General features: G+C 31.2%; 6 protein-coding genes and 1 long non-coding RNA gene across 7 annotated transcripts; 2 read left to right on the forward strand and 5 right to left on the reverse strand.

Moving 5' to 3' along the window:
- Positions 1–20,857: 20,857 nt before the first annotated feature.
- Positions 20,858–36,271, forward strand: LOC136979792 (patched domain-containing protein 3-like). The gene is made up of 4 exons (XM_067275818.1): positions 20,858–20,893; positions 30,288–31,336; positions 31,416–31,730; positions 36,031–36,271. The coding sequence occupies exons 2-4, from the start codon at positions 30,334–30,336 to the stop codon at positions 36,036–36,038; spliced, it is 1,326 nt and encodes a 441-aa protein (XP_067131919.1). The 5' UTR covers positions 20,858–20,893; positions 30,288–30,333; the 3' UTR covers positions 36,039–36,271.
- Positions 36,272–38,151: 1,880 nt separating this feature from the next.
- Positions 38,152–38,837, reverse strand: LOC136979790 (uncharacterized). The gene is made up of 4 exons (XM_067275816.1): positions 38,728–38,837; positions 38,585–38,653; positions 38,392–38,481; positions 38,152–38,307 (listed from the first exon to the last, which is right to left on the reverse strand). The coding sequence occupies exons 1-4, from the start codon at positions 38,824–38,826 to the stop codon at positions 38,200–38,202; spliced, it is 366 nt and encodes a 121-aa protein (XP_067131917.1). The 5' UTR covers positions 38,827–38,837; the 3' UTR covers positions 38,152–38,199.
- Positions 38,838–46,894: 8,057 nt separating this feature from the next.
- Positions 46,895–47,787, reverse strand: LOC136979789 (cystatin-1-like). Its single transcript, XM_067275815.1, has 3 exons — positions 47,562–47,787; positions 47,100–47,210; positions 46,895–47,022 (listed from the first exon to the last, which is right to left on the reverse strand). Exons 1-3 carry the CDS (start codon positions 47,745–47,747, stop codon positions 46,927–46,929), a joined length of 393 nt encoding a protein of 130 aa, XP_067131916.1. The 5' UTR covers positions 47,748–47,787; the 3' UTR covers positions 46,895–46,926.
- Positions 47,788–54,166: 6,379 nt separating this feature from the next.
- Positions 54,167–61,697, reverse strand: LOC136979794 (L-cystatin-like). Its single transcript, XM_067275820.1, has 4 exons — positions 61,614–61,697; positions 54,593–54,800; positions 54,407–54,517; positions 54,167–54,304 (listed from the first exon to the last, which is right to left on the reverse strand). The coding sequence occupies exons 2-4, from the start codon at positions 54,776–54,778 to the stop codon at positions 54,197–54,199; spliced, it is 405 nt and encodes a 134-aa protein (XP_067131921.1). The 5' UTR covers positions 54,779–54,800; positions 61,614–61,697; the 3' UTR covers positions 54,167–54,196.
- Positions 61,104–85,924, reverse strand: LOC136979793 (ras-related protein ORAB-1-like). The gene is made up of 7 exons (XM_067275819.1): positions 85,767–85,924; positions 70,612–70,684; positions 70,489–70,536; positions 70,366–70,413; positions 62,401–62,496; positions 62,194–62,325; positions 61,104–62,127 (listed from the first exon to the last, which is right to left on the reverse strand). Exons 1-7 carry the CDS (start codon positions 85,778–85,780, stop codon positions 61,927–61,929), a joined length of 612 nt encoding a protein of 203 aa, XP_067131920.1. The 5' UTR covers positions 85,781–85,924; the 3' UTR covers positions 61,104–61,926.
- An 8,614-nt stretch (positions 85,925–94,538) lies between these two features.
- Positions 94,539–94,780, reverse strand: LOC136979791 (uncharacterized). The gene is made up of 2 exons (XR_010881447.1): positions 94,733–94,780; positions 94,539–94,648 (listed from the first exon to the last, which is right to left on the reverse strand). It is a non-coding gene; the product is annotated as an uncharacterized lncRNA (long non-coding RNA).
- A 2,494-nt stretch (positions 94,781–97,274) lies between these two features.
- LOC136979788 (patched domain-containing protein 3-like) lies at positions 97,275–107,211 on the forward strand. The gene is made up of 4 exons (XM_067275814.1): positions 97,275–97,284; positions 97,516–98,550; positions 98,627–98,788; positions 106,718–107,211. Exons 1-4 carry the CDS (start codon positions 97,275–97,277, stop codon positions 107,209–107,211), a joined length of 1,701 nt encoding a protein of 566 aa, XP_067131915.1.
- Positions 107,212–128,550: the final 21,339 nt, after the last annotated feature.

Below are 128,550 nucleotides of genomic sequence, written 5' to 3' on the forward strand. Positions count from 1 at the left end.
ATTGCGTTTTAATAGGTGACGTCAACAGAATATACACTAAAAAGGGATTTTTCGATATTCTCCAGCGGGGAGAGGGACAGGATTAAGGCTTACCGTGAAGAACTCGGCTTCTATTTATACTATTTTACATGCCGTGTTTTGCGTTTTTAATTGCGTTTTAATAGGTGACGTCAACAGAATATACACTAAAAAGGGATTTTTTGAAATTCCCCCCATGGGGAAAGTGTTACACATTTATAATAGATACATTTTGAGCCACAACAACGCGTGGCCGGGTCAGCTAGTTTTATATAAATAAAAAATAGGATTAATATTATTTTATATTTAATAAGAAAATGACGAAAAGATTTAATACATAAACATTTCTTACCGACCATATAGAATGTTCATTGATGTACAGTACCAAATGTTGTCTCGTCTTCTTATTTTTGATATTATATCACTATTATATTTAATTATTTCATCCATTTTATCAAATTGTTAATGTGAAATCTATAAAAATATAATTTTAAAAAATTTATATTGTAATTGAATTGAAATGAAACTTGTTTTTAAAATTTACAAAATTTAGTTACTATAATGAAATGAAAGTAGAATTAAAAGATATATTACAAGAATTTTACTCAAATTGTACAGTAGCAATAATGATAATAATAATATTACAAAATGGTCTTTCTTCAAACCAAATTTATACTGTGTGATCCAACTTATTAAACTTTGAATTACTATATGGTTTATACTAAACCATAATTTCTTTGAAATAATATTTATTTAACTGATAAACTCTAATTAAATTATTAAATTTATAAAATGAAACTGTGATTATATACATTTTTTTATAAACTCATTTTATCTCAATGAAAATTATTACATATCAACGAACTTTAAGAATAAATTGTACAACAGTAAGGTGGTTTATTTTAAAAACAACTTATTTAATTAAGCTAACTAAAAACATAATAAAATTGTAACACTATCTGTATTAGTTATATATTATAGTATGTACAATTAGATTAGTTTTAAATATATGTAAAAAATTTATATATAATATGATTACATTTATTTATTTAATATTAACTTATTATCAATAACATTATCATTTTAATTAATTTCTATACATTTAAATTTATATTACTGAGTATTTATTTAAATATAATTAAGAAACAGTTTAAAGAATATTAAACTCCAAGAAAATGAACCTCTGATTGTAATTCCTAAAAATTTGTTTTTTACATGATAGATATAAACCCTACAAATAATTGCTGAATTCTTATGTCTAACTGTTAACTTTTTAAAAATAATGGATTCGTTATAAAAATGAATTTTGCTGAACTTTTCCCTTCAGTTTATCTACAACATGACATATTTCTGCAAGTAAGTGAAGTAATTAATTTACATAAAGTCGGCAAAAATTTTTCATATTTCAGAAATAAGTTATATAGTACTTTTAAACTCTATCACTTAGCGCCTACTCCCTAAAATTTTGTTTCTCATATGATACATATAAACCGTGCAAATAATCTACAGATGAAAAAAAGAAATTATAAGTCATTTGAACAGTTTATAATAAATTTTATTTTAACAATAAGTTTAATATATTGTGTTTAGCTATCAAATTTATCCTAATGTCAACTCGTGATTTTCTATATTTCTAGGTTTGGCCTCGTTTATTACTGAAAATTGTAAACGAAGAAAATATCTATATCAAAAACTGTATTATAATACACTGTATTAATTTTAATGCAGGCCATTTGGGAATTTTTGAGAGTTGAAATCTAATTTATATTAAAGTATCTCAATTAAATAGTGTCATACGAAGAAATACGATATTTATTATAAATTATTTTAATACTTACTACAGGAGAATTTTATAGTACCAGAATATATTTTGTCTAACTGTTAAAATTTAAAAAATAATAGATTCATTATAAAAATGAATTTTGGTGAACTTTTCAGTATATCTAAAACATGACATATTTCTGCAAGTAAGTGAAGTAATAAACTTTTGCTGACTTTAAGTAAATTATTCGTAATTCAGAAATAAATTATATAGCATCTCGAAAACTCTATAGCTCTCTAAAATTTTGTTTCTCATATGATAGATATAAACCACGTAAATAATTGTCAAATCTTACCAATTTTCTATGTCTAACTGTTAAATTTAAAAAAACTAATGATAGACTCATTATAAAAATTAGTTTCCCCGAACTCTAGAATATCTTGTTACAATCCTAAACTCCCAGAACTATGTGTTAACAAAGTTTTTCATTGTGAAGCGCAAATGTCTTAAAATCAATAATTACACATATTAAATAAGAATAATAGTAATAAATACTTACCTTCAAAATTTATTAAAACAGAATTCAATATCACATGAAACTAATTCAGTAATATTTCAAAATAAAAAGTTATAGGAAAAAAGTTATGCATATATTAAAATAATAAGTCAATGAACTTTACTAAACCTCTAAAAGACGTATTTTAAACATTTACACAATTGTCTAAATGGTCGTACATTGCATTAAATTTTACGATATTAAATTGATACTTTCATATTTCTCGATGTTAAACTTGTGAATTTTTCGAAGATTTACTTTTATCTAGAGTTAGGTCTAAGTTAAAGGCAAACTTTTAAATAAAAATACTTACCTTCTGAAGAGGATGATCTTGTATAAGAGGTTCTTGCAAAAGAAATTCTCGGCGAGGTATTGAACCAGTCTCTTTTAACCAGTATTTATACCATCTCTTAATTCAAAAACAGCGGAAAAAGGATATATCAAAATTAGCGACTTTGAAAAACAAAAGATATATATATTAATACAAAAATGAAATTGTTTTATTTATAAATTATTATTGGAAATTAACTGTTTTTGATTCATTTTTATATTTCCTGTTTTTCAAGGTATGGTCTAAAAATAATATATATATGTATATACCTTATTTTTCAAAGTTGCTAATTTTGAAATATCCTTTTTCCTCTGTTTTTAAATTAATATTAGGAATTAATGTTTTCGATTCATTTTAAAATATCTTGTTTTTCAAAGTCGCTAATTTTGATATATCCTTTTTCCGCTGTTTTTGCATTAAGAGATGGTATAAATACTGGTTATAAGAGACTGGTTCAATACCTCGCCGAGAACTTCTTTTGCAAGAACCTCTTATACAAGATCATCCTCTTCAGAAAGTAAGTATTTTTATTTAAAAGTTTGCCTTTGACTTAGACTTAACTCTAGATAAAAGTAAATCTTTCAAAAATTCACAAGTTTAACATCAATTTATGAAGGTGGTAGAATTTTAAACTATATTGATGAGTTTATAAAATATGAAACTCAGATGAACCATGTTATTCCATAAACAATTTTATTAGCTTCATTCTATAACTATTGTAGTAAAAAAACCCGTTAATATCTAATGAATTTAAGTATAAATAGAGCTGTAATTTTTTGTTACAATCAACAAAACTTTAATGTTATATTATTTTAAATTGCTGTTTTAAAAATTATTATTATTATTGCAAATCAGCACAATTTAATTTCATAATTAAACTAAATATATTAAACTTTGCCTTAATTAAAATAATTTTATTTTAACAATAAGATTTATGATTAGTATAGCTAAAGAAATTTCGGTGTTATATTATTTGAAATTGTCGTGTTTTAATTTACTCTGACATTAGGATAAATTTGATAGCTAAACACAATATATTAAACTTATTGTTAAAATAAAATTTATTATAAACTGTTCAAATGACTTATAATTTCTTCTTTTTCATCTGTAGATTATTTGCACGGTTTACATGTATCATATGAGAAACAAAATTTTAGGGAGTAGGCGCTAAGTGATAGAGTTTAAAAGTACTATATAACTTATTTCTGAAATATGAAAAATTTTTGCCGACTTTATGTAAATTAATTACTTCACTTACTTGCAGAAATATGTCATGTTGTAGATAAACTGAAGGGAAAAGTTCAGCAAAATTCACTTTTATAACGAATCCATTATTTTTAAAAAGTTAACAGTTAGACATAAGAATTCAGCAATTATTTGTAGGGTTTATATCTATCATGTAAAAAACAAATTTTTAGGAATTACAATCAGAGGTTCATTTTCTTGGAGTTTAATATTATTTAAACTGTTTCTTAATTATATTTAAATAAATACTCAGTAATATAAATTTAAATGTATAGAAATTAATTAAAATGATAATGTTATTGATAATAAGTTAATATTAAATAAATAAATGTAATCATATTATATATAAATTTTTTACATATATTTAAAACTAATCTAATTGTACATACTATAATATATAACTAATACAGATAGTGTTACAATTTTATTATGTTTTTAGTTAGCTTAATTAAATAAGTTGTTTTTAAAATAAACCACCTTACTGTTGTACAATTTATTCTTAAAGTTCGTTGATATGTAATAATTTTCATTGAGATAAAATGAGTTTATAAAAAAATGTATATAATCACAGTTTCATTTTATAAATTTAATAACTTTAATTAGAGTTTATCAGTTAAATAAATATTATTTCAAAGAAATTATGGTTTAGTATAAACCATATAGTAATTCAAAGTTTAATAAGTTGGATCACACAGTATAAATTTGGTTTGAAAAAAGACCATTTTGTAATATTATTATTATCATTATTGCTACTGTACAATTTGAGTAAAATTCTTGTAATATATCTTTTAATTCTACTTTCATTTCATTATAGTAACTAAATTTTGTAAATTTTAAAAACAAGTTTCATTTCAATTCAATTACAATATAAATTTTTTAAAATTATATTTTTATAGATTTCACATTAACAATTTGATAAAATGGATGAAATAATTGAATATAATAGTGATATAATATCAAAAATAAGAAGACGAGACAACATTTGGTACTGTACATCAATGAACATTCTATATGGTCAGTAAGAAATGTTTATGTATTAAATCTTTTCGTCATTTTCTTATTAAATATAAAATAATATTAATTCTATTTTTTATTTATATAAAATTACAGAATGATATGCCGATAGTTTCCCCTCAGGAACAGGGAATTTTCCTACTGCTAATGAATTCATCACTTTTGATAATTTATCACCACGAGATAAAAAATTTTGTTAAATTTGGAAAATTTTTTACATGAACTGCATTTATCATATAAAAAACATAATTTGGAAGTTAAGAATGTCATATAGAATTTTATTTAATTTATATAAAAAGTACGATATAATTTATTACAAAAAAAAACAAATTGAATTTAATTGTTTAAACTTAACGGAAGCAACATATATAACATAAAATATTCCATCATTTGACATTAAAGTTAAGAGTACCTATATCCTCAAAAATTGAACATCGAACTTCTTTGGTGTCTAAGATTGGACAATATTAAAAAAATTGTTATTACCACAAATATTTTAAAAAGAAATGTTCTTTTTGCGATATTCTATTTTACGGACAATTCTTAATTATACAAGTAAGAAATATAATTTAGATAATTATTATATTGAACTATTTCTGTATTTTACTTTGTCTTATTGCTAAATGTTATTTTAAGTTGTCGCGTTATAATTTATTCTTTATATTAGAACAAATTGTAAAAATTATTAATGCAAATTCATTTTATAATAATAAATTTAATAATTAGAAAGAATATATTAAACTTTGCCTAACTGTTACACTGGTACAAGATTTTACATGAAAACTAAAGAAATGAAGTGAAAAGTTTTCTAAATATGAAAACTAAAAAAACAGGTTGAGTAGTTTTTTTGAGAATAGAATTATTTATAATTGTAATTTACCCGAGAAATTTCTGAACTGAAAATAATTTATAACCTGAAAAAAAATTAAACACCACAAATTATTTGTAATCTTAATTTAGTGGACATCTAAAGTTAATTTTGTGATCAAGATTTCTCTTGAAAAATTAATTTACTTAAAATTTAATTAGAATAAAGTTGCCAAATTCTAACCTCTTTCAGATAATTTTATTATCCTCTTCATACATAAGTTAGATATAAAATACCAAGTTAGGTTTTAAAATACCAAAAATTAAAAACCACAACTTTAAGAAAATTACAAAATTACTCAAACTGGAATTTTGTTTTTGGTTACCAAAAACCTGACCAACAATTTATCGACGAGTTTCAAAATATCAAAAATTAAATCGAGAATTATCATCAGCCGTCGTGAAACTTTATTCCTGCACTTACATGCAGAAATATGTCTTACTTTAGATAAACTGAAAAAAACAGTGGAAACACTTAAATAAACTGTAACCTAAAAACCTTTTCAAAATAATTTCAATGTTATATTATTTTGTGTACCTGAATATCAATCAAGAAAATTAATTTCAGTATTGACAATAAAACTATTACACGACAAATTATTTTCATCTTGAAAAATTATTTGTGATCTTAATTTACTCGAAATGTACTTAAATTATAAAAATTTATTAATTAAATTAAATAATAATTTGTAATCTTACTCGAAAAATTAATTTTGTGAATTTCATGAGCTGTATTTAGCATACAAAAAATATAATTTTGGATGTTGGGAATTTTTATAGTAAGGTATATGAAATTTTATTTAATTTATATAAAAAGTACGATATAATACAAGAGAGGGCAAATTTAATTTTTTAAACTTAACCGAAACAATATATAACATAAAAAGTTCCATCATTTGACATTGAAAAGTTGGGAGTACCTAAATCCTCAAATATTGGCAAAAAATGGGCAGATAGAAATTTTTATTCTCTTAATGCAAATACAATTATTTAGACATCGAACTTCTTTGGATGTTTAAGATTGGATAATATTTTAAAAAATTGTTATTACCACAAATATTTTAAAAAGAAATGTTCTTTTTGCAATATTCTATCTTACGAACAATTCTTAAACAAAAAATAGCTATTTTCAAAATGAATGCATTGTATAGGTATTTAATAAATAAGTAAGAAATATAATTTAAATAATTATTATATTGAACTATTTCCGTATTAGAACAAATTGTAAAAATTATTAATGCAAATTAATTTAATAATTAGAAAGAATATATTAAACTTTGTCTTTTTGTTATAACATTATTTCAAATTGTTGTGTTTTAATTTACTCGACAAATTTTTATTTTAAAAATTACCAGTGCAACTTATTTTCTAATAATAAAACATTATTTCAAATTGTCATGTTTTAAATTTACTGAAATATTCTCAAATCTGCAATATTTTTAAATTTAAGTAAAAATAAAAAGTAATTTTTCATTAGAAGTTTCAACACGATAAATTGTAAGTATATATCTAGTTGATATATTTTAAAAAGAAATTTAGTTACCAGCCTGCAAAAATTGAATCATTTTAACTTACTCAATAAATTTTTATCCATTTAATAATTAATACAGAAACTTTACCTTATTGTCAAAATAAAATGAATTTAATTCAAATTTGTAATCAGAAAATTAATTTTGTGATTAAATATTGTTAAAATAAAATTAATTTAATTCAAATTTATAAAAACATTTAATAATTAATTTAAATTTGTGATCAGTATGTCTCAAAAATAATGTTTTTATTTAGTTCACCATCAGGTGAACTAAATAAAGAATACTAGTTCACCTTCAGGTGAACTAAATAAAGAACATTATTTTTGATCTGTAAGACTAAATATCTGCATCCATGATTTCCAGTATAATATGTCCCGTTAATATATAGAAAGTACTAGTATACAAAATAAATTTTAAACATCTATCATTAATTTACACAAAATATTTGCAATAATAACGTATACATCAATCTATGTAATGATTTTAAAAATTGATATTTGCAAATATAATATAAAATTCATTCGCATAGCTTTAATCGAGGTTGTTATCGTTTCTACAGCAGTTCTACAGTTGTTATTGTTGCTATTTCATAATAAAAATCGATGATCAATTAGCTTTTAACATTTTTATGAAAATGATTACTTTTTTAGTGTTAAATGTATATCATTATTGTCTAATTAGTCCCATTTATGACGATATTCTTATCATTAAAAAGCCATTAGTTCTTCAAATATATCCTGCGAGTTATGCATTTTAACAGATGTTAATAGAAACGTGATAAGGTGTTCTCTAAGTGTAAGGAGTAATATTACTTTTATATACGGAATTGTAGTTAAAGTTTTTCACTCTAAGTTTTCACTAAATTTTATTAATTAGTGACGTTTTTTATATTGAGAAATTTTGAATTATGAATTCGAATAACAATAACTCAATATGTATGATTTGTTTTCTAAGACCTTTTTGGATGGTTTTTCTCGTATACGGCGTGGAACCATTTGGCATTTGTTACTGCAAAAACACAAGTTATATATTTGATAACGATAATTTAAGAAATAAATATCTGAAACTTATTCAGTTGCTGCTGTGGCAATTTACCATTCTTATAATATGGCAAGCATTACCAGATTTCGGTGAACGTGCAATTTGTATTGGGTGGTTTCTTACCTTTAAAAGTGACGCTAAAATTGTAAATGTAACATTTGCAATTGTATATTTAATTTACTCGGCAGCCTTAACTTACGTATATAACAACAAAATTAATCCCATTAGAAATCTACGAAACAAATATTTCTATGTGAAAATAAATGTTGAAAGTAACATTTTAATGAGAAATGTTTCTCTCTCCTTCTCTTTAATTGCTATAGTTATAATTATTATTTTTCAACTTGTCAATTTGATCTGTTATTACTTTAATTTAGAAAAAACGGCCAAGTTTCAATTTGAGGCTCTTTTGTGTAGTATTGACGTTGGTGTTGTTACAAGTTTAATCATAGGAGGAATTTTTTACAGCTTATTGTTAGGTGCTTTAATGTTACTTGTCGCCCATAAAGAGTTTGAAGAACTTTTTGATCAATTGTCTGCTATAAACAGAAAAGGCAATGATATAAAAATAAAACTACAAAACTTTATGATGCGCCATGAAGAATTGTGGATATTCATGAATCAATTGAACACAAAATTCAAATATGTCTTCGTTGCTGTTTACTTCGGTATCCTCTGGGGAACAGGCTTTTTGTATTATGCATTCTTATTTATTGATACTTCTGAGTTTGTACGATTATGGGGGTTTGTTATGATGGTTGGTTTTACAATCATTTGTGTAATTTGTGGTTGTTTGCTGTGTTGCATCGCGTTTACGGTAATTACGACTTTTCAATTTCTTTAAATTATTTTTTATTTGTTCCTACAGAATGTAGCATGCAATAACTTCTATGATTATATATGAGCCAATTACTTTTTTTAACATTTTACTAAATATTATAACTTTTTATAACGTGGAAGCAATATTAAACAATACTATTCATACTTTAAAATTAAACAAAAAGCAGTTTTTGTGGCGAATTTTAACTAGTAATAAAAATGTAGTATCACTTTACATAATTAATTTGTTTGTAATGGAATATAAATTGATAAAATAAGTAATAACAAAGATTCTTAATCCTGTCCATCCATGTTTCAACACCGTAATTTATAAAAAAGAATTTTTCAAACATATAATCAATTTTTCATTCTAGCATTTAATGCATTTTTTACCTAACCGCATGGAAAGGGTTATACAGTAAAATCTTACGAGTTGAAACATTTTAAATTGTGACGTTGTCTGAAAGCTGTTCAGTTATATACGTGAAACTTGTAGAAAGAGCGTCTGTTTAACATACAGAAAAATTGCTTGTAAAAGTAGATTTTCAGGTAATTTGTGCTGCAATAATAATTTAGTAAATTATATGCCAAGAATTTTAATGAAATGAAGAGTATACGCATTTAACTAAATACAACTTGAAAGATAAAATAAGATTTATTGTAGAATGTACTGTACAGTACAGCTATAATCAGATTTTTTGATGAATTAATTGACTTTTATTGTATTTGACATCATAAAACTAAGGCTAGTACTGGCTATCAGCTTTTCAGACTATTAATAAATCCTGCTTCTGTTTATGGCATTAATTAATTTTTTTATATATTTTGAAAGAAAACTGTATACAGTCAAACCTGTTTTTATGTGCGATTTTTATTTGTGCGATTTTTTATGCGAATTTTTATTTGTGCGGTATAGTTGGCGACTAGTCTCGTGCGATTCGTCATGTCTCACGTTGACTTATTATAGCTAAATAAACTTATTATAGCATAAATGCACTTATTATAGTAATATTATTGCATAAATATGCGAAAAATGAAATAATTTACTTTTTAAGTCAACAAAACACTACCTGGACAAAAATATGTAAAACAGATGATAGACCAGACGATGCAGTCAAGTGCTGACATCTGTTGTCAATAAATTCTATTTCGTACGGTTATTAGTTATTTTCTATGTGAGACTTTTTTATGCGGTCCCTGTTGACTGCATAAAAAATATTTTTTTAATTGTGTTGCGAAAACTATTATTTACAGCCATTCGCGAAGTTTCGTGAGTTTTTTTATGCGTTTTTTTTAATTCGGTCTTTATCCACCGCATAAAAACAGGTTTGACTGTATTTAAGTTTTGAGTCAAGTACTTTTGCACTTCTGAAAATATTTAAATTATAAAAACACCAACTACACGAAAAATACGCAAGCTGTTATTCGTTCAATTACAACCTTCATTATTTTAGTGAGATAAGTAAAATTATTTTAATGGTTTAATTTTTAGTTTCCTATATTATTAAATATTTTTGAGTTGTGTTTTTTAGTAGTGAGCAGCAAAGTATAATATTTAAAAAAAATTATAATTATCTGGTTTCACAAAATAGACGTTTTAAATTAATGTTTTATTTCTTCTAATAAAAAGAAAAATAAAATGTATTGAAGGAAAAATTTCTTGAATAAATTTTGTAATATGTGTTTAAATATTTGTTGACAAGACTATGTCTTATTTATAAAATCGTACTGTCTGCTGTCTTACCAGCTTAGAGGTATGAAGGAGTACATGCCAGGAGTTGAAATTTGGCACAGAGTATTAGGTGCTCAAATTAAACGTGCATAAAAAAATTAGACTCGTAGGTAATCAGAGGACCGGGAAGCGAAACACTATAAAATACAAAACGGCGACACTCTCTACAGACAGGCAATAGTGCAAGATTTGCGTATGCGTTGCTCGCTGGTAAGTTGGAAATACGAATATTGTGAAATCGAATTTTGACAAACGAATCTTTGAAAAAAAATTCATTTACCTGTCCCGTGTTATTTCCCACATATTTCTGGTTGCCACGTACTAACCTTAACCGATTGACTGGAGATATCTCGTTTCATCATCAAAACGTTTCTGAAACTAGTCGTTATAATATTATATTAAAACTAACTTCGAAATAAAAATATGTTTTCTTTTTACATTTATTAATGTATATATATATATATACAGGGTGGGCCAACGAAAACGAAACGGCAGAGTGTTCGTGTTCGTCCAAGCAAAGCGCTCGGACAGGTCGATTTTATTCTCGAGGGGACATCTTTTGCAATAAAGTTTTTGCGATTCTGAATACAACAGACAACAAAAAATTTTAAAAACTCATTTATTTTGTATTAAGTAAACAAGCATTTTTATTTCGAAAAAAATGTTTGTTTAGTTAATATTCAGAATCGCAAAAACTTTATTGCAAAAGATGTCCCCTCGAGAGTAAAATCGACCTGTCCGAGCGCTTTGCTTGGACGAACACGAACACTCTGCCGTTTCGTTTTCGCTGGCCCACCCTGTATATATAAATGTAAAACGTAAAATGTAATAAATGTAAAATGTAAACGAAATATATATATATATTTTGTTTGTGCGAAATAAAAATAAAAATAATTGCGAACGATACAATAGCCACCATTATTTTGTTCAAAAACGGGAAATTTTCGCATTGACGAAAATTCAACCTGGGGCGTCACGCAACGGAGATAAATTTCAACATTCGATAAGTTAATTTCGCTGAAAATGCATCGTGGATGACCTCGTGGTCGTGGCTGTGGCCGGCGAAGTTTGAATGATCGCGCTGAAAACCAGCGATGCCAAAGATGATTGGAGAACAGTGTTCCCAACAGCGGCGACTTGTCGCCACAATAGCGACTTTTGGAAAAACGTAGCGACGTAGCGGCGAGCGCAGACAAATCAGCTAAAAGTAGCGACTTTTGAAATTTTTTATTTATTCTTTGAGAAATTTAAATTAACAGATTTTTCTCTACTTTATAGCGCTCTCTGGCGACGACTAATATTATTTTACAATATACAAAACTGTATTTCTAGATTTTCTGCAGTGAAATCTGTAAAGGTGACATTTTGTAACAAAAATAAATCTGCCCAGGGATTTTTTTTAAAATTGCTAAACTGAAAACGTACTAACTCCCGAATAAAATCTTAGTCCCGAGGTTATAAAAGGCGTGCAGAAATTCTATGACATCATGTTTTCCTTTTTAGTGGTAGCATTTGTGATATATGCCTCAGCGGTAAGTGGCCGCTTAGGGCCCCGAAGGAGCCCCCCGAGGTCTTTAAAATGCTACTGAAAAAAGGGATTGAGAAAACGCAGAAGATATAGATCGTCCAGAAAGACGCTTCGATATAGACATGGAAGTAATAAATAATATAGCTCTGTTGCCAACATAATTATCAGATGCTATTATTGACCATAATCTTAATAACAAACCAAAAAGTATTAAGAATATAGCTCAATTGATGAATATATCTGTGGAATATGTTTTTGTTTTTCTGTAAGATTATGTATACTTTTGTTGTTTTGTTCTATCCCCGCATCAGGGTCTTTCTACCAGAATGCTTAATAAATAAATAAATAAATAAATAAATATTAGGAATATAGAGAATTTCAAATCAATGTGTAAAGACAGGGATGAAGTGTATTACAAAAGTCTTTCTTATGATCATTTTTACAGAAAGAAATCAAATAAAATTATGGAAAAAAGAGTTGGTTGATATTTTCAGAAAGAAGCAAAAGTATTTACTGCAAACTCTTTTAAACATCAAAGCCTAAAATAATAACTGATTTGCAAAATTGGAGATTAATTACAGTTATTTTAACCGACCACAAAGTTTCAAAAAACACATATCAGCCATGTGTACTACGTATAATAATTTAAAAAAAACATTTAATCGAGTTTTTTACAAAACAAATTATACAAAAAAGTAATATTTGTAGATATTTGCAATTCAGGAATGTAAAGAAATCTTTGAAAGTGTAATTATACACCGTCATAATTTTATCTTAGAGAAATCCAGTTTGATTTTGGTCGAACTCTAATTTATTTAAGTTGTCTCAGGAAACTAAAGAGACAAGATTTATATACTAATAACTCACTAAGCAAGGACAACAATAATGTCGAGACGACACAACGTCAGACGGGGGGGTCGAGAACAAACGATGACTTTATTTCTTTATTCCGTGCTTTTGTCGCCGGGGATGAAAAAAACATAGATCGTTCATCATTACATAGGAATGTGTGAAAATGAGACCCGCCGTGAGCGTCGAAGTAATCTTGCTTAGTAGTGAGTCTCCGAGACATAGTCTTGTCCCAAATACTGCCTTGCCGTTTTACTTGTTTACATATAAAATTTAAAAAGTAGGAATAGGAGGAGTACCTTTTCATTAAAATGAAATAGCAAAAGTAAGTACATTCAGAGCTCTCCAGTCTAATTCTCTGTAATATGACAAAATGTTCAACCCCATCTCTGGGTTCTATATAGATAAACTGAGTGCTTCATAACTAACATTAACCATCCTTTTTGAAGTCCCACGCTGTTCTCTGATCCAAACAAGAGTATTTTTATCCCAGTTTGCATAATATTTGTTTGTTTGCTCAACCAGTGCACAGTATAGCAAATAGATACAATACAAATGATTATTTTGCAAAAATAATTTTTGTTTTTTTGCCACCATCTCATCTTCATCATTGAGTGTATAGTTTGGAAAACACTGCACTAAATATAGTTGTGTTTGCAGCGCATGACTTCATATAGTCTCTAATCCGTCAGTCTAAGCTTCATTAAATAAGCAGATGCTCATATGATATGAATCATATCTGATAAGCACATGCCTATTCAAGTGCACTGATATATAGTACGACAGTATAACAATGTAATCAAAAGGAAATATAGTATATTATATGTGCAGGGACTGTACATGCACATTTAGAAAATAATATGCAGTAATGGCACTAGGATTTTTTCTCTGTGAGAATATAAGAGCCGTTACTGTGAGAGGAATGGAAGATTCTTGTTCAAAGCACTTAGTAAAAGGACTTTTACATGGAGATTGTTTCTTTGTCCTTGTATTATTTCTACTATATCCAATTTTACAAGCTCTTTATCTTCATGCTATTAACATGTAAAATATAAAAATGCAATAAACCTACACTTTTAATTTTTTAAAGTAGTTACATAATAAAGAAATAGATAAAAGCTTTCATGAAAAGTCTTCAGATAATCAAATTTTTTTAATTGTTCTAATTGTTACAAAATTTCAAAATTAACATATTTGCTACTTTTTATGGATAGCAAATATATTTTTAAGAATTTCAAACATTTTTAAGTACTTCAAATACTCAACCAAATGATCGTCTTAAACAATAGGGTTATGAATCTGCTATTATTAATGATTAAATACCAAATTATTTAGTATTTAACATGGAACAGGAAATTAACATTCAAGTGAAATAGAAATGCAAGTATCTGTAAAATATGATATAAATAATATATGTCAGTAGTAGTAGTCAAATGGGCCACTCTAATCACAAAATTCTCATAAGATAACATATATGTCTCACTCTAATCACAAAATTAAAGAGGGACATACATGTTATCCTATGGGAATTGAAATTTTTGTGATTAGAGTGGGACATACATGTTATCCTATGAGAATTTTGTGATTAAAGTGGGACATACATTATATCGAATGGGAGGTAAGTCTAAAATTATTTACTCGACAATTTTGTGATTAGAGTGGAACATACATGTTATCCTATGGGAATTTTTTGTGATTAGAGTGGGACATATATGTTATCTTATAAGAATTTTGTGATTAGAGTGGCCCATTTGACTACTACTACTGTCAGTACATTTATTTTTATATAAAATACATTAAGTATTGAGATTCTTGCTCGCGTTCAGTTTATTAGTATTAAGTAGATATAAGTATTCCTACTAACAGCCATTTGGCACTAACTTCTACACTTAGCTATTTCGTGGCGCCACTCAATTATTGGTGTTCGCTACACTCAGGTTTTCTTTTAGACGCTTCGAGGGACTACGGCCTTGCAGCCTAAAAACTGCATGCCAACATCAAACATAGTGGTTACAGTAGCAATACGTACGCCGTTCAGAGGGATCCTACCTTTCTCTACTATCTATCTCCTCTCCTTCTTCTTCCCCTCCCCTTTCCTTTACCCTCTTTTCAGCCGGCTAAACACTTCGTGTACGGCCGACGTCTTTCATGTATGTATGTATGTCATTTCATTTGCATATTGCAGCTGATATCTTTTTCTATTTCTCACCAAATAATTCAAGCTATGTCAAACCAGTTTTCAAATTACTTTGGCGACCTTAAATACAAATAAGTTGCTATTTTCCATATTATATTAAATAGTTTTATACGATTAAACAAAAATATAAATATAAAATAAATTTATTTTGTTGATTTTTACCAGTTAAGAAAATATTTTTCATATCGCCTCATTGTTTCTTGATTATCATTTCTATTCATTCAATTATTTTTATATTGTATTAGAAGTATATATTTGGCCTGTGTTCATAAAATCGGAAAGACCAGGAATTCATCCTTGCGTGACCCAAGCTTGTCAGACAGTTCGGCCAGTTACTTATACTGCTACAATACCATAAAAAATATATTTTGTTGTTTATTCCGATGCTAAAGAGTTTCTCCGCGTTTTCTTCAAATTATCTGTTTCAAAGTTTCAAGTTTGAAAAATTCGAATCTGAACAAGCAAAACATTTTATATTACTTTAAGTAACTCGAGAAAAACTGAAATTAAATAAGTAAGTTTACAATTAAAAATTAAGAAATCGGAGATCTCTGGAGAAATGTGTCTCCGATTTACTCACTTTTACTGTTTCTTAATACAATTATTGACAGGCCAGTATACCTTTGTAAGCTACTTACCCATCGAAATTAAAAGAATTTTTTTTTAAACCAACAAAAAATTTTTAATAAGAGAGAAATTTTTATAAATTATTCTGATAACACAACATACAGCTTTATTTTCCTTTCTTATAAGTTGGGGACTGCAGAGCTTCAAATTATGTGAAAATTTACATTTTGGACTCTTACAAAGTGTCTTTGTAGAATGATTACGATTCAATTGTACAATTCATTTGAAAATGTTCAGCAAATATTACACGTCAAAAATTGTATTTCGTAACAGTAAAAATGACTAACGGGTGACTCATTTCTAGAGATATTTCACTATTTTTTTTATTTTAACTAATTATCATCCAGTGATATTCTACAATAATTAATTTTGTTCACAAAGTTCCTTCTTCATTTCATCGAGAAAATTATCAACGAATAAAAAACTCAATATTAATAATTTTTTTAGCTGCAAAAAGATCATAAAACCAGTAATGATTTATTGTGACATTGTCATGATGCCGGGCTGCAATTTTTATTCATATCTATCTTTAATTTATTTAATTTAAAACTTACTCTTCACTTGAAATTAGTAGTTTTGTGTTTATAATACTTTTCGTTACAGGAAAGTATTATACATCATACTTTTTCGTTAACAATCGAGTCGTGCCAGTCATCTATGTAATTCTTTCGGGAAAAAATTGTTGAATTCAAATAACGTGACACCGTCTTTGCACAGGAAGTTCCTATACAGTTAATCGGGGCTTGCTGAACTTATGCTTTTCATATCTCGTCTCTGCTTACAACTATCTTACAACGTTGTTCAGATCAAAGAAAGACAGTCTGACAGACAGTGGCAAAACACTGGGATTTATAGGTCTATAAATTGCTGCTAATAAATTAATGCCCACTTTTCAAATAATATAATAACAAAGACAAATACAAATACGTGAATTAATTTATTTGTAAAAAGTTTTTATTACGCTCGTCCTATACAAGTACACAAAAATAATATATAATTTTAAAACTTGTTCATTTCTGCTGCGGTAAACGCTGAAGTGGTTTTGAAATATTTTCCGAGACCTTCAAGTTTATTTTTATGTAATTTTTCCTGTTGTTTATTAAGTTATGCAGGTAAAATCCCTAACTATTACGTGTTTGCGTGACACGAAAGCAACGTAATCTTTATACGGTTAATTATTTCTTATTATAAAATTCATACTTCAGAAAAAATAATTAAAAATAAGACTTAATACTTTTGTAACTTTAAACGTGCCAAATTTTAAAGTAATTTCATATGTATAAGCAGAAAGATAATCATGCTGTCTATAGAAATGAAAATTCAAAAATATTTTTATAAAACATTTAATTTTTACAAATTAATTTATTTGTAAAACAAAGCTAAATTAAAACTTCTTTTTCACGTATTAAGCATATCCTTATTTATTCAATCTTATATTGTTTGTGTCACGCAATTACGAAAGAAATTGAGATGTTTTCCAATGTTTCGCATTTTTCCTGTAGCTCAACTTAATAGGATACGTCAAGAGAATGTACACTAAGAAGGGATTTTTCGAAATCCCCTCCCCGCGGGGAGTGTTATACATTTATAATAGATACATTTTGAGCCACAGCAACGCGTGGCCGGGTACAGCTATTATATTAGTAAATGTAAAAAGAAAACAAATTATATTTCGGAAGATTATTTTAATATAAAATTATAACGACTAGTTTCAAAAACGTTTTGATGATGAAACGAGATATCTCCGGTCAATCGGTCAAGCACGTGGCGACTAGAAATATGTGAGGAATAACACGTGACAGGTAAATTCGTTTTTTTTCAAAGATTTGTTTGTCAAAATTCGGTCTAGCAACGTTTCCATTTCCAACTTCCCAACGAGCAACGCATGCGCAAATCTCACACTACTGCCTGTTTGTAGTGAGTGTCGCCATTTTTTATTTTATTTTGACTCGGTTCTCGGTCCCCTGAGTACCTGCAAGTCTGGTTTTTTTTTATGCGCGCATGATTAAGGCACCTAATACTCTGTGCCAAATTGCAACTCCTGACATATATTCTTTCATATCTCTAAGCCGGTAAGCCAGCAGGCACCGCGATTTTTAAACAAGACATAGTTTTCTCAATAATAAGACAATGCAAAAAACATTTTCCAAAGTTAAAAAAAATAACAAAATATTAGTTTAACGTTTTTATTCGTTTTAATCATTTCAAAGTATAATATAATTTGGAAAATAACAACATTTAAGGTGGATAAAGTAAATTGTGAACTGGATTGACATTGCGTGAAAGAATTTCTGAGAAATACAAAAAAAAACTAAGCTACAACACAAATATATAACATAAAAATAAAAAAAATGTATAATTAAAAGGATATCATATTAATGTTAATAAATTTCAGCTGTAATTATACAATTTTCAATTTTTCTATTTTAAGTTGTTACGTTGTAGATACTTTTTCTTATTTTTATGCAAAAGATTTTCTTATTTTTTGTAGATGCCTTTTCTTATTCTGTTTTTTTTTTCTACGTCCATCTTTCGTTTGTTATTCTCTAGAAAAAATTTATCTAGATGAAAATAAATACCAGATGTGGTAAGCAAAACGGACGAAATTCAGGTTAACTATTAATATATACGATCTTCCAGTCAGTAACTGAAGTCTCGTAATTTATATTTAGAATTTTTACCTTACTATATACAGCGATACATGTGATAAGAATTGATCCTGACAATAAACTAAGATTAACGAGCGATTAATTATTATCGCACCGTCACACTGCTGAGCAGCAATTTTTCATCATATAATTTTAATTAATTTAATTTCATATATAGGCTATCAACAACAAATTAGTAGTGTCTTGCCCTCTGTGAATCAAACTTTACCTGTTAGGAATAGAGTCGTGCCGGTCATCTAACTTTTTTCAGAGAAAAATATCTCAAAATAATATAATGTTATTTCCTTTTCGCACAGAAAGTTTTTGTATAGTTAATTGGAGCCTCCTATCTTTTAGCTTTCCGTATTTGTTTTCCAATTTTCTCTATTTACCTCCGTTCCGGAGATTAACCTCTTAGAACCTTCTGTAATCTAGATTTAGTCATATAATAAATGCTTTGTTTATTTGATAAACCTGTCTCCTGTCACTCCGTAACACGGACACTTTCCGACTTGCTCACTTCCCTCGCCACTCTATTTAAACCATCCAAACGATAGGGAGATCGGATCTTACCGATCCGTGCAGATTAAGTGGTCATTACGGAGTTGCCCTGTAACCCCCTGCTTATCTCACATTTGTCTATAATATTCGTTAAAATTTTTTATGATATAACGAAAAGGAAATCTGTCAACAAATATATTATTTTCTAATTTATTTCCTCGTTTATCTTGTGTTATAATGTCACGTAGTTTTTTTGCTTAAATTCCGGGATTTAAAACGCCACGCTATGTCAAACCAGTTTTCGACTTACTTTAGCAACCTTCAGTGAAGCGAGTGGCTATTTCCTAAATTGTAGTTTATTATTATATACAATAATACTCTTCAATTTAGGAAAATACTTTTATCACTGTCCCTTGTGATCTAATTATTTAAAAATTTTTAACAAATAATTTAAATAATAATTATAGAACTATAACGCCACGTTAAAAATGATTATTTAAAGTGAAAAAATTAATTATTCATTTTATTTTTCATTTGTATTATTTTAATAATATAAAATAATTTTAAAAATTGCAATTTATTTTTAGTGATGATAGGTAAAGTAAGATGAGAACTGGTTTGGCATTGCGTAATTAAATTTTCGAGAAGTGGAAAACGAATTAAGCTATAATTATTATTCCCTTACTGTCCTTATTTTATTTTTAATTATATATTTTGTCATCGTGGACGGTAATTATTGACAGGATAATTATACCGGTGTTAAGCATTTGCACAAGAGTTGAGGGAAAAGTTCTTAAAGAAAACAGACAAAATATATAAGAATTAAGCTATAATATTTTTGATTTTTTTTAAAGTACTATTTTGTTATTATAAATTTCGAAATTTTTCTGTGCATTTCTGTGTTCTATTTACATATAATTTATAATAATATAACATATATTAATTAAAAGAAAAAAATAATACTAAAAATTTTAGGTTGTAATAAAAACTTAACAAATTTCAAATTAATCAAGATTTAATTATGAGTTTTTCTAACAAATAACTAATTCATAAAAAAATATTTGACTTATTTAAACTTATTATTTATTTAATAATTAATTTTTACGACAAAAGTGTACCTTATTTAATAGCGCGGATGCGGCCGAAGTTTTTATCTTCGAAACGTGAACGTCGAACGTCGAGCGATTGACGAATCTTATAAGCGGCATTCGACGTTCACGTTTTAAAGATGAAAACTTCGGCTGCAACCTCGCTATTGTCGTTTTTTTTTAAATATACTTATAACTCTTATAAAAATTCGTAAATTAATTAGCATTTATTATAAATAATAATTAAACATATTTTACATACGTTCATTTTGTAATTGGCTGGTATCCAATTCGAAAGCCTTGTTGACATATAAATTTTTACAGTCGTCCGACTTCTCTTAATTAGTCTTTAGAACGGAGTTAGATACATAAAAGACGAGAACAGGTATAAAAACCGTTGGAACAGGCACCCCGATTAGCTGTTTACGGAATTCTGATGCAAACCGGAATTCACGTTATTTCAATTGAAATGTTTATCCTGAAAGGAGATAGATAACCGGCACTACTCTATTGTTACAAAAAAGTGTAACGTACAGAGGTAAGACACCACTAATTTTAGATAGAGAGCATATATTTTAAATTAAATAAATTAACCTGTTATTTTTCACTATTATTTGGGAAAAAAATGTAGTGTGATATTTAAAACTAAAATATATGTGTTTATTAAGTTATGCAGGTAAAAGCCTTCAAGTTTATTTTTATGTAAGTTTTCCTGTTGTTATTTAAGTTTTGCAGGTAAAATCCTTAACTATTACGTGTTTGCGTGACAGGAAAGCAACATAATCTTTATACGGTTAATTGTTTCTTATTATACAATTCAGAAAAAATGATTAAAAATAACACTTAATACTTATGTGACTTTAAACGTGCCAAATTTTTAAGTAATTTCATATGTATAAGCAGAAAGATGTAATATATATATATATACATAAAACGTTCTTTATTACTGTTGTATAAATATATATATATATATATATATATATATAATATATAGAAAAATCTTGCATACACAAACGTAAGCAAGATTTTCGGAGAATGAACCGGCTAACAACTATGAAGAACCCTGAAGAAGTTGGTAACATCCTACCAAACACTGGATGTATAATATGTCACTTAAGATGCATTTTCAGTTACATTTTTTACCTGCCAAGCTAGGAGAGGTTTCTGTTGAACATCTGAGAGAGATTTCATCACACTCTTTGAACTAGTACATTTAGCGGATTAATTCTGGATTCTATAGCCAGATACTTCAGAAGAAGTATATAAAAAGAAAAACATGTCATTAATTGTTTCAGTATTTAAATGTATAAAATTATGAAAAAGCTAGATTTAACACAAATTTATTTATATCTAGTTAGCCAATTAACAATATGTGTAGCTAATAAATATATTTCGAACAGAATATGTTTTTCTCGATTAATTATACTTTTCTGTAAAGTAATAAATATTATGCTAATTATGTTGCCAGATTCTGATATTTTACCATTGAAACTATCAAATTTATTGAAAACGTTCGTTGAGAACAGAAATTTTATTCTAGGGATTCTGCAGAAAGTTGTTACTAATTCAATATTAATTGTTTACCAAAAATAATATAAAAAATACCTCATTATTATTCCATTCATAGAAGTATAATGAATCATATAACGCTGGGAAAAAATAATTTTCCTGTAAACAGAAATATACAAGTATTATTCTCCAGACTCCATATTTCCTGCAATAGTAGCTGCGAGTAGTCGCTATAGAATAGTTGCTATAGAATTAGTAATACATTCGCTTTGTATACGCATTGTCAGTAACCATAACCATAAAGGTAAGTAAAAATAATAATAAAGTATTTTTATGCTTTAATTTTTAATTTTCTTTTGTTTTAATTTACAAGATGGAATGGATAAAAAAAGTTGTTCTGACTTTTCAATTATTTTGGAAAATTTATATGCAAAATATAAATTTTCTATAAGGATGTCATACAATGATAAAAGATTTAATGCAAAAACTTTTCAATTTGAATAATTCTAATCTTAATTAACATTAAAATGAAAAAAACACATTTGTTTCGAATTATTTTTTCTAATTATTCTCATTTCTAAGCAAATTATGAAAATATTTTTACTATATGTAATCTCTATTATGTATTTATAACATATTAAGTAAATCTTATCATTAATATACCTTTAATTTTAACAAATATATTAAGTAATTAAAATAAATGATGATGATGACTAACATAATTAGTAATTTTTGATGATTATCAATTACGGCTTAACCTAAAAACAGTGATCGGCTTCTAAAATCTGTCTAAAGCAGTTTAGAAATATCGGGTTCTAGGGAGTTTTTGCACGTCCAACCTTATTACAGACAAATACGTGAAATACGTTTAAAATGCCCACATGTCAGACCTGTAGCCTACCTACTTTACATCTATTAACCGGTTAAATCACGCACATATGTAATCGCAGGACAGACATGTTTGTGTTTTCAAATATTGAATTTTGTTAAGATATCGTCTTGAAAAATCATAAGCACGGTCTGATACGAAATGATAGAGGCATTGTAAAATAACGACATTAATAAGTATACCATAAACATATCACTAAATAATAGAAGAGACTTGTGTATTCGTTTGTGATAATATCGTATAATAATTATTTTATCAAAAAAAAACTAATAAAAGAAAATTATAAATCAATTTAGATAATGCTGTTTAGAATATACTTAGCCCAAAATTATAGAGCCACTTAAACATTTAAATTAATTACTTCGTAAATTCTATCTGGCATTGTTTTAATAAGATCTTTCTGTTCTTCATCTGTAATTTCAAGTCAACAATCAATTAGTTCTTCTTTTTAATGACTTTACTGATGTAAGGGGTGTCCACCATGAACCTAACACATTTCTTTCGACTGCCATATCGAAGTGCAAGGATGTAATCAGATGTCGTGCATTCCATTAGGCGGAGAAACCTGTGGAAGTTGTATAGGTAATTTTGAAAACCTGCCAAAGTTACTGTAGGTGGCGTGGCAGTAGTCAACGCAAAATGACTTCTCAAAAGCTGTGGGTTGGTACGCTGAAACAAGATACAATATACAAGCGACAAGTACTGTACAATTATAGCTACGCATTACTACGCTATAGGTCAATAACCTAGACTATAGGCGTTTATAATTATTAGCGAGGTTGAGGCCGAAGTTTTAAACGCGAAACGTGTACGTCAGACGTTCAGCGCCGCTTTCCTGTAAGCCTATAAGTTTGACAATGGCGTTTGGAAAGTCAGTGGAATCATGCTCGACATTCCGAACGCCATTGTCAAACTTCTAGGCTTACAAAAAAACGGCGCTGAACGTCCGACGTAAACGTCTTCGCGTTTAAAACTTCGACCTCAACCTAGCTATTAATATGGCTTTAACTCGAATGCTAAATAATCGAGAGAGAGTTTACAATCGCGATTATAATACCTCGCGGTTTGATGGTTCCGGATCCTGTTCATTCGATGTCGGTGAGACGATCGTGGATCAAGTCGAGGTAAAATTCCGAGTAGCCCATATCCGGATGGGAGCGGGGAGAAGGGCAAAAAGTCACAATTTATCAAGTCAAGTTTACTCTTTAGGAACCCGCCACGTTGTCCTTATATGGATATTTAACGTGGAAATCTGATCAGGTGACCGTTTGCTCAGTACTGCTGACACGATTGTTTGTTAGCGATTGTTTAAAGATCCTCCCTAGACTAAGTTAATCATCAACTGTCTCACATTTGACAGTCGACCGTTATAACATATTTTCACTAATTTCGCAGGTTAATGTGACTTGTTGATAGTTACGTTAATATTCTCCCTTTCTTATTCCGTGAGAACCACACGGAAAAAAGAGGAAATTTTCTAATGTTTCTCTGTTTCAAAAAAAACTGCTTCTGGATCCTCACAATATTGAACTTACTTACATTATATTAGTATATAATAATATAATACATAAAAATTATAATGTTCGAACTCCGGATTAGAGGTGGGAAAATCCAATTCCATTTATGAGACTAGAACAGTTGAAACTGATCCACGCGTCAAACTATTCCGATGGAACAGTTTCTCGAAACTGCTTAAGAAATTGCTGGACTAGACCGTTTGAAGAAATCATTATGTTCTGTCAGAATTGCTGTTCGACTTCTCGGTTTCTCATCGGTGATATATTATATAACGCTTCCTGCCTAAATAAGACGGCACTACGGTAAAGCGTCCTCTTGCGTTAGAAATTTCAAAAAGTTACAAACACAGATACAATACTTACTCAGGTACAATTAACATTGTTTTAAGATTAACTTTAGTATTGTTTGCACTAGATTTAAACGACAGAGGTTATCGCTACGCGAAGCTGCCGGAAAATCACGAGTCTGTATATGCTTAATAGCTCTTTCGAGATCAGACCAATTTTTATGTGGTTTTTTGAGAGTGTTATTTAAAGATAAGTATTTATAAAATTATAACCCATTGTTTAAATATTAATATTAATATTTGGTCGATTATGGGTACGTAATCGACCAATGGCATGATGTTTTGCGATTATTTTTAAAGTATTAATTAATACAATCCTAATGACTTTAAAATAGAATATTTATAAAATTATGTCCCATTTTACTTTTTTGGTTCAGATGTACAGTACGTAACAAGAAAAATACTGGAATCGTGTCAAATTTGACCCTCCACGTTTTGAAAAATTTTGTCTAATGCCTTATTTATAATAGAATGTTTGTGTATTTCTGCTCCTAACTTTTTATTATATTTATTTCCTGCGACACTAAAAAAAGAATGATCTACAACCTAAATCTGGACACCCGTTTCTTCTCTGATATCATCCCTTTTATTAATATTGTGGGAACCGGGGAGTAAAAGCTGCGTGCTTTGACCCCACTTATCGGCACAGATCGGAGAGATCCGTCACTGGGTCAGTGGATGGCCGTAGGAGGGCTGAAGTGAGTGGGGTGGAAATGAGCGAGTGACCGATGTCCAAAATAACAGGAGACAGGTTGTAAAATACACAATACGATTATTTATTAAGACACAAATATATACTATACACAAACCAAAAAATAAACAAACGTAGCGATAAACATTAGTCTAGCGGATTATGATCTAAGTTATACTTTAAATTAAAATCTAGCGATAAGCGTAAAATCTACTAATATAATAATAACTGTGTGCAATTGGCGCGTCACGACAATACTAGCGCGGGTCGGCTAATCGTAAGTAATAGTGGTTTGGGCCATACTGATCACAAAATTAATTTTCTAATTACAAATTTAAATTACATTAATTTTATTTTAACTTTAAAACAAAGTTTCTGTATTAATTATTAAATGTTTTTACAAATTTGAATTAAATTCATTTTATTTTGACAATAAGGTAAAGTTTCTGTATTAATTATTAAATGGATAAGAATTTATTGAGTAAGTTAAAATGATTCGATTTTTGCAGGCTGGTAACTGAATTTCTTTTTAAAATATATCAACTAAATATATACTTTCAATTCATCGTGTTAAAACTTCTAATGAAAAATTACTTTTTATTTTTACTTAAATTTAAAAATATTGCGGTTGAGAATATTTATCAGTAAATTTAAAACATGACAATTTGAAATAATATTTTATTATTAGAAAATAAGTTGCACTGGTAATTTTTAAAATAAAAATTTGTCGAGTAAATTAAAACACAACAATTTGAAATAATGTTATAACAAAAAGACAAAGTTTAAATATTCTTTCTAATTATTAATTTGCAATAATAAATTTTACAATTTGTTCTAATATAGAAAGTAAATTAAAACAAACAACTTGAAATAATAATATAACAGTAAGGCAAAGTTTAATATATTTTTTCTAATTTGTACAATTTGTTCTAATACAGAAATAGTTAAATATAATAATTATTTAAATTATATTTCTTACTTATTTATTAAATACCTATACAATGTATTCATTTTGAAAATAGCTATTTTTCGTTTAAGAATTGTTCGTAAGATAGAATATTATATAAATTGTAATTTACCCGAGAAATTTCTGAACTGAAAATAATTTATAACTTGAAAAAAAAATTAAACACCACAAATTATTTGTAATCTTAATTTAATGGACATTTAAAGTTAATTTTGTGATCAAGATTTCTCTTGAAAAATTAATTTACTTAAAATTTAATTGGAATAAAGTTGACAAATTCCAACCTCTTTCAGATAATTTTATTATCCTCTTCATACATAAGTTAGATATAAAATACCAAGTTAGGTTCTAAAATACCAAAAATTAAAAACCACAACTTTAAGCAAATTACAAGATTACTTAAACTGGAATTTTGTTTCTGGTTACCAAAAACTTGACTAACAATTTATTGACGAGTTCCAAAATATCAAAAATTAAATCGAGAATTATCATCAGTTATCGTGAAAATTTATTCCTGCACTTACATGCAGAAATATGTCTTACTTTAGATAAACTGAAGAAAACAGTAGAAACACTTAAATAAACTGTAACCTAAAAACCTTTTCAAAGTAATTTCAATGTTATATTATTTTGTGTACCCGAATATCAATCAAGAAAATTAATTTCAGTATTGATAATAAAACTATTACACGACAAATTATTTATATCCTGAAAAATTATTTGTGATCTTAATTTACTCGAAAAATTAATTTTGTGAATTTCATGAGCTGTATTTATCATACAAAAAATATAATTTTTGATGTTGAGAATTTTTATAGTAAGGTATATGAAATTTTATTTAATTTATATAAAAAGTACAATATAATACAAGAGAGGGCAAATTTAATTTTTTAAACTTAACCGAAACAATATATAACATAAAAAGTTCCATCATTTGACATTGAAATGTTGGGAGTACCTAAATCCTCAAATATTGGCAAAAAATGGGCAGATAGAAATTTTTATTCTCTTAATGCAAATACAATTATTTAGACATCGAACTTTTTTGGATGTCTAAGATTGGATAATATTTTAAAAAATTGTTATTACCACAAATATTTTAAAAAGAAATGTTTTTTTTGCAATATTCTATCTTACGAACAATTCTTAAACGAAAAATAGCTATTTTCAAAATGAATACATTGTATAGGTATTTAATAAATAAGTAAGAAATATAATTTAAATAATTATTATATTTAACTATTTCTGTATTAGAACAAATTGTACAAATTAGAAAAAATATATTAAACTTTGCCTTACTGTTATATTATTATTTCAAGTTGTTATGTTTTAATTTACTTTCTATATTAGAACAAATTGTAAAATTTATTATTGCAAATTAATAATTAGAAAAAATATATTAAACTTTGTCTTTTTGTTATAACATTATTTCAAATTGTTGTGTTTTAATTTACTCGACAAATTTTTATTTTAAAAATTACCAGTGCAACTTATTTTCTAATAATAAAATATTATTTCAAATTGTCATGTTTTAAATTTACTGAAATATTCTCAACCGCAATATTTTTAAATTTAAGTGAAAATAATAAGTAATTTTTCATTAGAAGTTTCAACACGATGAATTGAAAGTATATATCTAGTTGATATATTTTAAAAAGAAATTTAGTTACCAGCCTGCAAAAATTGAATCATTTTAACTTACTCAATAAATTCTTATCCATTTAATAATTAATACAGAAACTTTACCTTATTGTCAAAATAAAATGAATTTAATTCAAATTTGTAACAACATTTAATAATTAATACAGAAAGTTTGTTTTAAAGTTAAAATAAAATTAATGTAATTTAAATTTGTAATTAGAGAATTGATTTTGTGATCAGTATGGCCCAAACCACTACTACTATCGTACAATAATGCGCGTTGATTCTATTATCTATCTTAACTACAGGAGAGAGAAAGTTTACAATAATCGTTTCATTCTAAATGAATTCCTCTAGATATGCCTAGCTCCCAGGCTATGCGGTGGATCTGTAGACACCGGCCGGTCGAGCTGAGTCAGAGGTGGACCATCTGAGGTTAAATCGGAGTTGGGACGAAAATGATCGTTGAGGACTATTGCGGATAGACTTCTGTAAATATCCGCTCTTGGTTTCGCCGTCGTGTATGGCCGCTGTTGATGTCTGCCGAAGCGTATGGCGGATGGACTTCTTCTGGGTTGGACGCCTCTCTGAGGACTGCATTTAGCCCCTTTTTATTTTCGTCTGAACAGATGCTGAATCCGTTCAGACGAATCGGGTGTAGAGTGCACATATGACTAAGGATTGTTGATATCAACTGTTTCGAATCGAAGTTTCTAGCTTTCCGCGACCGGATGAAAGGATCGGGAGGTTCAGCATTTTGTTGGGACTTATATGATACCAGGGCCGGATTTACATAAAGACATTTGGGGCCGGTGCCCAGGGCCCCCACAAAACTGTGTTTAAACATAATTTTTTTTTTCTATTACTGCGACAGCCTAGTGTGGCCTAATCATGAGGGCCACAGGCAGAAAAAACCAAACCCGGGAAAAAACCTATGAAACATCAGAAAATTTCGGGAAAAAATTTTACATAGGTATTTTTCAATTAAATTAAAATAATCAGTTTTACACAATAATATATATGTAAGTTTACAATAACTTTATTTTTAAATAAAATTTACAACTTTCTAGTTGAAATCTAGTTGAAAGTACAGTATTTTGTGTAAATTTTCTAAATCATCAAATTTGCCTACTCTTAAAGGGGGGCCCCCACCGAATTTGTGCCCAGGGCCCCTGGATTGGTAAATCCGGCCCTGGGAATCATTGACTTAGTCATAAGTGAAAAAGTTTAGTTCGAACCTGTTCACAAGATGACCCTTTCTCTATCTCCATCGAGGGACTGGGATACGTTATACACCAATTGGTTGGAAAGACGAAAGATTCATATACCTCAAACCTCGGTGGAAGAGGAGGAATTTTCCTGGATACCTGGGACATCTGGTGTAACATGAGAAGGGCACTTCTCGTCATAGAAAAAAAGGAAAACAAATGAGTCATCCTCTTGACCTCTCCGACGACAACTCGGAGAAAAGAGGGAAATTAATTAACATCAGCGTAAAAATTCTAGATAGCGCAGGGAATCTTACAATATTTGTTCCTAAAACATGTTCGACTTTAATTACATTTTGTAATACATACATACATTTCTATCTTCAAGCTCAGAACCCGAGAAGAGTGAGAACAGGCAAAAGGAATGTACAATTTTACAAACTGTCTATTCAGCAATTTTCTCCACGTTCTCCTATCTAGACGCACCTACTTTGCTTTAGACACACTTCTTCGATTTATCTTTCTGACTTAACAGATTACGTTGTTTCAGATACTCATTCACTTGTTCCAACCATGATGTTTTCTGTTGTTTCCAATTGCGTTTTTTTTTTTTTTAATCTACTTTCCAATGTATACTCTCTTAAATAGTCCTCTCCTTTCATTATCTTATCATGGCCGAACCATTTTAGGTCTGCCTTTTCAAACCACCTTTGAAAACCTTTTCAACCACCTTTTCCACTTTTTCAACCACATTTTTTTTCAGTCCACACTCCTCCTGTACTTGTTCATTTCTCACAGAGTCTCTCTTTGTTACACCACACATTCCGCTCAAATACCTCATCTCACATGCAGTAATGCGACTGCTGTGACACTTCTGCAATACCCGTGTTCGGCTACTGTGCAGTACATGAGCATAGGAACCACACTTCTATACACAGCTATTTGTCTTAGCTGTGCATGTAACTTTGTCTGAGTTCAAGAAGTCTCAAGGTGTTCTTTTTGACGGACTGGAAACCAGATGCCACGATCTGATATTTACTCCTTCTACATAACTTCTATGGTGAATTAATACACACATTATAAAATATATTTTGGTTATAAATTTTAACTGAACTAGTGTTAAAATGCGCTGAAAATATTAAGATAATTTTTATATTTTTCAGATCACTAAGCTCAGGTCATTTTTCAAAGACATATCAAAGCTGCAAAATGAAACTTCAATGCGTAAGAAAAAGTCTTTGCTGCCTTTTCAAAAAATTAGGAATGTTGATTGGACGGCATCCATATTACTTTATCATTATACCTATACTTTTGTCTATTATTTTATCTATATTTATTGAAGAGTTAACACCCAGTAACATGTTTAATGACATATCAATTCCAGATAGAGGAAAACTATTTAAAACAAAAAAATTTATAGAAAATACCTTTTCATATAATTCATCTGAATTTTCTGATCAGATAAGAGTTCCTGAAATACCTAATTGTCTGTTCATACATGTGTTGAAGAAAGATGAAGGAAACATGTTTGAGAAAGGTGTTCTTTCAGAAGTAAAATTGGTTGATGAAATCGTACAAAACATAACATTAGAAACTGATAGAAAGTTAATAAAGTATAGCGATATTTGTGCTCTTATGCACAAAACATGCTTTGAAAATCCTATTATTGAGGTGATATCGGAAGCGGGAATAGATTCTATACTACAAAAGAGAAAGAAGCTGAAGTATCCAATGGATATAGATTTCTTGTCTTTCACTTATAAAGCTTACTTTTTAAATTTGGGTGGAGTTTCTGAAGACAATTACAACTTTGTAGATAAAGTAAACGCCATTACGCTAATATATGTAACTGATGACAAAAACGAAGTAAAAAAGAAACTGTTTGAAAAATGGTCCACTCACGTTTATGATATGATTCAAAAATATCATTTTGTAGACATCAAAGTTGTTCCAAATTCTCCATTAGCTATAGAAAAAGGATTTCACGAAGAATTTCGAAGAGCAAAACCTAAATTAGGAGGTTTGGTTGCATTTATGATTGTACTTTCAATATTTCTCAACATGAGCAACAAATGGGTGAAAAGCAAACCTCTTCTTGGGGTAGCGAGTGTAATCAACGCTGGTTTAGCTATTGTGTCGTCTTTTGGATTAATGGCAGCGTCAAATGTAGAAACTACTTATTGGAATGTTACAATTCCGTTTCTAATTCTCGGTAAGTAGATCACTGTTGCTGCAATCATACTGTAAAGGTAGAACTGTCACGTTAAATAACAAATTTATATGTTTTTCAGTGACCGAGATAGATGATGCCTTTGTATTAATAGCATATTGGAGAATGACTAATTTTAAAGACACAGTTGAGAAACGCATGGAAGTAACATATTGTGAAGCAGGAGTTTCCATTACTTTAACTTCACTCACTAACTTCATTTCGTACTGCATCGGGATGATGGCTCCTTTCCCCTTCATTCGAATATTCAGTTATTATACTGCTACTTGCATAATGTTCAATTACGTTTATCAGATAACGTTTTTCGGAGGATGTTTGGCGTTAAGTGGATACAGAGAGCAAGGGAAAATTCGTTTCGGAAGATTTATCAGAAGTGGTAAGTTAACTCTACTTTGATTGATGGATTATATTTTCCAATTTGATTTTTACTATATATGTTAGACGATCTCAGAAAAATGTTAATGTAGCTTATTTTTATGTAACTAGAATATCTGTTACTGACGTTGTGTGGCTATACTTTTCTTTATATAAATTTTAGTTTATTTCATTTGTGTTAGTTAAGGTACAAATTAAATATTATTTGTTATAATATTTTTGTGAATATAAAAAATGGAATTAAGGTAAAATTTGTATTTCACCACGAATCTATTCAGTTGAGTGTACAGTGTACAGCAGTGTTCAAAATGAAACTGCAAGCTGTGATTTTTAGTTAATCTTAAACAACGGAATAAAATACAATACAACACCATTCTTATTCTCGTTTTGAATCAGATCTTGAACTAACACCATTATGGTATTATTATGTATATTGAAAGAAAGGGTTAGATTTCTGGAGCCCAAAACATTTGAAAATTATGATTACTTAAATTCGTAATAACGTAGTAAAATTTCATAATACTTATACTAGGGTGTAAAAATGCTAAGATTTTATTTATCTTCTATCAGAATCAGGATTTTAAAGTACAGTCAAACCTGTTTTTATGTGCTCTTTTTATCTGCGATTTTTATTTGTGCGATTTTTTTTAATGCGAATTTTTAATTTGTGCGGTATAGTTGGCGACTAGTCTCGTGCGATTCGTCATGTCTTACGTTGACTTATTATAGCTAAATAAACTTATTATAGCATAAATGCACTTATTATAGTAATATTATTGCATGAATATGCGAAAAATGAAATAATTTACTTTTTAAGTCAACAAAACACCACCTGGACAAAAATATGTAAAACAGACGATAGACAAGACGATGCAGTGAAGTGCTGACATCTGTTGTCAATAAATTCTATTTCGTACGGTTTTGAGTTATTTTCTATGTGAGACTTTTTTTATGCGGTCCCTGTTGACCGCATAAAAAAAATATTTTTTAATTGTGTCGCGAAAACTATTATTTAGAGCCATTCGTGAAGTTTCGTGAGATTTCTTTTTATGCGTTTTTTTTAATGCGGTCTCTATCCCCCGCATAAAAACAGGTTTGACTGTATATTGTACTCTATAATTTGTGCGTAATTATTTTAAGAATAGTCATTTTAGCATGTGCTAGGTTGTTTTCATAATAAGAAAAAATCTTTCTATTTCATATATAATTTTAGAGAAAATCTTTCGTATTGATTAGACTTTTCGAACTGGTTGAAATAAGACAAATCACCCCCCGCGAAATACTCAGGTTTACTGATTCTACATGAAACTACACTGGTACCGGGCACTTCCTGGCACCAGTGTAGTTTCTTGTAGTGATATTTTTTATTTATCTGCAATTTTCTTCTAAATATCAACTATAATTTTCTCCTATTCCAGAACAAAGCGAAGAATATCTTGAAAACAATGATAATAGTACAGAAGAAGAATTTACTATGGCACATTTTAGAGATTCATTAGGAAAAATACTTTCGAATCAATACGTGAAGATGATTATCATTATAATCTATATCATTAATTTATTAGGTGGAGTTTGGGGCATCTTTTATCTTCAGCATGGCATCAAGTATGAAAATTTATTTTCTGAAGATTCTTTGCTTACAGAGAGCTACAGAATTAGTTTCAAGTTCTTCACGCGTTACTCATATCCCTTTCACATAATTCTTAATAAAACGTTGGATTATTCAGATATAAAAGTACAAACATCAAATAGAAACTCTGTTAAGCAAATTCGAGAAACATCCAAATATTGCTGGGGAAGAATTTACTGTATCTTGGTTGAAATTCTACAAAGAATTTCAGAAAAGTCCCGTAGCAAAATTTTCATTGCAAGGTTACAATATGTCAAATAAGCAGGACTTTATCGATGGACTTCGCAATGTATTTTTTAATATCAGGGCTGCCCAATCACTGTCTAATGACGTCGTTTTTAACAGCAACAAAACTGACATCTTATACAGTAGATTTTTTATCATGGGAAAGAATTTAAATTCTTCATACTTAGAAAGAGATGCATTGAGAGATTTGTTAAAAATCGCTGAAGAATCCGAAATTCCTGTACTGGTGCATTGTGTTAAATCAGGTTTAATTGAACAAGGAATCATCATTGGACAATTGATTCACCAATTATTTTGGATTACTGCTATACTGATTACAGCGGTCTTTCTATTGTTCGTACCAAATTTATTAGTCGCAATTACGGTTGCAATATCTGTCGTATCTGCAATGGTAGAAACCTTAGGTTACATGTCATTATGGGGAGTCAACTTGGACATAATATCGATGCTATGTCTCATATTATGTATAGGATTCAGCGTAAATTATCCTGCTCATATTTCTTATGCTTATGTCATGTCACAGTACAAGATACCAAACGAGAAATTACAAGATTCTCTGTATCGTATAGGTTTTCCCATACTTGAAGGATCTTTGACCACGGGGATAGGAATATTGATATTGTATTCTGATGTATATTTTCTTTCAACATTTGCAAAAATTGTAATTCTTGTTTCTATAGAAACAGCTTTTCATGCTCTATTCTTTATTCCTGTCGTTTTTTCTATTATTTATAAAATTTTCATTTATTGTTAAATAGGAAATAATAATTTCTTTTCATTGACCTTGTTTTCTACTTTTTCAATAAAAGTTTGTTCTCCACGAATGGACATTCATGAAAGTCAAACTTTTATTTAGATATACAGGGTGTTTTAAAATGAATATCGGGGTTTAAGGCTATGTAGTATTTATTACATTTAATTTACAATTATAAATAACACATCAAATGAAAGAGCAACTTAAACAGTTTTCTTGGGTACACCTGTGATGCACTGTTTCCTCTGTCTTTTGTTAGAAAGCGCTAGTAGCAAAGACGGCTACTAGCGAACAGAAAGCTTTTCGTGTTTTACAGTTTGCAAAAACTGAATCTGTAGTTATAGTGCAACGTGCGTTCCGTATTAAGTTCCATTGTAATCCTCCAAGTGATGATAACATTTGTAGATGGTATCATCAGTTTGAAGATACCGGCTGTCTTTGTAAAGGGAAGAGTACGGGATAACCAAGAGTGACTGGAGAACGTATTGAACCAGAGAGAGAGCCGTGCGACTGACGCCATGCGACTTTTACCTTGGGGGTTCATAAAGGATCATGTATATGTGCCTCCGCTACCAGCTGACCTACCCTACTTAAGAAACAAGATTGAAGCAGTTGTTGCAACAATTACTCCAGACAGACTCATTAAGGTTTGGAAAGAACTCACCTTTTGACTGGATGTGTGCCGTGTGACGAATGGTGCTCACGTTAAACACTTGCAGGAAAAAGCTGTATGAGTTGCTCTTTCATTTGATGTATTATTTATAATTGTAACTTAAACGTACTAAATACTATAAAGCCTTAAAACTCCGATACTCATTTTGAAACACCCTGTAAAATATAGAAATAAACATTGTTATATTTTTGAAGCTTACATGAATAAAACTGGTTGAAATTTAATTTTTATATGAAATAATGATTGCATTTTATCATATTCTTGTCTGTTTTAGAATTTCCTAAGTATATAATATGATTTTCATATATCTAACAAGCAAATAGTAATATCAAGAATTATCTTCTAATATTGAAAACATGCTCCACAGTTACATAGTTCAAAGTTTTATAAATTTTATAGTTCTGGTGTCTTGTCAAACATTAAATCACGATTTTAATTTTTTTTCCTTGCCGTTAGATCAGAACTTACTGTTTATAAAAGTATAATCAATTTTTGTACGTATACACGATACAATCGATGTTTTTGAAAAGACTATCAAATATGCATCATTTAAAACAAAATTTAAAAAAAAACGCTTAATGCTAAGCTTCTATAGTTTTAAGACATTTTGTTATTATGTTTTCTATACTTCGTCATTATAAAATTTCCTTGTAATCTATATCTGAGTTCTTTAGCTATGCCCGTTCTTATAATTTAATAATTTCTTCGAGTTTCCAAAATTTCCCCTGTTCAGTTAACAATGTTTTTGAAGGTGAATACATAAACAGAAAACATCCACCCATTAATTAGGTTAACAACGTTTATAATCAATAGACAATAGTTAATATTATCATCAAATATTATCAGTGTTATTTTTAAGGATATTTTTTGCATATTTCATTTCACGACAATAGAATAATTACTGTTCATTTATAAATATATAATCGGAAAATACTTATAAATATTTTTATTCTTCTAATACTCCATTTACATATTAAATGTAGATTCTTTATTTATAGACAAATAAAATCACAAATAAAATATAACACTCCAGATAATAATAAGTGATAAATAATAAAAATAAAACAGAAAATGGGGACTACATATCGTGCTATATCAATTATTAAATACTGTAAGGAACCTTTGTGAAGTTAATATCATGGACAATGAACGTGTCAACACATCTTTGATAAAACATCAATGTAAACTAAAGTTCATATTAAAATATAAGTCAATAAATAAAAAATTGTTGTAAAACTACTCATCAGTAAAATTTTATTGAATAATAAATAAATTATAAATATGTATGTATAATGTATGCAGTAAATAATTGACAGAATGTTAGTAAACTTATTGTCAGTTTTAATATTAAAAACAGATTGCATTGATTATATAAGATGTGCATCACGATATGTAAAAGAATTTTATGAAGTTCGATAATACTGTACGAAGTGAATATAATAATTTTGTATTTTAGCCAACAGAAGAGAGAATGAAACTTAAAACGCGTATTGTCAAAAAAATATATAAAAGATACGGTACTAAATAAAGTGGATGTTAAATAATCTGAAGTCTTAAATCATCTCTACATCGTGAAGTAAAACAGACAAACATTATGCAGCAATGAGTTGCTTAACTTTCTCGGCAACATTTAAAATTGAGTGTGGCTCTATCTGTTATGATATATTACTATGAAAAGATTTTAATATTTTTAACTATTATAAAATAAAAAGCTTAATGTTCAGGATGCGGACAGGTTCTATAATAAATTGTAAATGTTAATAACGAGTAAAATCTTTCAATAAGTCTGTTCCTATCGAGATATGACAAATGTCGCCCTTTAACTCCTCACGTTCTCCACGTGTAATCGCCACTATTACAGAAATATCTCTACAAAATTCAAAAATTTCTGACGAAAAAGCACAAGTTTTATTACGCTTTAAACGGGTTGAACAAAATCGTGCCTTTCACGTACACCCACATACACACCAACAATCATAAATACAGAAAAAAACAACAGAATTTGTTTGCATTTCTGGACTTTTCATGGTCTCTTGAGTGCATAATATAAAAATCTTGCGCGGTTATTTTTTGACTGATTGCTAACAGAGCCGAAAAGGTGATAAAAGCACGATATCAAGAAAACAAAAAGTAATAATTATCTTTAACGTGAAAGCTCAATACCAATCTCTTCTATATCAATCAAGTTTCACTCAATTTTCAAGCAAATTCTCTGGAATATATTTAATAAACCCGAGCTTTCGTAAATAGCAGTGATAGTTCAGTATATACAAAGGAATACAAGTCAGCCATTGCTTTAAACCTTCGTATCTAAGTGAACTTTCACCTTAAACAAGCATTTATAAAAATTTACTAAAATATTTTTAAAGTTGTGCTGGAATTTGGGATTATAATGTTTATTGCAAAAAACAAATTCCTAACTGTGTAAGCGAAACGAAGCCTATAGACCAGGTGTGGGCAAATGCGGCTCTTTTTGAGTTACATGCGGCTCTTGCTGAAAGTGTTAATTTCTGTTTTATATTATTATTTTTACAATTTCATTTTTATAATTTTGTGATAATATGATTATTTAAAAAATTCAATATTTGTCTTATATTATTCATTATATATAAAATCGCGCACCTTATTATACTATCCGCCACGACAGTACAGAACTGCGGCTCCCATGCGTTTTGCAAAACCTATATTTCGTTTCCCACTGAACTCTTCCTTGTCCACCCCTGCTATACACTGTGGTCAAAATGTCACTTGCGAAATGGGGTAATCAGTGTCATTGTTTCAGATGCAATAATGACCGGAAATAATCATGTTGACCCCGATCAACGAGTGAAGTTTGTTATCCAGGATAATAAATGTATTCTTAAATTCCGCTAGGAAATTGCTAAGAGCTTGGTGTAATTTTCCATAAAGTTTAGGTGGAGGCGTTGGAATTCCTGATTTGCATCCCGTGTTCTGTGATTATACCCACTTAAGAAAACAAACTGCACTCATTATTCAGGAATCATCGTAATTACTTCCAGTCATTATTGCGTCTGAAACAACAAGTACAGTGATTACCATTATTTGATGAGCGAATTTTTGGTCACACTGTATTTTACTTGGTTGCATACAAACTTGCACCAAATTATATCAGACAATTTCGATAATGTATGACGATTGGATTTTTATCAATAAGTATTATTGCAAGTTAAAATTTCAGCGCGATTTCTGCTTTGATGAGAAACATTTCTCAGTTTTAACAAACTTGAAAAAACTGAATGCAAGGATTTTGCCAGCTGAAAAAATTGCGTAAAACATTATTAGCATTTGTTATTATTTCATTTTTATGAAGTTTTTCTTCAGATATTTGAAAACTATACCTTCAGGGGAAAGTTCTTAGTGATATTGAAACAACCTCCTATAGATAAAGCCAATGAGCACTTTCCAAAACGTTTCATAAAATCCAGGACCTGTATATTTTAAGAAATGCATTTTAAGAATGCGATAAAATTTAAAATAAATTATAAATTATAATGATTTGTGAATGATTTCACTAGTATTAACGCAACTTACTTTTAACTGAAATTGTGGAGAAAGCTTGCACGCTGCAACCCCACGAATATCTTGAAAGGTGTTCTGTATCTGAAAGCAAACAATAATATTATTTAAAAAAAATAGAAATAACTACAAGAAACTACTGTTTTCATTGAACATACCGAAAAAGCGGCATAAGACGCAAGAAATCCATAAATGATACAAACAAAAGTTAAGATAACAACTAAGCCAAGCATTATGTATTTGATAGATTTATCCATATCTATATACAGATACATGTAGTAGCTGAAACTGGTTCCGAATGTGACAGCGGTGTGAATTACAACTATTACATAGTTTAATTTATTGTTCAGTTGTGATACATTACGCCATAAATCGTCTTGACGGGCCATGATTTCTTCTAATAGGACTTGAACGTTATTCTGGTTTCTTCTTAACAATGTGAGTTCTGAGGACAGTTGTTGAAATTCCTTTACGATTACAAATCCACTTATTCCTGCTAGTATTGAAAAAATACCAATTCCACCGATAACGTAACTAACCCATATTCCATATTCTATGCAACAAATGAAAGCTTCACTTTCAAATGTTGCTCCCATACGCCAAGCAGGATAAAACACAAACGAATTTACTATTGCCATCGAAGAGATCAAGAGAATTATTATTATAGATATCAATAATGATACATTATTAATTGTGTGGAATGCCTTTTCATTCTGAAAAATTGGATGCCTCAACTTTACATCTACTTTAATCTTATTATGTCTAAAAAACGTGAGTATCGTTGAGCTAACGAATGATAAAATTAAGCCTCCAATTTTAAATTCTGTTGTTCCAACACTGATTATAGAAAATATAGATTCACAGGGGCATTTAAAAATATGAGTTGGTATAAGCACCAATATCGCCAACACAAAATGTCCCCATGAGAATATTTCAATTGTTTGAATGTAATATTTCTTTATAACTTTATGGAAATACGTCGAAGGTTGTCTTACTTGACAGTTACAAGGAAAGAATGGATCTATACTAAAAATTACCGCAAAATTTAGACAAGGTTGTACAAGACAGTTGAAGCAAACCTCTTCTCTCTGTGTTGAAGACATGTTTAGTACTAAAACACATTAATTGATGAATTATCGATTTATTTATTTATTAAAATTACTTACCATTAATATTTATTATGCAATTACCTTCTTTGTCCTTCAGTCATGAATTTTCAAACAAATCTGCGTCGTAGCGTAAATTATTCTTATAAAAGGAATGAATATAATGCTATAATGAATGATACATAAGATTTCAAATGAATTATGACAGTAAACAAAGAATTAATAATATATGAACCAAAACACTTAAGATAATGGCCTATATAAAAGCAAATTCTTAATACATGTTAATCTGCTATCTGAACGTATTTGCAGATACTTTATTGCTATATCGATTTAATTAATTGCTGTCCTGTTCAAGGTTCTTCTATGAATAATTTAACAACATTTATTTTTGATTTTATGATATTTTCGTGTGATTTATTTCTTGAGAGTGACTTTCCACTTACAGACAATTAAAATCAGTGAAGTCGAATTAACTTTCAATTTTTCAATGTCATGTGATATGCATCATTTGAATTTCTCCGATGAATTAGTATTTCTTAGCAACCATTTTGATATTTGAAATGTTTTCTAATTATTTTCACGTCTCTAATAATACATTAATTGATCATCGATCTGAAGAGAAAATTTCAGCCATAAAGTTTTAACCAATTTTGCTTTTAACATTCCAGTGTTCCATTACACATACGTTTTAAATGTAAATGTTATGTCTCATAATGCTTTACTACCATAAAATTAAATGAACGTGATGTAAAATATGAAAAACATTTCAACCTTATGAACAATTTTCTCAATTTTTAATTTCTATAATGTTTAATAATTTTTAAATGGATTTTAATCATTAATTTCTGTTCTGCGACAAGAAATCAATTAATAAACAACGCTGCTACTAGAACTATACGAAATTAACCATATTTTAATGGAAAAATGATACTGAGAAGAGATAAAGTAAAATATCAAAAGTATTCTAATTTGAAACATATTTTTTAAATTATTATCATTAGTTTGTTTGAGTTCTGAAACGATCATTTTTTCAATTGAGTGTAATATTAACGTTAACTTTTGAAAGAGGACCGTCTGGTGTCCCTCGAAAGTAAAACCTGAAGATTGAATGTTCGGAAGAAAGAATGGAGAGTATGAAGAATAGGGATGAAGAGGGGGGCAGAATAAAGATGAGAACTCGGGCGCTTGCATCGCATTTGTTAGAAATAAAGCAAACTACAAAAATATATACATAAGAACAGAGCAAATACAAGTTATACAAAAACAGAAACAAGCTATATAGAAAGAGGTGGCGCAACAATTGGGATCTGTTGGCAAAACGCAAGCATAGCAAAACATATAAGTAACCGACAGTAGATGGGTAAAACAGTAAAATGGCCGAGCAGCAAGTACAAGTACGTGCTTTACAAGTAGTGGTAGAAAACCACCAGCGCGGTGCTGGGTTAAGACACAGCAGGAGTCTACTATACAGAAGGAGATACTATACTATACAGGGAAGTACATAGGAGCGTAGATACAATCAGGCAACAATTGTCAACAGAAAACGTATGGGAATCACGGAAAACATTAATTGTAGAGATACAGAAAACCAGATGGTTTAAAGTAAATGTACAGACAAACAACAGGAGAGAACAGTACAAGGGGCTGTACACATGGACGAGGCCAGGAAACCCGCAGGAGAGTACGTACAGTCAGAGCTGGATCTTCGATGGTGGAAACACACACAGTAGTGACTGGAAGCCAGAGGAAGAAAAGTCCGTTCACACAGAGCCTGTGTCGCTGCCGTTGGTATTGTGTCGACTGTTCGGAGGGTCAAGAGCCGCAGTAGAGGAGAGTGCAATAGAAAATTATCAGGAACCCTCTCTATTTGAATAAAGATATGGTTTGGCACCCTGATTTTATGAGTATAGAGCAATGATTTTCAACCGGGATGCCGCGGCACACTATATTGCTGCATACCGTATATTGCTGCATACACTATATTGATGCATACATGTAAAAGTGTTAAGGTGCTCATAACTATGACACCATAACACTTTTACATGTATGTTGACGATATCTTGAGAGTCGTTTTTACACTGAAAAGCATCATGTTTCATTTCAGTTAGATGTACTGTACAACAAGTAAAGCACTATCGCGCAGTGAAAGACTCAGTCTGAGTTGGAAGGTTAATGTTTTACTTTTTTTACAAATTTTATTACTGTGATCCATGTGTCTCCCATACTCATTTCAGCCCTTTCATCTCACACAGACCCTTTCAACTCAGGCTAAGTCTTCTCCAACTCATGTCTACTCTTAGGCTTGAATATCCTTTTGGCATAGTTTATCGAAGCTTTGTATTAAATTTATTATATACTAGCAGATAAGCCCGGCGTTGCTCAGGCAAAATGTAACGATAGCGAAAATTAAAATTATTACATTATAGCCAATCTTACCCGTTTTCACAAAATGCAAGAATTAGGTCCCTCTGTTTCCAGACTAATTAGAGAAATTTTAGATGGGTCTAAAAATATGATCGATTTCCCTCAAAAAACCGCATCTGCGCCTGTAAATCTTGCACACCGCTATCTCTTAACACTTCCATTGTTAAGGAATAAACTTCTTTCATCCCCACGTGGTACTCTAATAAAACGCAGTTAAAAACAAAACATTGCATGTAAAATAGTGCAGTAGAAGCTGAGTTCTTTAGGATAAGCGTTAATTCTTTCCCTCTTCCCCGCGAAAGAAGTTCCAAAAATTCTTTCTTAGTGTGCATTCTCGTAGCGTACCCTATTAAACGCAGTCAAAAACGCAAAAAACTGCATTTCAAATAGTACAGTGGAAGCAGAGTTCTTCAGCAGAAGCTATAATCCTTTCCCTCTCCCCTGTCAAGGAATTTTGAAAAATCTCTTCTAAACGTTCTCGTGACGAACCCTGTGTACCAAATCTCAACTTTCAATTGTTAACCGGTTGGGCTCTGCGCTGGGTCCAGAACACTCTCGAGTGATCTGGACTGTTCTAGAAATTTCTAGAGGGCGAAACTTCCAGCCCTTATATCTTCAACGACACGCCCTTCAAGTAAAAACGGGAACCTTCTTCATGGATGGGGGATGCAGGGTTACCACACCATATAACTCCCTTGATCGTACCAGGACTCGTTTTTCAGTTTCAGCGGCACGCCCATTGTACACTTACATTTATAATATATATTGATTTACCATACAGAACTTGATCAATTGTATTAGACGAGAAATTATATTTATATGTAATGATCGAGACAGTTTTTCAGTAAATATAATATGAAATTCTTCTATTAAAAAAAAAAAAAAAAAAAAAAAAAACATTTACTTGAGTAAATTTAATGAACATGTGGCAATGATACATGTAAATAATACTATTAATTTAAATAATGGAATGGTGATAGAAGGCGCGTTTTCCGATATCGTCAGTTATGAAGAGAGATCAGTTGTAAGTTTATATTAATACTATTGCTCTTTTCTCTAATAGCCTGAAGAGGGGTGAAAATATCCGTATAAAAATCGTCCCATATGTATTGCATGATTTAGAAAAGTGAATGATTGTTTTTCTCTCTGAGTAACCTTAGTGTTAACTCTTCTTCTCTGATAAAAGGTAAATAAGAATTACAAACAAAATCAACATTTTAAGATTTTTAGTTTCTCTGTTTTAAAGCTTGTTTTTACGCTAAAGTCAAGAAAATTTATTAAATTCGATTCACCATATTTTTAAAAAATAAAATCTCATAACAGATGGCGCCACACGCAATTTTTTTAACTTTGCTAATGCGTTTCTTCAAGATAAAGAGTTTTCGGCGGGAAACTTACGCAACTCATTTCTAGATATATTTTTTAAATATAACTTTACTTTGGATAGTTTTACATTAATAATTCGTTATCGAATCGATTTTGACACTTTTAGGCATAACTACATTGTTTTTGTTAAGATTTACGTAAGCATATAGAATTTAATTTACTAATCTCATATAACATTGTTACAGCTAATTGGAACAGTTCGATAAAATTTAAGATATAGGCCTACGATATATATATATAGCTTCACCAAATTTACATAGTATATACGGGTTAATATATAAACTTTCAACTCTTAACCGTTAGCATTAATCTTACATATTATAAAAATGCCTTACTTGTCACAGGTAAGAAGTATTTTGAAGGGAGAGAATTAAATTTCTGACTTTTAGTAATTTAGGCGCTGCACACATGATTTCAACAGAACCTGATGTAAATGGAACCATATATTTCACTTACAGAAATTCTATGATGCAACATTATTAAGTATTTAGTGAGTTGCATAAGTGTATGTTTTTCATACGTACTTCAAAAGTATACATAAAATGTACTTAAAATAAACATGAAAACACTTTTCATAACTCGAAACTCATGATAACAAACCAAACCAAACTTGAATGTTTTAAATTGTTAAAGGAAGTCCTAGAAGTTCTGGCAGGTGTCTTGCTGCCCAAAAGACTCAAATTGCTTAGCTACTGTAGGAACAAATGATTCAAAAATAAACGTAGAAATTAATAGAAATCATATTCTAACCAGTTGGTTGTAATTGACGTATATTCTTTACAACTGTTCATTTGGATTTCCTTTGAGAATGCTGTAAACATTATAGATAATATGAACCAAATAAAAGAAAAATTGTTATTTATATAATATAATATTTCATACTCACTCGTGAAGTATTACGAAATGAAGAATGTAAAATGTAAAATAAATTTTAAAAGTAAATGTAGATTGTCACATTTTCTCCACTTAAAACCGTCACTATATTCAATTTTTTTTTCCTGCATTGACTTTTCCTTTCCTAACTGTTGTATATAACAGAGGAAAACTGCGACGATCGAACAAAAGATGACCTTCGATGTTTACATTTTTGGACTCGAGGAACCTTAAAATGTCAAAAATGCTCTGACGGTTAATAACTCCCGTGCTTTTTGTCGAAAATCTCTGAAATTTTGCATGGCGTTTTTTATATTAAGGATTGATTCTATCAAATTTTGATTGTTAAAAGTTGAGGTGGTGGGAAAATACAGGGAGTCGTGTATCGTAACTTGAGTAGGATCGAAATTAACGACCACTTTACTCGTTATTAGCATTAAAATTTTTTTACTTCTAAAACGCATCCCTACCCTCAAAATTAAACTCTCTGCCATATTATAATAATTAAAGATATAAAACAAATTTATATAACATATCACGACGGAAGGCGCCATCAAAATGTTTAAATATTGACGGAAAAGTTAAGCAACTCGTTGCCGGATGTTTACATTTTGTCAAATTCTCTGTTACACACTTTTAGGTGACAGGCTAAATTAATACAAACGATTTTAATTATTCTTTGTGCTCTTTATTACTCTTATTCCTATTAAAAATTTTTCTGCAAATTTTAAATTATAGTAGTAAAATACACGTGTAACAGGATAACGGAAACCGCAAGATAATTGAAAATCAAACAATCCCAACTGCAACATAATTGTATTAATGGAACGTTTAATTAATTATTTGAAAGTAGTTTTTGGACTGCAATATAGACCTATAAATTCCCACTGTCCTTCCTTAATCTCGATAACAGAGTTACGTAGATCAAAGACAAAACCAGATATAAAAACAGTAGGTGAAGAAAGCCCCGATTAACTTCCGATGCGAACCGGAAATCAAATTATTTCCATTCAAAAAGTTTTTGGTGAAAAGTGTTAGATTGATAACCAGCACGATTATATTGCTTAATAGTATGATGTAGAGAGAAAAGTTTTGAGGTGAAAGAGCATATATTTTAAATGATATAAATTAAAAATTACAGCCCGGCATTGTGAAGATGTAAGAATAAATAATTGCTCGTTGTTTACATTTTATAATTTACGTTGCGTGTTTCTAGTTTATCTCGTTTTTTAATCTTGCAACACTTTCCTTCGCCCTATGCCAAACCAGTCGTGAACGTGTTTTAAAGACCTTCAAAAAACCAAGCTCGTATTTGGTATATTACACTAAACTATTATTTTATTTACCCTTCATTATCAAAGGGTTCATGAAATATTGTACACACAATTAATTGTGAGAGATTTTCCGAAAGCACGTAATTGTTCACAACTTGGAGGGAGGGGTCAAAAAATGGCTACAAGATTTTTATTTATTTATTTATTTATTTAATTTAAAGTAAGAAGGCTGTCTAGTCGACTTAGCCATAAAAGAAGAGGAGGGATAGGGTCGGAAGTAAGGAAGGAAAAGAAGGTGGATCACGTTCTTGTTGTTGATTTTTGTAAATTTCTGGATAATTTTTAAAGGTAACACATTAAATATACCAGGAAAACAATAAATTGTTTTTCTGGTATATTTAATTGCTTACATCTCAGAATATGCGCACTTTCTACGAATAGTAATTGCTATTAAATTGCACATATGTTAGCTGTTTATACGTACAAATATTCATTTACAGGAAGGTAAGTAAGAATAATGTTAAAAATTTTTAATGTTTTTATTTCTAAAGCTATTCTGTTATAATTGAAATTCGAATTTCATTAAGTTTATCGTTTACGCGAATCAGATTTACAGTTTTATATGCAAATTGCTTATGTTAAATTTTTAATTTTAATTTAACCGAAGTTTTTAATCCATCAGAAGTTCTTGCGTAGAATATCGGTTCTTCTTGCCGCTAGTGTTTCCATCGATGGTCTCATTTTCCATATATTTAACACCCTTCTGGAGTTTAAGGAACAGACGACTGTAATAATTTATAGGTTTACAATTTTTCAAATGGCAGCCCAACTACACATCTTACAATTAACTATATCAGCAAAAATAGACAATAAGCCTGCGTTAAAACTAAAGCATTATAATTAATTTACAACTGTTCTATTTAAAGATTAAAATGGCGAAGTTTTAATAGAAGTATTTATAGATATAATTTGCAACAGAACTCACAACTTTATGAACGATTATTTAATTTGTTATGTGAAAGACCTTCATAATATACTTTTTAGTGCACTATGTAAGACAAAGTATCACTGATATATAAGATTTCCATTATCATTCACCCGTATTAAACATTACTAAGTACGGTGAAATGATAGACACCTCGTACACTCATGACTGTTTTTTTCCTCAAAAATAATATGTTTTAAATTCAAACTGGCATATAATCTATGTAAAACTAAATTGTTTGTAAGTATTTCAATAAAAATAAAAAAAACTCACAAATTATTCTATATTTTATTTATTAATAAAGCTTCATTGGAATGGACGGGAACTACATGAGAAATGTATCAGTTTTCTATCTCCTTTGTTAACTTGATCCCATAATGTAACGGTGCAGTACTTCACGAACTGGGAATTGTTTATAAATATTGTTATTTATTAACGTTTATCTTTAAAATAAAAAAAAAAACATATCTGAAACTTACGCTTCCATCCTTGAAATCGCAATCGTTAGCATCCTCAAAGGTTGTTTCACTCTTCTTGCAGTCAGTTTCACGCAGAGTAATCTTAGCTTCATATTTTAAGCCAGCGACTACCTATAAAATGAAGAATATTTAATTTAAAATAGTATTTCAATAGATGAATAGTTATGGACGCTACTGGTAATAGCATATATAGAACGTAATCTATATTAGTTCCTATTTGCAATACATAAAATATTCAGATAGGCACTTGATAACATACAAGAAAGATAATTTCTAGGGAGGGCAGTTTAGTATAATACAACTGGAAAAAGACAGAGAAGAGCACTTTAAGCCAAAACATACACACTTGCTTAATTTATAAAACAGTAAAAACTATCAACAGAACAATTAGATATAATTAGATATTTGATTAATGTTTTAAAAAACCAAAAATAAATTCAGATCTAAAATGTTGGCTCTTACCTGTTTTCTCACTCGAACAATCTCGACTAATTTGTGATGATTGCGAGATTTAAACTGCGTGTTAACTGTTGCAGCAGCTATTTTTGCAAGATCTTGAGCTTCTTCATCATTAACATCAAGATCTTCCCACTGACCAACAGCTGCAGCGTAGCAGACAAGGAGAGATAATACGAACCAAGCCTTCATGTTGAGCCTAGAGATGTACAAGGGGAGTGGAAGTAAGTTTCAAAAACTGTAATTTATATATAAAAAATGTATAAAGTTATCGGATTTGATTACAAAATCTGATAAAAATATGTTGGCTCCCACCGCGTAACGATATTTACGTGACAGTTTATATCAGTTGAAACAGAATTATTTCATTGTTTTTAATGATGGAAGAGTGACAGCTGTTACTTTACTTCACATCAACTGATATTTACACACTTATCAAGAGATATCGACAGACGGATATACTTTATCGTTGATATGAATATACACCTAGTTTTAATTAAACCTTTTAATTAATTAATAATTTATTATTCATTTAATTGCAAAAATAATTTGTTACTTGAAGTAATTAGTTTTAGAATAATTCAGAAACACTCTACACACTACTGTAACTTATGACAATGTGATTACATTGGTAACTCCGGTTTACAACGACTTTAAGGGGTCTCACTATAATACTAATTATTTACTCAAAAATAAATATTATAACAGGAAACTTTCGGGATATTAATCAATGTACATGAAAATATTAAAACGTTTTATGTACAGGGTGGCCGTAATTAAGGTCTCTTCTGTATAGAGCAGTCTATAGCCAATAAGAGGATTGACATCTGAAATTGTATGCATGGAAACTATGCAAAAGGTGCGGAATAGGATTTTTCAAAACTAAATTTAATTCAAAAACTTCCGCTAGAAGATACTTTACAGGAAAATACAGGAAACAAAAGAACAAAAACATATTTCTTCGTTCCTCAAAAGACATGCCTTTTGCAGATACTATTTACTGATATAAAGAATGTTGCTCAATGTGTGACACATTGTTCAGGTACAAAACTTAAAGATAATGAACGGTCTGATTGAAGACGATGAACTTTATTCTCGATGTTTAAAATAACAGATTGAAACTTCACCTGTGTTCGTTTGGCCGCGTTTCTTCATGCAGAGAGAGTGTAGCAAAAATGACGTCACGAGCAGCTATCGCTGCATGTCGCTGCATCATAGTTTAGAAACGCTTTTCGATCGAGCAAAATGTGGACGCCGTAATCAATCCTTTAATTCCTGTTACGGCCGAAAGTAGTGCTTTATTTACACATTGTAGTTTTTTAACTAAACAGATATAAAGAATTAAGCATTTCTCTTTCCAAAAATGTGAACAAAGTAATGAGATAGGAGATATATAATTATATTTAAAATATAGTATTTTCTTATTCTTTAGATAACTTTCAGTCATTTTATAAAATTTAATCCTTCTTAATCTTTCCATAATATTTTTATCTACAGTCACTTCGACTTTTTTATTTTTACAGCATAATATCGTATTATACATACAAGCGTCCATTTTGCTTTACACGTGTAGCTGACGTAAAAGCTGCATTATCTTTGCTGCAACAACCTCTTGCAGCAAACGTTTAGAAACGGTTTGCTACATTGCAGCGCTGCATTTAGAAACGGGTTACAGAGGCCGCGTTTCTTTATGCAGCGAGAGTGTAGCGAAATGACGTCACGAGCAATGTTGGTCAATTAGAAACCAGTTTCAGTGTGTTCTCTGTAAAGCGCTTCTCGAGCGCTGCAAAAGAAACGCGGCCTTTCCTGTACTTTCCTGTAAAGTGTCCTCTAGCGGAAATTTTTAAACTATCTGCAAAATCCTTTTTTCTATCCTATACACGGATTGGACCGTAAACAAATTTTGTTGTGAATCCGTTTATTGGTTACACATACAGAGTGATCTGAATAGGGAAACTTTAATTATATCCACCCTGAATATAAATAAGATTCGTGTGCAATGTATTTCGTGGATGAGAATCACACTTATTTACATAAAACTCTGGCTTCTAGATTCATCTATAAATGGATTTGAGGGTCATAAATACTGTACCTAGGTATGGATAAAATACATTGTAGTTCTCGTGTATCTTATATAACTACAACATTGAAAAATGTAAGATAAATTGTCAGTACCAAAATTTTCGATAATTTTATTCGACGAATTCATCCAGATGGAAAAATTACTAACATTTCTGTACTTTATTACTAGGTATATCACGTGACTTCGTCATACCGGGATACAACTAAAAAGGAGTTGTGTTTTTATAATTAAAAGAATTTCAGTTAGTATTAGTACAGTACATATGAATAATTGTTCCTTCTCTAACCCCAGCGCCGCATGTTCGAATATATGTAAATGTGTCTGTAATCGGAAAAAAACGGTTGCTGGCCACTCCAGAAGGCAATCTTTATGCTTGTCAGCTATCGTAAAGCGATCCTCACACTTGCAAGAAAGAGTCGTTCTTTGCACCTGTTGAAATAGGAGACTGTTGTGTTTCGTGCCAATTTTCTGTTAGGTGTAAGCAATGATTTTCTTTCTTTTTCTTTTCTAACTTTTGTAAGGGGTTCCTAATCACGTCAGTGTGCATAGCATTGTCATTTAGCTCAAAAACGATGTCAGTCTTTCCCCCCTTTTTTTCTTACTCTCTTCTGCTCTGTATTTTCCGACTCATTCCGGTTTCTTATTTGTAAGTGGAAAAGTGTAGCGATCGGTCAAAAAATTACTCCCCTTCCCAAGATTTTCCATTTTTTACTCAGGATTTTGAAACATCAAGAAATGCAAAAATCAATATCCGGGTTTCTCTTCTTTAGGTATGGATGTTAGTGTGTGGGGGATACGATTTTGTTTACCCTATTTGAAGCTTAATAACTCTCGTGCTTTCTGTCGAAAATTTCTCAAATTTTGCCGGGAGGTTTGTGTATTGGGGATTGATGCTAATAAATTTTCGTGGTTAAAGTCGATAGAATGGGGAGATAAAGAGGCGTGTCGTATCTCCAGTAGGGTCGGACTCAATAGAGAGGATGAGGCGCACGTATTCAGCTCAAAACGTGTAGGTAGGATAAGCAATTCTATACGGTCGATAATGGCGTTCGCTTCATCTAAAATAGCGAGCAGACGATCGGCTTAAACTTCTTCATTTCTTTGTGTTTGTTGTTAAAATTATGACATATTTTAAGCATTTATGAATAATAATTTAAAGAAACAGACGATTTTAATTATTTAATTAAGTTATTTAATTATTCAATCTTTTTGCAAGTGATGTGAAGTGCCTATAGAATTTACATATACTGTATTTGTTTTCATAAAAGCTTATCTTAAGGTAGGTTTGTTCTTCCACGGCAACTTCCACCATCAACAGCGTAATACGTTTGTAAATTTTCTAAAAATTAATTTTCCGAGCTACTTTCGAATTTATATAAACTACTACTTCCCTCCGCAAAAGTATGAGGTAGTCCGATCGTACGGTAGGAGAATTTAAAATAATTATTTAGTATTATTAAACATCCTATAAATACTTTTAAACAGTTTAATTTGTTTATTTACCTTCGCTTGTAACCCTCCATGTTAAACGTATCCGCCATTTTTTCAACAGATTTCCCGTGAGTCAAAGCGCGACGTTCACCGAGTCACGAGATGTTGTGAACAAGCGCCGCAACGTCTTTTACTTAAACTTAAAACGTCAAACGTGTACTTCTGCTTGCCGTACAAGTTTAACGTTTGTACTTGAGCCTCAGCCTCTCTATTAGCTCTACGCATATGCATACGCATACGCAGTTTTAATTGTTACTGGGAAAGTTAAGCAACTCGTTGCTGAGTTTTTTCAATCAGCTTTTTTACATTTATTCTAATTAAAGCATACTCATTTGATTTCTTCAAATATCGTTATCCGACGTCTAAATCTTTGGCACGCATAAACATCTTTAAAGCTAAGTTTGCATACTATATGGCACGCGTACTCGAAAAGGTTCGCAATCCCTGTTCTGGACTATTATTCTTACTAATCTAACCGCTCCTACCCGCGCGAGAGAGAGTTCACATCTTTGCCGAGGGTTGATAATTACGTCGTCAATAAAGGTCCCTCGAAGCTTGAATTGCGGGTAGACAGTCCCGTTTACCTGGTTTTTTCTCTATAGTGAACTTCCGACATTTCCTCGTGTTAAACTTTGGCGGGAGGTGACAAGACGACTCGGGAGACAAGGACTGGAACCGAGCCTAGGCGACCTTTTTCCCATGTCTATAAGGTTCCGTTTTCTCCTCCGAGACGGGATATTTCCAAAAAAGGCAAAATCGGATAGTCTGTGGGGCATGATCCAATCACTGACTTCTCTTTCTCTAGCACTTCCCTCGATGAGTTGTCCTTTCAGGAAGAGGTGTCGCCTGGAAAGGAAGTGTTATCACCCACAAAATCTTCTTAAGTTCCTCGTCATTTTTTCCAAATTTTATTTAACGAATTATTTACTTTAAAATATTAATTTTTAAAAACTGTAGCCCGGGATATCACATTAACATAAAATAATATGATGATTCAGTCATTATAGACACACTAGAGTGCGCGGCATAAAGTATCAGCGTTATGCTGTAGGGATCAAGATAAGATCTAAATTGAGCACTGAATTACTATTTCTTAGATATTTTCAGCTTAGAGACTCTAATACAAGAATTTGAAATGGAACGTCTCTCCAGTTTTGTCGAGAGAACATTTCTTAGTACCTAAACGTCATTGAATGCACGTATCTCTCGATACAACGTTTTTTACAAACGATATTCATATTAAAAATTTCACATTTAAGTCCCTAAAACACAATATAGCGTTTATTAACAAAATGTGAAAAGACATTTCAAATACAATTGGTGGAGCATCCGAATGAGATGCAGACCTTTTTCAAAGAGGAAGGGGTGTTAGCTCTAAATGAGGCATCGAGTAACATCAACATATCGTATAACAGAAGCTAAACACCTTTTCGTGACATCACTAACAATATTGACATCTGTTTCTTGTAAATTTTGTCTGCAGTTTTCTAATAATGCTTTCATTTCTGTATTGTTGAGCAGTATCGTAAAGTTAATGTTTAAGTTTCACATACAGCCTGCATACTGTTATTGCATACAAAAGCAAGTGTATATTATATACACTTGCTTTTGTAATTATACAGTATATTTACAACTGCATTAATTTGTCCACCAGTAGTCGAGTGGGTAAAATTATCGAACACTGGTCTTGGGTTCGCGCCTCACCAGCGGGCTGGCCACAAGTTTTTCAAGTTTTTTTCTTGTTTGTAACATCTAATATGGGCCAGTTTCCCATAAAAAAAAGTCCTCCGGACTGGAATCTTCCCTCGACAGATCGCCCACGTGTCGCGTTGTCGTACAGAAACAAACAAACAATTTGAAAGTCAATCAGCCAACGTGTGGTATGGTAAACATTAGCCTATCATTCCGAGGATCCGGGATGAGTGGCTAACGTTTCCAGTAATCATCATGTCTTCATTTGTGTTCTGTACCTGTCTATTACTGTATGTTCTCAACATCCATCTACATTCCTCTCACCAATTGCTGACTTTGCCATCTTTTATATTATTATATCGGATTATTATCATTATTGTATGAAACTATGTATTTACTGTATATGCTCAATTTACTTAATTGTTACATAAACTTTGTCACGTACGATTTGGCAGAAGGAATTATTACTGTAATGAGGTAACTTCAGTTTGGTAAAACAGAAGTTACTGTACTTTGCTTGGTTATGATTAAAATATAAAAATCGTGAATGATATTTTTTACAAGAACTATACTGTAATGAAAATACAGCATTGGAAAATCAATTCGCGAATACGCAAATGGTTCGCGAACGGTCGTATGGTTGTCACAACTTTTCAATCGCGAATAGGCAAAAACGCAAATACCGCGAGTTATCTATGTTAAACTCATGCTTTATAGCCACTTCGCTTTAATTCTAGTAACAGCATGATTCGTAAATACAATGGACTTTGATATAGTTTCCATTCGGTATAATGAATTTTCGGTATAGAAATAAAGTTTGTTCGTCCTTATTATAAATTTTGTGTATAATCCTTGATGTAGTGATATCCAGAGTCTGCTGAACGAGAATTTAAAAGAAACACTTCTTAATTTCGTGTAATAACCTTTACTCAATATATGAAGCATTGGTGCAGTAGGAAGAACTTATCAACAAAGGGAAGCTTGCTGGCAGTGAAGACGCCCCAGAAATTTTTCACAGATAATCTCTCAGTTACCACCTATCTGCTCCCACAATACGCCTAATAAAAACTAGGATGTCATGGAATAAATGGAATTTTTCCCACAAGCGAAGATAGAAACAAAAATAAACTAAAGAAAATTTAGCATGCGTTTATTCTCTTTTGGATAAATTTTGTACAGAAATTCACGTGTCTGATCAATATTTTACAGTATACTATGTGATTTAATACACTACCTTGAAAAAATACTATAAATCATAGATAAGAAAAAATTTTAAAGCAAATACATTAAAATTTTCCTTCTCGATCTGATTTTATGTAACTTTAAAAAAACAATTAAACATAAATTTTCAATATTTGAAGACTATTTTATTAAATTAATACTCTTCATCATCGAAAGGTGAAGTGCTGCAGCTAAACGATGTCATTGATAACTTGTGTTCCCACGACTTTTCCCAAACTCTGACAGTGCAATATCGTGTTAACTGTTATATATGAAATGAAAATGTTAGTCAATAGTATTTTACATCCTTTCATCTACTTTTATGTTAGATTTTCTACTTTAAAACAAGAAAACAATAACTTACGCCTCCATCTCTGGCGTCGCAATCCTTGGCTTCTTCGAAAGTTTTCTCGGTCTTGGCGCAACTTGTTTCTTGAATTACTATTTTAACTTCGTAGTTAAATCCTGCAACCACCTAAAATTTTGAAAATTTCTGCATTAGTTCATCTAGAAGATACAAGAGATGAACTTAGAATAAAATAGAACATACCTGTCTTCTGGCTTTGACAAAATCGATCAATTTATAGTGATAACGGGATCTCAAATGACCATTGACCAGTTCAGCACCGTGTCTGCTCATCTCTACAGCTTTCTCGTCATTTACATCAATATCCTCCCATTGACCAGCTGCTGCAACATAGCAGACAACAAATGCGAACACGAACAAGGCCTTCATGCTGGAGTTTAGACTTAGGAAACTGTAGAAACAACGAATTTAGTGCCGAATATATACTCTAAGTAATTAACCAATACGATAAACTGTAAGATAAGCATGTGTCTATTCACAGTACAAAATGTAATATTTTTAGAATATTTGATAAACATTTGTGCTATTTCACATTGCAAAATGGTCCATATTTTATTTGACAGTAATTTGATTACGTATGCGAGTCAATAATTTAAGATTATATCTAAATCCTGATAAACGTGCTTAAAATTATTGTGGATGTGGGAAATTCTAGAGTTGAATTGAAAGACCAGATTACTGTTAAGTTTTCGCTGAATGTTATTTTCTATGAAGGTCTATGATCCCATATAATAACACAATCATCAAATTTGATATGTAAATGAATGGTCATGCGTAATTTAATATAGATATTTAGCATAATTAAATATTTGATACCAGAGATGATACCATGGGTTCTTTGGGATCGTCTCTCACCAGCGGGATGCTTACGTGGAATTTTGCGTTTTCTTCGTTTCTTCAGAATTCTCCATTTCTCACACCTCACGATCGAATATAGTAGCCTGGAGAAGCTCATGGGGAATCGATCATTATTTTAAGATTTCGTCCACACCAATACGCAAAAATTCCTAAAATATCCAACATATGAAATACATGTATTATAATGTTATCAGAGAGATTATTGAATAAAAGACACTGCACCATAGAGTATGCAAGTCTTTATTTAAAAATCTATTATAGTTTTCTACTTTTCATCACATAATTAAGGACCTTCATTTTTTGGCAGTCCACCGAATAATATGTTTAATAGGCATTCAGAATATTCATACAAGTTGGAAGTATTTATGAAAACTAAGATTACTTATTAAGATTACTACTGAAGAATTACTGTTTCTTCATTAAAATTTAACTCTCTTCAATAGTGACTATTAAAAGATTTGCACAAGGTCGTTTCTTAAAGTTAATATGCTTTGGCAATCCATTGACATTTTTAGGTGTAACACGTTATCTGTTAGAGTCGATATTTTCTATTAATCTTGTGATAATAGTCTGCATGATGAAATTTGCAGTTCTTTAATCTCACTTGTCAGTATATCCTAACATGGCTATTACATAATCAGTAATATACCGAGAGATTAAAGACACTAGTGCAAGAGTTACTGATAATCTAACTTCGCAAATAATATAGTATTGTGCCACCTGCAGATAGCTAAATCTACACTATTTCATACTTGACTTGTATAAACTTCTAAACTACAGATAATGCATAAAATTACATTTTGTTATTGTTTTAAACTTTAATTACTTCGCAGCATACCTGAAATGGCAACGTGTTATGCTAATGTATCGCAGAATACCATAAGAGATCTAATTACTGCAGAAGTGATCTCTATTTCTACTTTGATATCAGCAAAACTTCAGATAAACTCATTTATTCAATCTGTTGTCCAGCTTCAGAAATTGTGCAATGAATATAAAACAGCAGCATTCACTTCAACTACTTGATAACACGCTGTGTTCGCAGGCATTCGATTACGACTCCCTAAGATCTATGATTAACCCCAAAGCAGAAGAAAAAACTTCAACAATGGTACAAGCAGTGTTAATCTTAGACAACAAATGACCAGTCAAGTATAATTTTCAGACAAGTCACATTTCTGCATGTTATGGTGAAAACAGTCCAAGTATGACATCCAAATACGAAGCATTCAATCCAAGTTGCTCGAAGACAAGTTCCCAGCAAGCAACAGTTCGGGATTATTTTCTAATACTGTATTGTTTTTATTGGCGTCACATTTATGAATATGTTAGGCTCATTGAGCGAAGAAAAACGACAACAATGGTTAATTCGCTTCGTTTGTAAGAACGGCCCCAAAGCGAAATTCGCGTCGTGGCTTTCGTGACATTTGGCCACGACGCGTTGTGGTGTTTAAAAAAAGCTATAACGCGTTCTGAATGTTAGCTGATGCAACCACGATGGAGGATCATACGACGCACCGTGGTTTGTAGCTTTAAAATATGGGTTCTAGCCTCGAGACATTTTTGTTTACAATTTTTGATGCCGAACAACATTAGTTGTTCTATAAGTTTTCCTAAAAATTTAATTTTCATACTTAAAAAATTTTCAAAGAAAAATATATGGAAAAAAATACACATTTTTTTCTTTTGTTTTGCTAAAAAGTGCTAAAGGTCTAACTACTTGTAGGTGCTTGATATACTATACCCGATGTAATAAAAATCGGCTGCTAAAGTTGAAAATCACTGTGCGACGGATTTATTACGGTTAAAAGCCACCACACGTTCTGGATGTTAACATAACGAGGTAATAAAAAAATAAATAAATTATAATGAAAAAGAAAGTTATCTTCAATCATTTTTATATAAATAGGTAACAAAATTATTCACCACATACAGAAATGTAACGTTGTTACTTTTCAACATTTAATTACTCATTCAGAAAAATCTGTTGCGGTGCTCGAGATGTCAACGTTTTCTAACAACTAATTTACTAGAAATAATTACTTTGTCGGGGACTTTTATTAATAAATCAGTCATTTTTATAAGAATCGAGAATGTTGCGGAGTTATTTTCGCCGATTGTTTTCGAACGGATTATCGACTAAACCGAGGTATCACTATACAGTGTACACCCATATACTGTACCTAGCATCAATCCGCATTATTTCTTTAGCTTCTGAAGTTGTTCTGTCCTAAAACTCTCCAGTTATAGGGGAAAACAGAATAGTTTAGGCTAAAACATTTTCCAGCAAAACTTGTGGCGCGATGAGTAATAAGACCACAGAACACAGGGTAGTTTTACCCTAGATTTACCTTAAATATAAAACTACCGGAAACATTAGCGAGGTTGAGGCTGAAGTTTTAAACACGAAAACGTCCGACGTATACGTTTTCGCGTTTAAAACTTCGGCCTCAATCTCGCAACTCTGAGAGGTTGAAATTACTCTAGATAAGGGTAATTACCCTAGAAACAGCAGCACTGATCAAGAATTAACACAATACACTCAAGCGTTTGCAATGCGCCCGTTGATAGTTACAACCTATCCTTCGTATCGTGGTTGCATCAGCTAATACTACGTTCGCACACAATCCTCGACTAACTTCGATCTCGATTTACCTACAATCTGGATTGTGACTGTCGCTATTCAAACGTCGTGCCTGGTAACTCGCTTGAGAATAATCCGGCTATTGCAAGCGATGATAAAACTGGCATAACTACTCGGTAAGTCACGGACACCAACACACAAAATGGAAGTTTTGATTAGAAATAAATACTTTTTCTTGCCATATATCTAATAATAGACAGATGTCATCGTCTCTCCAAATATCTTTTTTATTTTTCTGTCGATAGCCCGACACGTGTTCCACAGCAATCTTGTATTTTCTTGCGCGCGTGGGATTGTGGGATCTCTCTTATGACTGGATCTAGTTTCAAAAACTCTCTCCAGTCAATCGCGATTGAACGTCGTTTCAGTCGAGATTGAAACGGTCGAGGGTGTTCGCACCAAGGCATAGTCGCTGACCTTGGTCACAATCTAGATTGAAATGCTCGGTGCGAACGGGGAATAACGTTCAGAATGGGTTATGGCTTTTCTTAAACAACAGAACGCATCGTGGTCAAATATGAAAGCCACGACACGAATTTCGCTTTGCGGTCGTTTTGAATTAGCCACTACGCGTTGTGGTCGTTTTTTTCGCTCAATGAGCGATTTCGGTCTTTGAGCCTAACAAATATAAACATTAATAATATGTATCAGATTAGCTTGGAATACTTCATGCAGTTAAATATTGTTCATAAAACAATCTTTTCAGAGCAATGATTTTGTTCCAGCATTATTTAATGCCAGTTCATTCCATCAAAAGAACAACTCATTGATGTTTGAAATACATCATCGTAGTGTTACTGTACGGATCTTAATCAATTCAGAACTTTTTGAAATATTGCAAAAAACAACTTGCAACATTGCAACCAACTACAATCAATGATCTAAAGACGAAGTTACAGTTAAAATGGCCAAGTTCACCTATCACTCATTGCCAGAAGCAAGTTACCTTGATCGATTAAAGCCATAACTGCAGCCCATAGAAACCAACAAAATATTGATTTAGAACGATCTGCATGTTGATGATATCAATGTTTATTAAAACATACGTCATGACAGAAGACAGTTAAAATGAAATGATTCCATTATTTTGATACAGGAGTGTGTTCCATTTTCGGTCCATTAGATAAATCATTGAAATCTGAAATGGAGGAAAATATTGTTCATAAAACAAATTTTGCAAGGTGTTTTAAGACAATACACATTTGTATGTTAAATGTTTATTCTTACTCAAATACACATTAGGGTGGAACATAATTATCTTTCTTGTATTTCATTTTTATGATCTGCTGTTATATAGTTTCCATTTTCACTATTCTCATTGATGGTTGAAAACCTTAATGACTTACAACCATCAAATGAGAAAAATGAAAATGGAACATACATGACATCAGATCAAAAAAGATGACAATACCAAAAATCAATGAGAAGAAATCCAGATAAACAATCCTAAACAGTTTTCTTTGCTAGAAGCAATGATAAGAATTTCTATATTTTATAATACCCTACAATGAACTATTAATGTTAAATCTGGATTTTAGTGTCATAAAATACTGGACCAATATGCACTGAATTTAATAAAATACTTTCTGACAGGATGAAGTCAGAACAAGGACTTTGTAGTCATTCTGTACTTTTGTAAAATTTAAATACACAGTTGTATTTCATTTATAAGGAACTTAAATAACTAAATATAAAATTCTGAGTTTTATTCATTTGTTATAACTAATAACAAGGATTTCTTCATTAGTAAATATTCAGTAGAAACTATTTGAAATGCTCAACAATTTAAATACAATAATACAGTTCAATTGAGGAAATTAGAATTTATTTTTTCCTAAACATCTTGAGTCAGGATTATGTAATAATACATAATATAGTAACAATTTGAATAATGTATAAGTTGTAAGCATACATAAGGAATGGGACATGTTCGATCAGATTTTGAAAATCTCATAACAGATGGCATTACACAATTTTAATTTTTAACATATGACACCATCTGTCTTAAGGTTTATTTAAACTTAAATATTCTTTTAAATAGAAAAATTTCTCATAATTTAACATTACTCCTCTTGTGCATTTATTTTTTAAATTTTATATCACGCAGTAGTATAATTGATATTATAGGATTTCTTACTGGGTAGCTGTTTCTTTAGCAGGAAAGATATGTATCATACACCACAATGAAGAATTTTTCTGTCTATTTTAAATATCTACGATCCAAACTCTTTTCAACTACTCCTCCACCTCATCACAATCTGCCACAAAATTTGTACACATCCCCTCCACAGTGCAGAGGTCATATTAGAATGACCCCTTACGTATATCTAACTTATGCAAAATATATATGAAAGTTTATTACTAAAAAGAAAAGCTATTAATTAATTAAGTAAAATGATTTTAATATTTTCAGATTAATCAGCGTACCATGACGTTTATATAACTTTATGGTAGATCAGTTGGTCTTATAACACAAGGCACATGGTATCACCACCAAAAATTGTGGCTAACTGCAATTTTGCACATATAAACAGACCTTATCAAAATGGGATAAAGTAGCAACATGCATTAATATTTTAATTCCAGTTGCCACTTCATTCTGATATATATATATATATATATATATATAAAAATGGACAGTTGATAAAAAAATCAGGGATGGTAAAACATGCAAACCTAAAAAATACAGAAAAAAACTAGTGCTTTGAATGATATGAAAGGAATACACTCACAAGGTGAAGGTTTGAAGAGAGCAAATTACAGAAAGAACAAGATGTTAAGGATGGTGAGAAAGGAAGATGGTATGATTAGAAATAAGACAACTTATTAAAGATAGCAAAATCAGAAAAGTTATATGATAGTTTTATAGGTAAGTTATAGAATCAAGGAATCTTTAACAGTTGGTGAAGTTGAAAGAATGCTAGCATTTTTGATCCAGATGGCCATTTCAGGCATGGACAGTTGAAAGTGGATTGCCTTTGTCAGTAAAGGAAGATTCCTTACTAAGGCTTGTGACACCAGCATTCCACTTTCAACACCTGAAAAGATCTTGTGAACCAAGAGAAAAATGTTTCCATCACTTAAAAGTGCATTGATCAACAGTTATTGTGGTTAACTCAGCTGAGTTAACCACAATACTGTTATGTTCTGTTATGTTCTTAAGTATTTAAAGAAATTTTAAAAGAAATGCTCTTTAAGGTATTGAAAAATTTTATTAGCTCAAAATTATAGTTTTTTTGTAATTTACAGACTTGCTAAAATTTTCTTCTTTTCAACTGCCTGCATCAATAGTCAGACAAAGATTAAAAAGCTGTTTCTGTACATCCCGAATGACATATGGATAATGCAAGATAAAGCTAAAGACTGGCTAATGTTCAATAAATTACATTGACATCGAGAATAAATGAATTTTTTCTTATAATTTGTCACATAATGAGAAATAATGAGAGTGACTCACTTGCACAGTTTACAAATTGTTTAATAAATCCATATATAGTAGAGACTAGTCTGTACTTACTGCTTTATTTGAACTGATCATATGTATATATAACTGTACCAAAAAATTAAACTGGGAAAAAAATCATATCAAAACTATGCATAAATTTGTTTTTTTTTTAAATATATATATATATAGTAAACTTTAAATCTCTCCAATGACATCTTGATACAACTAGAAAATAATGTTAAACTATAAATACTTACTGCTACTGACAAAATATTCTTGAGATGCATAAATTACATGATGAAATAGTACACATCCTTTAAATATTCTTTTTTCAATCCTAATGTAATCTATCATTTCTGCTCAATAACTGGAAAGAAGTGCATGTAAATTCCTTCCAGACGTCATGTTCGTAAAGTCAAAATCAAAATTTTTTTATTCCTTGTGGAATTCAGTTCGTGAGAAGGCAAAAACCAACATTTATTGGATTCCTTCTACAAATTATAGAATAAAAAACCAAAACAAAATTACTAATAAGAAAAAGCATTGATGTGATATCTAATTGTAGCTTTTTCAACAGCATCCAGATCCCTGTGTTTTGATTGGAGTACTGGCATTTGGGTTGATTTTGCTTCCTGTGCTGAGATCACTGGTGGATAGTGGGCCCATCCTGTTCTTAATTTCCGCTGCCATTGTCATAAAAACACTTTCTACATTGGTAGCATTCTTAGCACTCGTCTCGAGAAATGGTATCCCAAGCTGATCGGCAAATTCCTTAAAAAAATAATATAATTAATATCTAACAGTGGATATTATTTAAAGTAAACAGACCAAGCCAACCTTTGCCGAAGCGTAATCCACCACTTTTTTGAGTGTCAGATCACTTTTATTTCCAACTAAAAGCTTATTTACGCCTTCGCAAGCATAACGTTCTATTTCCTGAAGCCACTGCTTTACATTATTAAATGATTCCTAACAAGAGGGTATAAATTCAAATTATTGAATTAAAAATATTGTATATGTTAATGTTTCCATATAATGGCTTACTTGATCTGTAACATCATAAACAACTATTATTCCATGTGCTCCTCTGTAGTAACTTGATGTTATAGTTCTGAACCTTTCTTGACCTGCAGTATCCCACTGTAAAAAAAATTCACACACAAACATATTAACTAATTATTGAACTAGATCTAATAACAATATTTTTTTTACAAATACATATTTCAATTCCATGTTTTTTTTTGATTGCATGAGAGTTTAATGTTTAAATTTATTTCTTCCTGCCAAACACACAATATAACTTTGTTTATTTTAATAATGAAGATGATATAAAATTAATTATTAACACAACTGCAGAACTCATTTGGGTTGGTTTGAAAGTATATATATTTCATGCTGGGTAAAGCTTGAAGTTGGCTGAGGGTCATAAATGTAAGTCATCTCTAGTCATTACAGTGATTGATCTATAAGATTATATCATCTAATAAAATATAAAAGATCAGACAGAGATCATGTAGCATAAAATGATAACACATCTATACAGTAAGAAAAAGTTTAGGGTTCTAGTTCTACCCTATTAGCAATCTTCTTTTCCAGAATCTTTAAATTAATTCATTCAGTTAATTATAATGTATAATTATCAAATTTAAATAAAATACAATATGAACCAGCCTAACTGCCTACTTTCAGCCAAATTACACTATTCAATCATTTATTAATTACTTCTATTATTAACCTCAAATTTAATTTGATTCTATTTGTTTAAATATTCAAAAATTTAAAATACAATTTTCTGGTCAGAAATGTATGATTAGCATGATGCATGGCCAACATAAACCAGTAAAAATAACACAAACTTAGAACATTACATGTATATTGTTATGACATTGTCATAATGCCAGGCTGCAACTTTTAATCATATTTTAATTTTAAAAATCATGTGACTTCTAGTCCAGACAAACAGCTTGTATATTGTAAATCAATCATCTCCAGCCCCTAAGTTTTTCATATGTGGTCTAAAGTTTCATCTATTTAACTTCATTCTCAAGATTAATGAAGGACAGATGGACAAAGATAACTTTTTTGCAATCTCCATAGCAAAACTGTGGAGTTTATACGTCTGCAATTTGAAAATTTCAACCCAATTACTTATATACAATGTTCTTTAAAATATAAAAATCAAGTTAAGCAATGGAATTGGTTATACTTATAAAATTAACTGTATAACTATATAATTCTAAAAATTAAAATTTAGAAAAACTTTTTCGAGAATAAAGCACTCAATCCGCACCGACTTTGAGGGATTTTGAAGTCATTGTGGATTGAGTGTTTTATTCTTGAAGAACTTTTTCTAAATTTTAATGTTTTGAATTATATAGTTATACAATTAATTTCATAATGTGTTTCATAAGTCTGGAACCATAGGAGTTATGTTTATCTTCATTAATTCTTTTAAAAACAAAGCATGGAATTGAGTAAGAAGAAAGAAATTCAATCTATTTTGATGGTAGATATGTATAGTCAGCATGAAGTTGCAGAAGAGTTTACACAGGCTGCATCTGGATTTCCCATCAATCACAAACAGCAATCTGGATGCAGCCCATTAAATATTTTGTCAACTGCAAGTTCCCACCATCAAAAACATCTTGAATTTGTTCATCCTTACTCAGCACAATAATTTACCTGTAAGAGAATAAACAAAGTATTTATTGCTTAAATATATTTTATTTTTATTTGAATTCCTTTAAGTAGGAAGTGTCATATATTTGTCATGCTTAACAGTTTTTCTTAATCAGTTTCATAAAATAGAATAAACCAGACAACATGAATAAACTTTGCTAGATTATAAAGACAGATTTTTAGTTATAGTTACATTTATCAATAGTTAGTTATATTATTTATCTTCCATTTTGTTTCAGTTATTGAGTTTTGGATGTTGAGTTATGTTAAATCTTAACTGTTATCTCAACACTTACAAGCTAGTACTTCAATTTCTTAATTTCATATTAACATTTGCATAACTAATGGAATTGCATCCCATTAATTTAGAATTTAAATATGATTAATTAAACTAGTAATAATATTGTACTATACTTTTGTAACTAGATACTATTACAGATAATAGTTAGGGAACATTTTATTTCTTACAAGCATGTTGAATATGAAAATCAACATTATGCAATGTTAATTTGCATACTGAACATACTTAGGAAAAAATAAATAAATAAAGGACTATTATCAAACTGATACAGCAAACTAGACTGCATGCAATTCTGCTGGTCAGTAAAAAGCTGCAGAATTGTAAGCTAATGAATGATTTTGTGCTGATTAAGTTTATCTTCTTAAGTTATCCTAATCAAATTAATCATTTGAAATTTTAAATAACTGTAACTTTGTAAATTGTAGTAATAATTAATTTCATTGTTGTAAATGGTATTTTTGAAATTTATAATAGTTTAGTTTTATCATAACTATTGATATTGAAATTAAAATTTTTGTTTTGTAGTCAGAAAGTCCAGTACTAACACTTATAATTTAATACTTTTTTTATATTTTACAAAGTCTGACACAAGACAAGACTTAATAACTCCATGGTTAAACTTGAAACAGAAAAAAACTACAAAATTATTCAAAGAAAAATTTCTAACAGCTATAATTTTCAGAAAGACACTATTATTAGATCTTTCTTCTGAAAGATCTAATAAGAGTGTCTCAATAGCCCTGGCTGAACTCACAATTGACAAAAAACCAGCTCCTCAATCAAAGAATATAGATATCAGCATTGTAAATACAATATTTCTGCCACTAAGAATAGCTGAATAATTTGAGATTGCCACTACAAAGATCTCTGTGATAAAAAAAAAAAGGAAGACTGGAGATATCAACAGAAGACGAAGACAGCTGTGTTTAAAGTACAGCAGTCTTCATCTCCAGTTGGTATCTTACGTCACAACATCATGTTGATGTCTTCACCCTATGCAGGCTTTATGGAAATGTGGTGGAAATGTTTGTCTCTACCACATACCCTTAAAGTTCACATATGGAAAATACCCATTGAATGATAACTGTCTCAACAATATTTATTTTATAACCTTTGAGTAACTAAAACACTAAATAATAGCATATTATTTAATTTTGTTTCTTTTTTTTTGTTATAGTAGTGTTTGAATTGTAATAAAAATTATAAAAAATTTGAAGTTTGTTTATATGTAAGATAACAGCAATGGAAATTGTGTTATTTCCCTTCCATGTAACCATTATAAAATAGTTGTTTAACCATTCTTATAAATTGTTTCCTCTGTGTTTATAATTGTTTTATTTCATTTCTATCTTACATTTTAAACTGTTGCAATGAAAAAGATTAAATTACAGGCAGTCCAAACTAAGGACTGTTCCATGTTCTTTAACTTTTGTATTTAAGTTTGTGTTTTCCCTAAATAAATTTATCATCATCTTAAACATGCTGTAACCCATGCTTATTATTGCTGCAATTTCTAAATGATTTATTTTTAATAAGAATACTTCAAGCATATTGCTGCTACTAAACTGCTTTGAAATAAATGGGAACAACATAATTATGAAAACCTATCATGCAAAGTTAATATTTTATTGGTGCTTTTCCAATAAAAACGCTAAAATTTTATTATTGTTATTTTATTTACTTTCTGTTTTCTGCAAATATTTCAGACAAAATTCACAAAGACTGAAATACTGCACTTTCAGTTTCTCTCTTAAATCTCACAAAGGAAAAAAAAAACAAAACTAACTTCTAACATGAAGACTGTCATATGTATTTGCTAGTTTTAATAATTAACAATATTTTTGTCTTTCTATTCAGGAACAGATTTTCATATTTTAAAATTCTCATCACATTGAACTCATTATGAAAACGCTGCAGTGAACTCAAGTATACCTTTTCACAGACAAGTTTGTTTCTTGCTAGATAAAGCCTGATGGCTGGTTAATTATATCACAATTATCAAAATATTAGTGTATTAAATGTGTATATCAGGCATGGACAAATGTGGCTCTTTTTGAGTTATGTGCAGCTCTTGCTGAAAGTGTTAATTTCTGTTTTTTTATTACTATTTTTACAATTTTATTTTTATAATTTTGTGAAAATGTTTATTAAAAAAATTCAATATTTGTTTTATATTATATTGGATTGTTCGGAAAGTTCGTAGCAATTTTTAAGAGAAATAAAAAAAATTGTTTTAAAACTAAAAATACACTTTTATTCCATTATGTGTGCACCATTGTTTTTAATGACGTTTTTAATGACGATTTATTTTAATGACGAAGTGCCATCTATAGGGCAGCTTCATGATACCCTCTTCGTAGAACTTTCCAGTTTTTCCCGCAAAAAACTGATCCACGTGGTTTTTGCAAGCTTCCAAAGTATCAACTTTTTATCATGAAGGGAATTTTGTAGAGAACGGAACAAATGGTAGTCCGATGGGGCAAGGTCAGGTGAGTAAGGGGGGTGGGGTAAAACATCCCAGCCTAGTTCCAATAATTTTTGGCATGTTCGTAAAGACGTGTGAGGTCTGGCATTATCTTGGTGAAACACAATGCCTTTTCTATTGGCCAGTTTCAGACGTTTTTCTTTAATTGCCATGTTCAGCGTATCCAATTGGGAACAATACTTATCAGAATCAATTGTTTGATTCTGTGGAAGCAGCTCGTAGTGCAGGATTCCTTTCCAATCCCACCAGACAGTGAGCATGACCTTCTTTGGATGAAGACCGGCCTTTGGGGTTTTTAATGGTGATTCATTTTTCTTACCCCATGATCGTTTTCGGCTGATGTTGTTATAAATGATCCACTTTTCATCACATGTCACTAAACGCTTCAGAAAAGAGTCATTTTCATTTCGTCTTTCAAGAGAATCACAAATGGAGATGCGATCCAGTTTTTTTTCCGTTAAGTCGTGAGGTATCCAAATGTCGTAACGATTCATGTATCCGAGCTTCTTTAGATGTTAAAATACAGTACTGTTTGATGACTTCACTATGTCTGCAATCTCTCGAGTTGTGTAATGAGGGTTTTCATCCAATAATGCTTTGATCTGGTCCTCTTCAATAACAGGAGGTCTTCCTGAGCGAGGAGCATCTTCAAGGCTGAAATTACCTGTTTTCAATTTTGCAAACCACTTTAGAACAGTTGATTCTGATACAGCACTCCCATCATAAACATCACATCTTTTTTGCTGTTTGTACAGCATTTTTGCCTTTACGAAAAAAAAAAGAAACAAGTGTCAATAATGCACGTTGTTCGCATCCATTTTTTGCAATAAGACAAATTAAACGCTATTTGAATAATCTTAACGGTTTTTTTGTAACGGACTCTTCTCAAGGTCATTTATCGTAATATTCATTGGTTTGTACAATTCTAATCATTTTTGTGTCAATCGGTGTCTCAACTGTCAGCTATCAAAAATCACTACGAACTTTCTGAACAACCCAATATTTATATTATATAATAAAATCGCGCACCTTACCATACTATCCACCACGATAGTACAGAACTGCGGCTCCCATGCATTTTGCAAAACCTACATTGCGGCTCCCACTGAACTCTTGCTTGCCCACCCCTGGTGTATATATTCATGAAGAACCATTGTTTTATTTTGTAATTTTTTTAGACTAAATTTCTTGTTTTTCTCTCTTTTTCCAACATTTTAAAATTTTTGTTTTACTTATTGAATTTTATAAATTATATAAAACATCCAACTAAAATTCTTTATTTCAAATACTTTGAATATTTTATGAAAACAAAAGAAATTCTTTAAAGTGTAAAAATTTTTCAGTCTATTATGATTTATTATAAATCACTTACTAAAATAATTAAAAAGTATGGACAAAATTATGTACATTGTAATTGATTAATGTTTATCACAAAATTTATAAAAATAACAATAAAAATACATTAATTTTAAAAGACAATGAAATAAAGATCACAACATATCTATTTAAGGAAAAAATAAAACAAAGGTTTGATAAATAGTATTCAATTTTTTTATCAAGTACAAAATATTCTCTGATGTGTCAGTACTACCGGAAACAGCAGGCATGAAAAATTTTCTCTTGCAGTAAAAAGTTAAAATTTATTTTGAATAAAAAAGAGAACAGATTATTTTAATTCAACCCAGGGTCCATTTGACAATGTTCTGTTATACTTTGATGATTTAGAAACTATACATGCTTATAAAAAACAAGTTTACACTTGTGTCTTACAAGGGGAAGGCATGACCTGGAAAATTCACTTCAGGATGAGACTTGGTATATAGGTAGTACTCCTTAAGAGTGTTCAACCCTCAAAACAAGAAAACACAATGGCCAGCCAATTTTGAGAAAAAGGCCTTTAAAAATTCGAGCTCAGCTTATGTACTAATAAGTTTCGTTAGGCTGGCAGCTGCTGAGCAGCTCAGTCGATAGTATTCTTGGCTACCACCAAGTCGTTCAGGGTTCGAATCTCGGTCACTATTATTATTATTATTTTTTTCTTTTTAAAAATTTTTTAAAATAAGAATTTTTAATATATAAATATTAAAATTTTATTGTAATAAACATATTTTTAAATGAAATTATTTAAACACATGTCATTTTAATTATTATAATACAAAATAATTAATAAGTATATTAATAATAATAGTTATAAATGGTTATTATAGGAAGTAAAAAGTTTAAAAGTTAGATTGTGTTATTTTCATTCAATCCTTTTCTTAGCCTCTTCCCTTGAATGTGAGGGAGTAATGTCAATTTTATTTGTAATGTATGTTCTCCATCTTTCCCAGTCTGCCCAGTCAGTGCAATATCTTGGTTTTTCTAAAATGTTGAGATTAGGGATGATGATTTCAAAAGATAAGTAACAAATAACACAATCTAACTTTTAAACTTTTTACTTCCTATAATAACCATTTATAACTATTATTATTAATACAATTATTAATTATTTTGTATTATAATAATTAAAATGACATGTAATAAGTGTTAAATAATTTCATTTAAAAATATGTTTATTACAATAAAATTTTAATATTTATATAGTAAAAATACTTATTTTAAAAAATTTTTAGAAAGAAAAAAATAATAATAATAATAGTGACCGAGATTCGAACCTTGAACGACTCGATGGTAGCCAAGAATACTATTGACTGAGCTGCTCAGCAGCTGCCAGCCTAACAAAACTTATTAGTACATAAGCTGAGCTCGAATTTTTAAAGGCTTTTTTCTCAAAATTGGCTGGCCATTGTGCTTTCTTGTTTTGAGGGTTGAACACTCTTAAGGAATACTACCTATATACCAAGTCTCATCCCGAAGTGAATTTCCCAGGTTGTGCCCTCCTGTTGTTAGAGACACAAGACCTATTTAGAGTTTATTCCTTATAGGGAACATAAGGATAAAGATGACAAACATTTAAATTAGTGGGTTGCAATTCCATTTATTATGCAAATCTTTAAAATTATACAAATAACATTTTAGTTGGGAAATGATATGAGAGCAGTTTGGATCTAAATATAATTCAAATGTCCAAAAAAATCAAAACAAACAAAACATGGAAAATAATGTAACTAGCTAAATATAACTATAGATCCAAAATTATCTCATGCTACACATGTATGTGTTCTGCTTATAAACAAAAAGAATAATCATTATCTATTTAGAACTTGCAGATATTTACAACAGCTCACAATTGAAATTTAGCATTTTACATACAGTTTATTTTCTTCCAAGCATTTTTAAACACAAACTTATTCTTGTATATATGCTTTATTAATTAATAAACACCAAACAACTACCGGATTCTATTGGGCTATTTTAATTATAATTATTAAATTTAATAAGAGATAGTGCCTAACACCTCCCTCTAGGACAATTTATTTAGAAATGAATTAAATTTAAACACAGATAAGTAGCCCAATGAAATCCAATAGTTGTTTGGCATAATACAAATTTATCAAGTTTTAGAGATGTTTGTTTATAATAAATAATCTAAAAAATTACTTACTATCTGTAATTTTATCGTTTTACCATCCAGTTCTATTGTTCTAATTTTCTAAACAAAAAAAAAAATATAAAATAAATCACTTTAATAGGAAAAATATTTAAAACAAATTTCAATAAAACTTACAAAGTCCACTCCAATTGTGCTGATGTAACTTTCTGTGTAAGTATCATCCTGAAATTTGAATAATAATTAAAGTAGTTTCCTCAAAATTAATAATTTATATAAATAAAGAAATTAAACACTAACAGCAAAACGTAGTAATAAACATGACTTTCCAACTCCAGAATCTCCAATAAGAAGAAGTTTGAATAAATAATCACTGAAAAGAAAAAAAAATTCAGTTATCTTTAAGGAAATAAGTTAACAATTTGTCAGATTATAGGTTTATGATATAATTTTAAAATAAATTTTACTTGGAAAATTTACTAATAATTAGAAATTTTTATTGATAGTTAGAACTATTTGATAATGTACAGGGTGTTGGAAAAGTTACTGTGCAGTGAGAAATTTGTAACATTAAAATTATACAGGGTTGGCCAACGAAAACGAAATGGCAGTTTTTGGATAGTTGGATTTGTATTTAAGCAAATCGCTCAGACAGGTCAATTTTATTCTTGAGGGGAACATCTCGGAAATCATGCAAGGACAAAAAAAATTGATCATAAAATTAAGGCTGATAATATGTTATCTGTTAACTCTGCTGTTTCATTTTCATTGGCCCACCCTGTATGCCTAGCATTGTGTATAAGACATGTAAGTTGTACACTGCACGTTTCCACTTTGTCATAGACATCATCACTCGTTCACATATGTTCTAAAATCTGTAGTTCAAAAATTCAGAAGACTTCTATGTGACTGCATATCTCACATGGAATCTTGCCCTTTACATCTCCAGACCTCACTTCCTGGAATTTTGGGGCCTCTTACATATGATACAGCAGTTATATTGTACCTGTACATGAAACTTTGCTTTCATTAAAACTTTACTTAAGCCTTTTCCACAGCACAGTAACTTTTCAGACATCCTATATACATGCATATATTATATTATCTATGTATCTACAATATTAATTTATTTCTAAAAAATGAATGAGCTAAAAATATTCACATAATGCAATTTCTTATACAAGTATCATATTAACAACAACACACAATTCATTTTATGTTTAGGACAATCTGAAAAATTCAAAATGGAATCCAAACTGTAAATTATTAAAAAACAAGAAAAATACATTAATAACTGTGCCAGTAATTCAGAAATTTATGTTCAGTTCAAAAATTAACAGTGACATGTAATGTTACTGATATAAACATTAATAACTAGTTTAATGTTACATCTACTTGCTTGTTTTATGTAAAATTACCCATCTACTTGTAAAACAGAATATAAAATGGCATTTATAAACAGTGGCATAATCAGATGAGGCCAGAAAAGAAAGTACCCAGTAAAGACAGCTTCAAAAGAAAAAGAGATGGCCAATTTTTTGCCTCCAGTTCATACTTTCTGCTTGACCACTGTTTATAAATATATTATACAGAAAACTAAGCTTGCATTATTTGTAATTGGCAACGTTATAGCCCGATAATAAATCCATTTTATCATTTAATCATAAATACATTGCAAGCCATCCATAAATAAAAATTTTTACTATTTTCTATTATCTACGGATTACGTATACATATATCTATACAAAAACATCTGATGTAAAAAAAATTACTCCTAGTAAAAATGTCTTGGAGTAATTGGAATTTCTTGATGTAATAATACAATTATTACATCAAGAAATAAGACCATGTTGTACAATTCGGCCAAGCATTGAACTGAATGCATCGCCAATCAAATGTGCTGCCAACCAAATACTTTCAATAATCATTATAGTTGATGCTGACCAAACATGTCACCAACTAATGCTTTTGATACACAGTTTAGGAAAATCATTATAAAAAGTTTTAATCAGTATAAATTTCCACTTTTTGTAATTCTGAACAACATTTTGAATAAAATTCATTTGTTTCTATGCAATTTTATCCTTATCTTATAAGCATAAAATTAGGCCATAAAACTGAACTAGCTCTATAAGAAACTCTCCTGAACTTTGACCTATCAACCCAGAAGTTCAACCAGAACCTCATTGATGATGAAACAAAGCTTAAAGTTTACAATTTCAGCTTTCTAAATCCAGTAGTTTTTTTTCTCTAAAAGCACTGCAGGTGCTTGTAGAGAAAAAAACAGTAGGAGGAGAAAAAAATATAGCTTTTCTGGTGATTTTTATACTTTTCAGTTGCTTATATTTCGGCAACCGCATTACAGAAAATATTGAAATTTTGCACACTACATATACAAACAATTTTCTTTCAAACAATATATTCAGAATTACTTCAGGTATTTGGAACAGAGAAATTGGCCCCCAAAAATTGGGAACTCTGATTCCTGTATATGCAGGGTGTATTTTTTAAACCGACAATACTCAGAGACATCTGTAGAACAATCTAACAGCCGGACTGTTGCTAAATTTGGCAGAGTGACTAAGGATGACATGGGAAAGAGATTCCGCAAAGAAAAAAGTAATACCCAAATTTGTCGATAGAGGTGGATTTGGCACTGTTATAGTGAAACAGCTAAGAATTTGTTAAAGGTTCACAGACTGCACTTGTTCAAGGTTCACAGGGTACCGTTGCTGGTAGTAGCAGCACCTGGAGAGTGGCACAACAATTGAAAAAATGTATTAATCATGTAATTTATGTTCATTGATAAAATTCTATTATTTCTTTTTCAACATGTGACATGTTCATATTGTCATCCATCTCACCTGTTCTCTCTTGCTAGCGTGACTGCTCTAGCTGTTGAATTCTGTGAACAGTGAGCGTACTCTCATATTGCTGCGCTAGCAAAGGAAAAATTGCGTGGGCAAGAAGAAAGGGGAGGAGCAGTATGGTAGTATGGTAAGTTCTGCGAAAAGTTCTCAAGTTCTATCCATACAAGATAAGCCACCTGCAAGAATTAAAACCAAACGACCATGCTACACGGTTGACATTTGCTCTGACATTTTACCTAAATTCAGGTAAAAATGGCCCTCATCTCCCCAGAGAATTATCCACGACCAAGCATCGTCCACCTCTATCCTGGCAAGAAATGTCAGAGCAAATGTCAACCGTGTAGCATGGTCATTTGGTGGCTTATTTTGTATGGATAGAACTTGAGAACTTTTCGCAGAACTTGCCATACCGTCGAAGGCGTCATTTCCAATTGTTGTGCCACTCCCCAGGCACTGCTACCACCAGCAACGGTCCCCTGTAAACCTTGAACAAGTGCAGTCTGTGAACAGTCAACAAATTCTTAGCTATTTAGCTATAACAGCGCCAAATCCACCTCTACCGGCAAATTTGAGTACTACTTTTTTCTTTGCGGAATCTCTTTCCCATTTCGTCCTTAGTCACTCTCCCAAATTTGGCGACAATCCGGCTGTTAGATTGTTCTACAAATGTCTCTGAGTACCGTCAGTTTAAAACAAAACACCCTGTACAGTAAGTGTCAAAATCCCCCCAAAGTTTGTACTGTACAAACCATAAAAAAAATAGAAAACACTTTTGATATTAAAAATTAAAAGAAAATAAATCAGCTGTAAGATTATTACAATATTCACATAATGGCAAAAAATGAAAATAATTTTCATATTTTTAAAATGTTTATGGTGTACAAATTCTACTTGTTGCATTGGCAGGATTCTGACACAAAAATTACTTTGTTATAACATCAATGTTAAACAATGTAATTTCATGCATATTAATGAAATATTAGGATATATATATGCAAATGAACTGCTGCTTGATATGCATCATCATTAGGCTGCGACTATGCAGACGTGAGCGAGCAAATTTTCTGAGAGAGCGAGAATATGTGGCAAGAAGCAATAAATATCAAACCCTGTTAGATATGTGCAAAAACCAGAAATTTGCTCTCACCAGCGATATTTCTCACTTTTTGCTTGTGCATGTTTTCCTTTGCGACAACTATATCGCTCGCAACCTCTCACTCACTACTAAATTCGCATCTGCATAGTTGCACCCTTAGAGCTGCCGCAAACTACTTTGCATAGCAAACGTGTGCTGGCACAACTGATGACTTCAAAGGCTCCTCCCCTTTCTTCTTGCCCACGCAATTTTTCCTTTGCTAGTGCAGCAATATGAGAGTACGCTCACTGTTCACAGAATTCAACAGCTAGAGCAGTCACGCTAGCAAGAGAGAACAGGCAAGATGGATGACTACATGAACATGTCACATGTTGAAAAAGAAATAATAGAATTTTATCGATGAACATAAATTACATGATTAATACATTCAGTATTGAAAATAGTATCAACGTTGTATATAAATAGTAGTTTTATATAAATAGTTTTCGGCTAATTAAGCCTAGTTAGGCGTAACTAGTAGGCATGTTTTTCCCATGCTGTTTCAAAGTTTGGAATGAAAACTGACTGATTACAAGTATCGATTATAATAAAATCTCTGTTCTATAGCCCAGTGATTCTTAACAGGGGGGGCCGTGGCCCCCTGGGGGTCCATAAGATGTTGTCTTCCACAAAAGATAATCAAATTTAAATTTATTTTAATTTTTTAGTAATTTCATTAATTTTTGTTTTTCTAAATTTGCTGCTTTTTAAAAATTTTAATTATAAGCAAATTAACATTGATAAAACTATGGGTCTATATAGTTTAAAATTGGGCCTGCAGTCAGAAAAATTATTTAAGCATTGGCAAAACAGTTCAAAATGTAAAGAAAATTATATTTTAATTGAAAAATATTATATAAAATTCATTTTAATATTTAGCATGTTTACTTATGATAAAATGACTCTCTTATTATAATTATGTAATATTTGCTATGATTCACAGATGATGCCATAATACATTAAATTTTGAAATGTGATTCATGAAATTCAGAGTAAAAGTACTTGTTTGTGCTATGTCTAATGCTGTTTTTAGTTTTAAAAATTGATTTTTCAAGATTAGTCAGTCTAGACATTTGTGGCTCAAGTGAATAAATTCAAAAATTGGCTAATTTGTGATGATGACATTTGCTCGACTCATTGCATCATTTACCAAATCTCATTTAGTATTAAATACAATTAAGTTAAATCATCTACAAGACATTCCCATTGCAAGAAGCATGAAAAAAGTGCATCTCCTCATTTACCTTCTCCTCTTCCTGGTTGTCATGTCGGACAACAAAGCAGTTTCCAAAGATGGCAACCTTAACTGACATGACAGGACAATTCTTTGGATAAAAGAAAATTAGCTGTAGTTTCTTTGAGGGTAGTGTTGCAATATTAACTTTATCTGAAATAAGATTACAACTTCATTGTTTAGTATGCAATAAAAGCATGCCTATCCACATATAAATGGAAAATTTTCAAGTTTTTTTTTTTGAAAGATTGATTCTGGATTTTCCAATTGTTTTCCATTCTTAAGCTTGATGTTTATTAATTAATGAATGTACCATGTTTGTACTGTAAATCATTAATTTTTCTAAACTAAAATAAACTTTTGAATGTACTCAAAAGAATCAGAATTGAAATTGGGAAAAATTCTGCTATTACTAATAATTACATCTGCAATAAAATTAGATAACAACATTTCAATATTTGAGATAGTATCATCTAATCTGCATACCAGTACAATAAGCATCATGCTTTCAACAGCCATTCTAGAGACACGGGATATATGGTGGTATGATTTATGAAGATTTTATTTATGTTTTAGGAATTTTCTATAGTGTATATGTCAAAAAGTTAAATGCTGCTGTAGATTTTTAAAAAAGCTAAATATATTTCTTGATAAATTAATAAAGAACAGTAACTAAAACACAATAAGTTAAAAATATATATACTTTTATATTAGAAATAATGTAACTGATAGAATAAACAAATAAACATCTACACAAAAAAAACTTTCTCATGACTCAGTGAAACTATAAATCTGAACCTAGCTTATGTTTATTATATGAAACATTTATTTCCAGAATAAACTTTACACATATTCTATCACAAACAAATCTTTCCATAAACAAAAACAATGTTTAGAATTTAGTAAAATAAAAATTACATATATAATATTTTAAAATAAATATACAGTCAAACCTGTTTTTATGCGGGGGATAGGGACCGCATTAAAAAAAATCTCACGAAACTTCACGAATGGCTGTAAATAATAGTTTTCGCAACACAATTAAAAAAATAATTTTTTTATGCGGTCAACAGGGACCGCATAAAAAAGTCTCACATAGAAAATAACTCAAAACCGTACGAAATAGAATTTATTGACAACAGATGTCAGCACTTGACTGCATCGTCTGGTCTATCGTCTGTTTTACATATTTTTGTCCAGGTGGTGTTTTGTTGACTTAAAAAGTAAATTATTTCATTTTTCGCATATTTATGCAATAATATTACTATAATAAGTGCATTTATGCTATAATAAGTTTATTTAGCTATAATAAGTCAACGTAAGACATGACGAATCGCACGAGACTAGTCGCCAACTATACTGCACAAATAAAAAATCGCACAGAAAAAACCCGCACAAATTAAAAATTCGCATTAAAAAAATCGCACAAATAAAAATCGCACATAAAAAGAGCGCATAAAAACAGGTTTGACTGTATTTACAATAACAATTTATGTCTGGAAGTCATAGAAGTGAGTTACATTCTTTGAATAAATAAGTAAAATATAATAAAATTATAACTAAAACTATAACTGAGAAGGTCCATAACAAAACATTACATTTCAGGAAACAAATATTTTTAATTCAATCATGTCATATTTGTTAAAATCTATGGAAATACACTTCAAAATCTCACAAAAATGCAGTCTGTAATATTTAATTCATAATAATTATAATAATAATACAATACTATACATTATAAAATTCAAGAAAACAGTTTTTACTTTTCCTGAAAATTGGTTTATGGTGAAAATGTAGTTTTGGTCTAGAGATCTTGAAGTTTTTTTTTTATTTATAAAAATTTAATGTGCAAAGTATTTGATAAAACTGCATGAAAAATATTTAATAAGAAAAATCAAATTTACCTAAAAAGAAATTTTTTATATTTTTTATTTTGCCAATAACAAAGTTATTAGATTTCAATATAAAATAATTACTTTGAAAATTATTGATCAATATTTAATTATTTAGTATAAGAAACTGGAAATAAATGTATGGCAGCATTTTGTCTATTAATCTACACTTTCAATTATTTTATTTGAAAAGTAAATGTTTTGGTTAATTACTAAAACAATTCAAATGCATTTATCTCAATTCTATTTACTTAAAAAAAATTTTTTATTTGTGTCAAATTAATTCAAATTGATATACAGGGTCCTCCAAAATAAACAGTACAATTTTAAATTACTCTGTATTAATTGTTATCTTACAATTAACAGAGTAACTGTCCAAGTTTCATCTCCCATTTGCATTCAAATGTCTTTTGTCTACTACCTCAAGGATCTGTTGTAAATGAAAATGGCCAATCTGCAACAGAAGAGGCATGTGTCCTGCAATTCACAGTCATAATCACTCATCATTATGTAACATGAGTAATCTTCAGGAGCTGTATAACTGTGGCTGCTGTGGAAAAAGGTGACAACAGATATGCCATAATGAACATAGAAAAAATTGTAATGTTGGTTGGATGTGTGCCATGTGACACAAGGTCCACACACTTAGAAATTGTAATTGGAAAATGTGAAACTTTGATTGTTTTCCAATGTTATAATGTAGATTACAATGTTCTCATGTAATAATTAACATAATTACTAAAATTTAAAATAGTAGGATTCTTTTTGAAAGAATCTGTAGTTTAATAGTAAATTTCCTTCAGCATATTACTCCCACTTTCTCCAGTCACTGCTTTTAGCTTGATCTGTCTTTATTTTATAGCTTATCTTTCTGGTTCTTTTCTGTCACCAGTCCTCTCTTTCTATTTTAATTCAAAACAAAATAAAGTCAGAACCTTTAGGATCTGAGAACATCTAACAATTCAATGTCCTCCATAACTATTCAGGCTATCCACTACTTTGTTTCAATTATCCGACAAAACCTAAAAGCTACATTCAGCAAGGATTAATCACAATATTAAATCCTAAATTAGTACAGATATGAAAGTTGAAAACCAAAGTACAGTTTAGTATATACAGTAGAAAACATGCCTATTTCTGAATAATATAACTCTTAACACTTTACCATTTACTTTAGGACAATTTTTAATCTAATTATTTGATTTCAAAAGATTTCATTCAGTTCCTTTTCTCTTGAATCAAATACTTCTATGCAGTAAAATATATCTAAAACAAACTGAATAAAACAGAAACCTCCCTAAATATAAGAAAACTTTGAAAACAAATAAAATTTCTATGTTAATTTTTTTCTAAAGCCAGAAACCTGTCTAACATAGAAACAAAAGAGGGTTTTAGGTACAAACAATGTAACCCAAGTAGAGCAAAAAATTAAGAATCCAGTTATAGGCAAATATGTAAACCTCGCCTCCTGGAATAACAGTTACAGAGTATGACAATCTGTACTCCAAGAACAATTTCAAACCTTTACTATAAAATGAAGGACATTTGACAAGAAAATATAAGGACAAGGTCTTTATTAATATGTTGCAATTAACCAAGGGCAGAATCAAATAAGTTTTCAAAAACAAGCAACAAATATAATTCATTGAAAACAATGAGAATAAATTACACAGCTAGAAATTTGCCTTGTACAGAATAGTTACTAACTAGTACCAAGTAAACAAAGAAGTTGATTAACATTGTAATTACACAGATTAAAGTTAATAAATTATTTAAGTCAGTAATAACTTGACATCTGTATAACTATAATGCAATTAGAATTTCAGATCGCAGAGCAGGACATTATTTTTTTGTTTGATTCATATGCCTCTATGTCCTTATTTTCTACAGTTTGTTAAATGTTCATCTACGAAGACTGAGCTTATTAATAAGATGTATTACACTGGTGTTTTGGTTTTTGCAACTGAGGAATAAACTTATTCAGAGAAACAAACAATCTTTATTTTCATCTTGTATTATACCTGTACACCTTTTGTATTTCCTCAGTTGCAAAACCAAAACACCAGTGCAATACATCCTATTAATAAGCTCAGTCCTCGTAGATGAACATTTAACAAATTATTTTCTGGTTCTCAAATAGACTTGTTTTCTGTCATGTGACTTTAAGTATTTAACACAAGTTCTCAAAATCAAAGAGAACATTTTAGAATTAGTTATCAATTCTTGCATTCAAATATTCTCATCTTTAGAATGGAATAATTTTAGGTTAAATTGCAATAAACCTGGTAATAAAATTTTTTTTATGAAATAGTAATTTTACTAGAAAAGGAAAAATTAACTGTGTGGCACTTACCTGGCATAGTTTAAAGGTAAAAAGCTGAAAAAAAATTTATCACAACAAAAAATTTACTATGATGCAATTTTCGCTTACTCAACGTTTACTGTATAGCAGGGCTGGTCAAACCTTGCCACAATGGGAGACTATCATATCACTATATCCTCTAGCAGAAATACAGTATATGAACCACATCCTCTTTTGAAACTGTATTTTGTATAATGGACATGCATTCCTATATATTTAATCATAACAATTAAATATATGAAAGTCAAATTTGCCTCACAAGCTGCAGTTTGACCACTATGGCTATATAATTTAAAGCGTGTTCAGATCCAGTAATAAAATATACAAAAATACATTGTTAAAAAAATATTTTATGTCTACTTCTTTCATTCTAAAATTTATAGAGTTTAAATCAGGGGTCAGCAACCTTTTTTGGCTGCAGGTCAAAATCAACCAAAATATGTGTATTAACAAGACATTTCAAGTCAATAGTATTTTCATTTTAAAACAGTCTTTTTTGGTGAATAACAGGATGAATTTTATAGAGAAAATAATTACAATACACTTTAAACTTTAAACATAAAAATTAAAATAATAATTCTAATTATTATAAAAACAAACATAACTGAATGAACTTTATTTTTCAATTCGATATCAATGGCTACCCTGATGCTGAACTTGTGACGTCAATTTAGTCAAGTCTGGCTTATAGTTAGTCATCTTAAGACGAAAAGAAGCATCTGAATTTTTGGTAGTTCTTACTGTTCGGTAGTTCGGCTCCTGTTCTTACTTAAAATAAAGGGTATACTATAGATTACTCCCTATGGAATTTCGTGTGTTTGGGTATATATCTGAACTCAGGGGACCGAGACGAGTTCAACAATACTCTACTTTTGGACCGGAGATGAAAAATAAAAAAGTTATCATACTTTTTTCCAGCGATTGCGCGATGATAGGGAGTCGCGTCGCTCTCCGCTAAGTCGGTCTCACTATCACGATCGAGAGTTGCGTGCTTGCTGTTAAAATTGCCTTTAGTAGACGGTTTCCCCCCTTTTTTTACTTCGTTCAAGAACTACCGTGAATCGATTACTAGTTTAGCACATGGCGGCGTGTGGTGGCTCCCATACGAGAGGTTAGTCGGGCCGCCATGTTCGCTGCCATAAGTCATTAACATTACCCGAAATGGCAATCGCGCAATGATCGGAAGTCACGTCGCTCTCTCCGCTCTCGTATCGTGTGTTTAACGCTCCGGGAGGTGACCGTAGTCCGACGTCATGGTTTGCAGACTTTACCGCAAGATGGCAATACTAGCAACTACGGTGCCGTTTGCATGAGAGCATTTAACAAAAGTATGGTAGTTCAAAAGTGTGCCTAACTGTTTATTTTTCGTCTCCGGTCCAAAAATAGGGTACCGTTGAACTCGTCTCGGTCCCGAGTTCAAATATATAATCAAAGTCCAGAAATTCCATAGGAAGTAATCTATAGTACACCCAAAATAAATTTCACATGTGAAAATATTTGCTCACATTTATAAGTTAAACTGAATGCAGACAAAATGGCAAAGCCAATTTTTTTCAGGAATGAAAACTTCATAGGAAGTGATGCCCAACACATTGATATCACGAAAAGATTGTAATCTTCTAATTTTTCCAAATCTTTGCGCAATCTCTTGAATTTATCTGTCCATATTGCTGAACTTTTAAAATCAATCATTTCTAAACTAAAATTGTCAACTTTAAGATATTGAAAATACTGTAAATCTAAAACATTTTCTTCTATTTTATTGGACTTTATTATAAAAGTAAACATTTTGCAGTGCTTCTTAAAAATTTGAAATCGACTCAAATTCACTTTTAATGCACAAAATCCAACTTTCGAACATTTTAAGATTGCTCTCATAAATATTTTCTTTTTCATGTTGCCCTTTTAACAAGGGAAACATTAATGTACATAAATCGAGCTAACAAATTGCATTACAAGTTGCTCAAAGGAAAGTTAATCATCTATATTACATCCCTTTGATCATTTTTTTAAAATGTAATTAAAGTTTAAATTTATAAAAATGTATTTGTACTGGTACATTTTTATAAAAAATCTACATTTAACTTTTAAAATAAAAATATTAACGCAAAAATTCTTTACTGTTTATTGCAAAAGAAAAAAATACTGTACATGCAAAATTTGCTGTCATCAACATAGGACATATGAGAACTGATAAAAGAATCAACATAAACATATTAACTTGCTGGCAATATATTATTTTTTCAGCTTTAATGACCAATGGAAATGATTAATGACTTTTGCCCAAACAGGGCAGCACTTCTTAGTAGATGCAAGCATGCAGCATGTCTTACTTTTTTATTAATGAAGAAGAAAAAATAGAATCAAGAACAAGTTTACCACAATCTTGGAATAAACTGGCAACTTTAAAAAAAAATACAAACAAGCAACAAGGCTTTTTGATGAAGAAAAGAAGCAAAACAGCAAAAATCAAATCGACATATATCTCCAGATGATCCAAATAGAGCAGTGTTCTGCAATCTTTTTCTACTTGCGGCACACCCATGACTCAACATGGCACGCCAAAATGTTATTCCGCTCAAAAACATATGATAATATTAATAGAATTACATAATGCCACTAACCTATTATTATTATTATTAAACAGACATCAACATCTGTGAGCAAATTTATTTTACATATAATTTCTTAGAATACATAAAAATGCATGGCTTGTAATAAAGGATAAACAATCATCATCTTATTTCATCAGTGCTGTGGCAGAGAATGAAATACAAGCATAAAAAACACAACTGTGATAAAAAATATATAAATAAAACTTGAAATAAACAGAATATGTAAACATTTACGTCACACCTTTCACTGTGTGACAGCACACCGGTTGCAGAACACTGAAATAGTATACTGATCAGAAAACTCTTCAGATATTATCTGCTCAATGAAGAGTGCATTGCCCAGAAATGCCATGGCTATGCCACTCTCCAGATGAAATTATCAGAGAGAGTGTCAAACACTATTGTTTATTGAGATAAAATATCCATCAAAACTTAGAAATGCTTGTATAATTAATGATGGACAAATAAAAGTAAAGCCTCCATACATCATTAATAGATCTTTCTTCATTTGGAAAAAAAAAAAAAAAACTACCTTCTGTGATATTGCTGTAAGAATTATTACATCCTACCATACTACAAATCTTCATTTCTTTATTCAAGTGGAAAAATTCACCAAATTTGCCATGTTAGCTCAGTCATAACACTATTGTTTGTAACTACAATGTTCATATACTTTACTTCATTAAATTTAAAAAGGGAATGAAAACAAATTAGATCTGCCAAATCTTGTAGGTTTTCCATGAATTTCTCCACCTCTTGATTTTGTTGTATCAAAAATTCAATTAATTCTTTGAAGCACGATGTTAAATTTATGGAGGGGTACAAACTTTTTTTAAATTTAATGGAGTAATATATAAACAAAAGAACGGAGTCCCCATGGAAAGTCCTATGTCTGGATTCCTATGTGAACTAGTAATAAGAAAATTGGAAAAGATCATCATCGAAGATTTCGCAGATAGCATCGTTATATACAAACAATATGTTGATGATGTATTAATAATTTGGAAAGATGACCAACACATTAATGATTTCTTAACCACAGTCAACGACAATGAACATGGTTTGAAACTAAAATTAGAACAAAAAAGCCGAAGAAACATCCATTTCTTGGATATTAACATGGAATTTAAGCAAGGAAACATACAAACGACAATATATTTGAAACCAACACACCGTTATACATACCGGCATGTTCGAAAGACCCGTTTAAGTATAAGCTATTTGCATTTAAGGCGCTCATCAAAAGGGCCTTCTTATACTGCACTACAATGTTCACTATTTTACCACAAGAGGTCTCCATCAGTTACACAAAACATAGGTATGGAGCCAATAATATTTTTGTAATTTCTGATCAGAAATCTTGTGAAAAGAGAGATATAAAATATATTGAACAAAACTGTGAAGAATTTCACATCGAGTTATAAAAACAGAAGCCTAACCATCTGGTTGTCAGCTGTCATTAGTAATATTGCAATTATACAAAAATAAACAATTAAAATATTAATTACACACAACAAAACAATTTTAATTCTTTTCATCTTGTAGGCATTAAGAGGATTTTTCTCCATTCTCATCACAGGTTCAGCTAGACCCAAAATGGGAATAAACTGATTGAGAACAAGACAACATATCAAGGTAATATAAACATTTCAAAACCCAATGTTATATTATAAATGCATTAACTTTCATATCGGAGCCAAACAAAAGCCAAGTGAACGTAATGTAAACATTACAGCAATCATTTGGCTCTGATATCAAAGTTAACTTATCCATGGAAATTTCTAAATTAATCTGAACTTGAATCTGAATCATTTTTTTACTTTTCCTGCCCTGTGGATACTAATAGGATCCTTTAATCATGCCCATCATGGATTTGGCCAGGCACAAAAGTGGCTAAGAACAGAGCCCAACATACCTAAGATAGTATAAACAGCTTTGAATGAGGTAGTTGGGACCTTATCAGAGCTGTACACCAGGAATAAAAATAGTCAGAGAAACTGATGGTCTACTTTTAACTCTTTGCAAAATACAAGCTCTCCAAACTCAGCCTATCTAGAATTTTGAACACACTCAAACATGAGATAAAATTTAAAAAATCCAGAAATACAACTGTCAAAACAATTGCTTTCCATTTCACTGGAGACAGTTAAAAGTTCAAAATATGAGAAACATCAATGCACCAACTACTTCCAGGGCATAATTTCAGTTAAGCTGCACACTCCATGAATATCTCGGGCACAATTACAGATATGGTTGCTTTGACTGATTCGGTTACTTAGTGAGGTCTAAAATTTGGGAGAGTTCAAACCCTCATTCAGAATCAAAATTTCCTCCAAGACAAAACAATCCTTGAAAAATTCCTGGGATTTTTCAATCCATTCAGATGTTTCTGGGCCTCCCAGAGCAATAGTCTGCACCTTAACCACTTGGCCTCTCAGCCACAGGATAATGCCTTCACTTCCATGACCATCCAGTAATCAATTCTAAAATTAACAAGTTATACTTAATGCACTCATTAATTTTAAACACAGTCTGAAATTATAGTTTGAATTTTATCATTGACATACTGCAGAGAAGAGGATGCTTTATTGTAAGTGGAGATCTAAAAATTTTGAACTCTACAGCTCTCGCGATTAATTCAGCCAATAGCTGAAAGAGGCGAGCCCATAGGTACTCCTGCTTTTATAAACAAACATTACCATTGAAACAAAAATAATTGTTTTCTGTAATTTGTAAAAGCATCTCCCTCATCCCAGTATCCATGGTATGCAACAATCAGTAAGGTGTTTACGAGCATAACTACTTCAAAATAAGGCACTGACAAGTATCAGTTTTCAAAGAAATGGTACAATTTCATAGGTATAGCCCCTTACTACAGTTGTAATGGGGGTTACAAGAAGGTCTGTACATATCTCCCACTCTCGAGACAGGTGGAAGATACGTACAGACTCACCTCTCTCGGTTATTTCAACCGAATCGATCTCGAGAACTTACCGTTCGAAGTTTGTTAAGTTTGTATGACTTTTCTCATTTGATATTTAAGAAGTGAATGGAGCAATGACGACATTCAGCTCTTTGGAAGAGAAAACATTTATTTTTCTACATTATTTACCGTTAAAAACTCTCAAATCAACAGATACGTGTAAAATTCATACTGAAAATAAGATTTAATAGCTTATAAATATCAAAAACTTACAATAAAACAGTTTAATGATTTTTAATACAAAAATACAATCTTCTGCATTTATATTTGCTTTAAAAGTACAATTTACACCATTTGAAAGCCATTTATACCTTTAAATGCAATTAAATGACCATTCAATGAGAATAAAAAAGAAAATACTTACTATTCTGGATTCATTTTATATATAAATTGGTAATTTCGCTTTTATTATATTTTATTACAAAGGTAAGAACATTAAATAAGGACAATAAAACGATACGAAGATGATAAATGTCCTTCCAAACACCAAAACGCACTAGAAAGATGGCTGTTTGTTTTCCACTATCGTTTGGTACTAATTTCCCTTAAAATTTCCCTACCATTTTTATTCTTTACCGTTTAATACTTTAAAAACAAAAAATACATTTAAATTTTTAAATTATTAAATAGTATTAACATTAATTTTATTTTAAATTAAATATTTTGATGCAATCAATTCTATATTGTAACTGATAATTTCCCTACATATGTATCTAAATTAATTACAATTTAATTTTTAAACATTTAAATGTAATGTTAATAGATGGTAATTAGGTAGTAAACAAAATATGTTATTTTTTTATTTATATAAACTTATGACATTATTATTTTTCAAAATTTCTAGAGTAATTTCGAAATTAGTTTCTCTAAGTTGACAGAAATTTCTGTAAGTTTTTTATTGATTTTGTAATGTAAATGACGTAATCGCTCGCGGTAGGGAATGTTTTGAGATTGTATAATTTTATTACCGGAAGTCAACATTTTAATTTTATTATTATTTTTTATTTAAAATATTAAAAATTAAAAAATTTTTTTACTTTTAACTTAATAAGTAATTTTATTTGATATTATTTCAAAATTCAACACTTATTACTCACGTGATTACATGATCTGTGACGTTCCTTACTTTGAATTTAAAAAAACAATTAAATGTAACAATTCGCTGTATTTAAACATTATTTAACGAATTGTTACGACACTATTTTATTATTTTAAAAAGAAAATTGCTTAAAATCTGCATCACTGCCGTAATTATTAAAGAAATTTTAAAATAATTTATTAAAATTTCCGTATAAATTATTTAATTGTTTTCATTAAACTCTTCGTAATATGAGAATCGGAATTATTGATTTTTGGGTGGTTTAAATGCGTTTTACATTGAATTAAATAAAGATGCGTTTTAGTTTAATTATTGATTCCGTCGCTTATAAATCTAAAAATATGCAGGTCAGACATCATAACGACAAATCAGGTTAGACTTATTTAAAACAAAGACAACAAGATTGATTATTCTCGTGATTCTGTGAGGTATCCCCATGCTTTCTAGCCATGAAAAGAATGTAAAGTATTTCAGTAAATATTCTGATAATTATAAATAAACATTATTTTTTTATATTTACGTCCTCGGGGTTTTTATCTTAAATATTGTATTCGTCATAATTGTGGGTGCTTAACGGTGACGCGTTATCCTATCGGCAAAAAGTACAATTGCAGGGATCCCAAACTAATCTTTTATATGAAAATCTTTCCCCAAAATATTTTTCTGAAGAAAAATGAAGACAATACTGTACATGGGGCTCTAATTCAAATTTGCCTGAGCCTCATGAAGATATAAAGTGCCACTAGTGTTGTAAAAATGAACCCTTTGTAACTCGTGAAAGGAATTGCAGTACGTCAAAATGGAAGAAATATTACAGAATATCATGAAAAAGTCAAAAATATAGAATTGAATTTTTTCATATTTCATGGCATGCTATGAAATCTTTTTCACTTTTGAGAAATTGCTTTCTATATGATGCATTTATAAAAGTATCACATAGAAATTCGTACACAATTACACAATTCATTTATATGAATGGCAGAATATAGATCAGGCGGCATAGATTCTGATTGGCTTTGTTGAGGTAGGAAAACCGGAATCGTGGCTACTGTGTTTACCGTGTTGGAAGCTAATATGGTCGCTGATTATCACAAAATCAGAAATTAAACCGATCACTCATCAAGAAATTAGCTTCACAACGCGGATATTTAAAAATAAACATATAAATAGAAAATAAAAGCTAGACGTACACAATACAAGATGTAACAATTGATCCATTGTCAATGATGTCACGAAATTGTCGTACAGCGTCACACATGGCAACAAAACACATCGCTTGAGCCACCTATAATAAGCGTTGAGAAAAGATGGCGTTTTCATATATTAATTTATCTACAGACTCCTACCACCTTCAATTGTTTTGCAATACAAATCACAAATCACGATATATCCGGTAGAAATGGACAAATTGGGACATTCGGAGGAAGTTTTGAAAAGGAGTCACATTTAGGGAATGTTCATAAATGACGTCCACACTGGAGGGGTTAAGTAAAAATGAGATAATACACGTAACATGACATAAACACGTTTATCTGCTTTAAAGTAACATTGTCATTCCGTCACGTGATATCATTAACACATCGTTAATGATTTGGAACTAAGAAAGATAATAGGCAATTCTCAAAATCACATTGTTAAATATTTTCATAAAACGGAAAATTACAAATAATTTTAGCAGAACTTTAAAAGCTTAAAAAATACAATAGTTTCATTCAGTGAATCATTGCATATACCTGTATAATAAATAACAATATATTTATTTTCAATTTATGTATAGTGTATATAAAATAAATATAAATAAAACGAAAAAATACACATATTTAACTCCTTTCACCCTGTGGGTAATAAGAGGGCTCATGTGTAAGATTTCGTTGAGGTAGATTCACAGTGGGGTTGCCAGATGATGACAGATATACATCACGACATGCTGACAACCCAAAAAATTTCTTGAGTTTTTTTCGATTTCGGATTAGATCTCGTACCTACCGGAGCGGTAGGCTATCAAATTAATGGCACATCGCCAAAAATGTATTTAATAATTATCCTCTAACGTGAAGCAAAATTACTTTTAGAATAAAATATTTTCAAACGAATCATTTCTATTGACAACTTAACGTTTATTAAAGATTAAGTCTCTTGTGAAATAACACAATAGCATATTTTAAATATAATAATGCAAATCACTAAAGTGCCTGTACAAACATTACGTGCTTACTCTCATTTTTGGGTTAAAATTTAAACATGAAGTATCTCTTAGCACTGACTTTTGTATTTAGTTATGCAGAAAAGTGGGAAATTGTCGATATGAACGATTCTGAAGCACAAACGGTTGTCAAATCGACAGTTGATGCCATTAACTTTCATGTAAAATATTCTTATTACTTCAGATTGAATGAAGTGTTAAGCATCAGAAGACAGGTAAGAACTTTTTATTTATTCAATTTTCTAGTGAAATCCATACACGGTCTTCAAAAATTTAATTCAAAGTTTTTAATTACCGTATTTACTCGCAACTTTTACAAAGTTTTTAATTACCGTATTTTTTTTGCCACTCGCATTACCATAAGCTCCCTAGTAGTAACTTTTAGAACTAATTTTATACCACATATCTGTAAACGGCAGCATACCTAATTTCGTAGAGTTAAGACTGTTGCATTTTCCTCCAAACAGTCTGGAATAAGGGTAATTTAATTACGTTTATCTTGTATGATAACTTTCTTCATATTTTTTAGAAATACGCTGAAGGAAGGAAGTACGACTTGGTTATTAATATTCGTCAAACTTCATGTATGAAGCATCGTAATGGCTATGTACAACTTGAAAACTGCTTGTTCTTAAGATCTGTGGTGAGTTTTAATTTATATATTTATATTGTGAATTCTTTCTTGAATATGCAATCAATTGTTTTTCATTTGTTAGTCTTTAAATATTTCCCTCAATTTATTGAAGTCTTTTACTGAGTCTCGGAATTTTTCTTTACAATATATTTTCATTAAAATTATGATGATATTTATAATGCTATTTTACATTTACAGTACATAAAAAACTGTCACGCAGTATTGATCATTAAGGAAGAGGTAATACATTTTCAATATTGTAACTGCTTTTATGATTTATAGAAATTACGTTGTATAAAAGAAGCTGTAATAAACGGAATAAGTAAAGTAATTCGATTGTATTGAATGCATATCATGTGTTGTAGATAATGTAAACAATAATATAAGAATTATTTACAGGTTTGCAATACAATAAGTTAAATTTATTGCATATTTTTGTAGAACGGTTAAACTATCAGCGTACCACTTTGGGGAACACAGAATCGAATCAGGTCGAACAACACAAGGAAATTTTTGTGTTGGTTCGACCCTTATATTTCAGATAACGGGGAGATAACGGGGATCGCATGTATCTCATAGAACGATTAATTTAAAAAGGCGAAGTGGCGAGGCTTTACATGATTAATTAATGTCATTTCTTGAATCAGAGTATCCATTACTTTATATAAAAATTATATAAATTTACATATACATTATATAAAAATTAATTAAAATATAAATTACTATGTACAGTACTTGAGTGAAAGGTTACATTGCTTAGGTTGAAGTTATGTCAATTTAAAAAGAAATGTAGTATTATTCATTAAAATAAATTATCTGGTTAAATCATTGTTGTTTTTTTTATTTTTAATGAAAAAATACTTTTAAAACATTATATATTTTAACACATTTAAGGTTTATATTACAAAACCCTATGCACATATTTTTTTTAAAAAATACAGGGTGGGGCATAAGCAACTCCCTTTTTAATTTCTATTAGTTGAAATTATTAAAAATTTTAATTTTTATTGAACAAAAATTACATAAATACAAGAACAAAAAATGCAACAACAAAAATACAATGATTAAATATTAATGGACATACTCAAAATGTTCCCGTTCATATTCAATGCAATACTGAACTCTACTAGCAACACTTCTACAAACTTTTTGAACCACATTTCCATGGTAATTACAGAAAATTTCTCTGCAATTACTTGTTTTAATTCAGGAATTGTTTTTAGTTTGATGCTGTAAACCTGATCCTTCAATACATCCCACAAAAAAAAAGTCCGGTGGTGTTAGGTCTAGTGATCATGATGACCACTCAATAGGTTCTCGTCGTCCTATCCATCTCTCCTCAAAATTTTGATTTATAAAAAGAAAACGAAATTTAAATAATAAAGAAAAGTTACATTATAACATATATCTAAAATAATTTCACATAAAATTAAAACATTTAAATTTTTGCAAATTAAAAAGGGCGTTACTTATGCCCCAGTGGGGCCCGCTCTAGGGGCGGGCAACCCGGACGTTTCTCCAAGGCGCCAAAGTTTAGGGGCGCCATTTTGGCTGTAAGTGTGACAAAAATATTGATGTGTTAAATACTCAATTAATAGAAAATTTCACGTATCGATTTTTTCGTTCTCTAAAAATTTACAGTGCGTAGTGTATTTATATTGTTTATGTCTAAAAGCTAAAAATATTTACACTATTATTGAAAAATTGTTTGAACATTCATATAATTCTCTGAACAGGATAGCATTAGCACGCAAGCAGAGCGCTGCTTCAGCTTGTGTTTGAACGTGCATAGACTCGCTTATACTTACCTCTAATTATAAATGAGCTGTTTCATTACACAATAGCATTATTCTCGCTATTACGTCGGTAGTTATAACAAGTGGAAGTTCATAAAATTTACTTAAGTGCGATTTCTTAATTTTTAAAAGTAAGTACATCTATAATTAAGCTGTTTAGTTTGATAGATACTAGTTTATCGTAAATCGATTATCGAATCGAAACAATGAAAGCGTTTTTAAATAAAAGAAATATTTAATTTATCCAAAAAGGCTGTTTATTAAATCAATAAAATATTGTATTAAATTTGAATGTATTCTATAGGTATAATTATTTATATTTTTGTTTTATGAAAATAAATATTTGAATCAATAATATAAGACATTTATTAAGTTCTTTGCTTAGATAAAACGCATTTTCTAATAATATATTTGAATAATTGAACTGAATAAAATCTCAAAATCAAGAATTATAAAATTGTTTTTAATGACTATTTACGGTTTTCTGAAATATTTGTTATTATAACATACATATATAAAAACACTAGACTTTCTTTGCGTTCACAGGATACAAAAAATATTATGTGTAAGCCATAAATATATGTCCATTGACAGAATATAATTTTAAGTTATGTTAATTACGGTTTTAGCTTATTTAGAACAAGGATAGATCTTTATTTTTTTAAATATTATTTTATAGTTTACATTATTCAATTTGAGTTATGTGCGTGCCTCTTCCAGAATGTCTAACGGGCAAAGAAAACTGTCTGGTTACCAGTACAAAAAACGAAGGATAAAAAAGGAAACCGAAAGGCAAAGACAAGCTGGCGGGTTAAAAAATTATATCCAGAGTTGTACCAAAAGAAACGATGACTCTGAGAATCCAACATCAAGTCCGGTCATAAAAGAAAATACAAAATCGTCAGAGGATGATGATGACAAACAAATGGACGAAGTTTCTGAATCAGTTGGAACGAACGACACTCTGACTCTATCATCACCACATAAAAGCATTGAAAAAACTGACACCCACAGAACTAATAACTTTGAGTACAGATCCAGCATTGTGGCCAAGAGTTGTAGTAAGAGAAGGTTCACCTAAATAGGAGCATAAATAGTAAGAGAAGATGCACCATTGCATAATTACAAATTTCCTTTCAATGACACTGGTCGACGTTTTAGCGTAAATTATTATACACGAATTTTAAGCAACGGAGAGCAAGTTTTACGAGACTGGCTAGTGTACTCTCTTTCACAAAACTGCGTTTACTGCTTCTGTTGCAAAATTTTCGGCTGTATAGTTAGATCTCTTTCAAAGGAGGGTTTTAAAAGTTGGAAGCACCTCGGCGAAACTTTAAAAGAGCATGAAATTTCCAAAAATCATATTCAGGCCCAAAAATCATGGCTAGAAATGAACCAAAGGTTAAAGTGTTGAAAAACTATAGATGCGGCCGCTCAAAGAAGTATTACTGCCGAAACAAATCATTGGAACGAGGTGCTTCTAAGAATCGTAGCAATTACTAAAATGCTTGGTAAAAGTGGTCTGGCTTTTCGAGGTACAAGCGACAAGTTGTTTGAGTATAAAAACGGTAATTTTTTAAAATTAGTTGAGTTGCTATCTCAATTTGATTTTATTCTAAAAAAGCACGTCCATAGAGTGTTAAAAAAAGGAAAGACATAAAGCTCACTGGAAAATATACAAAACGAGATAATAGATCTGCTGCATCAAAGTGTAAAATCTCATCTTATTGATGAAATAAAAAATACAAATATTTTTCCATAATTTTTGACTGTACTCCTGATATTAGTAGAGTAGAGCAAATGACTCTTGTAATCAGATATGTTTTAATCAATAAATTTAACACTGGTGTTGAAATTAAAATTAATGAAAGCTTTTTTTACCAGTCGAAAAATCCACAGGAAAACAAATGTCTGATATTATAATTGGAGAACTTAATGACTCGGGTTTAGATTTGCAGAATATCAGAAGGCAGGGATACGATAACGGGTCCAAATGAGGGACGATATAGCAGGAGTGCTAGAATTAAACAATATAATTAGCCAGCATTCTATGTTCCGTGTAGCAGCCATTCTCTCAATCTTGCTGTTAATGATATGGCAAAAGCATCTTTGTAAGCCGCTAATTGCTTCAACACGGTCCGAAAAATATATTTATTTCTTTCAACATTTACTTTTCGATGCGCAATACTTTTAAAACATGTTCAAGGTTTAACTTTAAAACCATTGAGAGACACTAGATGGGAGAGTAGGATAGGGACTTTAAAGCCTTTGAGATTTCATTTGGGAGATGTATACGACGCCTCGCTAAGCATTTACGAAAACCAAGACGTTGATAATTTAATAAGAGACGAGGCCTCGGGTTTATAAAATTGTATTAAACAATTTAAGTTTTTGTGTTCATTAGTTATTTGGCATAAAATACTAAATTCCATTAATCCAATAAGCAAGTTGATGCAAACGAAAGATTTTGATTTAGCCTCTACACTTGATCTTTTACATAAGGTTCAAAATCGCCAAGGTCGCAAATTTCCAGATTAAATTTATGACGAAAAATATTACGAGTTATAATGATGACAATTACTTTATATTGTCACTAAATTTCTGTTTAGACAATACGTGATTGGGCAGCGCATAGAATCCGTTACTTTTTAATAACATTTCTTTGCAACAGAGCCTTCGCTAAAAACAGTCATTTCGGGAACGTTTTTGTAGAGTTAATGAAATGTCCAAAAAATACAATAATGTGTTCTTTTGCTTTATTCAATGGTGTAGGTATATATTCATCAATATTATCTAAAAAACTAATAACAATAATACGCATAAAATCTTTTTGAAGCAAAATACATCAAAAATGAAGATTAGTTGCTATTTTCATGCATACAATTTAAGAAATATAAAAACATCGGTAACTTTTATAATTAAATTCACATTACATGCATAGAAGTAATGTTTTTTATTATAAGTACAATTTTTTTTGTGACGATAACTAAAATTGTAAATGTTTTATTCAATTTTAGTAACGTTGTCGGAAATGATCGGCGTTTCGGAATGATAAGAATGTTTGTTGAATGACGATAATGATATTATCGGGTATAGTAAAGGTATATTTTAATTATGAACGATAGTTTCAGAAATGAAAGCTGTTTATTTATAAAGCCATAACATTTATACTTAAACTAAGTAAAGTTAATTTTATGTTAAGGAAAGTTATATAATACATTCTAAAATAAATTGTGAAACAAAAGCTTCTTAACTTTGTAAAGACTTATTTACAAAACAAAGCAAAAAATAATTAATTAGAAAAGCCTTACTGTCCTTACAATTTATTATCATTTAAAGTCAATTTACGTGGACGTTATTTATTAATAGGACCTTGTACTGGTGTATTGGCACAGTAATGAGAGTTAATTCAGTAAAATTTCTTTATTTTATCACCTGTAGTAGCAATATCCGTACACATTTTACACGTGTTTCGGGCTAGCATGCCCCTCATCAGCAGTATTACCACTATGTACTATAAATAACAATAAAACATATAAGTTACAATAAAATCTAAAATATTCCAAAAAATAATAATAAAATACAATTTAAAACCTACTGTGAATACATATCTCAATTCCGAGTATGAATAGATGTTTTTCGTTTTACACTGTACAGGAATGGCAAACGTAAAACCTTAATGTAAGTTTCTTTCTTACAAGTTGTGTTGTATTATTTTATCAGTTTATCTTTGGTTGTTTATTATGTTTTACCTTTAATTATACAGCAAATTGTTCAATAGTGAAAAGGAAATTGTCAATTTAAGTCGAAATACGTATTTACACAATCTCTGTAATTGTAAAACGAAAAACATCTATTCATACTCGGAATTGAGATATGTATTCACAGTAGGTTTTAAATTGTATTTTATTATTATTTTTTGGAATATTTTAGATTTTATTGTAACTTATATGTTTTATTGTTATTTATAGTACATAGTGGTAATACTGCTGATGAGGGGCATGCTATCCCGAAACACGTGTAAAATGTGTACGGATATTGCTACTACAGGTGATAAAATAAAGAAATTTTACTGAATTAACTCTCATTACTGTGCCAATACACCAGTACAAGGTCCTATTAATAAATAACGTCCACGTAGACGACTTTAAATGAAAGCAAAAAATAATTCTTAAATCTTTCGAAAACATCAATATCAGTATCGAAATACTGTAATAATATTCTCTATTCTGTTCTTTTTTTATTAATGGTGTCGGAATAATTATTATTATTCCGACACAAATAGAAATCCACTTGTGGATTTCCATTTGTGTCCGAATAATTTTGTTGGTAATAATTATGGTAATTTATTAGAATAGGTTAGGTTAGGTTAGGTTAGAACGTGCGTCCCCACTGTTTCTCTTCTTCTATTTGCTGGAATCAGAGACAAGCTGCCATCTAGGAACCATAGGTAACATTAACCCAAATGTTAAAAAGAAATTCATATAAAGAGTTTGGTTTTTTTGCCTACCATCGTTAAGTTTATCGCGATTTTTGCATGGTAAGAAATGGCACAATTTTATTAGTAAAATAGACACCAATTGAAAATATATTTAAAATTTTTAAGATATCATATTTTTTCGTAATGCTACCTCTAAGAAACTGTACCATTTACAGCTGAATATCAAACTGTAATCTTCCAACCGATCACCTTTCGCGATAAACGGACCAAATATTTAAACTCCGTACCCTTGAAAACCCCTTGAGAACCAAATATAAACATAATTTGTGTTGGCTGGTAACCTCGTATTATGTAATTTTCCTATTAGAATGCCACCATACCAGTCGGTCCAATAGAAAGAAGGGGCTGTTGCGGAAGAAGGTTGAAGTAATTCGACCAAAAGCAGTAGTTGTCCTCCTGTCGGAAGACAGGATGGTCAACGACAACTAATTAATACTGGTGTACTATTACTATTTGAAAAGTTATCCATGTTAGACAGGTTGTGATGGCCCCGCTACTCTTAACGTGCAAAAGACGATATAAAACTTTTTTCAGTAAAAGAAAAAACTTTTATGTAACACTGGCCCCTATTTAGATGTTACTAATGCGAAGAAAACCCAGAAAACTCAACATGGCCATGAGTGAACCCGACGATTGACTACCGGTGTTTGGTGGTTTTATCCACTCGGTTATTGGAGGGTACTGTACTAATTAAAATACAATTTAAAAAAATGCAGATCTATAAATTCACACTGTAGTTCATCTGCTGTTTGTCTTTCCTTAATCTAGAAGCAAAGTTTTTCAGATAAAAGTCGAGACCACTCATGGAAATCGCAAGAAAAAAATCCAGATTTTCTATGTATAAACTTCTGATTTGTAACAAAAGTCATGTTATTTCAATTCAAAATTTTTTTCCTGAACGCTTAAATACATAATCGGCAAGACGCCATTGCTAACAAGAAAAGTATGATGTAAGGGGCAAAACACTACTACAAGTGCTATGTGGAATCTATCGCAGTAATGACATGATGGCGTTTCTACTTCGCGCTATATTATTGTCACAGTTATTCAGTGAACACAATATATATATTTTTAATTTGTATTTTTTTTGATAAGAATTATATTCAGTTAATTTTTTGTTAAATTTTTTCCAATAGATGACGCTACTTGTATAGCCAGCAATCGAATGTGAACCGAAATTAATCAATATATAGAAATCCAATCGATATTTTGGGGTGGGATTACGACGTGATCTAAATTAGAGGTGTTTGAACGTAACTTCGGAGCTTCGTAGCAATTGGTCGAACGGCCTAGGAGTGTATAACGAACAAACAAACAGATTAATATTAACTTTATAGACATATTTAAAGTTAAATAAATTAAAAATATGATTGAAAATTTCAGCTCCATATTGTAACGATGTCACATTAAACAATGCTCGTTAAAAATCAATTTAAATAATTTTTTTCGTAGAGAAAAATAAATTTAATGGTGTTTTTAAAATGGATAATGATGATATAATACCAATTTTATTGCATCGAGCGCTAAATGTCAGCTAATATAAAACATTGATATTCTTTCCTTATCCTCATTTTATCCTCCTCTGTTAACTCATAAGCTCTTTGAACTATCAGTCTCGAAGATTTCATACATACTCTATATGACTTTGGGTAAATATATGCTGCATTGACTTACATCTAGAAACTTCATTTTTCTTTTGGTTTTTTATACCCTATCTCACTTCTTAATATACATAACAATGGTGAGCTAAACTAACCAAATTTATACTATGGTTTTCGTTTTTAAACAACGTTTGTTCTTCTTACTTTTTCCCGGCTATGCCGGACATAGTTTTAAATAAAAATGATTAAAATTAAATTCATGTATATTAATTCATTCAGGTTATCAACATTTTTCAAGTGAAGACAACAAAATGAAAATCGACTGTATAAGAGAAAATCTATGCTTCATTTACAAGAGGATCGGAAATGCAGTTGGAAGACATCCATACTATTTCATCATTTTACCTGTAATTCTCTACATTGCTCTGTCTCCATTCATTATAAGCTTAGAAACCAAGGAAGATTTTTATGATATGGTACTTGCTGACAATGGGAAAATCTTCGAAACTAAGAAATTCGTAAAAAATATTTTTACGTATAATTCGGCAGAGTTTTCTGACCAAATAAAATTCCCTGATGTACCCAATGCCCTCTTCATGTACCTATTGAGAAGAGACAGAAGAAGTATGTTCGATAAAAATGTTTTTTCGGATGTAAGATTAATCGATGAAGTCATACAAAACGTGACATTTGATAGTAATGGGAAGAAAGTTCATTATCTGGATATTTGCGCCTTGAACAACAATAAATGTTTCCAAAACCCGATTATCGAGGTGATGTCAGAAGTGGGAATAAACTCCATTCTGCAGAAAAGAAAAAAGTTAAAATATCCCATTGATATAGATTTATTGTCTTTCACTTATAAGGCTTACTTCGCGAATTTGGGAGGTGTGGTTCTGGATGACAATAACTTTATAGATGAAGTCAATGCAATGATGTTATATTATTCAACAGACGATAAGAATAAAGAGAAGAAAAAAACGTTTGAACAATGGTCCACTTTTGTTTACGACACAATTCAGAAATATGATTTTACTTACGTTAATACTTATCCCGATTTGTCTCTATTCGTAGAGAAAGAATTTAGGAAAGAATTTCGTAAGATACAGCCTAAAATAGGAGGTTTAGTAGCGTTTATGATTATATTTTCAATATTGTTCTGCATGAGCAATAGTGGGGTGAGAAGTAAACCCGTTCTTGGTGCAGCCAGCGTCGTATCGGCTGGATTAGCAGTTGTCTCTGCTTTCGGATTAATGTCGGCTTTAGGTATAGAAAACATTTCGTGGAATGCCACCATTTCATATCTAGTGCTTGGTAAGTTGTTTCTTAAATTTACTTTCATTTGTATGGTAATAATGCTAATAACTGCTTGGTTACTTATTTGTTTTAGTGACCGAGATAGATGATGCATTCGTACTGATAGGATGCTGGAGGGTCATCAATCCCAAGCAGAAAGTCGAGAAACGCATGGAAGTGACGTATTGTGAAGCTAGAATTTCCATCACGTTGACTTCACTCACCAACTTCATTTCTTATTGCATCGGAATGATGGGTCTGTTTCCTTTCGTTAGAATATTCTGTTATTACACAGCCACTTGCATCGTATTCACTTTTCTGTATCAGAGGACGTTTTCGGGGGTTGCCTGGCGTTAAGTGGATACAGAAAAACGTCGAATTTTCTTTCCTTTACATTTAATCGAGGTATGTTAATATTTAATTTGACCAAAAAGTACTTCAAGATTGCGTTAAGACTGATGGTATGGTATAGTCAGAAACATATTCAGACAATAATTTTCTGCCTGAATATTCTGTCTACAGTCATTTTTCAGTGTTACATTTATTAAAACTTTAGAAAAAACTAAAGTAGTTTCAATATTTAACTGTCAAATACATCTGTAGATAAGATCAAACTCAAAATTATATTTTCGATGCAAATAATAATTCACGAACATCTTTGAATGTGTTTCTGAATTTTCTCGAATTACTGCATTTTAGCCAATTTCAAACTGGTCAAATGGAACTTTTAAATGGCGTCTTGCATCAATATATTTAAACTGAACATGGGTTTACTGCTGGATGGTTGGCCGAATCCACTGAATACTGGTTGTTGATCGTGGTTTCGCGAATCTTCAGCGATCTCGCAGCGTGGTTTTCTGTATTTTTCATGTGTTTATCACCAAAACAATGGTCAGTGTATCACAGAAAGTCCTTTCGGTAGGAATCCACTCTTAGCAAATCTCCAAATTGTTGCATTCTCTTATTCCATTACTCGAAGTTCCGCCAAACAAACTTCCGTATTCGTTATCGGACTATAAGGTTAAGTAATTAATGATCAATTAGATAGGAGGCAGGGTGTGATTTGTTGTTATAAATTGTAGCTTGTGAGTATTTCAGCACTTTGAAGGAATCATATATGAGTATTAGCTTTAAACTTACAGGATATATAAATGAAGGTGTGGTATGCAAATTATCAAAATTCAGAGTGATTGCACATGTCTAAACTCGTAGTGCACTTTAACTCTGGAAGTTTATAATATAAATACAGGGTTGTTTAGAAGCCACACACGAGTTCATGACGGATTGTGACCTGTAAAATTGTTTTTAGAAATCACTATTCCTCGCCAACGTTGAAGCGCACAATAGTATGAAACAACAGAAATTGAATGTCAATGCATGGTTAGACTGCATGAAGGCAAACTTGCATATCACGACTGCTGCACTACAAGACAAAATGCCACAACAGTGATGACTGAGTGGAGGTAGCAGACCGAAAACAACTGGGTGCATCGAAAATTAGGCAGTGAATCAGTAGGGATGATAGATACCACTTCCGCATGGCAGTGACCGAATATTTTGCTTCGCATCGCATCGCAAGTGTTATTACAGCAATGCAGACTTGTAACGTGTGACATTTGTTTGAGAGATCAGTTTGATGCCTTCTGCTTCAATGGGGACTGATTGCATGCATTCCTTTGTGGCAGATTCCCTTGATCCTGAATCATCGACACAGCTTAAAATGCGCTGATTGTAACATGCATGGCTGGATTATCGAATAGGCAAAGTAGGCAAATGTCTAGGGCCCGTAATTCGAAGGGGCCCAGTTTCAGTGCAGAAGATTTCTCTGTTTCAAAACGAGTTAAAAATTATGTAAGAAATTCGATAGGACAGAAAAGGCTGTATTTAACAATTCTACTAAGCTCCGCTCGACTAGTCATTGCCTAAAAAAAAAAAAGTCAACAGCCATCCGTGCGTCAGAAGTAATGTACGCCACGAGATTTCTCCCCATCTTGAAATATTCCTAGGGCCGCCTCTCGTGGTAGTACTAATATATGGTTATGATTTATTTTTCTAAATCTAAACTTATACGTCGTGACATCGCATATTCGATATAGTGTTCAAGTTGCTCGTGTGCGAAGATATTACAATTCAATAGTGTTTATAAAAGAGTTAAAAAGGGTGACACCACGATATCCGCACCGGGTGTCATCCATGCTAGCTACGCTAATGTCACATTATATAAGATTTGTTTAGAAGCAACTTATCTAAATGGGGCCCCGATTTAAATTTTGTCTAGGGCCCGCTAGAGGCTTAATCCGGCGCTGGTAACAAGTCGTGTTTTCAGACGAGTACCGATTTAACTTGAATCAGAATGATGGACGCATACGCATTAGACGGGTATCGTACTAAACGCTATCTTATAGAGTGCATTTTAGAACATCATACTGGCCGAACTCCAATTATAATAGTGTGCAGCCCCATAGAAAACCATTCACGGTCTCGGCAGCTACTACCTGAGAGCAATCTGAACAACGATCACTACATAAACAAGTTGTAAAAGCTGAAATCCTTTGGAGCATTTCTGCACTATATTCCAACAGCACAATGCCCAATCACATGTTGCCAAGTATGTACGTACAAGTCCTATTCCAGGCATGACAGATACCGCCTATTTCCTCACATACAGTATGTGTTAGCCAGTCATGTCATCTATTGTATATGTCTGGAATATAGTCAAGTGGAAATTGACCTTGTAGTCCTCTAGTAGTCGGTACTAATGAATTTGACAAGCAATTTCTTGGGATACCATCAAAAGCCTTTTTATTTCTTACCAATAACCTACATCAACTATTATTGCAGCTCGCGAAGACTTTCACAAAATTTAATCATTTATATACTGTACAATTAAATCAACAATGTATGGTAAAAATTCCATTCTAATTAGGTAATTCTTTCATAATGTTGCAATTTTCACAGTCAGCAGTGTAATAATGAATGAATTAATTAAATTTAGGTTTAATGTAAACTTGTGCCGTAAATTTTAAGTTTTAAAAGGTATTGTGATCACAGAATTACGTGACTATGAAACTCTAAAATTACAAACTTGGACGTAGATCTCACTGTTTTATACAATTCTTATTGCTCGGGATCTTTTGGTTTTGCGGCATATTCAATTCAGTGCACTTTTGGAGAAAAACAAATGGTGGTACTATATAAGGGTTTAACCATACTTCGTGCGATTACTAGCATAGGAAATGCCAGCGATAAGGATTTACCTGTATGCTCTTTATACAGCAGTTTTATTATGCTGTCTCTCTCGTTAAAGATTTAATTTCTTTGCATAATGTTCATCTATACAAGATTTCTATCACATTGATTAATATGAAGTGACATTTGTATCTCAATTAAATAAAACTTAACGAAAATCTGAATGTAACATTAGTACTGATATAACATTTATTTTTAGTACTTTGTGTTACTGATATGCGTTCATTCGGGTAATAGAATGTCCTGGCCAGCCAGGTGGCCAAAGCTGTTAAGACGTTTGCCTGTCGCTTTGATGGAACTGGATTGAACTGTAGATAACACCCCACAAAAAATTTCTAGGATTTTTGTCAGGTGATAGCTTTCGAGTCATATCGAAACAGATTATCCAAATATGATACTTTACTTATCTTCCTACATCTTCAATTAAGGTCTGTCCCAACGCTGTCATCTATATCATCGTCATAATTCTCATTTCTTGTTAAGTTCTAAAAGTTTTTATGTCCGAATTATCTCAAGCATGATTCGAGCATCACAGTTATTTCTACCATTCCTCTCAGATATAAATTTATGTTCTCGTTTTAGTGTAGCGCTGATCTGAGGTAGAGTGTTGAGATAATGCAACATAATACATGCATCATCTAACAAAATTAAGTGCGCTTCTTGGGAAGATTTGCAGTAGAAAACTGACTTCTCTTTAGGTGTAACAACTCGAAGAGAACCCAGAAAACACCACTTGGCGAGCTCTCTGCTTAGGTGCGAACACGGCATACAATTAATATCGTTTAGAAATTTTATCCTCAATGACAGTAGTGCTAATAACATCTCAGATCTGATAGGGTCAAAGAAAATAACCTTATGTGGCACACAGGATTTAAACCGACAAAAGCCGAGTTGAGTAGATAAAAAACTTTTTAATGCAAATTAAATAAAATTCCTACCTTATGTGATCGCTAATTCATAAGTATTAAGGAAATACAGTACAAGATACTACAATTTTAAATAAAGAAATGAATTAATAAAAGCTTTTTGGATAATTTTCCACTGGTTGTTTTTCTTTGCAGAATGCTAGAACTCCTTGGTCCCCCTATGGGTACATCACTGCACTTGAAAAACATTAAAGAAATCCAAGCCGACATATGTTCAAATGGGCGAATTTATAATTTTTGTTTTATTATATCAGTTTGTATCGAATACTTTGGAAGCAATCAAATTCTAATTATAATGAGCAATAATTAATAAAATTATATTTTTCTTAACGTAAAAAGATACCTCGTTATTTTTAAGTAAGACTTTTTAATGGGTTATATAAATAAAAATTTATTTTATTGCTTATATATATATATATATATACATATATATATAATACAAAATTAATGTAGAAGTCTTATAATAATAATTTGGCACACAAGTATCTGAAAATCAGAATTTATAACGTTGCTAATAAATCAGTTTTCCCTTTATTTTAGGAAATAGCTGTACATATCCATCGATTTCTTAATACCCGCACTTTTCTCAACATGAGCCAAATTTCTCTCATTGGGGAAATTTTTTTGCCAGTTCACGAAGTAACAATAACCTACTGCGTAATGATTACAAAGAATATCACGTGCAGCGTTTTCTTTTATTAGCAATGTTGACTTGACAAATCGACCCGCAAACCACCAGATGTGTGATTTACATTTATGTAAACGACTTCGTTGAGATTAGATCAACTAAGATAAAACACTCCCGACAAGAGCTTAGACTAAACACAAGATGTTAATTAGACCACAGCATTATCGTTTTATAGCAAATATTTTGCCTGAAAGAGTTTATTGTGTTTGTCTAATAGAATTTTATTTATTTAGCTATTAATTTCACGTTTTAATTGTTACCTAATCTTAGGTTTATGATATTTTCTTGTTTAACAATAAGATACGAATATCGCAGAAAATATTATAAATTAGTTGTTAATTGTAGGTATTTTAATTATTTTATATTATTACGAAGATAAACTACATACCGGTATTTTATCCATTTGACCATTTCATCTAATACTATATTTAATTTTTTCTATAAAAAACAAAATTACATCTGACTGTTGTCATTAGAATTATACTCTTAAGCAGTAGTCGGATATGTTCAAGAAGACGAATTAATAACGTTGTAAAGGTCCGCATTTAGTGTAGGAGGTCTAAAAGCCACGCGACCGGGATAATTGGTCCCACCTGGCGTTGGGGCTATAAACGGCCAGAAGAACAAAGGGTAGCGTCTCCGTTTATGGGTACACGTCAATGTGTTTGCCACGTGTTGCTCGGTTTGAGAAATGTAAACAAGGGACGGACGCGACTAGAGCCCTCTATAAACAGAGTATGGTCAACTGGGGGGTCAAAATATGATTGGCTACTGCCGATCACGTGGTTTGTAGACGCCATTATGAGGCCAGCTTCCGATCCGCTTATGTCAAGTGAGTGTCAATCAGCTATTTATTATGATAAATAACAGGATTCGAAACTTTATATACCAGGTAGTTCCAATCTAAAATAGATTCTAAACATCAAGTTAGTTCTTACTTTGCTATATTGACGTTAGAAATTATTATTTTAGCCTTACTGTAGATCTATCTATACATCTATATCGCTCTTAAAGCTACCACATAAATATAGATCATGCCGGGTTGATCAGCCATTAATTGCTCAAAATAGAGCTCCTAAATTCAAACTGCATCGATTTCCAAGTGATAAAGCTAGGAAAAAAAGCATTGGCGATTAAAGTAAACAGGCTGGATGAAAATAAGTAATTATGGATTTCTGGAAAACATGCATTATTTTGTCAGAATTTTTATGAGAAAGAATCAGAATTTTACGAGGTAAGAATCAGAATTTTTATGAGAAAGGACTTCTGCTTTGCCTACCAATTTAATTGTACATTGCACATTAATAAACTAAAGCTAAAGAGTATAAGTCTGTTAATACATTTTAACCTTTATAAGTATATTGGTTTAGTGATGCGAATGTTTACAATTAACTCTCATAGGTTCATTTTGAGAAAGATCAGTGTGAGAATCACAGGAAGGATGGAAGAAGATTGCTGATGCTTGATGCCGTCCTACACTTTTTTCTCACAGACCTGCACCTAAGAGAAGATGCTCTGAATCAAAAACAGGCATAGAAACAATTGTGAGCGTATAGATCCGACCTTGGACCACAGTTACGCTACAAATTATCTCCTATGACATCTATGCAGCCCTAGTACAGGTATATTTATAATATAAATTTAAAATATTCTTATTAAATATTCTAATTTTTTTATTGCATACTTTGATTCTTTTTGAAAAAAATGCCGAAGAATGTAAAAGCACGAATAAAGACGAAGACAATGAGACATCTGGTGCAGTATTTCAAGACTGGTAATCTTGTTAGCCAGCCACTGTCACCAAAATCAAAACAAATTAATGAATTGTAATCTCAATTACATAATGCATTACATAGAGTTAAAAGAGTGCAGAAAAGAATAAAGATCTCTATGAAGAGATAAGAAAATTAAAGTCTAGAGTCAACACACAGAGTACAAACATAAAATTAATTTTCAATCCTGATCAAATAACAGCCCTTGGAAACGTGTCAACACAGAAAATAAAATGGCAAAATAATACAATAAGAAAGGCTCTGCAGTTAAAATTTGCTTATGGAAGATCAGGCTATGAAATGTTAATTGAATAAGGCTTGCCTCTTCCCTCTTTACGGACATTGTAAAGACGACTAAAGGGGTAATTTCCCTGTAACAGGGAAATTACCCCTTTTATTAATAAATGATTGATATTTAGTAATTATCTGCATTCCTTGCAAAAAATGCAGAGAATCACTATTTGTTACTAGTTACACTATGTTACTTAAGTTTTTCTTGTTGAAAAATAAACTTTATTGATTTTTTTTATAATTTTTGTCTTTAGTTATTATATTTTTAAATTTAAATACATATTTTTCAGATTATTTATATTGCAATAGTGCTGTGAATAAATGTGATCCACTAAATATATTTTTTAATATATTCACTTTTTTGCTTCTAGCCCTGTTATTGTTATATATTTTGTCCATCACTTATAAACTACAATTATTCCGAACATAATTAAAAATTATTTCTAAAAATGTTTAACTTAATATAACTTCTTTCTGAATCGAATTTCTGTTTTTAACTAACATTGCTCATTTAAATGCTAAGCAGTACTGTGACACTGCAACTTTGGCCTCAAAATGGCGTCCATACGTTAGAGTGGCCATACTCTGTTTATATAGGGCTCTAGATGCGACTGTAAGCTACGTCGTCGGGAGGAGAGCGGACGTCTTTGGAAGCTCCCAGGGGAAAGTAGAACCTGATTGATCGCAAGTTGTCGCCGTGGAACTCTTTAAATTGTAAGAGTGGCGAGAAGAACGGGGAGAAGGGCGAGAGACCGGATACGTGGTAGTCTCTGACACTTAGGAAGCCCGTGAGGTGTAGAGAGAGTGTTCTCCTGTTAGGAATTCCTCTTAAAAGGGTTAGTGTAGAGACCGGACGGCCACACGGTTGAGCCAACTCCGCAAACCGACCGGAGTTTCCCCAGAGTCTAATAGTCCCCAACAGACAAGCTGTTACGCGAGCACCACACCTTTGTTGCATCGTATGTGTAATGTTGTCAAACTTGTACATCCTGTAAATATTTGTTTTGTAAATAAACTGTAAATATTCACTGGACTGAGTGTGGAGGTGTAGCTTTCCTCGAACCATCGTACAGACATTCTCGAGTCGTAAGAACAAACTCGAGACTGATCATCGTAAAGATCGTAACGGATTACATAAGGATCTTCACTAATGTGTTTTAAACACAAAAAATTTAAACAATCAAATTTTCAAATTTTATTAACATTTATTACAGAAAACATATAACTTTTACATAGTTTTGAATTTTTATTAATTGCAGTAGAATCCAAAGAAAATGCTTCGGCAGAAAACGAAATACAAGAAGAAGCTTCCATGGTATTTTTTAAAGATGTATTAGGAAAAGTACTATCGAATCCAGTTTTGAAGATAATTGTTGTGTTTATCTATATCATTAATTTAAAACTTGGAATTTGGGATGCTCATTCCATTGAACACGGACTAAAGTATGAGCAATTATTTGCCGAAGAAACTGTGCTTCAACAAAGCTCTCGAATTCGCATGAACTATTTTGCAGATTACGTTTATCCTTTTTACATAATCATCAATACGACTTTAGATTACTCAGACATAAAAGTACAAGAATCCATAGAAAATCTCTTAAAAAGATTCGAACAACATCCCTATGTGGCCGAAGAGCAATACACTGTGTCCTGGTTAAAGTTTTATAAAAAGTTTCAGAATAATCCTGTTGCGAAATTCTCGTTACGAGGTTATAACATGTCGAACAAACAGGCTCATCGATGGTCTTCGTAATGTTTTCTTCAAAATACGCGCAGCCAAGTCACCATCTAACGACGTCGTCTTAAACAGCGATGGAACCGACATCTTGTTCAGCAGATTTTTTATCATGGGTAAAAATTTAAATACTTCACAATCAGACAGAAATACATTGAAAGAATTATGGGAAATTGCCGAAAAATCCGAAATTCTTGTTCTGGTACACTCTCTAAAATCCAGTGTAATTGACCAAGGTATAATCATAGAACATACAATCTACCAATTATTTTGGATTACGGCTGTTTTAATAACTATAGTCTTCTTCCTAATAGTACCGAATGTTTTAGTTGCCCTTACTGTTGCCATTTCCTTGTGTCTTCAATAATAGAAACATTGGGTTACATGTCATTGTGGGGCGTCAATTTGGATATATTCTCTATGATGAACCTTATTCTGTGTGTTGGATTCAGTGTGAATTACCCTTGTCATATGTCTTATGCTTACATAACGTCATCCTGGAAAAGTGCGAATGAGAAAATGAGCGATTCTTTGTATCGTATTGGGTTTTCTGTAGTTCAAGGCTCTCTTTCTACAGGATTAGGAATATTGATTTTGTATTCTGATGTATGTTTTCTGTCGACATTTGTGAAAATCGTAGTGCTTATTGCTATAGAAACGGCATTTCATGCATTGGTTTTTATACCTGTTGTTTTGTCTATGATTTTTCCTTTATTTGAAAAGTCACAAAATACCTTAATTTTGTTATTAAATCATTGCCCTGGTCGTTCTAAGACTACTTCTTAAATATGATTTTGTAAAGAATAACTTTTTTATTATATAGAAGATGACTTTTATATTGATACTGGTATACAAAAAGATTGTCTGTAAATTAAAATGTGTGTTTTGATTATTTTATTATTCCTCTAGCAAAGAAAGAAAGATTCAAATGCTATGCTCTTGCTGTCTGTAGATTTATTCAATGTTGCTTTGTATATGCCATATATACATTATTTATATACTTAATAAAAATTACCTACGATGTAATTCTTGTATGATTTTGTTTAAAAGCTAATATTGATATTAAAGGACAGACAAATCTTTGTTTGGTGGACACTTTGAGATAAAATCTGGGACAAAATTACCCGAAATATAATGGGACTCTTCAATTGCATGACATGCATTAAACGTGTATTTTTATTCTTCCGGTAATAGAAATGCATTTAAAATGCGAAATAAATACAGTTTATTGTTCAAAAATTGATTATAGGAAGAGTTTTTAAAATAAACTTCTCAGATGCTAGGTTCCTGTCGGAAAAACCTGTGACAATCGAAGAAAACCGGGACATCTGGCAACGGTAAAAAATTCTCTATTTAGCATTATCAGTTGTTTGTCTCTGAAATAGGCATGTAATGAATTGTAGAATTAAAATTAACAGTGTTTTACAGTACTAATTGCGAGCATATATGATAGAATTACAAGACTCATATTTGAATATGACTGTGTCGCGTGGTATAATGTTAATGAGATTCGCAATATAACACGTGTGTATTTCGTGATTCAATATGCAGTAGGTGTTTTATTTAGCATCTAAAACCAAGATCCGTTTACAAGTATTCATTGCCACTTTATGAGTGTTTTGATATAGAGGAAGACGGTTTATCGAGTACATTGCAAAAAATATTTCTAAATGACAAATAATTACTTTATGATTGAACAATTACTTTGCTTTGCAATTAATACTTTGTATTTCGATTATGGAAACGATTTGTTCCTTTCGATGTCAGGAATTTTTTCATCGACACCTTTTATTTTGATATTCATAACACATAGCTTCAAGATATTTATTTATAGCAGACTTGTTAAGATGAAAGAACTATTGTACTATAGTCAATCGTGTTGATTGACCTCAAAGATTAAAAAAGATAAAAGAAATAATTAAACATGCTACATGTGATCATTTCTAAAAGTTATTCCAACGATAAGCATCTAAGAATTGTTGAGTAAAACAAATTAACGGCACATCTTTGTAACAGACAACAGCATCTGTACGTTACTATTTTAAATATAAATAAGTTATTCGATAATATAACTCTCTGTGTTCCTCTTGCTTTCGCCATAATTGGATTCTACATTTAAAACATATATTTTAAGAGTTGCAAAGCAATCTCAATAGGGCGAAGGAGCATACAGACTGACACTTTATGCAGTTCAAATAAAGCTATAGATCCGAAAGGATTTATAGCTTTATTTGAACCGAAAACGGTAGCTCCATACCCCGAAAAAACCTTTCGGGGTAAAGAATTGGCCTACGTGTGATGAGAGAAAATTTAAAAAAGCATCTGGCAATGAATTGTCTGTACGCTTACCAATGAATTACAACTCTGGCTTGGGGCGAGAAAAGTCTGCCTTGAATTATACAAAGAAGGGAAAATGTGTAGCCATAATGGCGACTTCCTATCCAGGAAAATACTGTTTTAAAATGTCTCCGTTTAAAATGTCTCAGATAAAAGAGAAGAAGGCTGTTAGGAAAGCCTCTCTCTTGCAAGAAATAGTCTTATCTTTATTGTAACTTTATTTCTATTTTTCAATTACTTTTGTAAGATTCACTGTATTCACGTTTATGCGATTTGTAATTTTCTTCGCTAAAAAAGACCTAACAGAACTGATTCTGCAATCATTTCTTCTTTTTAATTACAACACCTCTAATCAGAATACTTTTTAATCAGATATTTACGTATAGTTAAGTAGATTGAAACATCCGAACAATGACTCTTAATGAGAAAATACAAGTCACGGTTGTTCAGAGTTTCCTATAACTTTCTATTTTCTTTTTTAAAACAGAAGTTTCTTAGAAAATGAGTACTGTTTACAGGTAAGTAGTCATTATTCGAGGTTTGACACCATATTTATATATTAATATTGTGAGGACCCTCATGAGGTTTAGTCGCTGCTCCGATGTCGTAAGCGGTGAATCGATCGACACTATTTTTCTCAAAGAAGTCTGTCGCCCAGGGTGACAAGTTGTATATGGGTGGCTGAAACTGAGCCATTACTCCGTTTATAAAGAAAACAGTTTATATTATAGTAAACGGTTTGCTAAAAAGTAAACAAATGCTTACAACAATTTCGCAAATTTTCCTTTTAAGAACTAACTATAATCAACGAGATCAGATTTTATTGGAGTCTTTGTGGAATCCGAGGTCGATTATAGAGATTCACTGATTTATAGCTCAAATTCCGGTAGAAATTGCTCCTTTTCGAGTTAAAGTGATGTCCGATTAGTTATATAAAGTTTTCTTCGGCGATGACCTTCCGTTGTGTCTACGCAGTGAGCCGACACCAGGGACGTTCAGTCACTTCAATCGGGAGAAAATTCAAATAAACGACAGCGAACAAATATGGCTGTTTCTTCCGTCAGGCGATTTCCTACCGCCTGAAATCGTTTGCAACGCACAAAGTGTTTCTTTCTTCATTTTCTTGATTCAACGAATATGTGATAATCACAGTAAACAATTAGCCTGAAACGTCGATTGAGAAAGCCTTCTTGGCAGACTGAGATTCTGGTGTCGGTGAGTTCTCAAGTGATAGTTCTTTATTGGATTTGTTACCAATTGAGTGCATAGTAGTTGATATCGTCAGGTAAATGGAAACTAGTTCAGCTGTCCTGAAAGATTTTTCCAGATCGGTAGGTGTATCTATACAAAAAGCATGGCGTAGAGCAGGATGTTTATCATATCTTTCGTCAACTGCAGAGCGTGTATGCCTGTGTTTCTGTTTCGTCTTCTCAACCGACACCACCTAGAACTTTCTCCACTCATCTAATACATGCCAACCAAGCACTTCATCGAGATCAACAGTGCCCGGGTCATTCACCTCGAGATACAGAAGAAATCATACAAGGCTGCAATTAGAGACATTTGCTAGTTATTTCAGAAGATTGTTGTCTCATTTTTAATGTTTATAATAAACGGGTTAAAGATGTATTAGAAAAATTTCTATCAAGTCAGGTAGAGAAAATAATTGTTGTGTGTATCTATCTCATTACTTTATCATTTGGAATTTTGAGCGCGCATTCCATTGCACACCGAATTAACTATGAAAACTTTTTATTATACATTTAAATAAGTATAATAAAATATTCAGCAACAAGTTGCGTAACTTTCCCGGTTATTAGGAGATCTTATTTAAAAAATAACTTTTATATTATTAATCATACTGTTAATTAATAAATAAATTATGTGTGGCCACATCTGTTAGGAAATTTTAAGATAAAAATTTCTAACGTTATTAATTATTTTAAAATAGCAAAAGAAGTTAAGTTTGTGGGTTCACCAGGAGGTTGACGGAGTCGTATCTCCTTTTTCCGGCTAACAGGTCGGTGAGACCTGCCCACGGTCAAGATGGCAGTTTGGGTTTGTTACACGTTACGCGAGTGGAGGAAGAGGATGGGTCCGACGATAGAGCGACGGCAATACTCGAATAAATGACGTCAATGTAATAAATAACAACAATTTATTAATAACTAAACCTTGCATCTACAATAATGGATGGTATACATCACTTCGCCTATTTCTAGGGTACCCGAAGAGAAAGTTCACAAGGATTGGGGGATCATACCTCGTCTTTTGAGTGAATGGGTCCTCGTATGAAATTCGAAAGACTATTCTCGGCTTGTTCTTCGTCCCCGGCGTATGCTTCCTTCGGGACGGACACTGCGTAACCGGCCTTGTTCCCTCTCTGTTCCCCCTTTTATCTTTTTGGTCACGTTACTCTTCTTTACCAACCACCACAATTTAGATTTAGTTCCTCATGATTTATTTCTGACTCTGTGGGAAACATACAATCAAACATTTTTATTGCTAGATTTCGGTTCCGGCAGGTTCGAATTTTCACAATTTTAACGATAGAAACGAGTTTCATATAAAGTTGTAAATGTTAATAACGACTAAAATCATTTTAAATTCCAGTCAACATAATAAATCTTTTAAAACCCTTGAATTTAAAGGATGCGCAGGATTCTTCTCCCCAATTTAGAGTGTCTGGCTTTTGCTTTGTGTGACTATCTCTGTCGCCCTTCTCTTTTTCACATCCCATCTTTTCATCGTCATCTTCCCTATCGACATCTTTCCTCAGTCCTCTTCCTCTTACCGTCTGTGAATACTCTCTGTATCAGAACTTGCCTCGAAATAGAATCGACCCAGGAGACGTTGCTCATTGCTTCCATTGTAACTCCAAGACAATAGAAATTTTGTAAGCATCTTACGAATACCTAAGTGGGTTTGTAATCGTTGAGTCTGAGTGCACCCACATACGACCCCCTGAACCTCTTCTGTCCTGAATTTAGCTCCCAAATCAGCACGTCACAAAAATACAGTAAGTTATTAATCACGAGTAATTCATCACAAGGAAACAATTCTAACGAAACCACGTTAATGTATTTATTTTAATATGTTTACAACAAAATTTACGATAAATACGAAATGATCCTAAAGTCAGTTAACCATATTAATCGTGTTTCGGATATGAATAACAGACTGAGTGTACAGCAATATGTTGTTTCAGTAGGATATCCTTCGTTTAACAGACTTTCGGGCCACCCTATATATTCTAACATAAGACTAAGATGTATTGCTGGTCTGAGGGCTGCCGTGGGTATAGGATATCGATGTAATCGCTATACCGCTTAATCTGCAATTCGTTGTAAAACAGATCTTCAATTGTCAAAAAAGATTGGCTTCCTAACGACGAGTGCGGAGAGACTTGTGATAAGTGGTGTTATTGCGGAGACGTGCGATTGTAAAGGAATTTCGTCTATTTGTTCCGATTTTAGGAACGTCCCCTTTTCAAAATTTCAGTAATATGGATTTAAAATAATTTAGAAAAACAAATTAGAATACAAAATTTATTAATTAACTGTTATAAATTTCACAACATGCGAAAGCAATGACGAGGGAATTCCTGCAATTTGTTATTGTATATATATATACAGGTATATCTCGAGTTACGTCGTTCTCGATTATACGTCGTTTGTCAAAAAAGTATATAGAAAAATAAAAATCAAATTTAAGTTATTTTATTAGACTTTACATCCGTCCGCCACAAATATTCAAGTCGTAATATCACTAGAAAAGCGTTAAAAAGAAATTAAATTATATTAAAATATGTACATTTACAGTAAATGTTAATATAATCATCATAAATCCTAGAGAACAGAAACACGAAAGCATCTGTGTTTCTGTGTTGTCCTCTTATTTAGCGGTCTTTAAGTGCTCATTATTGGCGTTTTCCACGGTAGTTTCTATGTCGACAATTTGGCATCGTTGTCGGCGCCACTCGATATTGGTAAATTTAATATAAATTAGTTTATTTTCTACTATCGCAAAATAATTTTAATAACTGTATTTGTTATTTAACCTTAAAAAATAATCTTATTTTATAATGCTTAGATAAACCACATTCACAAATAAAGAGTCCGCGATGTACTGTAAACACCACCAAATTATAAACACGTACAGTTACAAGTATGTACTGTACGTAGTACATGTATTCATAAATTTAAATAACTTTTTCTGTCCTATATTAGAAACTAAAATTTATTTGTTTGTAGGCTTAACCATACATTATTAAAAATGCATTTATAAGTAAAATACAGAACTGAGAATAGTAATTTGTAGTTTACCTAGTGACAAGTAGATTCGAATTACGTCGCCTCTCCTGAAAGCAATTACCGACGTAAGGCGAGGTATATCTGTACATATGTATACAATATATACATACGTATATATATAAATATATATATAATAACAAAATATTATTATTATTATTTTTGCGGGGAGGAAATTGTAGCTTCACAATTTCATGAAATTTCATTGCGATTTCTTTTTTCATAAGATACATTTCTCAGTTTTAAAAAGCCAGAAAATACAGAGTGCAAAGATTTTGCTAGCTGCAACATATGTAATAAAACATTATTAGTATCTGTTTTTATTATTTCAATTTGTATAAAGTTATACATTATATACATGAAAACAATACCTTAAGAGGGAAATTCTTAGTGATGTTGAAACAACCTCCTACAGTTAGAGCCAATGGGTACTTCCCAAAACGTTTCATGAAGTCCAGGACCTGTATATTTTATTAAATGTTTGAAAAGGTGTCAAATGTATTATAAATTATAAAGGTTTGCACTAGTATAAACGCAACTTACTTTTAATTTATATTCTAGAGAAAGATTGCTGACTGCAACAATTCGTATGTCTTGAAAGATATTCTCCATCTAAAATAAATTGAATAATAATGTTAAAAGACAGAGAAATTAAGGAATCTTAAGAAAGTGTTTCATATACCGAAAAAGCGGCATAAGACAGAAGGAATCCATAAATAATACAAACAAAAGTTAAGATAATAACTAAGCCAGAAAATATATATTTGATAGATTTCTCCATATCTACATAGAGAAACATGTAATAGCTAAAACTGGTTCCGAATGTAAGAGCGGCATGAATCACAACGAGTACATAATTGATTTTATTGTTCCGTTGTGATACAATACACCATAAATCATCATGACGGGCCATGATTTCTTCTAATCGGTCTCGAAGGTTACGCTGATTTCTTTTTAACAATGTGACTTCTGAAGACAGCTGTTGGAATTCCTTTATTATTGCAAATACAATTATTGCCGCTAATGTTAAAAACATAGCAATTTCCCCGATAAGGTAATTAACCCATAGTGCAAACTCCATGCAACAAATAAAAGGTTCACCTACAAACGTTGCTTCTTTAGCCCAAGCGGGATACAATATATAAGAATTTAGTATTGCCGTCGAAAAAACCAATACAATTACTATTACAGATACAAACAATGATAAATTATTAATTGCGTGGAATGCCTTTTCATTTTGAAAAATTGGATGCCTCAAATTTACATTTATGTCAAACTTGTTAGATTTAAAAAACGTGACAATCGTTGAGATGATGAATGATATAATTACGCCTGTAATTTTAATTTCTGTTGTTCCGACTGTGATCTCAGAAAATACAGAATCACAAGAATATTTGTGAATAGGAGTAGGTACAACCTGCAATATGGCCAATATAAAATGTTCCCATGACACTATTTCGATAATTTGAATGTAGATTTTTCTTACAACTTTTTGCAAATGCGTCGATGGTTGTCTGTCTTGACAGTTACAAAATATAAATGGTTCGATACCGAAAATTTTCGCAAAATTTAAGCATGGTTGTATAAGGCAGTTGAAGCAGACCTCTTCTCTGTGCATCGAAGACATCTTTAGTAGCCAACTAAAATTCATTAATCGATTTATCGATGGAAAGAAAAACCCCGTGTACGAATTATTGATCAATTTTGCTTTTAACATTCCAGTATTCGATTCATTCAGTAAACTTATGTCCCATTACGCTTTACAGCCATGAATGTTAATGAACATGATAAAATTAGGACATATTTTTGAACATCATGAATAATGTTTCGTGATAAATTTCAGTATATCTTAATGGATTTTTATCGTTTATTTGTGTTGTAAATAAATTGCATAAAACATTATTAACGCAAGAATGCAAAGTTCGGTCCAGCCGAACAGTTCCAGAAATGGTATAGCTAAAATTTATCTGAACTTAATCTAATGTTGTGACCATACGATTAAATCAACATCTTGTAACAGAAGGAATCGTGCGATAGTTCCTAGAAGTACAGTATGAACGTTCATTTCGAAAGTATTCCAAAATAGACGTACGACAAACAAATGACATTATACAAGCATTGAAGATCGAAGTAACGCAAGCACGTGGCACTAATGAATTAGTTGAATTTAACAATGATACACATGTAAACGTGTCTGAATTCACTGTCTAACGAACACTATAGAGTGTATGCACCTATATAACAGGAACCGTCCTGTGTATCCATACTGAGAAAGTTTATCGACGTTAATGCCTTCAATGAATGAAGAGAAAAAAATAATTATAGATATGTAAAAATCTGGCCTAATCAATGGATCGCACTTTTCTTTTAAATCAGGTAAATTGTAGTGTGTTTACAGAAGAAATGCGGTATGAACTATGAATTCTATTCGCGCATCGAAGCGTCTGAAAGTCTTGTGGCATAAAGCTGTAGAGAACATCTCTACAGCGATAGTGTTTTGAATTTTTTTGTTTTTGATTTTTTTTTTCACTGTGTGCACTACGAAAACGACGCATTCAGTGGAGCGGCCGAGTGAAATTCAAATTATTAACTTTCGTCCAATTTTTTAAAAATTCTTACATGCGTAACTGAAAAACATGTGATATGAAACATGCATTTCTAAACACATTAAAAGCGCCAGCATAAAGAAACTGATAGAGGTGAGACACAGCTTTAAAACTTCAATATCAGTGAACTTATATCTAAAACCCGTATTTATTCAAAACATTTACGAAAAGTCTTTTTGAAGTTAAAGTATACCCAGGATTATGGTGTAGGTTATATTAAAGAAAAAAGATCATAAGAGTATAGGGGAGATTAATGCTATGTATTTTACTCGTTTACTTTTTCTTGCCATATACTGTGAAAAACCAAAAAATTTAAAATATATTAAATGCGATAATTTCAGTAAAGAATAATTGTCAGCATTTAAATACATTTTATAAAATTTTGTTGCGAATTCTTTTTTGATAATAAACATTTCTCAGTTTAAAAAAGCCAGAAAATACAGAGTACAAAGATTTTGCCAGCTGCAGCAATTCCATAAAACATTATTAGTATCTGTTTTTATTATTTCTGTTATTATAAAGTTTTGCGTTACATACATGAAAACAATACCTTAAGAGGGAAATTCTTAGTGATGTTGAAACAACCTCCTACAGTTAGAGCCAATGGGTACTTCCCAAAACGTTTCATGAAGTCCAGGACCTGTATATTTTATTAAATATGTTTGAAAAAGTGTCAAATGTAATATAAATTATAAAGGTTTGCACTAGTACGAACGCAACCTACTTTTAATTTATATTCTAGAGAAAGATTGCTGACTGCAACATTTGGAATGTCTTGAAAGATATTGTCCGTCTAAAATAAATTGAATAATAATGTTAAAGACTGAGAAATTAATAAATTGTAATAAAAGTGTTTCGCATATCGAAAAAGCGGCGTAAAACGGAAAAAATCCATAAATAATACAAACGAAACTTAAGATAATAACTAAGCCAAATGATATAGCCTATATTTGATAGATTTCTGTATATCTACATACAAGTACCAGTGTGAGATTTGCCGGGGGCTAAAGGGGGTACTCTATTAATCACTTAATCGGCACGGGTTGTTGGAACCCGATTTTTGATTCGTCGGATAGCTAGGAGGGCTATTTCGTGTTGGGAAGTCACAAGTACGTCGATAGGTGTCCGTTTGCCGAATAAGCAGCTTGACAGGTTAACATAACAGAAATAAAAGTTAAAGTATATAACTACGATACGATATATATAATTTTACTTGCGAGGCTAATTTTTACAGAATAGGCAATTAGATGCGGTTACATATACTCCTATCGAGTGGAGTTACAAAAAGTTCTACTTAGCTCGCGAGACGCGTGCTAAATAGAATAGCGTCAGAATTAGGTCAATAGGTCGTGCTGTCCTATTGACTTAATTCTGACGCTAAATTCGCGGAGAGTTTACAGCAATCTACTTATATCTCAATATGGGTGTAAAGAATCGATATGGCGAACGTCGTCTGTAGGAAGAGTCGTAGCCGTTGATCGTCTTCTCGGACTGAGTCTTTTCCTTGGACTGGATCAGGTCTTCTTCGTAGAGACTCAAATTGCCACAATTATACGTAACTTCTGGGTCAGATCGCCTCTCAGTCGTGATGGCTACGATCGTTCAGGTATGGAAGCTGTGTATGATCCTGAATGTCTTCTACCGTCGTCTTCTCGAACGGGACAGAGACCAAAATGGACACAAGCTCAAACACAACTTCCTTTTTCTATCACCCCGAGCTTCTAGTGGTTTTCGCTTTTATACGATTGTCGTGGGAAATGAGCCACGTGTTCGTCTATTGTTAACGATGACTGGCATTTTTTGACGACTGTGTCAACTTTCGCATTTGATTGTCTATACAGAAGGTGACATCAGATCCGATACTCCGCAAGGCGTTTTTTTTCTATCGGGGATGTTTACATTTCGAAAAAACGGTTTAAAAAGCTGTATCACTATTGATTCTTTAACTCAGACTTAAATTGAACAAGAAAGGCAGCGTTGGAGAGATATTTTAGAAAGACTACTTGCAATTGTAAATTTTTTAGCATCTCAGTTTGGCCTTCAGAGGTCATAGAGAGAAATTAATATCTGACTCGGATTTAAGGGAGACTAGCGGCAACTTTATAAATTTAGTAAAGTTAATAGATCGATTTGATGCAATGTTGCGACTTTTGAAACAAGTAACAGTCAAGACGATTAACAACCCTTATTTCGGAAAAAAAATATTCAAAATGAGTTATACAATTAATAGCAAGTCACGTGAAGACTCAAATTGTTGACATAATAATAAAAAATGACTATTACTCGATTATTCTTAATTGTACTCGTGACGTTTCTCGCGTTGAGCAACTATTATAAGATTTTTTAATACAAATACAGCTGACATTGAAGAACATTTTATTGGCTTCTTAGCCGTCGAAAAATTCACAGCTGAGAGTTTGACTAATTATGTAATCAAAGAGCTAGAATAGCTGGGTATATTGCAAAAGTGCAGAGGCCAAGGATATGATAATGGAGCCAATATGCGTGGAGTAAACAGTGATGTCCAGAAACGTAGACTTGAAATTAATCCATTTGCTTATATTCTATCTTGTGGGAGTCACAGCTGGAGTCTCATCCTGAGAGATGTAGCCATGTCTTGTGTTCAAGCAAATTTTTTTTTTTTTTTTTTTTTTTTGATTTTCTACAAAGGCTATACACTCTGTTTGCCGGCTGGAGTCAGAGGTGGGCTACTTTAAAAGCACATGCAAATCCTTATCGCTAAAACCACTTTCCGGAACTAGATGGAATTGCAAGGTAGAATCGGTTTAGGCCTTTAAATACCAACTAAGCGATATATGTAGTAATGTTCAAAATAACCACTCAGTCGGTTGACGAAAACACCCATTTATATTTACAGTAAATGTACAAAATAATCCAAATTAGAGTTACAATTAATTAGGCACAAAACACTAGTCTGAACAACAACCGACTATTCCCGTACAAATTCGTCGAAAGAACTCCTTACGAACAAACAGACTTGTAATTAACAAAACCTCCGAGTCAGGAACAAGTTCGTACACCACCACGTAACTTCCAACGAGAAAGTTAGTTAGCACCTCGATAACGACGATCTCCCTTGATCCGATCCGATCCGATCACCTCCGATCCGATGCCAGCCGATCCCGATACGAATCCCGATCCGAGCTTAAATAGTCGACGGCGTTCGAACCCTGCTCCAATCAAATTTGAATGTTCCCGCAACGGCCGCCAACAGTCACTTCCCGCCGGCCAATCGTCCGATGGTCGACGATTTGAAACTTAACGGTTCTTCCCACGGAAGTTCCCAACGGTCGTTTCTACCGGCCAATCCTAACGACTTTTCCGTTATGAAAGTTCGTTATAACAAACAGTGGGAATCGCGCGTCTTGGCGATTCCATACCTTACATATGTGATGCTCTGTTAGTTGGTTATTAAATGCCATTCTATAGAAAAGTAATAACTACCTAAGAATCTGTAGTTGCTCTCGTCGTAAGGTATGACATTCTTACAAGAATAAATGTTATAAGTAAAATATAGCAGAGCGAAGAAATGCACCTAGTTGTGGCTATACAACACCTAGACGCATTAACACATCGGCTTGATAATTATCGGGAAAATGGTTTCCAATCATCTTTGGTAACAGCGAGACAAATAGCTGAGGAAAATGATATTGACAGAAAATTCAAAGTGGTGAGAAGGAGACGTAAAAGAACGAATTTTGATTCTGTCTGGGAAGATGAAGCTCTTGAATTGCTTGCGGAAGAGATTTTCAAAATAAACTAATTTTATGTCATTGTCGAGAATGCGCGCGCAAGCTGCCAACCTGGATTTGAGGCACTTAAACATCATGAGAGCATATTTGGTTTCATGTATAACATAAAACGATTATAAGAAACTAGCAGATAGGCCCGGTGTTGCTCGGGCAAATGTAACGATACCGAAGATTAAGATTATTACGTTATAGTCAACCTTACTCGTTTTCACAGAATGCAAGAATTGGGTCCCCCTGTTTCTAGACTAATTAGAGAATTGTTAGATGAGTCTAAAAATATGTTCGATTTCCCGCAAAAACGAAAAAACTGAATCTGCGTCTTGCACGTCGCTTTCTCTTAACAATTTCATTGTTATGTAACACTTCCATTGTTGATGGAAGTGTTAAGACTTAATCCCGTCCCTCTCTTCCGCGGAGAGGAATTTCGAAAAATTTTTTTTAGTGTGCAACTTCGTGACGTACCCTGTGTACCAAATTTCAACTTTCAACTCCTTGCGTTTGGGCTCTGCACTGATTATTATTGAAATTATTATTATTATCATCATTATTAGCATTATGATTATTATCAACTCGTCTCGATTATATATATAGATTAGTTATTGTGAACCTTTGAAACAATGCAACGTCTGGCAAATGTCTCTAACAGTAGAAGAAACATCTGATATTGAAATTTAAAACTCTATTTATTTATAACTTTTGCATTTGTCGTCAATCGTCAGAAATACCTACTTTCAATTCACATATTTTGGACAAAGGACAAGGATTTCGCAAAGATCTGCCGCCCGGAGCCTCGCAATGATTAAAACCACTACTGTTAATGGATTTTAATCGTATATTTGTGTTTTATAAAAAGATTAGCAGATAAACCCGGCGTTGCTCGGGCAAAAAATAGAAACAAACATAAATGTTATTTCGTACTTCTAACCTTTCCATTATATTATATTATAGTATTTGATTTATATTTACAAAGGTTATATATCACGTTATTGTTATAAAATCTTCGTATATTTTAAATTATTATTAAGTAGCAAAAGACCTAATTATGAGGGTAGAAATGAGTTTTATAGAACACTGTAACATGGTAACCAGTGAAATCTTCGTTAACATAAATACATCTTTATTTAGAATATTATTGAATGTATTCCGTTTTATTTGAAAATTTTCTAGTTTATTGGTTTGTATAAAACTATAAATAAGTTTATTTTTATTAATTATTTTTATTAGACTTTGACGTTGTAACATAATTGTAATAAAGCACATGCCTTTTTGTTTGTTAAGTCGTACTTTAAAAATGCTGCTGTGAAGTTTATTGTATTTGATAGTATTTGCAGTTTTAGTGTCTAAGAAGAAAGCTTGCAAAATACATGATTTCTCATGTTTAAATAATAAGAAAATATTCATAAAAATTAAATTGGAAAATTAAATGTTGAGAACTGCATTTATCATTGATATGGTATGATATAAATTGCAGGTTAAAGTTTACCTAGGGAACCCCAATGGCCGCGCTTCCGGTTGCCATTTTGTTTACTGTACTACGCACGCGTACTATGTTCAAAAACTTAAGCAAATTAGTTAGTATTTAGAATTTATTGAAAAAATTATTATTACATTAGTAAACAATAAATGTTTCAAGATTATTTTACAAGTTTCACTAACTATAAAATGAAACAAATCTTTACTCACGTGTTTGACGCTTTTTTACATTTCCTTTTCATTTTTTCTCACTTTTATTGGATTTACAATCCTTATCACTAATTTTTCTCTTTTTACATGATATTTTTACACGTTTTTTAATTTCAACACATGAATCTACTTTTGTTTTTTTACCTTCTTACACTCATCTTCTTTGTGGAGCAGCTGGAAGAGACTCCGGTTCTTTCCATTTCGGCTCAATTCCAGACCAGAGATAAATAAAGCTCAAATGTTTTATAAAAATTTGAGGTTAATGTTACCTTAGGTGCCAAGATGGCAGTTCGTCTCTGATTCCAGCAAGGAAACAGTGGGGATGCACGTTCTAACCTAACCTAACCTATTCTAATAAATTACCATAATTATTAGCAACCAAATTATTAGAATAGGTTAGGTTATAACGTGCGTCCCACTGTTTCCTTGCTGGAATCAGACGAACGCCATCTTGGCACCTAAGGTAACATTAACCAAATTTCAAAACGTTTCCCTGCTGATTTCAATTGCCATTTGTGATATTTTTTATACATAAAAGAATACAAATAGGATTCGGACAATTCTTCTTCTACATGTTGCAAATTCAAGAATATTGCAAATTTCACATTACTCGGTATTTTCTTATCTGTCGCTAAATCATCGAATCCAGAGTACATTAATCGAGAGAATTGTCCAGAGGTACAATTATTCAAAAATTTTTCCAAATTAATGTCAGCGGAAGCCATTATCTCACAGAAAAATACTTCTACGAACAGATATTATTATGAGAAAATTATTAAATTTGCTTCACATTTCAACATTAAAACTAGAACAAATAGAAACTTACCTATTTACTATTAAAAATAACAGAAAGTAACACTTTTTCTTCACAAATGTTTAACTAGTCAAAATAACACACACAGGAGTCTTACTGCCATGCCAAAAAAAAAAAAATTTACATACGATAGTGTAATTTGAAAATTGCGCCACCTACAATGAATTTCTAATATCACATGCTGTCGAGATTACCGGAAGCGCGGCCATTGGGGTTCCCTAGGTAAACTTTAACCAAATTGCATTATGGTGGAATAAAAGATTGATTTCAAATATAAATATAAAAGTTTTATTTATTCCTCTATTATCATCTGTATGGGGTCAGACCATTTTTTTCTTGTTTTTTACTATTGTTTATATTGCCATAGGTTTCTTGATTCTGCAATATGCCACGTTCTTCCGAGTTAATAAAGGCAATGAACAAGACCACTCATTTGCACCTTAACAGTGTTATGGACAATGGAATTTTCTGTTGTTTAGTCAACTTAACTAATACGTAACTCAAAGCCACTTTTCTATACAGTTTTCCAACGTGGCACTATTTTGGGGAGAAATCGCCACATGTTGTCTTCCTATAACCCATTAAGTCTACAGTTTTCTTAGATCGATCTTATGGTCAGTTAAACGTAATAATTGAGCCCATTTATCGTCGCAAAAAGCTGATCCACCAACATTTTTTCACTTTTGAACTCGAGGTCAAGAAACGCAAAAAAGTTCGGGTTTTATGTGAATGAGTGTTAGTGTGTGTGAGGATGTAGCGATTTTATTGTTCCTTTTTGAAGCTTAGTCACTCCTTTTAAAATTTATGACTTATTTCAAATTATAATAATCTTTTTATATTAATTAAATATTACTTCTAATAATGTATTTACAATTTCGTTCTAATTTTAAATATCAACAAACAAGAAATATGAGTTTAAATTTTAATAAGTAAAACTAAAATGTACCCCAGAGTGTTTAGAATCAATTCTACTTTTGTACAAAGCTGTTTGTAAATTTAAAAAAAAATGATTTTTAACCATGCAAAGAATTTAAAAACCAATTGAATTGCATAGTCAATGTTCTTTGTGCGCGTCATTACTTCGTGTTGAATGAATGCAAGTATTGGGATCTGTGTAGCAGCAGTCTACTAGATCCAGCAAATTGAATTGATGAAAAAATGAAACACTTGGACTATCTGTCAGAGAGTGAGCCACCAGGGAGGAAATTAATGGAAGAGTAGCACTATTTAGGTATTCAATACGCGAAGAAAACGAGATCAGCCACTTAGTTAGGCGCAAACCGGTGGTCAATTCGCAGCATTCAATTATTTATTCGGATCCGAGTGAGAGCATGAAGAAAAATGTTTACATTAGGATACAGAAGAAACCCCCTTACTCGTGTTCTGCACCTGAGCAACAAGAGGCTAACACTTGAGTAATTCTAAGTCCTATATTTATATTTTACGTCGAACTCGCAAAATGCAGATTTTCCTGAATATTTTCCAATATAAGAGATTTGCATTTTTACAGGTGTTTCATAATTTTCTGAGAAAAATTTCACCTCATTTCCTGTTTATCAGAGTAATATTAACCAATTTTGCGAAAATCCATTGCAAAACACATATAAACGCATTTACTCATGCTTTTAGCTGTATTTTGTACACTTCGAATAACAACAAACACTTATAAGGAAATTGATGCATATGTCTATAAGCAATGCATGAGCGCGTATATTGCTCGAGATCAGGGATTCAATATGAATTGAGTTCATGAATATAAAAAATGCTGTAGTCTAATAATAAATCAATAGAAATAAGCGATTATGAATAAGTTGAAAAAACTGCACTGAAATTTGAAATGGCAATGCGCAACCTCGATAAAAAAGCAACGAAACAAACGAAAACAGACATTAAAATGGAAACGATTACCAGCAATTTACATTACCGCCAATTTTCACTAATGCAAATGATAATGTTATTATTAACACTTTCATGAAAATTCGTGTTGCAGGAATTCGAATACCAGAATATAGCTGTATCATGATTTACTAAAAATATTGTTGTGCACATCTACAAGTAAGTTATAAATACATTATTTATTCATAGGCCTTCTTTCGAGTAGCGCAAGAGGTCTATTTGGTGTTAAGTGCATTAAAGGCCAGTGAGCTAGACGCTCTTCCCATTTAACTATGGATCTATCAGTTTATGCTATTTTTGATAACGCTGTTGTATATCGTCTTTTTGCTAGGTCTTAAGCGTAGCAAAAAGCCGTCGTTTGGGTTCGAAAAAACGCATAAAAACGACAAAGAAATTACACCTGTTGTAGAGAAATGTAAAGGACCCACCTATAAGCTGGAAAAAAGTATGCATAAGAACTTGTCAGAGCTTGAAGACTACCAATTTGTTACAAAAAACACGCTTAGCTTGGTAAATGATCTACATGAGCTGTCGTTAATGGATAACGAGGTTGGATCAGTTATGGACTTCGAGGGCATGTGTCCATCGATAAATCTTACTTCTTGTTTTGATGCACTAGTTACCCAGACCTATTATCTCAGTTGCATCCGAATGCATCCGCGTATCGCAAAGACCTCGAGATAATGGCGGATCTTGTATGCTTTCAATCATTTTTCGGTTTCGAAGGTAAAATTTTTAAACAGATAAAGGTAGTCCCGTTGGTCAGCCCAATGTCTAGCTTACTCTATCAGTTGGTTGTAAGAAAAATGGAACGCATCACATTTATCGACATTAATGATTACATAATATTACACAAAAGACATGTTGATGATGTGTTCATTATATGTAAGAACGACCAAAAATACACCAATCTTGAAGCTAATAAATTCCAACTAACATGGTTTAAAACTGAATACAGAACAGATTAGTAACAGCGAATTACACTTCTTGGACATTATCATTGCATTTCCGAATGGATCACTGTACACAAAAGTGTATATCAAACCTACACATGACCCGATATATATACCATCGACATCTGATGATGCTATTACATATAAACTCTCAGCCTTTAGGGCTCTAATTAGAAGAGCGTTTCAGTATTGCTCTAACATGATAGATACAATAGAGGAACTAAACAGAATTAAAGAAGTGGCGAAGTGTTGGAATATGGAGCAAGAACTGTAGAACGCCTAATTGCCGCATACAACAATCCTAGATAGGGCAAAAAGAAAAAAACCGGATAAAAACAGCAACATGACGAAATTCACATATAATAAACGTCTATCCCCTGTTACGAAAAAAATCGCGAACTACAAAAACACTAATATTGTATACAAAAGAGCTCCCATTTTGCTCAGCACGTTGCTCCCATACGTTTCTCAGAAATGACAAAGAAAAAATTAATGAGAAAAAACAACCAGGAGCAGGGCCGGATTTACGTAAGGGCATTTGTGGCAAGTGACTCGGACTCCCACAAAATTATGTTTAAACATAATTTTTTTTTCTCTTACCGCAACAGCCTAGTGTGACCTAATCATGAGGGACACAGGCGGAGAAAACTAAACCCGGAAAAAAACCTATGAAACATCGGAAAATTTCGAGAATAGACAAAGAATATATTAGTGATGCTACGAATAGTGATTTTGCCGAATACCGAATACCGAATATCCGTCTATGCTCTCGGCCGAAGCGCCGAATATTCGGCGCTTTCGGCAAAATACGTGTACATTTCGCGGGTGAGAAGTTACGACCTGTCTCATTGCGGTGGGTGCGGTAGCGACTCAGCGGGCGCATTTGTTTTATTTGCGAGTACATCGTGTCACGACACGCATATGTTCATTATTACATCAAATTGTGTTACTAATAGTCCTTATGACTGTTAGTAACACAATTTGAGCTTGAAACGCAAGTTGAGCTTGAAACACGGTTCAACTTTGATGAAAATGACAAATATTTGCTACTTTTCTTGATCCGCGTTTCAAAACCGGTTTCTTGGAATTAGTTCAAACGCAAAGAGCAAAACAAGAAGTTCTTTTAGAAGCTTTGAAAATTAGTTGTGATAAGTCTACTATTACCGATGATGATTCTTCTCCACTTCGCAAAAAAAGAAATATCAATGAAAATGATAAAATCATTTAAATACACGACGGTTTCTGGAACTGTTTTGAGAAAGTCGCTACAGAAAATATGCAAAATGATGAGGATGTGAAGAAGAAGAGTGCTATTGCAAATGAGATAGATTTTTATATGAAAACTGTTCGCCTAGATCGGACGTCACAGACTTTAGAAGTGGTAATCAGCAATTGCAAAACAGTATCCAATCCTGACTAGAGATTGCAATTGCTGGATCCCTCATCCAGCAATCCAGCTAGATCCAGCTCATTCTTCGGTTTGCTGGACCCAGTACCTTGTGCTGGATCCAGCGCTGCGGATCTGCAAATACTCAATTAACTTTCTACATAATGGCGAAAAAGTCTACGTTGTCGGCGTTGCCGCTTTACTGCGTGCGCTATCGTTCGGCGGCAAGAGTGACGTTGCCTTTCAGTGCAGCACGTGCTACACCTCCTCACTACACCGCACCGCCCGCCCTTTTGCCTCTGCTGATCTAGTTGCCTGTTGACTTTCCGTTCTCGCTAAATAAAGTGTCTTCGCGCTAAATAAAATAAGTAACTCCTTTTCTAGTCCTGGTGCATAATTCTAATTTACGGTCAGTTGTGACGTCAATGAATCACGTGACGGAACGATTTATGATTATTTGATGAACCTGAAACCAACTAGAGGCAGAAAGGGCCTTCTTCGCATCGGGATATATATGCAGTTCATTAAAAAATAAGTTGAGAGACAACATCAATACCATTTGTTTCTTGAGATCCTACTTCCAGAAAAGTAAAAATCAATCACTTCTGTTATTTTTTAAATTTTATTTAATCCTTTAAAATACTTTATTCAAGACAAGACTAATATTTTATAACCTACTCTAATTTTATTAAGTAAGAGTTTTTAACTTTTATTCTATTAGTGGTTAGTGGGCTAGACTAGGCAATTTTATTGTGAGAATTAGTAAGAAACTGAGACTTCCTACTTAGTTAAATAGTTAATTAAATTAATGAGTATCAGTATCTTAGATATATGATGATATGAATGTATGTGATTCATGATTTTGATGATAATAACTAACAACTAGAATACTACTAATTACTTACTCACTACTTTACTAACACGAATAATTAAATTAGTTATAAATAACTACAGACTGATATGTACAGCCTATATTAGAAAACTGGTAAAACTGATAGCCACTTAGCCACTGATTATCCGTTCTTACATTATTATAATAATAGAAATTAATTAGTAGAATTATCTTTGCTATTATGTAACTTAAAGATTACATTATAATTATAATCCAACTAAACATTTAAGGTTAATTATCTCTATCTCAAGTGTTAAACCGAACCAAAGTTAAGTTTACAAACTAAATGAGTAAGAAGTTTCACTGGTTTATAGTGGCAAGTCTAAATAATAAAAGTTTCTTATGTATTTTAAAAAAATGTTTTATTTATTTAAAAAAAACATAAATTGCTGGATGAATAGACAGACAGATAGATAACACTTTATTGCACCGAAAATACATCTGCGCTGGATCCGCGCTGGATCCAGCTGGAATGATGTTGACCCAGCAAAAATCCAGCTGGATTGAAAACACTGCTGGATTGCAAACCCTATCTTGACAGAATTCGGTAAGATTTATCTATCGTTTCCCAGCAGTAGTGTATATAGTAAGAGGCTATTTTCAGAAGCGGGTATAGTTTAAGAGGAAAAGCGCAATCGTTTGCTATCAACAAATGCTAAAAAAATTGTTTTCATTCATCACAACTTATTACTAATAGATTTTAAGT

Source organism: Centruroides vittatus, unplaced genomic scaffold, assembly GCF_030686945.1.
Source record: "Centruroides vittatus isolate TY-2023 unplaced genomic scaffold, ASM3068694v2 contig_641, whole genome shotgun sequence".
Lineage (NCBI taxonomy): Eukaryota > Metazoa > Arthropoda > Arachnida > Scorpiones > Buthidae > Centruroides > Centruroides vittatus.

Excerpts from the sequence above, each read along its gene's own strand:
- LOC136979793 (XM_067275819.1), bottom strand. Across the intron at positions 62,326-62,400 it reads TTTATGATGTTACAGATCAA|GAATCATTTAATAATGTAAA; the intron begins GTAAGCCATTAT and ends CCCTCTTGTTAG. Across the intron at positions 62,128-62,193 it reads TGGATTACGCTTCGGCAAAG|GAATTTGCCGATCAGCTTGG; the intron begins GTTGGCTTGGTC and ends TATTTTTTTAAG.
- LOC136979792 (XM_067275818.1), top strand. The coding sequence starts at position 30,334 with ATGAAACTTCAATGCGTAAGAAAAAGTCTTTGCTGCCTTTTCAAAAAA. Across the intron at positions 31,337-31,415 it reads AATTCCGTTTCTAATTCTCG|TGACCGAGATAGATGATGCC; the intron begins GTAAGTAGATCA and ends TATGTTTTTCAG.
- LOC136979794 (XM_067275820.1), bottom strand. The coding sequence starts at position 54,778 with ATGAAGGCCTTGTTCGTGTTCGCATTTGTTGTCTGCTATGTTGCAGCA. Across the intron at positions 54,518-54,592 it reads TTGTCAAAGCCAGAAGACAG|GTGGTTGCAGGATTTAACTA; the intron begins GTATGTTCTATT and ends TCAAAATTTTAG. Across the intron at positions 54,305-54,406 it reads GCGACGCCAGAGATGGAGGC|TTAACACGATATTGCACTGT; the intron begins GTAAGTTATTGT and ends CATATATAACAG.
- LOC136979790 (XM_067275816.1), bottom strand. The coding sequence starts at position 38,826 with ATGGATAAATCTATCAAATACATAATGCTTGGCTTAGTTGTTATCTTA. Across the intron at positions 38,654-38,727 it reads CGTCTTATGCCGCTTTTTCG|ATACAGAACACCTTTCAAGA; the intron begins GTATGTTCAATG and ends GTTTGCTTTCAG. Across the intron at positions 38,308-38,391 it reads CTAAGAACTTTCCCCTGAAG|CTGGCAAAATCCTTGCATTC; the intron begins GTATAGTTTTCA and ends CAATTTTTTCAG.
- LOC136979788 (XM_067275814.1), top strand. Across the intron at positions 98,551-98,626 it reads CATTTCATATCTAGTGCTTG|TGACCGAGATAGATGATGCA; the intron begins GTAAGTTGTTTC and ends TATTTGTTTTAG. Across the intron at positions 98,789-106,717 it reads TTATTGCATCGGAATGATGG|TAGAATCCAAAGAAAATGCT; the intron begins GTCTGTTTCCTT and ends TATTAATTGCAG.
- LOC136979789 (XM_067275815.1), bottom strand. The coding sequence starts at position 47,747 with ATGAAGGCTTGGTTCGTATTATCTCTCCTTGTCTGCTACGCTGCAGCT. Across the intron at positions 47,211-47,561 it reads TTGTTCGAGTGAGAAAACAG|GTAGTCGCTGGCTTAAAATA; the intron begins GTAAGAGCCAAC and ends TTCATTTTATAG. Across the intron at positions 47,023-47,099 it reads GCGATTTCAAGGATGGAAGC|TTCGTGAAGTACTGCACCGT; the intron begins GTAAGTTTCAGA and ends AACAATTCCCAG.